The following is a 144179-nucleotide window of genomic DNA, read 5'->3' on the forward strand; positions in this document are numbered from 1 at the left end:
CTTTGGCACCATCTTACGGTGTTTATATTTCACAACTTGTTCGCTATGCCCGTGTCTGTTGTGACGTTTTTGATTTTAACGAACGCAACCTATGTATTACTGGTAAATTATTAAACCAGGGATATCGTTACCATAAATTACTGAAAACCTTTACTAAATTTTTCCATAGATATAAAGATTTGGTTTTGAAGTTTGGATGTACCTGTAGAAAACTTATTTCAAACGGGATAGCACATCCTCATTTTTACGGAAATGTTGTTAACCGTGCCCGGAAATTTAGAAATGATCCATGTAAACTTGTCGCTCCTTTAAAAAAACTTATTCTAAAAGGTTACGTATTCAACACCGTAATAAGATCATTGAATATTGTTTTTATTGGAATAAATATTGATTTTGTTATCAGTAGATTAAAAGCTAACTAAATTTTACTAGTATGTTATATATATATACATATTCATAGATCTACAATCTGTCGATACTTGTAACTTGGCATTGCACAAGGTCATGTTTTTCTCTGGCTGTTTATGATGTCTTTACACTAAATCCATTGGATGTTGGATGTGTACGGATTGATAGTTTAGTCTTAGATGCATGATTGTTTTATTAGTTGTTAGTGGCTTTGAGCTAGCTGTCAGATAACTGCGAGTACTCTCAGATCTGTTCATTGTGTCTTTTTGTGTCGGGATGTATAAGTACCCGGCCACGTCCACTTATATTTTTGTCCATCTGATGAGTTAAGCCTTTTTCAACTGATTTTTATAGTTCGTTCTTATGTTGTACTGTTATACCACTGTCCCAGGTTAGGGGGAGGGTTGGGATCCCGCTAACATGTTTAACCCCGCCACATTATTTATGTATGTGCCTGTCCCAAGTCAGGAGCCTGTATATTCAGTGGTTGCCGTTTGTTTATGTGTTACATATTTGTTTTTCGTTCATTTTTTTTTTACATAAATAAGGCCGTTAGTTTTCTCGTTTGAATTGTTTTACATATTCTTATCGGGGCCTTTTATAGCTGACTATGCGGTATGGGCTTTGCTCATTGTTGAAGGCCGTACGGTGACCTATAGTTGTTAATGTCTGTGTCATTTTGGTCTTTTGTGGATAGTTGTCTCATTGGCAATCATACCACATCTTCTTTTTTATATTGTACATGTTGCAGTAAATACAAAACAGCGTTTTAATCCATACGCCATTATATTTAAATCATAAGCCCATGAACTAGAAAAAGAACGTATGGTTATTGACAATTGCACTAAAGGACTTTTCCAGAAGATTGGTATAGCGTGAAAAAATAACCAAACCTAGACACTTATTCTAATAGACCAAAGATGTTATATCAGAAATTTATACGCGCATTCAAAGTAAACGATGCTGAAAGAGCTCACTGATTTCGAACTATTTCTTGTAAAAAGAAGTTCTAAATGCTGTATCGTCTCTTTACATTTGTTGTTGCTTAAGCAAAAAACAATAAACAGAGAGTTGTTTTAACAATTCGGAAGTCAAAGCAAAATTTGGAATTCAATACTACAATCCATCTCTCTCGTATGGTATTAACATACTTGGTTATCAAAATATTATCATGATACAAAACGATGAAGAGCAGTGGTCTCAGGATGCTCGACTTAATGTTTTAATTAATTTTTGCAACTGACACAAAACTGCAATTACGCAGTTATGAGGACGAACGACTGTCAAAATTTGTTTTGTCTTGCAAAATTAAAAAACTTTTCATTGTTGACATCTTTCTTAATGTTTTGAGTTAACAAAAGCATTCCCCTTTTTATTTTGTGGCAACTTTGGCAAAGAAGTAACTCTAAGGCAATACACAAAATCAAGTGCCTGATTGCTATCTATATAGCATGCAATGCCACTTTACTTGAAAACAAGATTTGTTCAACAATATTGCCAATAAATAAATAAGCTGACAAATAAATGCCTTCTGATGTTTCTACATAGGAATGTGATGTGATAATGTTAGATTCTTCATGTTCATAGTCAACCAGTTTTCCCATTTGCATTAAACTGGTCGTTTTTTGCAAGTGTAGATGTGTCAGATGTTACATCTGCACCGGCCATTACAGTTAAAATTGAGAATGGAAATGAAGAATGTGTCAAAGAGACAACAACCCGACCAAACAGCCGAAGGCCACCTACAATGGGTCTTCAAAGCAGCGAGAAACTCCCGATTCAGGATGTCTGCTTCAGCTTCCGCCTAAACAAAAATGATACAACTTTATTGATAATGTAGGTCATACTGAACTCTGAGATAACTAAAATAATTAAAATTAAAAATCATACAAGACTTACAAAGGCCAGATCATCATATATTGGGACAGGCGGACACATGTGGCGGGGTAAAACATATTTTGTGAGATCTCAACCCTTCCCCTACATAGTAGAACCTAGACATGCGAACAGATAACACCATTGATACACCGAAATCACGTGAGCCTAAATCCATCAATTGGAAATACAGCTTTGAAATACTGATGGATTCAGTCGAGGATTATACCAGGCAGTTGGCTAAGCGCAAAAAGGGAGAAGTATATACTCTTTCAGAATGGATTAAGGCTGTGGGGTCGTTGATATAAATCAGAATTAAGAGACTAAAGGGGTCTATCAATACCCATGCTCCGTCAATCTTTGAAGACCCAAATGTTGCAAAACACTTGCCTTCTACCTCCAGGACAAATATGTACCCGCAGATAAAGCCCCAAATATACCATACAATCTAAGACTCTTTCATCGTGTTTTCATCAGAATGTCGGCATTCCAATGGGAACCAATTGTGTCCTCTTCTTGTCGACTTGTTCCATTATTATTATTAGGCTGACTTCGTAAAGAAACATCCAAAGAAGAAGGATAAAAGTTAGCAACATCCTTTAACTTTACTTTCCGCTATATACTAAGAAGATGATGTTCTCTTACTACATAATTAAAAATTTGGTGACTATGTTGAACGCATTTATCCCATCAAACTAGAAATAAAGGATACAACAAATACAGTTAAGTCGGCCTCATATCTTGACTTATATCTCGAAATTGACAATGAGGATCGATTAAAAACAAAACTTTACGACAAAAGAGATGATTTCAGCTTCCCAATTGTGAACTTTTGGTAGCCTTTGGCTGTTGTTTGCTCTATGGTCGGGTTGTTGTCGCTTTGACACATTCCCCATTTCCTTTCTCAATTTTATTTCCATTTCTAAGCAGCAACATTCCAGCAGCGCCTGCATACGGAGTAAATATCTCCCAATTGATACTATATTTCCGTGCTTGAATTTCCTATCATGATTTCCTTGATAGAGGGTTGCTGCTCACAAGGAAGCTATTAAATCAAGAGTTCAAAATGTTGATATTGAAATCGTCCCTTCGTAAATTTTACGGATGCCATCACGAGTTGGGTAACCGTTATGGAATAACTGTTTCACAGATTATATCGGATATGTCCCTTACGTCGTAACTACAATCCCCTTCTCTTTTAATGAATGTGACCTACTGAATCGGAATATTTACAGTGTTTTACATGAGCAACACGATGGGTGACACATGAGGAGCGAAATTTGCTTACCTTTTCGGAGCACCTGAGATCACCCCTAGTTTTTTTTTTTTTTTTTTTTTTAACAACATAAATAAATATTTATTTCAAATATTGGCTTGTTACAATATCATTCAGGAGTCCAAGCTCCTCCTGATGTTCCCTGTTACAATCCATTAATCACTCAGGGTAGTGATTAGTTGTAAAATACAATACATTTTTTACATCATATATATATATTAAAAAATATCACTTAATGTGACTATTCATATGTTTTCTAATAGTTGCTAAAACATTGCTTTTAATTTTCAAACATACTCTTCTATTGAACTCATTGAGAAAAATTGAGAAAACGTTGACGTTTTTTTTCTTTTGATCAGATATGTAGTAGGCTTTGCAAATTGAAAAACCCACAATTGTTAAAAAATAGTTTAAGTCAAAATATTCTTCCTGAGCAGTTTTATATCCAAATAATAAGTGTCTTAGTTTTATCTTAAAAGTTATTTTACTGTTTTTTAAAACTTCATTTATTTTATTCCAAAAAAGTTTTAAATACGGACACAGTATAAAGAAGTGATCATAATCTTCTTCTTGTGTACAAAAATTACAAGAACTATTGTTTACAATTTTCCACCTGCATAAAAGTTTCTTTGTAGGTAGAATATGTTGTAGTAATTTCCATCTAAAAATTCTAAGTTTATTTTCTTTTAAATATCTGAATAAAAATTTATATAGATAGTTTTGATATAACACATCATCTATATCAAATATACGCAGCCATTTTTTGGGTCCAATAGCTGGTTCAATTTTTTTATTTATCAGAGACTTATATAAAAGTTTATTTGTTAGTGCTTCTAATTTTATAGGTAAACCATCCAATATAAATTGGTTTCTTTTTATATTAACAATACTTTTTATAGAATTTTCCGATTTTAAAATTGCTGCCCAGTCTTTTGGTAAAGATTTCTTTACTAAATTAATTTCAGCTATCCAGTTTGATTTATTTTTTAGATTATTTAAAATGAGAAATACAGCCCTTTTCATCTATGATATCATTTACATAAATAAGATCGTTTTTAATCCAATTTTTTTAAATATAGCTTTATTTTCAAATTTAATAAATTTATTGTTCCATAATATTTGTTTTCTTATATCTGTAAATGTTTCTGGGTTTTTTGTTAGACCTCCACCAGTTAATTTCCAACATTTAATAATATCTTTATAAAAACCTGGGATATTCTCAATGCTTTCGTCTGTCTTATCCCCACTGTTTGTTTGAAACACTAACCAGTTTGACCCAAAATTATTAAAATAGTATTGAGGTATAATTGTCCACTCGTCCTCACAATCATTTACTAGTCTTTTTACCCACATAGCTTTTAAAGCAGTGAAATAACTTCTGATATCTATCATATTCAATCCCCTCTTTTCATATGGACCAATAATTGAATTTCTTTTTACTTTATCTGGTTTATTATCCCTAACAAATTTAAAACAACTTTTTTCTATTTCTTTTAAAAATTTCTCTGGAACTCTGCAAGCAGATCCCACAAAGGTAAAAATGGGCACAATTAATGTTTTAATTATCAAAATTTTTCCAAAAATAGTACGTTAGTAATAATAGTTTATGTGTGATTCGTGTTGCTTAGTCTTTAGTTTTCTATGTTGTGTCATGTGTACTATTATTTGTCTGGGTTTTCATTTCGTTTTTAGCAACGGCGTTGTCCGTTTATTTTCGATCTATGAATTTGACTGTCCCTCTGGTATATTTCGCCCCTCTGTTGGAGACTACAGAATCATTCCGTCAGCAGTTGTTTGATATAGTAGAACCGAAACAAGTGAAAGATATTTCTACCGGAGAATACTTTTCCGTCGGCAGTGGTTAGATATTGTAGACCTGGAAGATGCAAACAGATACTACCATCGGAGACTACCATTCCGTCAACAGCAGTTCCACGTAGTTGAAACGAAACATGTGACGAGCAATATGACATTAGGGGACCTACAAATAATACACAAATTCATTTTATGTCAACCTTTCGTGAGTTGAATCTGATGTTTCTTATTCATGTTATTATCTATAAATTCATAAAGGGACAGTTTTAAAAGTTATGCCATATAGCATGTCTAAATACTTACTACTTAGCTGATAGTACCATTAAGATCTTATATTTCTCGAGCAACGATATCGACCCAGTGAATAAAAAAGGAGATTCTTTATGTAACGAATGATTATTCTTTTGATTTATGAAATATTAATTATTAATTTTTATCTAAAACATCTTTCAAATTTCAAAGGCAAGCACATTTGCAATGTTATTTTATGGAATGTCACAAATCCCTTGACTCATTTTACAAACAGTGTGACAAAGATACTTCAGTTGAGTTCCATTTATTATTTATAAAAGATTTTTTAACTGTAGAAATTTGTTCTACTTTTTCGATATATGTTTATTGTTTATGCGTTTACAACAGTGTTATACATGCATGCGTTTGTCGTATGAAAAACACATTTCCATTTTAACATTCAAAGTTTGTATAGGTTAACCAATGCTAGAGCTTTGAAGATCTGTCCAAAGTCGATAAAAAGTTGACATACTCTACCATGATTGATTTTCAGGAACTACATTTGAAAATCTTGTTTAACTTTCTACAATGGATATTTTACACTATACATATAATTCATTCGCTTGTTAAGTCTGGTGAGTATAATTGTTATCAAAGGTACCAGGATTATAATTTAGTACGCCAGACGCGCGTTTCGTCTACATAAGACTCATCAGTGACGCTCATTTCAAAATATTTATAAAGCCAAACATATGTGAGAGGTTTAGCTAACTTTAAAAAAACAGGTTCAATCTACCATTTTTCTACATAGGAAAATGCCAGTACAAAGTAATGAATATTACAGTTGTTATGAGTTGGATGTGTTTAAGCTTTTGATTTTACCATTTGATTAGGGATTTTCCGTTTTGAATTTTAGATGGTGATGTTCCCTTGCGGCATTCACCTCAAACGCTAACCAAATCTTTAAACAGACTTATTCAGAAGGCATATAGTTACGATACTGTTTTCAGGTAATTTAAGATGACATATTTTGGTATTAATATTGGAAATACACACATTTACTCTAAAACCAGTTGGTTGCATGATACGGGTGATGTTCTTCTCGAATATTTTATGCATCGGATTTTGTCTAATGCTTACTCCGTTGCTGTGTGTGTTACATTTTAATGTTGCGTCGTTGTTCTCCTCTTATATTTTTAATGCGTTTCTCTCAGTTTTAGTTTGTTATCCCGATTTTGTTTTTGTCCATAGATTTACGAGTTTTGAACAGCGGTATACTACTGTTGCCTTTATTTATGATGGGATCATACTACACCTAACTGGTTGGATTGTGCTTCATATTTCTACATTGGCTAGAAGTAAAGGAGGAGGGTTGAGATCTCACAAAACATGTTTGAACCAGTTGCATGTTTGCGCCTGTCCCAAGTCAGAAGCCATGACCTTTGTTAGTCTTGTTTGATTTTTAATTCTAGTTCATTTTTTATGTTGTGGGGTTAAGTATGGCCTCCATTATCACTGAACAAGTACGCATTTTGTTCAGAGGCCAGCTGAAGCATGTCGGAGTCCTACATTTTGAGTCAATAACATGAGGCAGGCATTACCTGTGAATGGGAACGAAGTCTGTATGAATTACATTTTTTGTAACTTAAATGTTTGTTAAAAAAAGAAACGGAAATACAGTAACGTTTCCGATTTTGGTTTCGTTGTTAGGGATTTTACTTGTGACGTTATTTAAGTTATGACGTCATTTTCAATGTAAACAAAGAAACGCAATGCATCAGGTAACGTTACTTCTTATCAAAGACAAAGAATTATTTAAAATGAAATATTGGTATTGTGTTCCTTGGGTTCCTATATTTTATCAGAATACTCAAAGTCTAACGACAACAAGACCGGACGAAGAAAGTAGATTTCTGCGTTTTAGGCAAATTGCGGAAATTAAAAAAAGCGACAAATTGGTTTTTTGACGATTTTGAGTTCATTAGTACAATGAAAAATTGAAACACGACTTGTTTTCAGTGCGAATCAGAGACAACACTGTTGAAATCAATGATAGCATTTAATACACAACGTATCCTTGGTTTTTTTTTTTCATAAAGACCTGACAAACACGTCACAGTGATATATAATTATATAGATCACATTTCGTAAACAAATATATTCACGTAACATTTTATTTAGATATTCAGTACCTCGGATGCTATACTGATGATGGGAATAGGCTTTTAGACACACGGTTTGCAGATGACAATATGACAATAGAGATGTGTGCAGATTTATGCACTAGCTATAGGTACTTTGGCTTAGAGGTAAGATGTATGAAAGGACAGGTTATGTACATGAAACGTATAAACTTGTGATGTGTTTTTTTTTTTTATTTTAATCTTAAGTTTTCTGTGTAGGGCTTTGGGGGCTTTTGTTTGTCGATACGGAACAATTCCATGAGTAACATGCAAAATTTGATATAATCCTGATTTTGTATATCATTATGAAATAAAATAGAAGTGACATGATTAAAAAAGAGGCAAATATTGATCAATGTTGAAAAGAAGCAGAAGTCCCCGATATTGCCAAAAGCTAACCAATATCAGTTTTGTTTGCCATGTCAAATTAATAACATATAGATAAAATGTCAACCATTTCCACATAATCTGATAGAGATATATTTTATTTGCAGGTAAAATAACTCAACGACATCGGTTTTTCTCTTGTTGTCTAATCCAATAAGCAAACCCGCTTCCAACAAAGGTTAAGAAAAGGTCACACAGAAGCAATTTCAAATGAGGTTGAATTATCTTTTTTCAAGCAAATATTACATCAGATATATTATTGACTTGCGAATAAATATTTCAACCACTGTGATGTTTTTGAGATTGTTTAGACATAAGTGAAGTAAACCGACTATCTAAATTGAATATTTTTCAATATTCCTCTTTTATTTTAAAATGTTTGAAACGAAACAAGCTAGATATCTTATTTTTGTCTAAATCTTTCATTCATATATATATATATAAGCACAATTATAGAGTTGACGAAGCATTTTATATATGATGTTATAGGCTTCAGAGGAATGCTTCTGTGACAACTCTATGGAGAACCCGGGCTGGTACATAAAGACGATTATTGATGATTGTCAATTATCGTGTCGAGGGAATTTATCTCAAAAATGTGGTGGATATTGGAGAATTTCTGTTTACATATGTAAGTGATTTTTAATACACATGCTGTTAAATAAATACCCTCAATGATAAAAATTCCTCTTCTGTGATATACATCATTCAACAAAAATTAATGCGAACACCAAACTATTTTTTTAGAATTGTCCCAGTTGAAAAAATATATAAAAATGAAATAAATAGGTTGATAAAAGAGTATTGATACAGGGTTTGATGTGCCTTCCTTGCACATGTTACTATATATATATTAAGATATAATTTCTTAACTTCATGGATATGTTTTTGATAATTTATTATCAAGACCTTAGAGAGAAAAATTTATTTGGATGATTAATATAAAGTAATGATGATCCTGTTTGTTCGGTTGCCAGTTAAGACTCTTTTACTCTTTACACTACACTTCCACACAACTTGAGCAAACAAAAATGCTCGAATTTGATAAAATTATCGTTTTCTAAAAAGTGTGATTGCAAGACGTGAGTACAATCTTATCCTTGACAAAATATATAAAGGCAACAGTAGTATACCGCTGTTCAAAACTCATAAATCCATGGACAAAAAACAAAATCGGGATAACAAACTAAAACCGAGGGAAACGCATTAGATATAAGAGGAGAACAACGACATAACACTAAAATGTAACACATATAGACAAAATCCCACGAGAAAAACAAATATAACATATATATATATAACATCAAAACCAAATACATGAATATGGGATAGACAAGTACCGTGACACGTCTTATCGCAATGTGAATTTACACTCAAAAATAAGAGAAAACAAACGACACAACGTTATAATGTAATACACACAGAAACGAACTATAATATAACAATGACCATATTCCTGACTTGGTACAGGGCATTTTTAAAGGAAAAAATGGTGGGTTGAACCTGGTTTTGTGGCATGCCAAACCTCGCACTTTTATGGCCATGTGAAATATAACATCAAAATGACAACACAGGACTACAATATAAATAAATTGGAGAACACAATAGACAAAGAATCACACGAACAACAGCCAACAAAAGGCAACAAGTTCAAAATTTTAATACGCCAGAAGTGTATTTTGTCCACACAAGACCTATGTGTGACGCACAGATACAAAAGTTTGAAAGCCGAAACGAGTACAAAGTTGAACAGCATCGAGGACCAAAAGATCAAAAAGGTTGTGCCAAAAACGGCAAGGGTTTTCCGTTAAGTTTCCAGAAAATCCCTATAATTTAGAGTAATTTATACTTTTGCAAACAGTAAATTTAATAAAATGAATATTCAAAAGATGTACATGATAAAGCTGAAGTATTAACTAATTACAGGAAACAACTGAAATACATTTACATAACCAGACATTAATTTATATGTACGTTTTGGTGATAAAGTTCACCGATAGGTTGTAGGTACTGCCATGGGCACCAATTAAACCTCTTTAATAGTATACTTGTCCATAGTCTGTTTCGGAATATTAGTGGGGACCCATTAAATTCCATCTATTGCATATTCAATGTGCGCAGTTCTAAGGACAATAACAATCAAAACCAAGGAGTAAACAAAGACTAACAAAACCCAAGGACATTTACATCAACAGTTATAAATAATAGATAAGAAACAACACGAACTCCACTAAAAACCGGGAGTGAAATCATGTGATCCAGAAGGGTATGCATTTCCTGCACTGTATACGGCACCCGTCGTGTTATTTCTTTGTTCAGTTCGGTAATGATGGAAGGTAATTATTACGGAGGGGGAATATCAGATATGATTTCTAACAAACTTTTGTCATAATGGCCAATCAGCTCATGATGGCGACTGTAAAATTTCTTTAGTGATGACCTTAAATTAATTGATTCATAGCCCTGTCTTAGCATTTTTTGAAAAAGCAGTATTTCTTGTTCAACAAAATCAACGTACTTTGTGCTAGCTCTAGAGTAACGTATCAATTGAGACACATATACTCCATATGCTGGTGCCGCTGGGATGTTGCTACACAGAAATGGAAAGCTGACTATAGGAAAATTAAAATCATCCCGTTTGTCATAAATTTTGGTGTTCAACCTACCATCAGTAGTCATTTCGAGAAAAAGGTCTAAATATGAAGCAGATTTATCTGTGTCGGTAGTATCTTTAATTTCAAGTTCACTTGGATATATTAAATGTAAGTGATCACTGAATCTATTATTATTAAGAGACAGTACATCATCAATATACCGAAAGGTGAAACTAAAAGACGGAGCTAATTTCTTTTTTTTTCTTTCTGTACAAGCCCTTGGATAAATTTTGCTTCATAATAATACTAAATATACTACTGCATATTTGTATTGTGTCCTTCATTCGCAAGAAAATATAAACAACACTCACATCACATCTTTCTATATCTAACATAAACAAATTGAAATTTTAAATTTGGCAGATTAGTTTTCATGGCATTTGTTCAACACTTGTCATCAATATAAATAAAAAAACAACCAAAATTGTTTTGTGCCATGGGTCCTGTTTTTGGTATGCATTGTTAAATTATGACTTAATAAAGACTACAGTCACCATACGTAGCTTTTAATTAAATAGTGGTCCATTGAAATGTATTGTGATAACAGGACTGTGCATTTGTGTCAACTGTGTCACATGTGTGAAATATATTTTGAACATAATATTGATTTATATAAAGTAGAGTCTATAAGGTGCAACCTGGTGAAAACCCAAAATCTTGTTTGTGTTTAACGACTGTCGCTTACTTTTTCTTTTTAAATTTTCTGCATCAGATACAAAAATTTGCGAGAAAGCGTTTGCTCCTTTTTAGTGTTAACAAATACAAATATGAAGGAATTATTCTCTTCCTTTATGATATTTTACCAAAAAGGAAAAGAAGAAAACCGTGCAAAAGATCTATCGCCGTTATTGTTGTTTTTGGAATATTACGATACAAAAATGACAGTTTTTGAAAATATTGATGTTTAAATTTGAACCCTCTACACACACACCATCAAAATGAGAAAAGTTGTAAATAAAGGCAACATAAATTGATTGTAAAAAAAAGCAAATCCGGGTTACAAACTAAAAGTGAGGGAAACGCATCAAATATAAGAGGAGAACTACGACACAGCAGCAACACAACATTAAAATGTAACACACAAGAAACAAACTATAGTAAAACAATGGCCATTTTCCTGACTTGGTACAGGCACTTTTAAGAAAAAAATGGTGGGTTGAACCTGATTTTGTGGCATTATATGATAAATATAACATTAAAATGACAACATTACATGACAGGACTACAAAACAAATAAATGGGAGAACATAAAGAACAGGGAAACACATGAATAATAGCTAAGGTACTTGGTTTAAAATTTAAAATGCCAGACGCACGTTTCGTCAACACAAAACTAATCAGTGACGCTCAGATGAAAAAAGTTCGAAAGCCAAAACCAGTACCAAGTTGAAGAGCATTAAGGACCAAAAGTTACAAAAAGTTGTGACCAATACGGCTATGGTTTTCTGCCTAGGATAAAGACTCACAGCCGAGTAAGCCATCAACGCACAAAGTGACGTCACATTTGAATTTCTAATAAACATTTCCCAAAAATATGATAGAATTAGGATAGAATTCAAGATTAGATTTGTAATACTGATATAACATTTATTAGAAACAATGAAAATTACAATACTAATTAATATCATATTGTGTTTGTAATTCGATAATTAATTGTATTATCTAGCTATGTATGTCGGTGTTTCTTCTGCTGAATCAAACTGCAAAAGCTTCAATATTAAAATGAAGTTCTTTGTGATATTTAATGTCGATAATAAATATAAAAAAGTATGCACCAACCTGATATTTTATCCTACAAGATATTCATAGTATATTTTTTTTAACGTTTGGATGGTTTCTGTTATTCAATACTCGGTTGTTTGTATGATGTTGTGATTATTATTCTCTCTACTTATCTGTCCGTCTATTTTCGACTTCCGTTGTGTCTTTTTCTTTATGTTTTCTAGATATTCAATACCTTGGTTGCTATACGGATGACGAATCTAGAATGTTAGATCAGCACACTTGGAATCTATTGATGACACTTCAGATGTGTATTGATTTGTGTAGTGGATTCGAGTATATAGGGTTACAGGTGAGTTTACAGAATTGTCTCTTTCTTACTATCGTCCCAACCCGTCATGACTAGTAGTTAGTTACCATTTTATAGCAGTGATATTTATCTAAATGTAGAAAAGACAGAAGTGACAGCCACATTGACTCTATATATGGATGTAGAGCTGATCTTGACATCTGAATTCAGGTTAATGTCTCTAAACAGGAGGTTGTTAAGTAGTTTGTCTTTTGTTTGTTTGGGATTTTTTTAAAGAGGAGAAGTACAGATGTTTTAAAGGAGAAGGAAGATTTATCTTATCTTGTATACTGCTCTCGTTTTTGATAATTCGTTCTTTAATTAAAAAAAAAAACAAAAAAAAAAAAACAACAACAAAAAAACAGTCTCAGATCTGTACTGTGTGGCTGTAATGCTTTTATTACTTACTAGTGTATTTTCAATTTTCTCTATATCGATCTGATTTTTATGTCTTTTTCAATTTATTCTTATAGTTTGTTCTTATGTTTTATTGTTACACCACTGTTCGGTATAGTGTATGGGGTAAGGTTAAGGGTAAGTAAAGCAGATCAAATATTGGTGTCGTTATCAATTACGTTTTATTTAAAATTGCAGATCAAAATATTTCGACTGGATCATTCTAACAAAAGTAAAATAACAAAACAAACCAACTTCAACTCAAAACGGAATTTCCTCCTGCATGATATCGCCATTTCAAGAGATCAAACTCATTAAATAATTGGAAAGCAACTGTCATATAACTTGGTACAATTGTGTAATGGATTGAATGAGTGTTTTGTAAATGACATCAGTACAACATCTTTTTAAGTAGTTTCAAAATTATTTATGTATGCAGTCAACCTACATTTTATAGTGACTACTAAAACAAAATATGGAAATTAAAATTTTTTAATTATTCTGTTTAAGTATCTATACCATTGTTTGTGTGGCAACTCTCTTGGTGACTCAGATGCATACTACAAGGTCGCTGAAATTAATTGCCAATTTCGATGTGGTGGGGATACCTCTCAAATATGTGGTGGAATATGGAAAAATTCGGTTTACAAAAGTGAGTAATTACCAATAAACCTAGTATATTTTCATATCTTTTATTTGTGCCTTTTTCTGTCCTATATGTTCTCCCATTTATTTGTATTGTAGTCTGGTCATGTAATTTTGTAATTTAAATCTTATTTTCACCATTGCCGTAAAAGCAGGAGGTTTTTGCTAGCCACAAAACCAGGTTCAACTGACCATTTTTCTCTTAAAAATGTCCTGTACTAAGTCAGGAAAATGGGAATTGTTATATTACAGTTCGTGTAATTCTGTGTTTCTGTTGTGTCGTAATTCTCCTTTTATAATTGATGTGATTCCCTCTGGTTTAGTTTGTAACCCGGATTTGTTTTTTCTTTATCGATTTATGAATTTCGAACAGCAGTATACTACTGTTGCCTTTATTTAAGATACATTTTTTATTTCGTTATATTATATTGTTTTACCTGTGGCGTCTCCATATAATATTGCTGTCTTAGTAATCATTTGTCTTGACCATTGGGAACGTGTTAATATTTCAAATCCGGTCATAAATAAAGATTAAAAAATGGCATTTACCGAAAGTGGGTATTAACATTAACGGTGCCAATTTGTCATCACCTGATGCGCATTTCGACAAGACATTCTCTTCAGTGATGCTAGAGACCATAATAATTGAAAATCAAAAGGTCATTAAAAAGAGTTATAATCCAAAATGGTACAAAAAGTATAGTCAAAGCCGAACAAGGAAGAAATCTTTGTATGATGGAGATACATTCCTTAATCCAAAGTTCATGTCAGTCCCCAAGTAATGGCCTCTGGGCTTTTGAAACTCCGCCAACAGATGCATCGACCCAGTATTTAAAACCCTTATTAATCGCCATTTTGTCATACAAATCTAAACATTCGAATTTGAGAAGGAATGTGCGTAGAAAGAAAAAAAACTCATCACACGTAAAACAAAATGTCGAAGCCATCGGAATCAAAAACTTAAAAATGAACAAATAACAATAACAGTATACGAAATATACCTTTGAAAATGAAAATGTTGAGCAACATAAACCCCGCCAAAACCAGGTGGTATCTAATGGTCTTTTGAAGCGTAAGCAGATACTGCTAAACACGGGGCACCATTCGGGTTGCTTGTGTCAGTACAAATCCGGTGACAAGTCTATTTTAGTTGGTCTCATTCTCATAACATAGTACAGCATTGCGGTTACGTCATCTGTTAAATAGACATTACATGACAGTTAACGAATTATCGATGAGTCCGTAAAATTTTCGAACAAGAGTTCGACTTAACCAGTTTGAACTTTTAGCTCAATAGTTTCCTTTTGAGCAACAACTCTCTATAAATGATATAATGAAAGGAAATGCATTACCAACTGAAATATATACACCATATCTAGGCAAATATGTAATGTTCCTACATGGAAATGGAGCGATCACAATCATCTCTTAGCCGTCATTTAGTTTTATCTCAACCAATACCATTATTAAAATAGAAACAAGAAACATTATCTTTGACTCTCGTATTGCAAAATTAGCATACGCAAGCTCATTGAACAATATCTTAAATAACATACATTTTGTAATTGTAATGCTGTATATGAGTCTCGTGGGGAAAAATCCTTATCTGTGATATTGCATACATTTTTTATGAATCAAAACTGTTCGGTTTATATGGTGAATTCAACAACGATGCAAAGATATAGAAAATTAACAAAAGATATCATGTAATAGATTTCAGTTTAAAAGATGAAATTAGTTGGGTTTTTTTAACAATATGGAACTGTTTATATTTTGATAGTACCACCAAGACCAACTACAGAAAGCATGACGTCAGTGGAGTCATCTATCGTAACAACAACAGAATTGACAACGCCCGGACGTTCTACAATAAAGACTACAGAATTGACAACGCTCGGACGTTCTACAATGATAACCACAGAATTGACCACTCCCAGACGTTCTACAATGAAGACTACTGAATTGGCAACACCCCGAACATCAACAGCGAAAAACACAGAATTGACAACGCCTGGACGTTCTACAACGAAGACTACAGAATTGACAACTCCCGGACGTTCTACAATGAAGACTACAGAATTGACAACACCCCGAACATCAACAGTGAAGACTACAGAATTTGAAACCATTAAAACATCTACAGTAACAACTGAACCTACAGTAAAAACTATTAGTAGCTATACAATATTGAAACAGTCGGAGATTACTACTGTTCAACCAAGCAGTTCTCGTAAATGTTTTTGTCCCTGTTCTAAGGTTGGAAAAGGCAAATGGGATTTCGTACGTGGAATGAATCGCACTCTTGATGAATTAAGAGAAATACTTAAGGCAGATTTAGACTTAATGAAGAAAGAACTGACTGTCAACAAATCCAATACGACCCGGATGCGTCGTTCCAAGATATCGGCTCCCGATGATCGTGTATCGGCGGCATCCGTAGGATATGTTGGAGTCGTTTTCATTTGCCTTATAACAGTTTTCATTTGTTTCCTTGACATGCTCGGCTGCCTCGTCAATAAGTTCAAAAAACGTTCTTGATTTAATTTACACCTTTACTGATTTTGTTCCTGTTGATTGTTTTTCTTTCTTTTTTATGTCTAAATTGAAATATTTGTATGAAATTAATTTGTTTTTGTATAATTTTGAGAAAAAAATATTTCCGAGTTATCATGAAATTTGTTTCATATGATGGAACGGATTTGTTTTTACATAAATAATTAAGTACAAGGAGTAATTGGGAATGGGGAATCGTAACCATATCAACTGAGCCAGTTATCCGTACGATAACAGGTCGTACGAAAATTGTATTTTCAGTCAACAAGTCGTTGGCTTTAGAGAGTATATGATAGTATAACAATTCATATGTGTTGAAAACGCCATGTAAACTTATTCTACATTGATACTAATATTGTCGACTTTCAATACTAGTAAGCTCCTTTGATAGACTTGATGCTATGTTATTTGATGTTATGTGCGGTTGAAATAAGTTGTGGTTGGTCAGAATTTGGTGTCTGAACTGGGAAAAAACAGAAAATACGTATTGACACTGAAGCTTTTTTTATTTTATCTTATTAACCTAAATATTTCAAAACAAGTTCTTATCTCTTTACACCTTTCATTTCACTAACAAACAAAATGTGCACGACTTACGTATGTTGCCTTCTTGTGAATATTGGGACAATCCTGTGTTTTGGCAAGTTTGATTTTCTGCAGGATAATGTAAAATATGCCGACTTAGAACAGTTTAAATGTATGTATATTTATTTGTTCTGCTCAAGCATTTTTTATTTAAATTATGTACAAAATAAAGTTGATATATATATATATAATCTTTAAATTGATTTATTACATGTATGATAAAACAAGGAGATATGGCTGCCAATGAAACAAATATGGTCCATCAAAGCGTGTGAACAATTATAGACAACCGCATTGCGTTATCAACTTGAAAATCCAATATTGCTTAGTCGGCTATTAAATGTCCAGAAACGACAAGTGTGATACAATTCAAAACTAACGGTCTGTTAACGTTTTGCATTATTGGATTTAAGTACCACTAAAGATGAAAGTTTGTAAAAGAGGGACGAAAGATAACAAAGGGCCAGTCAAACTCATAAATCTAAAACAAACTGACAACGCCATGGCTAAAAGTGAAAAAAGACAAATAACAGCACACATGACACAACATAGAAAACTAAAGGATAAACAACACGAACCCCACCAAAAACTAGGGGTGATCGCAGGTGCTCCGGAAGGGTAAGCAGATCCTGCTTCACATGTGGCACCCGTCGTGTTGCTTGTGTGATAACAAATCCGGTAAATAGTCTAATTCGGTAGGTCACATTCATGAAAGGGAAGGGGATTGTAGTTACGACGTAAGGAACATATCCGATATCATTTGTGAAACGTTTATTCCATAACGGTCAACCAACTCGTGATGGCGTCCGTAAAATTTACGAAGGGATGATTTCAACTTCACCATTTGAGATAAATGAAAAATGAACAGATTGATGCCCGATTTATATAATTCCAAGGCCGTCAGTCGGCATCAGAAGTGAAGAAGCAGCGCATCTATTTTGGGTGGGCAAATATCCACTTTTTGATATGGGACGAGCTCTGACGTCCTACGGCCCCAGCTTGTCTGGCAAAACAGCCGTTGGACGTCAAAGTAATCTCGGACTACTATAGAATATACATGCCCCACGCCATGAACCGTTTAAAAAGTGCATTTTACACTTATTTTATGGTTTTTAGCCTAAAAAAAGTCCCAAAATTTTTTCGCCTCGATCCGCTCGGCGAACATTAAAAACTTCGCCCCCCCTTTTCCAAATTCCTGGATCCGCCCCTGCTATCTGAATTGTTCACGTACGTTACCTTGCATTATAAAGATGATTATATTTTGAGCTGATGCATGATTTCAACGGAAAATCTTTTTATAGTAAATACATGGGGTCTTCGCTGTTTGCATTGTATTTTTATCATTTAACGGGGAATGGAACACTAATAAATTTGTTCATTAAAGTAGTTGATTCACATAATTATACGTATCAGATAAAGGAGTTGGACAAATTTTATAAACGTATTGCATTTGATTACCCCTTTTATGTGAGTATTTAGATTTCAAAACGGAAAGCCAGGATGTAGACTTTAATGATGACGTAAATTTCGTTTAGTTTAAACAATATTTATTCAGATAAATCAACATTAAACATATTATACAATGAATAAATTTTTATGTTACAGTGTATTATTATAGATTACTTTTTAACATAAGAAATGACGCCTTTCTATGTTTACGAAATAGTTTTAAATATGAACTTCGATACATTTAAGCGGATATAATGTTCCTGATTGAAAAAGAATTTGATCAGATGAAAATGGAAAATAAACAACTTCAAATGGAGAACAAACGATTAAGAGAGCGTTTAAGTGACATCAACCAAACTGTTGAAGAACTTAAAAGGGAAAAAGATTCGAGAGTGTTGACTAATGGTAACCAGCCTGATGTATGTTCTTCCAGTATTGACAAGAGACTGTTGTTAAATGCTGGTGACATATCTTTATTAAATAAGGGCTGCGCTTTAGCGCATGATACGCCCGTTGCTCTTTTAACTTGTCTTTTATGCTTTAAATGAATTTATATGATCAACTAGAAATATATATACAAATCAAAAGGGATGTTACATTAATATATTCACCAAAGTTTCATAAAATCCCCCTTTTTTAAGTATAAAAATTCATTACTTAAGAAAAAGTAAAATCTAAAATTTATAAAAATGGAAAGGGAGCTTATGTCAATAGATATAAACAATTTATCAAAGTTGCATAAAATTTTGTGAAAGTGTTAGTTATTGTCCCAAAATTGGAAACCCCTCCCCCTTTTTAAGCATAAAAATTCATAACACGGAAATGTAAAATCTGAAATTTATAAAAATTGAAAGGGAGCTTACATCAATAGATATAAACAATTCACCAAAGTTTCATGGACATTGGTGAAAGCCTTTTTGAGTTATTGTCCGAAGTGTTGAAAATCCCCCTTTTTTTATGAATAAAGCCCCATAAATCCAAAACTTAAAATCTGAAATTTATAAAAATTGAAAGGGAGCTTACATCAATAGATATAAACAATTCACCAAAGTTTCATGGACATTGGTGAAAGCCTTTTGAGTTATTGTCCGAAGTGTTGAAAACCCCCCTTTTTTTATGAATAAAGCCCCATAAATCCAAAACTTTAAATCTGAAATTTATAAAAATTGAAACGGAGCTTACATCAATATATATAAACAATTCACCAAAGTTTCATGGACATTGGTGAAAGTGTTTTTGAGTTATTGTCCGAAGTGTTGAAAATCCCCCCTTTTTATGAATAAAGCCCCATAAATCCAAAACTTAAAATCTGAAATTAAAAAAAAACGAAAGGGAGCTTACGTCAATAGATATAAACAATTCACTTAAGTTTCATGGAAATTGGTGAAAGTGTTTTTGAGTTATTGTCCGACGGACGGACGGACGGACGGACAACGGTATACCATAATACGTTCCGTCTAAAAGACGACGGGCGTATAAAAATAAAAATTGTATACTTTCCTGTTTTTCCTCTTCGTTGTCGATTCGTTCCTCGGTCCTTTATTTAATATCTTTTGAACTTTCTTCATTAATTGCTTTCTAATTTCTACATTTGTATTAAAACATTGTCGACGTTACCGCACTGAAATCATATCTTTTAATAAGCATTATGTTAATGTATAATGGTCAATAATATTGTCATCAAAATTAAGTTTGAAAAACATGCAATATGCTGAGTTTATTTAGGACGTTATCGATAAACATAAGTTTACAAATAGTCGTTTTAAAAAAACATCAGTGAAATATCAGCAAAGCTAATACAAAATTGACAAGCATTACGACATTGGTACATGTACTTAGTGTTCGTTAATAATTCAAAACATACTTGTACCAAATGATTCGTATATCTCCTGCTTTAAACTCGACGGTTCAAATCTAGTTCTCTTATGTGTATCCTTAAATGGCACTGACTTGCTTGACACAGAAGCCGCAAATAGTAAAAGCTTAACACAGTTGTAAATTAAGACAACGACCTCCGGCTTTCAGTACGCTTCTTCGAGACCTTAGACATTTAATTCGCATATGGAATAATGAAATGGTGTAAAATAAGTTACATACATTAATTTTATGTACACCTATTTTTCAATACTAGAATATTAAAATAATGTAATGTGTATATTACAGCTTCTCCTTCGTCAGACCAGCAAACACATATAGCTTTCACAGCAGCATTAACACATTCGCTCAGCCTTGGAGAATATCAACCTGTTATATATGATAAAGTCACCTCAAATATCGGAAATGCTTTTGATGCACGTCGTTGTTATTTCACAGCTCCAGTTAAAGGCGTCTATATTTTGTCTGCTTCCATTTTAAATTTAAAAAAAAGGAGATGAAATGACCATGGAAATGGTGAAAAATGGAGTTCAGCTTATCTCTTTATATGGAGATTACAGTGCTTATTCAAGGGGAAGTCAAACTATTGTTATTGTCCTTGAAGTAAACGATAGTGTTTGGATGAGACATTATAGAAATCATAATTCTGCTTCAATCTATGGCCAAAATGACCAACCAGTTAACATTGCTCTGGTGCCTTACTTTTTCCGGTCTGAAGATATCATTTTAAACACTTTAACTGTTAAAATTTTAAATTAAAATCCATTAACATTGATTACTTTTGTAGGGTTTTTTATGCCCCATTAATGGGCATTTTGTTTTCTGGATTGTGCATCCGTCTCTTCGTTCGTTTGTTCGTCCGTTCGTCCGTCCGTTTATCCGTGCGTTCGTCTGTCCCGCTTCAGGTAAAATCAACTTGAAACTTATTTCTAATTTTATGCCAAATTAAAATTCTTTACCCATTTTCACGCCACTGAACATAGAAAATCATAGTACGGATTGAGCATCCGTGTACTGGGGACACATTCTTGTTACTTGTAATTTAGTTTGATTTAAAAAAAACAAAAAAAAAAATCAAAAAAACAAAAGGTTTCACAAATATCGATAAAATTTACAAGAGGCCATGAACATAACATTCTTCATAGATAAGGGTCTAGAATTTAAGAATTAAAAGGACATAGACGTCAGAACATGTGACTTATTATATATATGCTAACTTTTTTTCGATTTTAAGATAGGGTCCTTCAATCTCCTTTTGTAGATTGGTGTTCGCCAATCAAAAAGTTCGACGCCATTTACAAACTGAAATCAACTATAAATTTAAGTCGCAGGTATTCAATTTAAAATCTCCGAAGAATTTTTCTGCAATTTCCTCTTTTTAAGGACACATTAAAAAAGTATCATTACTAGTGTATTATAGTCGGTGGTTATATATATGTTTTACATGCATATGTGAAGACCGAATTTCAAAGCCGACATCTTTAACTTTTTGAAACAGAATCTCTTATCATCTTAAAATCACAAACACTGCATGGAATCGTTATGCAAGTAGAACTAATGTGTTATTGTTATTACAGTGGCGTAGCTAGGTCATTTTTACGTGTACGCCCGAACCTTGGCGAGGGGTTCGAGGACCCCAAACGGATCCATGTCAAACACTTGCTGGTAGTGAGTTAGAGCTAAAGAGCGAAGCCCCCGGAAGCTAACAATTAATCGAGAATGGATACCATTCCTGTCATTAAAAGATCACTAGTTGCAACATACTTTAGAATCTAAATGGTGTATTTGTTATGCAAATTATTCATTTTGTTAATTTGAAATATAATGGTCATTGGATTTAGAGAAAATGTCAAAACCAGTAACTTTAAAATATGTTTATTTAAAGAGAGCCGTAGGGGCTCTCAAACAACAAAAACTCCTCATCTGAGATTTTCCCCGCACGAAGTGAATCCATTTATCAATCCATTAGCGGATGTTTCTTTAAATATTTTGCTTGATCTCGACCAAAGTTTCAAGACAATCTATGAAGGTTTATTAATTTATTTAAAAAAAAAACATACATTCTCTCAGTTTAATACTGAAAAATGAATAAACATTGAACGTCCATTATCACTGGTATACTAGTATATTTTTGTTTAGGGGCTAGCTGAAGCACGCCTCCGGGTGTGGGAGTTTATCGCTGCATTGAAGACACGTTGGTGGCCTTCGGCTGTTGTCTACTCTTTGGTCTGGTTGTTGTCTCTTTAACAAATTCCCTATTTGCATTCTCAATTTTACTTTCAAAACTTTGCTACAGACAAAAAATGTAAAAAAATGCTTTGATTCTGCTAAAGTTTCATTTAATTCGATGAAATTTTGACAAAGAAATTGTTTAAAAAATGTAAACCCCATGCAGACTATTATCTTTTAGTACCTGTTAATTTTGTTTGTAAAACACTGGAAAATTAACTCCATGTCCATATAATTTCAATATTATTCTCTCAGTCAGTTTACTCTTTTGACCATAAGCAGTTTCTGTTCAACTTCCGTAAAATTTCACAAAGGTTTGGCAAAGTTATTGTCATTTAAAAAAAAGTTGAACATCATACTGAACCTAAATATGGACGCCGCTGACGCCATCTAGGATCGCCATGTCTCGCTTTTGCGTCATAAATATGTCACCGTCCGGGTCGACAAAACTGTTAACCACAAAACGAATATCAGCAGAAAACGCCTTAAACAAATGGGAAGTGAGTACATATAGTCCTTATTATGTATTTATAGAATCCGCAGTAAAAGCAGACGCCATTTGCGGTAGAGCCCTCAGGCCTAGAAATTGTAACATATTTCTATACTCCGATGAGCGTTCGGATGCGCTGGTTTTTTTTTTTTTTTTTGGTTTTTTTTAATTGTATACGATCATATATACCCATAAAATAAATAAAAACAAATCATTTTTCTAAAGCTGGATGCTATTTTTGTTTGCAGCTTTTAATATTTTAACAGTGTATATAGCCTATTCTAAACAATACTGGCCTGTTCTTGTCCCATTCATTGATTTATGTTACGCGTGTGTTCAACTAAATATTCCATTTATACATCCACCGTTTTCTCGATTACTTATCAACAAGTTTGTTTTTATCATGAGCACCACGACGATTGTCACACGTGAAAGGGGACCTGCTTTACCTTCGGGAGCACCTGAGATCGTCACGGGTTTTGGTGTGTTCGTGTTGCTCAGTGTTCAGTTTTCTGGGTCATGTACAATTTTGGATATATTGATTTTTAAAACTGACGCTTGCTTTATCGTAGATTTTATTTTATACAAGTGTTGGCATAGTTTTGTCGGTCATTGTCTCTTCGCTTTGTGAGTTTTGATTACTACTTTGGTATATTTTGCCTTTTGAGTTCAACTACAGTCACCTCGGCATTACGGCGCCAAAAGCACACGGCTACAGTACACAAAAAAGACAACGTCACAATGCCGTCTTTTTATGCCGTCATGAAATTTGAATGTGCATATGTATTGGTCGGGGTTTGTCCACACCAAAGAAACTCCTCACTGGGCCGTTGATCGGCCTTTTCATACACAAATGTTTAAAGGTAAGTTGATACATACACAATCGTCATGAAGATCCCTTTTTGTTTATTTCTTCACAGTACGGCACTCCGTGCTATTTTATCCGATCTGAAAAATTGCCTCTTTTAACATAAAAAAATGACTAAAAATATACATTTTATCACCAATTTGTTTTTCTTTTTTCCTTATGCGAACATGTTTGATATTTTTTGTTAAATCATAATTGTCAAACAAAAAATAGTACATGTGTTCAACACAACGGTTCAGATTATAAGAATGCTTCGCAACATATGCATGAAAGCAAACAAAAAACAAACAAACAAATACAAGCATGGGACAAAAGTGAGTTCTCACTCAAAAAATGTCCTATCATTTCAACTAAAATCGATATTTTTGAAAAAAAATATTACCAAGTAACTGTATGAGCGATTTTTTAAAAATAGATATCAAAAGATGTAAAAATGTCTGAAGTTTTATTGTTTATTTAAGGAATGACTGTAATATTTGTTCTGTCTATGAAGAAATAACATAAAAAAATTGGTGCACATTGAATAACGCGCGTGGCGTGTTATTTAACAGTGTGCACCAAATTTTTTTATGTTATTTTGAATAGACAGAAAAAAAATTACAGTCATTTCTTATAATTTAATTCTAACTTCCATTTAAAACCGTAGAAAACCATAAAAAAACGTTGATGACGTCACGGTCACATGACTAAATTATGTCTATGGGCTGATAACAAAATAACTTCAGCCAATCAGAAGACGCGTTACATCCAAAATTAAATTATTTAGTAATAATTGTGTAAACATGTGTCAATTATGCCTCTTTTGGTACCAAATATAATAAAGTGCATACAGAAATGACCAAAAAATAACTGTTGAAGAAACAAATATGTCTTTAAATACATAGAAACATGGGAAGTAAAGAATACTTATAAATAGTTTGTTTCAAAGTCCAAGTTTTGGTACCAACTCTCAGACAGAAAAAAAAACATAATACAACTATGTTACTCTCATATGCAATATAATATAAGTAAGAAGATGTGGTATGAGTGCTAATGAGACAACTCTCCATCCATGTCCCAATGCTTAAAAATAGTCACTATAATATTGAAATGTGGAAAGAAGATACACCATCACTAACTATCTTCAACTTTTCGATTTATTTACTTTTGAAATGTACATGTTCCATGCCAGTATTAACGCAAAATTTCATTTTTCAATCTTTCCGAAAAAAAAATACATTATTTACAAACGAAAAGGGCCGGATTATCGCAAAGTGTTCCTAAGTCATTCTGCTTTTGAATTCAGACAAATTAACTGAAATAAAGAGTCGTAGACAACTTTCTTGCCAATACAAATGCATTTAGAATAAATTCTATCGTCGTTTTTTCTTACATTTCTGGTGAATTACAGTATTGCACATGGATCCCCATTGTTTTTTGCTGTTGTTGTTTTGGTTTTTTTTAGGTGTTACATTACGTCACAATGTATCCGTTTGAAGTACAGTTCCCCGACCCCCACCCCTTTTTTTTTTTTTTTTTTTTTTTTTACATCAAAGCGTTTTACGAATTTCTGTCATAGACAAACCTTTTTATAATAGAAAAGTAACAATTCTTCATTTGGCTCAAAAAGTATGCCCATGCAGTAGATTTTGCGTCCTTAAATGTTCGCCTTATACCGAGTTCATGATGTTAAAGTGGTTTTCCGCCGGTGATAGGCAACTTTGCGATTAGAACGTGTTTAACTTTGATACATCATTATTTGCCGATGGTATCGTATGAGGGTGTACGTATCGACGAGAGTTTTTCGTTTCTATCTTCTTTAATTTGTAAGCCATTTTTCTCTTTTATTTATTTGTTTGGTCTACCATTCTCTATTATTAGTTTGTTTGGCCTAACTTTCTCAGTCTTTATTTTTTTACCCTTTATTCCGTATCTTTGGTCCATTATTCTCTATACTGTACACCCAAATCAGTCGTCAAATGATCTAAAATGTTTTCGCGACGATTATTTACTATAGTAATTGTAAATTAAAAGAAAAAATGAAATATTTCATTTATGAAACTTCGAAACGTAAAGTGTCTAAACAATCATATTTTTGTTTTTGTTTCAGACGATAGCAAGTTCACATTTGATTTAGATAGTGTACAATGTTTGTACACTTGTTTCTTTTTATGAATATTTGGACAATCTGCAGTTTCAAAGAAGAGGAAGGAAAGGTTGACTTGAATCAGCTTGTTAGTAAGTGTTAGCTTGGTTAGGTATACAAAACACTTAAAGATATATAAACGAGAACGGCCTTAATTGGCACCTCTATTTCTGGGATGGCAAGATAGCAATGTTTTATGGAGTAATATTTCAGAAAATAAAAGAGACAAATGCATTATTTTGTTCGATTTTCGGTTCAACGAGACAAAGCTGTGTTCAAAACTTTGTGACAGAGCCCGTTAACTGGACCTATATTCAATTTCGCATAGGGAAAATTTAAACAACTTTACAGCAAAACAGAAGATTTTGCGATTTCCTATTTGTATACGTTCCTTTTGAACCGCGGAAGAAAGTGTGTTTATCTCTTTTCTTGTTCGCTTTGCTTGTATTTGTAGTAACGTTTTGAATTGTAACGAATATGATCTGTATATAAAAGATATATCACATCCTGCTTTTTGAAACTAATGTTGTTTATAGAGCGCGAAAGCTTTGAAACGATCTAAATAAACAAATTATTAAAATTTATCCGTTGAATAATCTTATCCTGAGAGGCAACCAATTTAAAACTTTTTGAAAGAATAATGTCTCTTCGGAACAAAAACCTACAACATGGCAAGCAATATTTATCTCTATTGGTATAAAAAAATATGTTTCCATAAGGGATTTTTAGTGATGTATTTGATGAATTTTATACCTTAAACATGACAATTCTTCCCCAGGTGTTTTGAAAATACTGAAGACAGATTTGGAACAGCTGAAAAAGAATTTTACTGGCCTTAGTACAACAGTTGCTGAATTAAAAAAGGAAAACGCTCAACTTAAAACTACATGTAAATGTGGTGCAACAACTACAAATGCAAGTAATGTTGATGCAAAGAAACCTGCTCCTAATATCAGTTCAACGAAACCTACACCTAAAAATGCAAGCACTGTTAGTCCGAAAAAACCAGACGTGCCAGTGATTAAACCTGTAGTACCAGTGGTGCCTGCAGCTGCTAGTAAGTGAATTATAATGAAAAGTACAAGTGATCTATAAAGAAGACACATATAGATGTTTCCTGGACATAGATAAGCAAACACATACATAAAGATTATCATACTATGATTACAAACCACTTTCTTGTCCCCTAAACTTAAACAGTTATTCCCAATTCATTCACTTTGATTTACTACACACGTCAACGTAGAGATAAACAAATCCCTATGCCTTTTATGTTGATTCAAAAGGTTTTTACCATGAAAGTGTAAACTCGATACGCACAGGAACTCAACAGAGTTTGAAAAAAATTGAAATTATAAAGAGTGTTACAAATAATGAGACAACAATGAAACAACATGACACATTTTCACAAAAAAAATCGTTCATACGAATTAAATTATTAGCTGTTCATTGTCACATTTTCATAGGTATTAACAAAACTAAGGGTATGGTCAGAAAGCATTGTAAATGGTCCAAATCCGTGTAGTGATGTACACACTATTTTTCGTCCAATATTTTTAACAGTCGACGAACAGAGAAATTTTAAAAAGAACAACTATCAAGACTGTTTGGCAATTAAACTTTTCTATACATGAAAGGTGCGATGGGTAACATTACATTCAGAATAATTGAACATAAAAACTATACTCTTGTCTTGAGGTAATAAAACTACATTTGTGCTCGAAACATCAACTATGTACACAGCCTTTTGATTGGTTGAATTCTGAGTATAAGTACGATAATCATACTTGAAAGATTTATGACTGCAAGGCTTGGTTTATAAATTAAAGGAAATGATAATTGTTTTCTCTTTTTAACAGCAACTAAAACACCAGCACAAGTAAGCAAAGTGGTAGGATTCACTGCAGCATTAACTAAGATAATAAGTCTCGGTGAGCACCAACCTGTAGAATATGATAAAGTTCTTACAAATGAAGGAAAGGCTTTTGATAAACGACATGGACATTTTATAGCGCCGGTTAAAGGACTTTACATCCTGTCAGCAACAATTATAAATATTGAAAAGAAAGAAATGCACATGGAGATGGTAAAAAACGGAGTTCAACTCGTCGCTTTCTACGCAGATCCAGATGATTATTCCATGGGAAGCCAAACGGTTGTAGTAACACTTGAAGCCAATGATATGGTATGGATGAGACATTGTCGTAAAAAGAAAGCCTCATCTATTTATGGGAAACCAGACCAACCAATCAACACTTTCTCCGGTGCTTTACTTATACAGTTACATTAGTAAAATAAAAAAAATAACAGTAGTTTCATTGAATATTTTATTTGCAAAAGAATACAAAACATGCTATGGCAATTATACATAATACATACATAAGTTGATCACGTCACGAAATAGATAATACATTATTGAAAATCGTTTTCATTTATATATATGTTAGACTCAGATCGACGTCCGGTCTCTAATCGACGTCTGTTCCTCAAATCGACGTCCAAATCTGACGTCACATTCTCAAATCGACGTTTGATCCTCTTTTCGACGTCCAATGTACCGTCATGTATTGCCAAAACGACGTCCGATTTATAATATTTTGATATGAGCGTCACTGATGAGTCTTATGTAGACGAAACGCGCGTCTGGCGTACTAAATTATAATCCTGGTACCTTCGATAACTATTGTAGTCTTCTTAATTTCCAATATCAATGAATAATAAAATAATAAATTGCTGCACTTACACTTATACATGCATATTGATAAATGGCATGTGAGTATACGTATTAAGATATAGGAACCCAACGACAAAGAAAACAAAACGACATTGATATTGGGCAACACTCAGTTTTCAACAATGGACAAAATGAAGGAGAAAGTACCAACTGATTTTAGGGTATTATAATTTGAACTCTGTAAGATATACTAGTATTCAACAAATTCATTAGTTTTACACCTGGAGTGAAAAATGTACAAAATAAATTGGCATTATGTTTTTATGTTGGTGCTGTTACACCACTGTTCCAGGTTAATGGAAGATTAAGCGCTCACAAACATGTTAAACCCAGCCAAATATTTTATGTGTCTGTAGTCTAGTGGTTCACCGTTGTCGTTGGTTTATGTCTTGCATATTTGTTTTTCGGATTTTTTTTGTTATAAGTCATTTTCAGTTTTTAGTTTTATAATAATTGTTTTATATGTTTCATGTTGTGGTGGCCTTTAATTGCCGACTTTAGCATTGTTGAAGGACGTACGGTTGCCTATAGATATAAGAAAATGTGGTATGAGTGGCAATGAGACAACTCTCAATCCAAGTTTCAGTTTATAAAAAAAAACATAATAGGTCAAAATACGGCCTTAAACACGGAGCCTTGGCTTACACCAAACAGCAAGCTATAAAGGTAAAGGGCTATATAATTGCTTACAAACACTTCATTTCAACTCTGGTGTATAATAGTTGTCCGATTAGCTATCACACCACATCTCATTGTTTTTTAAGAAGCTCCTAAGTTACAACAAAATTAATATTACTACCTGTAAACATCGGAAGCACAATTAAAAAAATATGTTTTATAACTTTTATTTGTCACATATACTATGTTTTGGTTGTAAAAATATTGACCTACAACTGTCTTTACTCCTCTCTCGGACAATTCAAGTTTTAGTTCTGTAATTTCGGCAGTTTTATTCATTTGTTTTAGATATATTTCCGTATAATACGGTATGTTGGCCAAATATGTCTGAGTCTCGGCTTTTGGATCTTTCCATAGGTCCATTAAAACGGACGTGGATTAGAGAAGTTAAAAATTGGTCGTCGATTAGAGGGTGATAGGATTGGCCGTCGATTTGGAATCTTATTTTATTGTGACGTCAGCATTGGACGTCGATTTGAAGAACGGACGGCGATTAGAGACCGGACTTCGATCTGAGTCTTACATATATATATATAACAGAAGTATGTGGTATTATTGCCGATGAGACAACTCTTCAACAGAAAAAACTTACACAGAAATTAACAGCTGTAGGTCACCGTACGGTCTTCAACCATGAGCAAAGTTCATACTTCATTGTCAGCAATAACAGGCCCCAAAATCACAAATGTAAACAATTCCAACAAGAAAACTAACGGCCTGATTAATCTACATGAACGATAAACAATCATGTAACACAATAACAAACGACAAATACTGACTTACTGGCTTAGGGAAATACAGCTTACAAAAACACATAATGGACAAGGGCGGGTACTTGTTCATCCTAACAACAAAAACACAATAAGTAGAGATCGAAGAGTTCTCCCAGTTACTTACAGCTAGTTCAAAGCCAATACCAACTAATAAAGAAATCATACATCTAAGACTTAGTTATCAATCAGCACACATCCTACATTCAATGGATTATCTAAAGAATCAATAAGTTTACCAGGATCATGTTTAAACATCTGGGCACGGTTAACAGCATCTCCGTAAAATGAGGATGTGCTAAACTGTGCTAAACCAAACTTCAAAACCAATATTTAGAATTTTTGGAAGAATTTAGTAACAGTTTCAAGTAACTTGTGGTAACGAAATCCCTGGCTTTATAACTTACCAGTAATATATAGATTACGTGGCGTTAAAATCCAAAACGTCACAACAGACACGGACAGAGCGAACGACTTGTGAAATATAAACACCGTAAGATGGTGTTAAAAGAGCATCACCATGCAAATAAAAAGTAAAATAACAATATAATTATGATTGTTGACTATATGGCTCTATGTGAAGCGGACGGACTTGATTATGTAGATGAATCTTAAATTTCATTCTTAAGAACGTCCGTCTAGTAGTTACGGAACACCACCACATCCACTTTTGCTGGCTGCTTTGTCGGCCGGTACAAACATAAACATATACGATGCTTTTCCAGACTGATATATAGCACATTATATGATACTTGTCCTAACTGTGGGGTGTAACAGCATGATGTATAATATGTTATTCCTGTCCAGACTGTGGGTGATTAAGAGCTTGATACACGCTGATCAGTGTTCTGTTGAAGACATTTGTCATTTATTGTCTTTCTACAGTTGACTATACGACATGGGTTTTGCTCTTTGTTGAAGGCTACAGTTACTGATAGTTATCAATTTCATTTCTATTTTTTAATTTAATTTCTATCTCATTTGGTATCTTGATGAGTTTTGCCTTATTGGCAATCATACCAAATCTTCTAACTTTTATATTTTATATCTAATTTCAGAGCATGCATAGGCTATCGTATCTGCCTAGATTTTGACCGCACTTTAAGTAGTGTAGAGCTTGAAACATGCTGATACTTGCCTAGACATTTTGTGTTGCAGAACTTGACATGTGCTTTCATATTTGCCTATAATTTGCGTGGTATAGAGCTTGACATATGTTTTCATACTTGCCTACACTGTGTGTTGTAGTGCTTGACATATGTTTTGATACTTGCCTACACTTTGTGTGTTGTAGAGTTAGACATATGCCTTGATACTTGCCTAGAATTTGCGTGTTGTAGAACTTGACATATGGCTTGATACTTGATTAAACTTTGTGTGTTATAGAGCTTAACATATTCTTTATTATATACCTGACCGCAGTTTAGGTATAGAGCTTGACTTATAATATGATTCTTGTCCACACTTTATGTATTGTCGAGCTTGACAAATGCTATGATACTTGCCTAGTCTGTGTGTTGTAGAGCTTGACATATGCTTAGATACTTGCTTAGACTCTCTGTGTTCCAGAGCTTGACATATTATGATAATTGCCTTCAATTTGAGTATTGTAGAGCTACACATATGCTATGAAACTTGCCTACACTTAAGGTATTGTGGAGCTTGAGATATGCGTTGATACTTGCCTACACTTTGGATATTGTAGAGCTTGACAAATAGTGCCATGATACTTGCCTCCACCTTAGATTTTTGAAGAGCTTGACATATGCATTGATACCTGCCTACACTTTAGTTTTTGTAGAGCTAAACATATACTATGATACCTGTTTTCACTTTAGTTAAGAGCTTGACATGTTAAACTCGCCTAGGCTTTAGTATTGAACTTGACATATGCTATAATATATACCTGCCAGCACTTTAGGTATTGTAGAGCTAAACATAAGCTATGATACTTGCCTACACTTTAGGTATTGTAGAACTTGACATATGCTATGATACTTGCCTTCACTTTAGGTATTGTAGAACTTGACATATGCTATGATACTTGCCTTCACTTTAGGTATTGTAGAGCTTGATATATGCTATGATACTTACCTATACTTTAGGTATTGTAGATCTTGACATATGCTATGATACTTACCTATACTTTAGGTATTGTAGATCTTGACATATGCTATGATACTTATCTATACTTTAGGTATTGTAGAACTTTACATATGTTATGATACTTGCCTTCACTTTAGGTATTGTAGAGCTTGACATATAATGCTATTAACCTTGTCTTCACTTTAGTTATTGTAGTGCTGGACATAAGCTGATACTTGCCTAGACATTGTGTGTTGTAAAACTTGACATATGCTTTAAACCTGATTGCAAGTTAGGTATTGTAGAGCTTGACATATGCTTTGATTCTTTCCTCGACTTTGTGTCTTGTAGAGCTTTACATATGCTATGTTACTTGCCTAGACTTTAGGTATTGTAGAGATTGACATATGCTATGATACTATCCTAGACGTTGTGTGTTGTAGAACTCGACATATGCTTTATACCTGACCGCAATCAAAGTTAGGTATTGAAGAGCTTGGGATATGATATGTTACTTGCATTGAATTTGATTAACCCTTTAACCCCCAATTCCGCCTGTAGGCGTGATGGCGACAACCATTCTTTGATGGCCCGTATGACCCTCCATACCTTTTTTGAACTGCCCAACCTGAACTGTTATGAGAGCAGGGACTTCAACCAAGCAGTTCATGGTCCATAAACTCTTCTCAGACGTCTGTTTATGAAAATATGGCACTTTCAAAGCCGTTTAGGCAGCAACCATTTGATTTTCTGGGGGAGCTATGGTTTTTTTTGGAAAAAAAAAGTTTGTTTCCAGTTTTTGGAGAAAAAAATAATTTGTTTTTGCTTCACCCTCAGCTGCCATTATATGTAATGCTAAAATTGAAAGAAAAAAATTGTTTTCGACTTGTCGCGAAAAAAATAGATTGTTTTTCGCCGCAGGCGAAAACAAAAATTTGTCCAGAAAAAACCCATAGCTCCCCCCCCCCCCCCCAGAAAATCAAATGGTTGTTGCCTTAAGAGTTCAAAATCGGAAAAACGTGAAAAGTAGCCAAAATCAGGTGGGGGTGGGCATCTTTTGATGGTCACTACGTAACTGGTAGTCATTGTAGGTATAAACTATTATCGTAAATTCATGCATAGGTGGTATAGGAACACAAAGAGGTATCATATGGCCAATAGGAAACTAGTCTGTAAAATCTAGGTCACCGTTTTGTCAAAAATCCGTAAAAACACACATTTAGGCAGACCTGACTTAACAATAATAATTCGCCAGCAAGACACTAAGTCCCATAAACTCCCAGTTAGCATGAATGGACTGCTGTATCTATAGGGTAAGACTTGAATGACACAGAAACACAGTCTGGTCAATGTTCACCTCTCAAGGTCGTTTTAAAATCGGAAAATAGACGGAAAATGACCATTTTTTAGTGGGAGTGGGTTTAAACCCACGAGAAAATCTTCCACCTCCCACCCCCCCCACCCATGCCATCCGCCCTCAAATCTCAATATATAGTTTAATAGATGAGCATCAGTTACAGCATCAAGAGTCTGCTAATTTACATATAATTTGCATGATAGCAAATTTTCGAAAATGCCTGATTTTCCAGAAACCTCTTGGGGGGCGAATGAGTTAAGAGCTTGACATGCTCTGATACTTGCCTAGACTTTGTGTGTTGAAGAGCTTGGCATATGCTTTGATACTTGCCTAGAATTTGCGTGTTGTAGAACTTGACATATGCTTTGATACTTGCCTAAGACTGTGTGTTATAGAGCTTAACATATTCTTCACAACTGACCGCACTTTAGGTATAGAACTTGCCATATGCTATGATTCTTGTCAAGACTTTGGGTATTGAAGGGTTAAATATGAAATGAAGCTCGTCTATACAATTTTGCTACTTTATTCATACAAAGACTTCTTTTATCAAACTGCACCATTGAATGTCTAACTCTTTGGCTTACATTTCAGCAGAAGAATGTTAAAAGGGACATTACTCTAAATTCAAAGCAGTAGCTTGGGACTGAAATTTTGTCATATTCAAGTTGAGAACCAGTTCAAATCAAGAATGAAAATTAGAAACTACTGAAACAAGGGTTCTATGTGATATTCTTAACTTCAAATCTTCTAAAGGTTAAGGATACCATTAGGCGGCAACCATTTGATTTTCTGGGGGGGGCTATGGTTTTTTTTTCTGGACAAATTTTTTTTTTCGCCTGCGGCGAAAAACAATCTATTTTTTTCGCGACAAGTCGAAAACAATTTTTTTCTTTCAATTTTAGCATTACATATAGTGGCAGCTGAGGGTGAAACAAACAATTTTTTTTTCTCAGAATCAAAAACAAATTATTTTTTTCTCCAAAAACTGGAAACAAACTTTTTTTTCCAAAAAAAACCATAGCCCCCCCCAGAAAATCAAATGGTTGCTGCCTTATGACATATAAAGAGATTTTTTGTTTTCTTATGAACACAGATTTGTTTCATTTGTCAATTTTTTCCTTGATTATTGATTTTTTCGGTGAATGCATCACCAGATTCACACATCTTGAGCAATGGGTTTCACGAGTGAAGCAGGAAGTGCTTTCTCTTCCAGAGCACCCAGGTCGTCAAAAAAGTTCCAATTTTTGTTGTGAATTTCCTTTTGCTAAATATTTGTTTTAATTATGTTGACATGTTGTGAAATCCTTCTTTGACTTTTGATACTCACTCCCTCGTTTAATATCTTCTCAATTATTTAAACCATTCCTGTGCCTGGTATTTTTTTAATGAATGTCAATGTATTAAAAATTGTAATACTTCTTTTGTAATGGGATGTAAAAATGGTGAAGGAGGCAGATTGTGTATGAAGTGTAAAAGCAATTACAAGTTACTTCAAGCTTTTGTTTGTTTTGTTTTAACGCTTTCCTCCATTGAATTTAATTTTTTTTGCATACTTGATTCGCATAGGATTTTTTCATAAAATCCTGAAAATATGCTTTAAAGTATTAATGCATTATGAAAAACAAATATTTCAAATAAATTTAAGTCAGATATTCCTATGATATTCCTTTTCATATTGGATATAAATTTTATTAAGTCTACTTCAGGCACTTTTTGGTCAAAGCGTTTCAACAGAGGTACTACACAGGCGTCAAAAGGCGTCATTATGGAGTAAAGGGGGTGGTGTCAAAAGGCGTCACTATGGAGGAAAGGGGGTGGTGTCAAAAGGCATCACTATGGAGGAAAGGGTTAAGGTATCTTTGATTTGTTGTTGTGTTGTCATAAATGGTGGACATGGTGCATTATATTAGATAAACAAAACCAGCATTCCAATCAAAAATGGAAAAAATCATAGCCTGTTAATTCTGAGGTAGTAAGATTAAAACCCTACTTTTTGGTGTATGTGTTAAACTCATCCTCATTGATGATGACAAGGATTGTCGGTTTCTCCACCGAATGTTGGTAGTTCTTTCTGGCTTCAGCCACCAATATAAAGTTGTTGCCATGATAATTTTTAAAAATGTAGCCGAAAGAATTGTAAAACACCAACCAACCAACAAACAAACAGCCCCTATATCCAGCTGCAATTTTTCACCATAATAAAAACTTTGCAAAACATTTTCTGAATTAACAGTATGTTTGTTTGTTGGTTCGGTGTATAAAACCACTTTCAGCTACATTTGTTCATATCTTGTCTTATTAACTGTAAGTAGCCAATCCTAAAATGGTAATAATTAATATTGCAACTAATTGTGTTCATTGTTCATGAACAGCAAAAATTTCTGAATTTACAGTAAATATTACAAGATACTAACCCGTTATTTAATTTGTAAATCATAACAAATGAATGATATAATTTTATTTAATAATTTATTTAATGATAAACATATTCACCTTTAACACTAGGATATTTATGGCAAAACAGAATAAATAAAACATATCAACAGACTATCATATAATTTTACAACATAAATTCTTACAACTCAATTGTTATTTATCTATTTACTGCTGATACACTGTTAATGATATTTTTTATCATTAGTGACTTGTAACATTTGATTAATTTCATCCGTAGTCAAATCATACAATGGTGGTATAGCATCATCAGGAATATCCTCTGACGGTCTTCGTCTGGAGTAGGAATCTATAAATAGATCAAATAGTTAAACATTACAATGATTACTAAAACAAAATTATATTTTACTTATTAAATTACAAAATCTATTTTATAAGGAAAGCAGTGGTTTTTAAGACAACTCTATGTTGTTTCGAATAAAGAATGGAAACAGGGAATGTGTCAAAGAGACAAACTGACCAAAAAGCAGAAATTGTTTTGTAACACAAACTCATTGTGTGCATACTTACACTCAATGTCCAGGACTAGGACATACAGTGTTACTAATGCCCATCCTTTTCGTAGTGCAGAAATTCAATAATTGTGAGAAATTTTTACTCTTTTAAGCCTTCAGATTTTATACTGATAATTGGTTAATTAATGTTAGATAACAGTTTCATTCAGACTCATTCAATTTAATCTTTTTATTTAATTTTTGCTACAAAAAAACAAACAAAAAACAGAGGAAAAGACACCAAACTGGAAATCAGGGACCATATCATATATCAAAGAAAAACAGACATGTCATGAACATAAGAAACTAGAGCCTGTTTCGCTCACCTTGGTTTATGTGTATATTAAACAAAGGAAACAGATGAATTCATGACAAAATTGTGTTTTGGTGATGTGTTTATAGATCATACTTTACTGATCATTCTTGCTACTTACAATTTTCTCTTTCTGTAATGAACTTGGCCCTTTAGTTACAGAGGAAAACCCAACAACCAGTTGTCCAATTCATATGAAAATTGTAGAGCAGATAGATATTTACTAGATAAACAAGTTAACCCCTTGTAAGATTTGCTTTAAATGCTTTGGTTTCAGAGTTATAAGCCAAAATCTACATTTTACCCCTATGTTCTATTTTTAGCTATGGTGGCCATCTTGGTTGGTTGGCCGGGTCACTGCACACATTTTTTAAACTAGATACCCTAATAATGATTGTGGCTAAGTTTGGTTAAATTTGGTGTAGTAGTTTCAGAAATGAAGATTTTTGTAAAAGATTACAAAAATATAGAAAAATTGGTAAAAAAAAGACTATAAAAGGACAATAACTCCTTAAGGAGTCCCCTGACCATTTTTATCATGTTGACTTATTTGTAGATCTTACTTTGCTGAACATTATTGCTGTTTACGGTTTATCTCTATCTATAATCATTTTCAAGATAATAACCGAAAACGGACAAAATTTCCTTAAAATTACCAATCCAGGGGCAGCAACCCAACAAAGGGTTGTCCGATTCATCTGAAAATCTCAGGGCAGATAGATCTTGACTTAATAAACAATTTTACCCCCCATGTCAGATTTGTACTAAATGCTTTGGTTTCAGAGTTATAAGCCAAAATATACATTTTACCCCTATGTTCTATTTTTAGCCATGCTGCCATCTTGGTTAGTTTGGCGGGTCACCGGACACAATTTTTAAACAAGATACCCCAATGATGATTGTGGCCAAGTTTGGTTAAATTTGGCCCAGTAGTTTCAGAGGAGAAGATTTTTGTAAAAGTTGGCCCTATGGGCCAGGTGAGCTAAAAAACGATCAAAGCTTGTAGGCACTGAATAGTCAAATTTGACTTAATTTATCAGTGGACAGTAAAATTAAACATTGCACTGTATAAAGCATTGGTTGTAGTTTATTTACCTACAATTGTATACAGAGGAAGATAACTTCAATTTTAAAGATTACTTTAACATTACAATGACATCATTGATATTTTTAGAACAAATATTAGATTCTTGCACCTTGTACAAGTTATGTAATTTTTCTTGACAAGTATACCATCAGTTTGTAACTTCAATATCTAAGCATATATTTCTTTAGATGAATTTCTGGAAATGTTCATGGATATGGTCTTTAGAATGTTATGAACAATGCACTATATTTTGTGTATCTCAAAAGATGTTATAAACCTTGGAAGATTTAGATATCAAGTCAGGTACATAGGATTTTGATTGCATTTCATATACATGTAATCTTTACTCAAAAACTACAGAAAGACAAACCAGTCCACAAAAAATCAAGAATTAAGTAACATGACCCTAGATAAAAATAGGTTTAACTTAGGTGCTCTGGAAAGGTAAACAAGTGTCAGAAACTGTTCCATGTCTTACTTATGTATAACTAAGGTACATACCAGTAGTAACACTGTGTGATGATAATGATGGGGTCTGTATCAAAATTAGTCCCATGTAAAATGGAAAGGCTAATAAAAATGTAACACAAGCAAAGGTTGGCAGTGCTATAGCCCAATATCTGAAAAAACAAATAGGAGATAGATAATGAAAATATACAGCAAATATAAAAAAGAAGATGTGGTATAATTGCAAATGAGACAACTTTCCACAAGACACCAAATGACACAGAAATTAACAACTATAGGTCACTGTAAGCCTTCAAGCATATATTGTCATATACATTGCCTAGAAATGGTAAATGTATATGAAAAGAAACGAAGTCTCTTAGGAGCCTATGTCTCTCACCTTCAGTGTAGTATATGAAAAACTGACATATTATATAATTATGTGAATGTGTGAATAAAATCAACTGCTTTTTATAGTTTGAAACAAAGATTGAAATGTTTTTTTGTTTTTTTTTTTAATTATGTACATTTATAATTTTGTGTTTGAAATCTTCTAGATAAAGGCTATTTATCATGTTTCCGTTAAACTCAATTACAACTTATCTAGATTTGTGACCATTTAGCATATGGAATAGATATTTTCCTATTTCAAAGAATGTATGTATCAGGTGTATGTTGACCTCTAAATGACCTTTATTTGTTTTGATGACATATACTTGTACCTCTATCCTCTTTTGTGTATCTATAATTTGACAGAACAAAGAGACTAGGTATATACTCTGGTACGCCTGACTGACAACTGTTTTGTCTATACAAGACTCATCCAAATCCAATATTACAAAGATGAATAGAATTAATGACAAAATGTATTTAAAAGTTCTGCCGAATACACCTAGTAATATAAGTTAATAATGTTCTTACTTTTGAGGTAGATAGGTTAATCCTATTGCATATAACCACTCATCTGGAATATAGGCCCATATAACATAGGTAACTACAAAATAAAAACAATCAATTATTTGTTTTCATTGTGATAACATGGTAAACTATACATGCTTAGTATTGGACAGATAGGATTACAGCAACTACTGTTAACTTTTGCTTATGTATACCTCATTTTTTAAACATCCCATAAGTATTCTTTAGCATACTTCCCTGTTTATATATTCCCCTGCTCAGCCACTCCTTTTTTTTGTATTTGTGTGTTTTGAATAATAGAAACTAGTGTTTTCTTGCAATTTAACAGAAGTTGACTTGATCATGTTGATAAGATATAAATATTTCTGCTTTACATATGTATAGAAGACAGTAGGTTTTTTTTTTGTTGGCATCAGTTTTTTTTGTGTTGCAGGTTGCTGTATCAAAGATGAATTTTCCCACATCTTTTTTTATTTTATAATATATCCCTGTATAAGATGGTACTTACAAAAGATAACATATGACAAGAGGTAAAGTACAAAACCATAAATAGCTCTCTCTGGTGTTGGTGATGGCGAATGTTCAGGCATTGTCAACTCTGGACAACAATTGTCTTCTACATGTCATATCTAAAAGTTTCTCTGAAAGTAAAATAAAATATGCAAATTCTCTTCAATTATAGTTTATTTATCATGTTTTGCATCTTTTGTACTAATCAATCTTTTATAAGACTCTTAAATAAAAATTTATCAAAAAGCAAGTAAACATGGTCCATGTGGTAAAAGATTATGTGACAAATTAAGGGGCTTTTAAAAAAAAAGATGACTTTCCTTTAAACATTTGAAATCTCTTGTATAATACTATATATGTCATGTTTTTATGTCAGATAATGTATTACAATAAGGTTGTTCTTACTACCAAAGATCATAGCACTATGTGCTACATATAAAAAATAATGTCAAAAAATGTAACCAAACAACAGTCAGGGGACTTACTTAAATGAGTGATTTTTAAATCACTTATTTAAGTAGCAAATTAGAAATTTTGTTATAAATTGTGATTTTGTAGTTATACTAAGATTTTAAACACATAGGTTTAGATAATATCTTTTCATTAGTAAAAGTGAAAAAAATGAACTTTTTGCTTCTTTTAAGTAGAAAGGTTTATGCCTTTGGTGCAATAATTTAGCTGCAAATTCTATTTTAGTGGATAAAATGCTATAATAATGGCCTAACTTAATGAACTGATACTTTCTTAACAGATTTTTCCCAGCAGTGGGAGTATTTTTCCTGTAAAGTTCAAGGTTTCATCTTTCAGATTATGTAATAAGATTCTACTGTTCGTGATAAAAATTTCACTGTTCGGGGGTGTTGAAATTAGTGGGGGTTATTAGAATAATGATACTTAAAGAAGTGATTTTTTTTAAGGAAATTGAGGAATGATACTTAAACAAGTGATTTTTATGTCATTATCCTAGATTCAGTACAAGGTCATCACCTGACATGACCTGGTCATCCTAGACAACACAGATGTTGGTTCTGATAAGTTTAGAAACATAATTAGTCCCTGGATCATTAGTATTCTATATCTAAAACTACAATCAAATTAAATCACTTAGTCCTAGTGATAAATTTCTACTACTTAAATAGGTGATTATTAAAGAAAGACAACTCTAACTTACAACCTTTATGAACATAATGTTACTTGAATCAGTGATTTAATAATCACTCATTTAAGTAAGTCCCCTGACTGAACAATTGAACATTTTAGTTTTTAGTTTTTTCTATTAACCTGTGGTAGTTTTGTAAATTTGAATGTCTCTGCAGGATTACAGAAGAATGATAGAAAATAGATTTGCAATGACTTAATTTTTTACCATGTTGTCACACTTTTTCATCATTTTTTTATAAATAGCCCAAAGTGATTAATCTGTTCTGCATTTCATAAACATATATATAAAAATGCAGCTACAATGTAATTTACCAGAAGAAAAATAGCCCTATCTTGGTTTACTGAGAAGATACAAGTCTACGAAATTTGAAAAAATTGACAATTTTTAAGCCTGACTTAACTTTTTAAAATCACATATTAAAAGTATAGTTCTTTGGAAGTTGTTCCATTTTCTATAAATTTGTGCCCCCATTTTGAGAAAATTTGGTTTTTAGCACTTTGAAATTCATGAATTTATTATTGCTCAAATGAAATGAATGAGGTACTGTTACTTATTTGGTAAATAATTCCCCATTAGGCAGGTTTTCCCCAACCTGTTATATTTTTAAATGTTATTTGTATCATCTGGTTCTTTCCTGGCCTTTTTAGCAATTTTAATAACTACATACATGATATAAGTGTTAAAGTGTTGTTTTCTTATAATTTTTATATGTCTCTTAATTTATGTCTTATCTTACATATTTGTATGTTATGTGATCAAGGCTCTGTATAGGGCCCTTTAATTGGAAAATGAAATATTCTTATTCTGTATCAACCATTTGTCAACAGGGGCCTCATCAACTTTTAATATAAGGACGATAAACCAGGAGCTCTAAGGATTGGCCGGAGGAAATGGAATAGGCATGCTAATGCAAGCACCTTGGCTGATTGATTTTGGGTCAGCAAAAGTCACAAAATTAGAGCACACCCATGAACCTATAAAAAAGGTGAACTTGAATAGGTCTATTAGATTTAGTGGTAGCTAATAGTAATATAGATCTGTATTCAAAGATTTGTTTTAATGAAATTATTGCAATAATAGCACTGCATACAACATGTACAATTCACTATCTAACATAGTTGTCAAACATAAGAGAAACAAGGGGAAAGCATTAAACTTTTTTTTAAATAAAAAGTTCATGTTAGCCATGAAACAACCACACAACATCCCACATTCTGATAAAAGGGTACAGAATCTTTAACAATATTATTATCAGTCAGGGGACTTACTTAAACAAGTGATTTTCTAAATCACTGATTCAAGTAACATTATTTCCATAAAGGTTGGAAGTTAGAGTTATCTTTCTTTAATAATCACCTATTTAAGTAGTACAAATAAATCACTAGAAGAAGTTATTTAATTTCATTGTAGCTTTAAATATAGAATACTAATGATCCAGGGACTAATTATGTTTCTAAACTGATCAGAACCAACATCTGTGTTGTCTAGGATGACCAGGTCATATCAGGTGATGACCTTGTACTAAATCTAGGATAATGACATAAAAATCACTTGTTTAAGTATCAGACCTCAATTTCCTTCCCAAAAATCACTTCTTTAAGTATCATTCTTTTAATAACCCCCACTAATTTCAACACCCCCAAACAGTGAATTTTTTATTGCGAACAGTAGAATTTTATTACATAATCTGAAAGATGAAACCTTGAACTTCACAGGAAAAATGCTCCTACTGCTATGAAAAATCTTTTAAGAAAGTATCAGTTCATTATGTAAAGCCATTATTATATGGGGACGAAGTCCCCAATTACAGTAGAAAATTCAATAAAAAAAAAAAATTCGGGAAAATTTCCCGAATTTTTCATTATACTAATGAACTCAAAATCGTTCAAATTTTTTTTGTGGTGTTTTGAAATCCCGGACCTGCGCAGAAATGTACAATGTACTTCCTTTTTCCGGTCTCGTTTGTATGAAACTTTGAGTAAAATATATATTTATCAGTCTAGTATAAAATAGGAAGGAACACGCAATACCAATTTCATTTTCAATAATTCCTTGATATGAAAAAAACGTAACCTGATGATAGCGTTTCTTTGTTTACATTGCATATGACGTCATAATTTAAATAACGTCACAACTAAAATCCCTAACAACAGAACCAAAATCGGAAACGTTACGGTATTTCCGTTTCTTTTTTTTTTAACAAATATTTAAGTTACAAAAAAATAATTCATACAGACTTCGTCCCCATTTACAGGTAATGCCTGCCTCATATTAGCATTTTTTCAACGAAAATAGAATTTTCAGCTAAATGATAGCACCAAAGGCATAAACCTTGCTACTTAAAAGAAGCAAAAAGTTCATATTTTTTTATTTAACTAATTAAAAGATATTATTTAAACCTATGTGTTAAAAACTTTGAAAAAACTACAAAACCTCGAATTTGCTACTCAAATAAGTGATTTAAAAATGACTTATTTCAGTAAGTGCCCTGACTGATTATTTCTGATGTAGAAAGTACTGCAACACAATAATCAAAACAAAACATTAAACAAAAATCCACCTCACAGAAAACTTAAGGTCAATCGACACAAACCATATGAATCCAAATAAGAGCTGAGTTGAAAGCTGAAAAACATTTTTTGTATGCTTACAAATTGGTCATGTGGGTTAACGTTATTGTCTAAAACTTTAGGCAAACCCAAAGACGGAAAAGACAAAAACGGAAAGGGTAGTTTCCTTTTTTTCAGTCAGTTTAAAATTTGAAGTTTTGTATTTTGTTGCTGATTTCAAATAAAATATAAATAATCTTAGTATAAAAACATATAAATCATTTCGAAAATAGGATATTAATGTTCATTAGTTTCTGTAAATCATTTTACGGAAGACAGTAGGCGTCGTGTCCGGAAACAGTTTTTGGCTTTAGTAAGCGACATTTTTGTTTACATCATGGCGGTTGTTTCTGCAGCAAGGCAGTGGAAAGACTTGTTTGAGAAAAATGTCCACCTCCCACCTGCTTTCGATCGTGTTCACACAGCTCATGATATATCTACACCATTTTGCATTGGACTGAAATCTATAGAAGGGCTTTCGCAACGAGTAAGTATACCGAAACGCACTGTTGTTATTCAGATATTTCACGTCCGAGCACGTCTTCAGAAAATACTATTGAAGTATATCGGGAAATGTCCACATTGATATTTTGAAATTGATGCTTAATCTGATACGAACACTTGTATAACGTATATACTATACCTGCTCTCCAATTTCATATATGCAGAAAGTCTCTGTAAAATTTGCATCTGAATTATTTTAAACCCAAGACCAAAGGGAGATAACTCTAGCATACTTACATTTAGTCTGTATTTCGTTTGTTTACATTCTTTATATTATAAGTAGTTAAGCTTGGTGGCAAAAGAGCAATAATTATATTATAGTAATTTGTATTACTAGTGACACATAAATTCTGGATTGTCATGCTTTCAATGATAAAAGCGGGTTGTAATAGGCTATCAGTCTCAGTGTTCCAGCTAGCATGAAATGGAGGGGCGCCACACCCTGCCCCCGAAATTTTGCGCCCCTCTGTGCCCTTTTGAAAAAAAATAAAAAAACGATATTTTTCCACATATTGTCACCATTTTGTTGAGTTATTTATACACTCACTTCATTAAGACAACAGATTAAAATTGTTAACACTTGTTACCTGTATATAATCACCCATTTGGTTAGAGTTATTTACTTAATCAGGTGAAATTTACGACCCTGTCTAATCTCTTTGCCCTGAAGCACCAAACATCCAAGTTAAATTAATTGATTTTTTAACACCTGAGGATGCAAGATAGAATTGATAAAATAAATGTGAACAATGTTCATTTCTATTGTATTTGTTATTTATAAAAAAGAATCATTCCAACAGTACATTGTAAATCGTCTACACGCAAAATGCCGACGAAAAAAAAGAAAAATTGACCAACTCGAAAATGACAAGAAGAAAATATCAAAGACTTGCCAGTCTTTTTTCAAGAATAATGACCATAAAATGTAAAAAAAAAATTTAATTCTTTACGTTTATGAAAAATCGAGAAGAAATATAGATTCATACACTGCAACAACTGTATTACGATATTTCTCCACTAGAGACAGTTAAATTTTATTATTTAAAGCGCGAGGCTTGCGGAGCTCTTTAAATAACTAAAATTTAACTGTCGAGAGTGGAGAAATATCGTAATACAGTTGTTGCACCAAAAACTTTTTCAACTGCTAGCCAGGAGACCAATATCCTGACATTTTTCTTATTGGTCCAAACAAAGTTTTGCAAAAAGTTATTAGTCCGAATGAAATTTTACTAGTCTGGGGCATCGGACTAGTGGCTAACCCTGCAGACTGCATTGTTTCCTTTTTTCATGAGGTCACAATAGGAAAATTCAGAAGAAAACAAAATATTTAGACGTCATAATCAAATTTCGACTAATCATTTGCGGAGAACAGATTTTTCACTAGTGAGGAGAAATATTTTTCTCACACCGGTCAGGAAATGTGAAAATAGCACAAAAATTAGAGAAGAAAGGTTTCTATCAAATATCGGAATTGTTCTTCTATTGTAAATTCCGCCGATTACGGAGTACTCGAAAGTCCGATTTTATATAATTTTTCTTAAATTGAAATCCGTTTTGACTTACTTTAATATTGATTCATACGCTCAACATGAAATATATGGAGATGCTTGTTGAATTGATAATAAACTTTCAAAGTTGAATTAATTTATTATTGTGCCGATTACGGAGCTCTCGAAAGTCCGATTTTTGTATCAATTTTCTTATTGACATCCGTTTTGACAAACTTATTGATATTATAAGATACGCTCAATATGAAATATACGGAGATGCTTGTTGAATTGATAACAAACTTTCAAAGTTGAATTAACAAACTTGTTTGTTGAATTAATCTATTTCTCAAGATCGAAATAAAGACACAATTTGTCTCATTGGCACTCTCATTTAAATTCACAACCAAACCTTCACAATTTTCAATGTAAAGTTAGATTTTGACACTAAAGTCAGAGAGTGCACTTTCTCAATGGATTAATTGAAAAATATAACAGTTAGATTTAAGGATGCTGACACAATCAATCAGTTAGCCTTTTTAGACCTTACAGGAACAGACAACATTGAAACAATGTATGATTATACAGAGATAGATGCTCTGGCAAATACATTTGACATGGACCCTGAATACATTTGACATGGACCCTGGCAGGACTTTATAGCTCATGTGTCATCAGCAGAACTTACAGATCGTTCCTTACCTAGTCTGCTAGTGCTATTTCATTCACCTTGTTATAAGGATAAAAACCTATAATCTATGTACCCTCTTGTTGCAAGACTATTCAGTGTTGCAATAATACAACCACTCAGTACAGCAGAGGTGGAGAGAGTAAATTCTTTCAGGTCAAATTGATTAAGGCAAGTCACAGGGCAAACTTGAAAACACAGACATTAACAAAAATATTAACTGTAAAATTAAACTGTGATGAAACTAAATTTGAAAAAAATCTTGATTAATGTGTGACAACCTTCTTCAAAAAGAAAAACAGAAGACTTGTCAATTTTGTTTAATATTTATTTGCATTTGAAATCTTCTTTGAAAAAATCTGTACATGTAGTTCTGAAAGAGAAATGAATATAGTAATGACTATTAGTGCTCTCAGTTTGATTTTTATTAATAACTTATATGTTCTAAATAAATGATTTTTAAACTTGTACTTTAATTCATCTTTCAAGTTGATATGCATTTACCTGAGACATTAACATTATAAAAAATTCTTGAATGTTTTTTAAAACATTTTTCAATAAGATCAGAATTGTGCAAAAAATTTAACATTACAGATATTACCAAGTCCTTTATCATGTACATGTACATGGGTATAGCAACGTTAATAGTATTATTTATACACGCAAGTGGATAGTTGGGTCTGGTTTGTATCCAGACTGATATTGTAATTTAATATATGATATTTTCTTGTTCTTAAATTTAAAATAAAGGATTCAATGCAAGTACAAAAGTAAAAATACATTAATTTTCAGAAACTATTAATGTAGTTACATGTATATTTGTAAAAAATTTGGCAGATTCCTATAAATGAGTAACAATGAATCCCTCTGCTCAATTGAGTAAGAACTTAGCCAAATGGACAATTTTACGTGTATATTGTTTTTTACTGTAAATTAAAACATTCAAAACTTTTGACATACAATGTACCATGACGGTTTTTTATTTGACCCTCATTTATCCAAGCATATTTCTTGAAATCTTTTTTTGCCTGGTGGTCCTTCCTCACTACCATTTCTGAATGAATATTACCAAAATTGTGTTAGTCCTTCCCAAAAAAATGTGGTGGTTAAATCCCTAGGACCACCACTCATTGAGAACTCTGTACAAGTATTGAAAAGATATACATTTACATGTAAATGCATGTTTGATATTATACTCATTATACATGTTATACCTACATGTGTAATTGTACTTAAATGTGTCCCTTTCTGCAACAGAAAGTGCTTTGTTTTGTTACAGTTAAATGACAGTTAAGGGTAATACATGTACTTTTACAAGTCATTTTTTGTCGAGCCTTCGACTTTAGTCGAAAAAGCGAAACTAAGCAATCCTACATTCCGTCGGCGTCGGCGTCGTCGGTGGCGTCCACAAATATTCACTCTGTGGTTAAAGTTTTTGAAATTTTAATAACTTTCTTAAACTATACTGAATTTCTACCAAACTTGGACAGAACTTGTTTATGATCATAAGAAAGTATCCAGAAGTAAATTTTGTAAAAATAAAATTCCATTTTTTCCGTATTTTACTTATAAATGGACTTAGTTTTTCTGCGAGGTAACATTACATTCACTCTGTGGTTAAAGTTTTTAAAATTTTAATAACTTTTATAAACTATCCTTGATTCGTACCAAACTTGGACAGAAGCTTGTTTATGATCATAAGATAGTATCAAGAAGAAAATTTTGTAAAAATAAATTTCCACTTTTCCGTATTTTACTTATAAATGGACTTAGTTTTTCTGCGAGGAAACATTACATTCACTCTGTGGTTAAAGTTTTTAAAATTTGAATAACTTTCATAAACTATCCTTGATTTGTACCAAACTTGGACAGAAGCTTGTTTATGATCATAAGAAAGAATCAAGAAGAAAATTTTGTAAAAATAAATTTTCACTTTTCCGTATTTTACTTATAAATGGACATAGTTTTTTTGCCAGAAACAAAACATTCACTCTGTGGTTTAAGTTTTTAAAATTTTTATAATGTTCTTAAACTATCCTGGATAAAATTCTACCAAACTTAGACAAAAGCTTGTTTCTGATCAAAAGATATTATTCAGAAGTAAATTTTGTAAAAAAAAAAATCACTTTTCCCGTATTTTACTTATAAATGGACTTAGTTTTTCTTCCAGTTACATTACATACAGTCTGCAGTTAAAGTTTATAAAACATTTATTAGATTCATAAACTATCCTGGATTTTTTTACCAAACTTGGAAGCTTCTTTCAATCAAAAGACAGTATTGAGAGGGAAATTTTTATTGATGTTTTTCCTCATTTTTGTTGAGTCTGCGATTAACAGCAAAAGTAGGCGAGACACTGGGTATATATTGGTGATACATCGTCGTTGTCGTCGTCTGAATACATTTGGTTTCAGGACAATAACTTTTAATCCACCATTTTCTACTTTTGAAAATGCCTGTACCAAGTCAGGAATATGACAGTTGTTGTCCATTCCTTTGATGTGTTTTATCCTTTGATTTTGCCAATTTGATCACAGACTTTCCCTTTTGAATTTTCCTCAGGGTTCAGTTTTTAGTTCACCTGGCCCAAAGGGCCAAGTGAGCTTTTCTCATCACTTGGTGTACTTCGTCGTCGTCCGTCGTCGTTAACTTTTACAAAAATCTTCTCCTCTGAAACTACTAGGCCAAATTTAACCAAACTTGGCCACAATCATCATTCGGGTATCTAGTTTAAAAAATGTGTCCCTGACCTGGCCAACCAACCAAGATGGCCGCCATGGCTAAAAATAGAACATAGGGGTAAAATGCAGTTTTTGGCTTATAACTCAAAAACCAAAGCATTTATAGCAAATCTGACATTGGGGTAAAAATGTTTATCAGGTCAAGATCTATCTGCCCTGAAATTTTCAGATGAATCAGACAACCCGTTGTTAGGTTGCTGCCCCTGAATTGGTAATTTTAAGGAAATTTTGCTGTTTTTGGTTATTATCTTGAATATTATTATAAATAGAGATAAACTGTAAACAGCAATAATGTTCAGCAAAGTAAGATTTACAAATAAGTCAACAAGACCAAAATGGTCAGTTGACCCCTTTAGGAGTAATTGCCCTTTATAGTCAATTTTTAACCATTTTTCGTAAATCTTAGTAATCTTTTACAAAAATCTTCTCCTCTGAAACTACTGGGCCAAATTAAATTAAACCAAACTTTGCCACAATTATCATTGGATATCTTGTTTAAAAATGTGTCTGGTAACTCGGCCAACCAACCAATATGGCCGCCATGGCTAAAAATAGAACATGGGGGTAAAATGCAGTTTTTGGCTTATAACTCAAAAACCAAAGTATTTAGAGCAAATCTGACATGAAGTGAAATTGTTGATCAGGTCAAAATCTATCTGCCCTGGAATTTTCAGATGAATAGTATAACCTGTTGTTAGGTTGCTGCCCCTGAATTGGTAATTTTAAGGAAATTTTGCTGTTATTTGTTATTGTCTTGAATATTATTATAGATAGAGATAAACTGTAAACAGGAATAATGTACAGCCAAGTAAGACCTAAAAATAAGTCAAACATGACAAAAATGGTCAATTGCCCCCCTAAGGAGTTGTTGCCCCTCATAGTAAATTTTTAACAATTTTTATAAAATTTGTAGATTTTCACTAATAATTTCCACTGAAACTACTGGTCCAAGTTCATTATAGATTGAGATAATTGTAAGCAGCAATAATGTTTAGTAAAGTTAGATCTACAAACACATCACCATCACCAAAACACAATTTTGTCATGAATCCATCTGTGTCCTTTGTTAAATATTCACATAGACCTAATATTCATAGACCAAGGTGAGCGACACAGGCTCTTTAGAGCCTCTAGTTTTGGGATACGATTGCTTTTAAGCAATCTGTAGACTTATACCATTGGCTCAGGGCCATGCCCTCATATCAACCGTTTTATTCTAAACATTTAGGATCATCTCAGATTCTAATGATTGTCTTGCTTTAAAAGGTAAAAACAAACAAAGGGATTGAACTTAAACAACTTTCCTATACTGTTCTTTTTAGGTATAATCTTCATGTTTGATATTTCCTTTGACTTATATATATGTGTGTTTAAAAATGTGAGAGTTCTCTGAATTCCAATAAATCTATTTCTGTCATATAAGACCTGAAGTGGAGTTTTTCTTATATGTCACCGTTATGAAACTGATATTTGATATTGTACTTCCATAAAGAAATAGAGAACCATCTAGGTCGTTTAATTAACATTTAATATACGTTCTTGCTCTAGGGTTTGTTTAGGTAATTATGCGCATGCGTATAGTTTTCTTGACTTCAAGGGGTATTAGATTGAATCCCCACTCAATTGATTAATTTAAAACTCATGAGATCCTTTCTATGTATGTCTGCTATTGACGGTTGTTGTTGTTGCATAATTTTAAATCATATGCATAATTTAAATTAAAATAAATGTAGTCCACGTGACATCGTAAAGGTGTAACTACAACACCCCTTCAGGCGAAATGGAGTCTTCAATATTATCGTTTCGAATTGTCTCCATTCCAGAAGTAAATTCCACCAATTCTAAATCAAAATATGATACAACACGTCGAAAAAAATAACTTGTTCTGTCCATAAACATTGTATTATATTAAAAACGATCGCAATTTAAACCGAGGAGTGTGTATGGAAAGGAGTTATGACCACTGACCCAAAGGAAATTAAATATTTAAAGAGTTAGGAATGGGGTTCCTCCTAGAATTAATGTAGGAAAATAGGTGATAAGATACGAAGTAAAATACCTTCTCTCACTCTGAGTCTCAGTGACTGCTGTGGAAAGTAAACTTGGAATTGATAGTACAAAAATAAAACACAATACGTAAATTGTTCATACACTTGTATCCTGGATTGGCTATTTTGTAACTATTCAGATTACGTAAATTACATTTTGCATGTGCAGTTGAATTAGTTTTGAAAATAATTTTATCCAGCCACATGTATACATGTGTCAATGAAAACAATGGCAATCATATCCCTCAGAGCAATTTGCTCTTTGATTGAGATTTTACTTTTATAGTATAAGTAAATAGAAATCTATGAAATTTAAACACAATGTTTATAACCACAAAAGAAAGGTTGGGAATGATTTGGTGGTTGTGGTCCCAACAGTTTAGTAATTGGGGGTAAAAAAGGGGCCCAAATAAGCATTTTTCTACTTTCCAGACAATAACTTGTGGAATGGTGTATGGATCTCTATGAAATTATACCACAAGTTTCCATACCACAAAGGTATGGTAAGAATCAGCTTTGCAGGGTTATGGCTCAAATCATTTAGGAATAAAGGGGAAAAAAGGGGGGGAAACAAGGGTGGCCTGGTTAATGGACAATTACTTACGTACAAAACATAATTTTAAAGCAATGTCATGAATGTACAGGAGGTCAATTTGCCACTTCCTGTAATTGACCCTGTAATTAGAGATCCCTTTTTCAACTTTCTCCCTTATGAGAGACATTAAACTTTTATTTACAATGGAGAGCTACAATTGTAACACAGAGAGCAAATTTGTCATGGAATAGAAGTTCCTTCATAATATAAGTTCCAAAAGGAAACAATATTCTGGAACATTATTTCCACTGGAATAAATATAACAGTAAATGTTCCTAAGGTAATAAATAGTATAGAATATTTGTTCCAACAGGAAGAGATGTTATGACAATGTTTATAATAAAGTTTCCATTGGAACTTCTGTTAAGCGGAACAAATATACGTTGACAAATTAACCTGTGCATAATGTGAGAAATCTTTATGGTTTTAAAATCTTTTAATTAGCTATAGATTTATCATTAATTTGTTGTTAGGCTAAATACTTTTGACATCAGAAATTATTTTCGATGAAAAATTAGTTAAACCGCTGATACATCACTTTAAATTCATCATGGTTTAAAAATTAAAAGCCAATTTTGTCCGGTATAGAACCAGTCTTCTATTGACAAAGGGAAGTAATTTGTTTAAAAAGTGGGTAATAACAGAATCAAATCAGTAATTGGCAAATGGACTATTCAAACAATATTGACAATTATCTCCCTTACACTGCTTTAAAATTATGTATAAAGAAATGTTGTATTGTCTTGAGATGATTAGCTGTCTTACTCTAATAATTTTTTGGTCATTTTCCATTACAAAATGCATTAAGCACTGTTAATAACAGATTATTTTTTCCCCCCAAAGACTCAATGTGAAAAAAAACAACATAAAATAAAAAGAGATCAATCCCTATCTACATGTACCTACTCTAACTTTTTCTCACACAAATATAGATAAATGTACTTACATGTACAAAATTCTAAGTATAGATACTGTTAATCAACAGACCATTTGAAGCATGTTGTTCCATAGATTGATTAATTATATTTTTTGATTTACAAACTCATTGGACCAAAAAATAGTCTTATCATGCATTCTTGTCATTAATAAATATTTTTTTGTGGTATAATTTAAAGGCCTCTTTCAAAATTTCATTCTAATTTTATGATGAGTTTTAAAAATAGCTTACAGATTGATAACGGTTAAAAACAGGAGGGACTCTAAATTTTCCTGACTAAATGATCAGCAGATAAATATTGACTGTTTACCATGGTATTATCGGGAGACTTGGATCGTTTAAAAATCTATAAATAGAACTTTAAAGTCATGTCATTTTACTTGAATGCTATGATCTAAGTTAACATATAAAGTAGAGGTTAATAAATACCATCAATTTATCGTAATTAAAAAAAAAATAGTAGGTTTTGAATCATCTACAATTTGCATGTAATTATAAAGTACCCGGTATACAATTTATGCAATCATACATTTACATGTGCTAAGAACTGGAAAATAAGATTACTTGTTATACTTGATTTATTTGTACTTTACTACATGTGATCTGTGATCTGGATTGAAAATTTGCAGTCATTTTTTTAATCAACAGGGATCATTAACACCTCTGTGTCTATGAAATGAAAATCGATAGTTAGATAATGTTGATGCGCTGTAACAATGAGATGATTTGTCTTCGACTTTGTCATTACTGAAAGTTTATACTATTTATAGATCTATCACCTGTTATTGATTGTTAAATTGTGATTTAGCAGTACATATAGTTTACATGTGGGATTGAGCTTATTGTGATAAATTTTCATCATTTTAATGTGATCAAATTTCATTTTTTTTTAAGAGAGTAACTTTAATAATTTGAGGAGCATATATATCAAGAGGAATAATTTGTGTCATTTTTTGTGAATTTATAGATAATTGCATTTGAAGTTGTTAATGTTTTTCATTGAAGTACATATTTACAATATTGAAACAGCATTAAATTTTTTTTTAAATGTCAATTTGAATTTAAAAATATTTTGATCTGAATAGTTATGGTTAATTGATCAACTATAAATAATTAATATGTTTTAAATGATATAAATAAGAAAGTTTACCTGCGAATATATTTTTTTACTTTTCACCATCAATATCAATTGGTTAAAAGATTTTGCCGGTGAATGAATAGATATAAAAACTTGTAAAAACGCTATATTTACCTTTTGAAATTTAATTCCGAAGTGACTATATACTATCATTACAAAACTAATTGTTCTATTGTAATGATTTTGTGTGGAAACATCTGATACTGTTGAAGTTTGAAAAAAAACAAAGAAAATCAATTATTGAAAGAAAAAAAAATAATGCTGTAATTTGAAAACTTCAAATACTAGATAAAAAAAAATATTATAAGGATACATGCACTGAATTATTCAGACTATATTGATGGAATACATTCACTTGAAGTAAAAAATGAAATGTAATAAACCTGACATCTTTGGTTTTGGATATTATCCAGAGCTGTAATATATGGCCATTCACTAGGAAAGTAAACGTTCATGTTGTAATAGTCTAAAAGTACATGTTATCATAAAATTTATGAGGTGAAAGGACAAGAAGTTTAAAATTTTTAATAACTAAGAGATTTTATTGGATACCTAATGTGATACAAGTTTGTGGTTATATCGGATGTTTAGTTATTGAAAATTGTACTTCAAGTGAAAGTGACTTTCTGAATTATTGATTTCTGTAACCTGACAGATTTTACAGTATATATCTTATAAGCTTGATAAATATGATATTACAAAGGTATAAGATGTAAGGAAATTCAGTAGACATGAATGATATTCTAACTGGCTGATAATGTGTCTGTTTGTGCAGGAAAATACATTAGAGGATTTTGATTTAACATTGCATAGGAATTTACATATTTTCAACTGTTACGAGATATGAGTGTTTTAAGTAGATGTTTGCAAATTTGTTAACATTTAGCTATAGACTGGGACCAATATTATAAGTCCCAGATATAGGCAAGATATTAAAGGACTTACATGTCCATTGGATTACTGATTCTGGAGACTGATATTAATTCCATTTAATTCACTGGAATATGAAATACTTGACTTTACATAGAAGTTTACCACAGCGACATAACCTTCTGTGGAAACAACATGACCCCACTGTAGATAAACATGCAGACAGTGATAATGTACCAATTGTTATATCATTGAAGCAAATACAGGGGTTAACTCACCCTTTTCAAGTTAAGGTAAGCTAAATTTACAAACTTTTGCAAGGGTGTTTATTATTTATAAGATAGAAACTAAATTAGTCCGTTTGTTTTCTCGTTTGAATTGTTTTACATTGTCATTTCGGGGCCTTTTATAGCTGACTATGCCGTATAGGCTTAGTTGTTAATTTCTGAGTCATTTTGGTCTCTTATGGAGAGTTGTCTCATTGGCGCACACAATCATACCACATTTTCTTTTTGATATTTATTCATTGACTTTTTCTTTTAAATTGTGTGTGTTATAAAAGCTGTTTATAATGGTTAGGTCAGCTATCACACTGAATTTTTATGTACATGTGTGTTAACATATATATGTTATGATAATTTTATATATATATTGATATAAGTATACAAATATGATTATGTAATTTTAAGTTATGAGCCTTGTTATTGTACTTAGATTAAAGTTACAACTCTCCCAGACAAAGTTGACCATACAACAATATAGCATTTAATGTTTTGTTTAGATCCTTTATGGTTGTTGCTTCTCAATTATAATTTATATATTTGCAATGAACAAGTAGAGAAAATGGAGATAATGATAATGGAAAAATTTCCAGTTATAAACTAATGAATTTATGTCACACAAGTTCCATGTAGACACATTATCCTATTCAGAGTTTACTAATGTTTTCACTGAAGTTTTTGCTTCTTTTTGCAGGGATATAAATAATTAATTATTGTCCTGTTATATCCATAAGTTACTCATAAACTAGTCCTCTATTTATTCATTAGTGTTTTGTCATACATTTACCCATAAGGATATTGTCTAACCTTTACCCATAAGGATATTGTCTAACCTTTACCCATAAGGATATTGTCTAACCTTTACCCATTAGGATATTGTCTAACCTTTACCCATAAGGATATTGTCTAACCTTTACCCATAAGGATATTGTCTAACCTTTACCCATTAGGATATTGTCTAACCTTTACCCATTAGGATATTGTCTAACCTTTACCCATTAGGATATTGTCTAACCTTTACCCATTAGGATATTGTCTAACCTTTACCCATAAGGATATTGTCTAACCTTTACCCATAAGGATATTGTCTAACCTTTACCCATAAGGATATTGTCTAACCTTTACCCATAAGGATATTGTCTAACCTTTACCCATTAGGATATTGTCTAACCTTTACCCATTAGGATATTGTCTAACCTTTACCCATTAGGATATTGTCTAACCTTTACCCATAAGGATATGGTCTAACCTTTACCCATAAGGATAGTGTCTAACCTTTACCCATAAGGATAGTGTCTAACCTTTACCCATAAGGATAGTGTCTAACCTTTACCCATTAGGATATTGTCTAACATTTACCCATTAGGATATTGTCTAACCTTTACCCATAAGGATATTGTCTAACCTTTACCCATTAGGATATTGTCTAACCTTTACCCATTAGGATATTGTCTAACCTTTACCCATAAGGATATTGTCTAACCTTTACCCATAAGGATATTGTCTAACCTTTACCCATTAGGATATTGTCTAACCTTTACCCATTAGGATATTGTCTAACCTTTACCCATAAGGATATTGTCTAACCTTTACCCATTAGGATATTGTCTAACCTTTACCCATAAGGATATTGTCTAACCTTTACCCATAAGGATATTGTCTAACCTTTACCCATAAGGATATTGTCTAACCTTTACCCCTAAGGATATGGTCTAACCTTTACCCATAAGGATAGTGTCTAACCTTTACCCATAAGGATAGTGTCTAACCTTTACCCATAAGGATAGTGTCTAACCTTTACCCATTAGGATATTGTCTAACATTTACCCATTAGGATATTGTCTAACCTTTACCCATAAGGATATTGTCTAACCTTTACCCATAAGGATATTGTCTAACCTTTACCCATAAGGATATTGTCTAACCTTTACCCATTAGGATATTGTCTAACCTTTACCCATAAGGATATTGTCTAACCTTTACCCATAAGGATATTGTCATACATTTACCCATAAGGATATTGTCTAACCTTTACCCATTAGGATATTGTCTAACCTTTACCCATAAGGATATTGTCTAACCTTTACCCATAAGGATATTGTCTAACCTTTACCCATAAGGATATTGTCTAACCTTTACCCATAAGGATATTGTCTAACCTTTACCCATTAGGATATTGTCTAACCTTTACCCATTAGGATATTGTCTAACCTTTACCCATTAGGATATTGTCTAACCTTTACCCATAAGGATATTGTCTAACCTTTACCCATAAGGATATTGTCTAACCTTTACCCATAAGGATATTGTCTAACCTTTACCCATAAGGATATTGTCTAACCTTTACCCATTAGGATATTGTCTAACCTTTACCCATAAGGATATTGTCTAACCTTTACCCATAAGGATATTGTCTAACCTTTACCCATAAGGATATTGTCTAACCTTTACCCATTAGGATATTGTCTAACCTTTACCCATTAGGATATTGTCTAACCTTTACCCATAAGGATATTGTCTAACCTTTACCCATAAGGATATTGTCTAACCTTTACCCATTAGGATATTGTCTAACCTTTACCCATAAGGATATTGTCTAACCTTTACCCATAAGGATATTGTCTAACCTTTACCCATAAGGATATTGTCTAACCTTTACCCATTAGGATATTGTCTAACCTTTACCCATTAGGATATTGTCTAACCTTTACCCATTAGGATATTGTCTAACCTTTACCCATAAGGATATTGTCTAACCTTTACCCATAAGGATATTGTCTAACCTTTACCCATTAGGATATTGTCTAACCTTTACCCATTAGGATATTGTCTAACCTTTACCCATAAGGATATTGTCTAACCTTTACCCATTAGGATATTGTCTAACCTTTACCCATTAGGATATTGTCTAACCTTTACCCATTAGGATATTGTCTAACCTTTACCCATAAGGATATTGTCTAACCTTTACCCATAAGGATATTGTCTAACCTTTACCCATTAGGATATTGTCTAACCTTTACCCATTAGGATATTGTCTAACCTTTACCCATAAGGATATTGTCTAACCTTTACCCATAAGGATATTGTCTAACCTTTACCCATTAGGATATTGTCTAACCTTTACCCATTAGGATATTGTCTAACCTTTACCCATAAGGATATTGTCTAACCTTTACCCATTAGGATATTGTCTAACCTTTACCCATTAGGATATTGTCTAACCTTTACCCATTAGGATATTGTCTAACCTTTACCCATTAGGATATTGTCTAACCTTTACCCATAAGGATATTGTCTAACCTTTACCCATTAGGATATTGTCTAACCTTTACCCATAAGGATATTGTCTAACCTTTACCCATAAGGATATTGTCTAACCTTTACCCATAAGGATATTGTCTAACCTTTACCCATAAGGATATTGTCTTCCCTTTACCCATAAGGATATTGTCTTCCCTTTACCCATAAGGATATTGTCTTCCCTTTACCCATAAGGATATTGTCTAACCTTTACCCATAAGGATATTGTCTAACCTTTACCCATAAGGATATTGTCTAACCTTTACCCATAAGGATAGTGTCTAACCTTTACCCATAAGGATAGTGTCTAACCTTTACCCATAAGGATAGTGTCTAACCTTTACCCATAAGGATAGTGTCTAACCTTTACCCATAAGGATAGTGTCTAACCTTTACCCATTAGGATATTGTCTAACATTTACCCATTAGGATATTGTCTAACCTTTACCCATAAGGATATTGTCTAACCTTTACCCATAAGGATATTGTCTAACCTTTACCCATAAGGATATTGTCTAACCTTTACCCATTAGGATATTGTCTAACCTTTACCCATAAGGATATTGTCATACATTTACCCATAAGGATATTGTCTAACCTTTACCCATTAGGATATTGTCTAACCTTTACCCATTAGGATATTGTCTAACCTTTACCCATAAGGATATTGTCTAACCTTTACCCATAAGGATATTGTCTAACCTTTACCCATAAGGATATTGTCTAACCTTTACCCATTAGGATATTGTCTAACCTTTACCCATTAGGATATTGTCTAACCTTTACCCATTAGGATATTGTCTAACCTTTACCCATTAGGATATTGTCTAACCTTTACCCATTAGGATATTGTCTAACCTTTACCCATAAGGATATTGTCTAACCTTTACCCATAAGGATATTGTCTAACCTTTACCCATAAGGATATTGTCTAACCTTTACCCATTAGGATATTGTCTAACCTTTACCCATAAGGATATTGTCTAACCTTTACCCATAAAGATATTGTCTAACCTTTACCCATTAGGATATTGTCTAACCTTTACCCATTAGGATATTGTCTAACCTTTACCCATTAGGATATTGTCTAACCTTTACCCATAAGGATATTGTCTAACCTTTACCCATAAGGATATTGTCTAACCTTTACCCATTAGGATATTGTCTAACCTTTACCCATTAGGATATTGTCTAACCTTTACCCATAAGGATATTGTCTAACCTTTACCCATTAGGATATTGTCTAACCTTTACCCATTAGGATATTGTCTAACCTTTACCCATTAGGATATTGTCTAACCTTTACCCATAAGGATATTGTCTAACCTTTACCCATAAAGATATTGTCTAACCTTTACCCATTAGGATATTGTCTAACCTTTACCCATTAGGATATTGTCTAACCTTTACCCATAAGGATATTGTCTAACCTTTACCCATAAGGATATTGTCTAACCTTTACCCATAAGGATATTGTCTAACCTTTACCCATAAGGATATTGTCTAACCTTTACCCATAAGGATATTGTCTAACCTTTACCCATTAGGATATTGTCTAACCTTTACCCATAAGGATATTGTCTAACCTTTACCCATAAGGATATTGTCTTCCCTTTACCCATAAGGATATTGTCTTCCCTTTACCCATAAGGATATTGTCTTCCCTTTACCCATAAGGATATTGTCTAACCTTTACCCATAAGGATATTGTCTAACCTTTACCCATAAGGATATTGTCTAACCTTTACCCATAAGGATATTGTCTAACCTTTACCCATTAGGATATTGTCTAACCTTTACCCATAAGGATATTGTCTAACCTTTACCCATAAGGATATTGTCTTCCCTTTACCCATAAGGATATTGTCTAACCTTTACCCATTAGGATATTGTCTTCCCTTTACCCATAAGGATATTGTCTAACCTTTACCCATAAGGATATTGTCTAACCTTTACCCATAAGGATATTGTCTAACCTTTACCCATAAGGATATTGTCTAACCTTTACCCATAAGGATATTGTCTAACCTTTACCCATAAGGATATTGTCTAACCTTTACCCATAAGGATATTGTCTAACCTTTACCCATAAGGATATTGTCTAACCTTTACCCATAAGGATATTGTCTAACCTTTACCCATTAGGATATTGTCTAACTTGTCTAACCTTTACCCATAAGGATATTGTCTAACCTTTACCCATAAAGATATTGTCTAACCTTTACCCATTAGGATATTGTCTAACCTTTACCCATTAGGATATTGTCTAACCTTTACCCATTAGGATATTGTCTAACCTTTACCCATAAGGATATTGTCTAACCTTTACCCATAAGGATATTGTCTAACCTTTACCCATTAGGATATTGTCTAACCTTTACCCATTAGGATATTGTCTAACCTTTACCCATAAGGATATTGTCTAACCTTTACCCATAAGGATATTGTCTAACCTTTACCCATTAGGATATTGTCTAACCTTTACCCATTAGGATATTGTCTAACCTTTACCCATAAAGATATTGTCTAACCTTTACCCATTAGGATATTGTCTAACCTTTACCCATTAGGATATTGTCTAACCTTTACCCATTAGGATATTGTCTAACCTTTACCCATAAGGATATTGTCTAACCTTTACCCATTAGGATATTGTCTAACCTTTACCCATAAGGATATTGTCTAACCTTTACCCATAAGGATATTGTCTAACCTTTACCCATTAGGATATTGTCTAACCTTTACCCATAAGGATATTGTCTAACCTTTACCCATAAGGATATTGTCTTCCCTTTACCCATAAGGATATTGTCTAACCTTTACCCATAAGGATATTGTCTAACCTTTACCCATTAGGATATTGTCTAACCTTTACCCATAAGGATATGGTCTAACCTTTACCCATTAGGATATTGTCTAACCTTTACCCATAAGGATATTGTCTAACATTTACCCATAAGGATATTGTCTAACCTTTACCCATAAGGATATTGTCTAACCTTTACCCATTAGGATATTGTCTAACCTTTACCCATAAGGATATGGTCTAACCTTTACCCATTAGGATATTGTCTAACCTTTACCCATAAGGATATTGTCTAACATTTACCCATAAGGATATTGTCTAACCTTTACCCATTAGGATATTGTCTAACCTTTACCAATAAGGATATTGTCTAACCTTTACCCATAAGGATATTGTCTAACCTTTACCCATTAGTTTATTGTTTCACATTTACCCATTGGGTTTTTGTCACAAATTTTAAATGAGTTTATCTACAAATAAAAGGTTGTAACGTATCAAATTTATACATACATGTACAGTTGTTGTCTCACATTAACATATAGTTGTCTAGCATTTACCCTTTAGGCCACACTTAAAAATATTTTGGTTTGCCTAAACCCTCCCCAAAGGGATAGACAGAGGGTAGGTAGGTAGGATAGGCAATTTATTATTTTTATTTTGTAAAAGAGAAATGGAAGTGTCAGATGGTTTTTTTTATCATGCAGATCAAATTGAAAAAAAAACTTTTTGTAATCAAGGCAATAAGATTTTGAGTAGGCAACTATTTTCTGGGTAGGTAGGGTTAGGGCAAACAAACCTTCCTTTTTATGACCTTGTGTTACTTTTCTCTCTATCCATCATGTCCATAAGGATGCTGTCCTCACATTTACTTATAAGGTTGTCTTTAGCATTTACCAATAAGTTTGTTATCTCAAAATTTACCCATAATGCTGTTGTCACAAATTTACCCATAAGGATGTTCTCACATTTACTCAAAAGTTTCTTTCACATTTCCCTCTTAGTTATCTCAAAATTTATTCATAAAGGCTTAAATTAAATGCTGATGTCTCATATTTAAGCATAAGGTATTTCACAAAAATCCATGAGTCTGTTGTCTCCGTAACATTTGAATTTATATACCTATATCTTTCTTTTATCATGCTTGTTGTAAAGTTTTATAATAGACATGTCATTCTGAATTTCATGTGAAATATAGTCATCCATAAAAAAATACATGTGAAGGTTTAATTTTATACTTTTTGACAGTAATGTCTTGATTGATCAGTTTTGCCAGTAAACTAAACCCTAATCTGTTAATTTATCACAGTTATAACAGAAAATGTGACTTAGAATATGCATGATAACTTTTTCTTTATTAATATGATTTTGACATATTTAAGTCTGGTTTGTGATCTCCATTTAGGTGGTCTACTACAGGGATAGCTCATGATCTGATTTAATCTTATAAAGTTAGCTATATATTGGTCAAAGTTATCTATGTTATATAGCAACAAGGGAGCGTTTCTGTTAAACTATCTTGATTATTAGATGACATTGAATATTTGTTGCATCAGATATCATAAATTAAAGAGTATTTCTGCAAACACTCTTGGTTGCAATACCTGACTATGAGATATTATCAAATATTTGCAACAATAGATGAATTAGAGTTTTATCCTATTTTCACGGTCCACTGAACATAGAAAATGATAATGAGGATGGGCCATCCGTGTACTAGGGACATATTCTTGTTATTTTAAATGACCATGATGTACAATGATGTACATCTTGGGTTATGCTTTAACAAGTTAACAAGTGCTGTATATAATAGGTTAGGTGAACAAAAAAGAAATTGAAGGCAATCTAATTAGAATTAACTCTCCACACTCTTTCAGATTTAATTTGAATAAGATTGAATACAACAGGAAAGATCTTCTTCTGCCTCTGCCTGAAACTGATTAAAATGTCATGGATTTGGTGTGCATACTATACCACCCCCTTCCAGTATACACACATCACCATCTGATGTTTTTGTTTAACTTTCAGAATACTATTTAAAAAAATTACATTTAATGTAATGAATATAAAACAAGTTTTAAGTCAGCAATGATTGACACCTGTATTTATATCTTACAGCTTGATGTTGGTAAACAGCCAGAAAATCAAATAAGAGTTAGCCTGTATGATGCCACCTACAAGAACTTCCTGGGACGACAGTGGCTGGGCCCACTCACCACGGCTCAAAGTGGAGGTGAAAATAAACCCAGGTTAAAGTACAATCAGGTATATATTAGTACCAGTTGATGATACAAGGTTAAAAGTAAACTGTAGGTTTGATGTGTTTTGACTGAGTCCACTCACCACAGATCAGGAAGGAATTGTAGGTTTGATGTTCAGCTTTTTCTTGTTACTTCAATAAACCAATATCAAAGGGACTTAATAACATCAGGTAAACTTTTTGACCCACTGAAATTTTAGTCCACTGAGTTGAAAAGTTGCAATATGTTTTTTATTTTTTTATTTTAATGCAATTTGTGTGTTATATATATTGTGTTTATGGACTTTAATAGTATATATATGCTGTCAAAAAAAGTATAAACATGAAACAATACCAAATCATTCCATAATGTAGTACATAGATCTTGGTGACACATTGTGAACATATCAGGATACATAAAATTGACAATTTGACAGAATTGGAATCTTAGATGTGTTCACCGTGATATAGCCTTTTTGTGCTGATGCTGTAATCGAGCAATCAATCTGTTTGAGAATAAGTATTGAAATGATTTTTTGTCGAGCCTGCAACTTTTGTTGCAGAAAGCTCGACATAGGGATAGTGATCCGGCGGCGGCGGCGGCGGCGGCGGCGGCGGCGGTGTTAGCTAACTTCTTAAAAGCTTTATATTTTAGAAGGTGGAAGACCTAGATGCTTCATACTTTGTATATAGATGCCTCATGTTACGAAGTTTCCGTCAGTCACATGTCCAATGTCCTTGACCTCATTTTCATGGTTCAGTGACCACTTGAAAAAAAAGTTCAAATTTTTTGTAATGTTGAATTCTCTCTTATTATAAGTAATAGGATAACTATATTTGATATGTGCATACCTTGCAAGGTCCTCATGTCTGTCAGACAGTTTTCACTTGACCTCGACCTCATTTCATGGATCAGTGAACAAGGTTAAGTTTTGGTGGTCAAGTCCATATCTCAGATACTATAAGCAATAGGGCTAGTATATTCGGTGTGTGGAAGGACTGTAAGGTGTACATGTCCAACTGGCAGGTGTCATCTGACCTTGACCTCATTTTCATGGTTCAGTGGTTATAGTTAAATTTTTGTGTTTTGGTCTGTTTTTCTCATACTATATGCAAAGGGTCTACTATATTTGTTGTATGGAATGATTGTAAGGTGTACATGTCTAGCGGGCAGATGTCATGTGACCTTAACCTCATTTTCATGGTTCAGTGGTTATAGTTAAATTTCTGTGTTTTGGTCTGTTTTTTTCATACTATATGCAATAGGTCTACTATATTTGTTGTATGGAATGATTGTAAGGTGTACATGTCTAGCGGGCAGATGTCATGTGACCTTGACCTCATTTTCATGGTTCAGTGGTTATAGTTAAATTTCTGTGTTTTGGTCTGTTTTTTTCATACTATATGCAATAGGTCTACTATATTTGTTGTATGGAATGATTGTAAGGTGTACATGTCTAGCGGGCAGATGTCATGTGACCTTGACCTCATTTTCATGGTTCAGTGGTTATAGTTAAATTTCTGTGTTTTGGTCTGTTTTTTTCATACTATATGCAATAGGTCTACTATATTTGTTGTATGAAATGATTGTAAGGTGTACATGTCTAGCGGGCAGATGTCATGTGACCTTGACCTCATTTTCATGTTCAGTGGTCAAAGTTCAGTTTTTGAGTTTTGGTCTTTTTATCTAATACTATATGCCATAGGTCAACTATATTTTGTGTATGGAAATATTTTATGATCTTTATGTCAGTAGCACAGGTTTCTTTTGACCATGACCTCATTTTCATGGTTCATTGGACAGTGTTAAGTTTTTGTGTTTTGGTCTATTTTTCTTAAACTTTAAGTAATAGGTCAACTATATATGTTGTATAGAAGCATTGTTAGCTGTACATGTCGCAGCCTGGCATGGTTCATCTGACCTTGACCTCATTTTCATGGTTCATTGGTCTTTGTTTAGTTATCTTGGTTAATGTTAAGTTTATGAGACAGTTGTAATAAAGCTTTATACTTAGGACTATCAACATAATATCAATGATTAGTATAGAAGGCGAGACATTTCAGTGTGTGCACTCTTGTTTTATATCAACAGAATGTTTACTTCCACACATCCATCAACAGTATAGGTGTCATGGCGATTGTAGAGGTCATCTCAATAACGATGGACCAGAACGGCAACACGAAGTACCACCCCTGTGGTTGGACAATTGTTAGGATATTCAAAACAGATGAGGAGCTGCCTGATTCTTCCAGATCTAGTACAGTTCCTGTACAAAAGTAAGATAATAGAACAGTTTGAAGTGCAAATAAATGACAAAAAACATCCAGTCTGCATACAAGTCTGAAGAAATTTACATTTTGTTGAATATTTAAATGTGTTATACACCTACAACCACAAAATATATGAATAAAAAGGAATCCCCAGTAATATTGATGATACAACCACTTACTATATGTTCCTGACAAGAGTTTTACATGTTGTTCTGTTTCATTGTCTTTCTAGACTAAATATTTACTGACTGCAATCTTCAGTTTTTTAAAGGCGACCAAGTTGAAATTTGGATTTTAAGGGCATATGATACAGTTACAGGGGAGGTAATGACATTACTAAAGTAAAATTGTATTTTCACAACGTCAAACTGTGACAAATCTGAAAAGGTGCATTTTTCGAATGATTTTTATCATTCAAACTGATGTTACCCCGGCGAGAAGAAATTCATGACTTCATGAACTATCATGAATGGTTCGTGAATGTTCATGAATGGTACATGAAAATTCATAAATAATTCATAAATGAAGGTTCATGAATTTAATTCATGAACTGTTCATTAAAAGTATTTTATGAATGTTCATGAAGTTTTGATGAATCACTAGATGTTCATAAAAATTCATGAAATGTTCATTAAAAGTATTTTATGAATGTTCATGAAGTTTTGATGAATCACTAGCTGCTCATAAAAATTCATGAAATGTTCATTAAAAGTATTTTATGAATGTTCATGAAGTTTTGATGAATCAGTAGCTGCTCATAAAAATTCATGAAATGTTCATTTAAAGTATTTTATGAATGTTCATGAAGTTTTGATGAATCACGAGCTGATCATTGAAATTCTTGAAATGTTCATCTGTCATATGCATGTGTTATGAATAATAGATGATTTAGTAACTGGTAACACTGCGTGTGGGACTGTCACTGCTGTTACTGGTTTGCTGCAAGAAGGTTTTTTTTTACTCTTCCTTTCCCTAAACTGCTAAAGATGTAAATTCTGATTTTCTCCAAGTTCACATATGTGCCTTTCTATTAATTGTCGTCCGTCATATAAATAACTTAGAAAAATATCAGATCAATGATAGATAGGCCCAACGACAGACGTTTCTCAACGTATGTACAATGTAAACAAACCTTGACCTCGTGGTTTTAATCGTACTGAACAGTTCGACCCTAAAAATACCTTCCAAGTGAGTCCACTTGTTTATTCACATGCACCATGTGCCGTTTAAACTAAAGATTTTTTTTTTATTATACTTAATAAAACTGCATATTAATAAATATTTGTTTGCGACACCCTTGATTTATTTTCATACTTCCGTTACGGCACAGATCAACTTCTGGCCGATATTATCTGGGGCGAGATTGTCACAGTCTCAACGTCAGCATAAGTGCACTCTTGGGTAATACGTCACCAAAATGGAGATTACGCTGATGGAAACACGGAAAAGACATTTCCAGTCAGAAAGATTTCAGATAAGTGCATTACAAATTTAATTTAACATGACAGACATGTGTATATTATTATAAAATATAATTTGTTGAGGAAATATAATTTTTTTATGGTTTCTTTGAGCAAAGCAACATCAGAAAGTCTGAAAGCATATTTGAAAATTTATTTTTAATTATATAAACAAAATGAATAATTGTTTCCACATATGATTATTGGTAGTTACCTAAAATTTATAGTTTTTGAATTGTTTGAATTGTTCTTTTGTGAAAATAATAAGTAGCCAGTTTTTATAATCTTCAGGGGATAAAAAGGGGGAGGGTTTTGAAATGAATTTGATTCATTAACAGCTTCAGATGTAAGTGTGTAAACAGGCAACAACATTTCAATTGAATTTTATTGCTTTAAAACATCTAGAACAATTGATTCTTTGTGGATTTTTTTTATACTTTTAGGGGATTGAATGATTAAATATCAAAATGGAGCTGCCAGTTTTGATAGTAAAACAGATTCCGTGGAGATTTTAGTTACATTTATTCAGCGATTCTACTTGGAAGAACAGAGACAACAAAATATTACAGAAAGAAGCAGAAACTTTACATGTATCCTTTTATATTATTATATCTGACGCATAGTTACTTTAGTTTTAATATTGGGTGGGTACAGGTGCAGATCCAGCCATTTTAAAAAAGGTGTGGGGTTCAAACTATGTACTATAAACCCTTTCATATGCATTGATCTTGCTAAAAAAGGGTGGGTTCCAATCCCCCCCAGAATCCTCTCCTTGACAGTAAATTACCCCTGTGAGATGATAATGAATAATTCATGAATATGCATGAACATTTCATGAACTGTTCATGAACAGATTTCATGAACAGTTCATCATATCTTCATGAACATTTGATGAGCAATTCATGAACTGAAAATCGACAGTAATGTTCATGAACTTTAATGTTCATGAACAATTCATGAACAAGAAAGGTTCATGAACAAGAAAGGTTCATGAACATTTAAATTCAACAATGATCATGAACCCTTTCTTGTTCATGAATTGTTCATGAACATTAAAGTTCATGAACATTACTGTCGATTTTCAGTTCATGAATTGCTCATCAAATGTTCATGAAGATATGATGAACTGTTCATGAAATCTGTTCATGAACAGTTCATGAAATGTTCATGCATATTCATGAATTATTCATTATCATCTCACAGGGGAACTTTTAAACAAGTTCATGGACACCTCTTTTTTTAAAATGACATTTGGTGTGATTACGTATGAAGATTATTTGTACCAATTTTCATGAAAAAGTCAATAATGCAATTTTTTTAAAATTTGATAAATATATAAAAATGACGTTTTTTCTACGTTCATGAACATTTGATAAATTTTAATTAATTATGAACAAAAAATTTCATAAATTTATAGGATACTTATATAGAAGAGAAATTATAAATTATTTAACAAAAAGCAGCTTGGTGTCTCTTTTAAAACAAAACAGTTGTGCATTTCTGTCGGAAGGAAAATATGTCCACAAATCCGAAATATGAGCAAATATCTAAAATTTCGACCTCATTTTACTAAAAAAAGTAGCATATGAAGGTATATTTTTATTACATATCTGATTTAACCAGGTACAAAATAGCCTATATATGCAAAATATATATATATATATATATATAAATGTCTAAGAATATATATTCTTAGACATTTATATAATTTTAATTCAGTAACTGTATCAGTTTATTTTCACAAACTGATCCACGCTTAATTAGATTGAATGTTGATTGTTGCTATTTTTAGACATTATATATATATATATATATATATATATGCAAATTTTCATCAAATTTCAATATGGGATGAAACTGTATGGTATGCCCTTAAGGCACTCACTAGTATATCATAGCGCATGAAATTTACTTAATATATTTGGTATATTGTTTAAGATTTATTATTCTGTCATAGCAAAATGATGGAAGTTTGACAAAGAAATTCCAAAGACTAAAAGTGAATAAAAGAAATGAAATTTAAAAAAAAAATCATGATACAAAATATTGATTGAGATTTGCTTGTGATTTAAAAGAGAATTTTGATTATAATTTTTACTTGTTTGTCTCAAAGGACAACTAATGATAAATATTTCATCAAGTGGATGGAAGTTATAGATTATTGATATGTACTGTTAAAATTGTGTTTTATTTATAATTAACTATAGAGTGAGTTCCATTAGAAATGAATCCTAAGAGGATATCTATATTAAAATGAAATTAGTTTTCTCATTAGTAAAAAAGTTATAAAATCAGTCTTTCGAAACCAAAAGTGTTTTTTTTACTGATTTATGTTTCTTGTAGAGTGAAGTACATTATTAGATTATTTGATGTTGAAAATGCATTGAAATTTGAAAGTAATAAAAAAGTAATTTATTTTCCTTTAAAAGATAGTTTTAAAACTATTAAAATAAAGGTTTTTTTTTAAACTTTAACATTAAATGGCACGCTTTTACTTTGATGTAAAAAAAAAGAGTAACATTTAATAAAAGGAGAAGATCCAGTACAGTGAGTACTACATGTACTAGTAAAGGTTAATTTTAGCCTAATTCGAAGTAAATCTGATGAAAGATTTTTGACATTTTTTTAACACTAAAGGGTCTACTTCACTAGAATAAATTAGTTTATAAAAAATGAAAACTGGTCAGGTATTTAAAGACAAGGAAATCCTAGCTTGCAGAGACAGATTAAGAGGGGTGACAGCCCCCCCCCCTCACCCATATTGTGGGGGAAATTTGGTTGATTATATAGGGAATCACTGAAGCATGACTGGAGTGGGCCCCCTCTAAGGCAGTCAGTGGGCCCCCAATTATGGATCTGTCGCTGGCTTGCTTATTTCTGTTTGATATTAATTTTTAAAAAACTCTCTTTTAATTTCATTTCATTTTAGATTTGAATGAAAATTTTGCTTCATGAGCTCTAACTAAATATTGACTGAAATGGGTTTAGAAATTAATACTGATTGTCTATTTTTGTAGGAGTTATCTTCCCTTAGCACTTAATTGCAACGTGAGACGATAAATGTTTGTTAAGAACATAACAAAACTGATCTTCCAACATATCATATGCATTGCTATTGAAAGTTCTTATAACATGTATAAACTATTATTATCGAGTGGATTTTTTTTTTGTGTTATATCCAATATCACTTATATCAATAGCATCATTTTTGCATTGTCTATAAATTTTTAATAATTTTGTATCTATATCACTTTCTCAAAGCAGATTTTCTTCATTTGTAATTTCAATGAATGTAGAATAAAGAACCACAAGTAAAAAAAAATCAAATTGCAAAAATAATTCACTAAGATTACACCCATTAATTATAATAACTATATTTCATATATTGATTAAAATGATAATTCATAGGTATTTAAAAAAAAACTGATTTAGAAAATTTGAATTGATATGAATGAAAGTAGCATAGTGTAGTGAATGTCAACAGAAGCCTACCAAGACCTATAGACCCAGTCTGCACCAAAAACTTTTTCAACTACTAGTCTGAAGACATATATTCTGACAATTTTCTTATTCATCCAAATAAAATTCTGCAAAAAACTTACTAGTCCAAAGGAAATTTTACTGGTCTTGGGCATCGGACTAGTGGCTAACTGTGCAGACTGTAGACCTCCATTCCTAGATAGAAGCATGCAGTCGTATATAATTTCCAGAAGATTTGATTTCATGAATTTTATATTTTTATTTTATAGGATTCAGATGTACTATGGTTCACCAAGAGCTTTATATTTTATGGAGGAACCATTAGAAGGTAATATTTACTAAATCAATAGATAAAATGTATTCTCTATTCTGTACTTCATGGTACATGTTTACAAGCTGATAATAATCCCACAGAACATCACAGTAATAGGGAGAAGAAAAAAAACATGTTTTGTACTTTGGTTGTAGGTGATTAGTTGTCAAACTTAAATCCGCCTAGAATTCTTTATTTGTATGCCCCTATTTAAAGTAGCTGGGTCTTACATTGTTCATTTTGGTTGAGCAACTTTTTTACAGCATAATGACTTTTTTAGATTTCTGTATTTGACCCTACTTTTCTGTAATTATTAACTCATTTTTGTTAAGACTTCGACTTTAGTCAAAAAAGCGAGACATAGCGATCCTGAATTCCAGAGGCGTTGGCGGCGGCCGCTGCGTCCACAAATATTCAATCTGTGGTGAAAGTTTTTTAAATTCTAATAAATTTCTTAAACTATCCTGGATTTATACCAAACTTTGACAGAAGCTTTTCCTGATTATCAGATATTATCCAGAAGTAAATTTTGTAAAAATAAAATTCCATTTTTTTTCCCTGTATTTTACTTATAAATGGACTTAGTTTTCTGCCAGGAAACATTACATTCACTATGTCGTTAAAGTTTTTAAACTGATAACTTTCTTAAACTATCCTGGATTTCTACCAAACTTATAAATGGACTTAGTTTGTCTTCCAGTAAACATTTAATACATACATTCTGCAGTTAAAGTTTTTAAAACATTTATTAGATTCATAATTATAAACTATCCTGGATTTTTACTAAACTTGATAGTAGCTTCCTACAATCAAAAGGTGGTATTGAGAGGAATATTTTTATTGATTGTTTTCCTCATTTTTGTTGAGTCTCAGATTAGCAGCAAAAGTAGGAACCCTTAACAATTTTTGTTCATAAATGTTTGCATTTTATTTGTTTTGATCACCTCGCCTTTCAATTCATACATAGAGATGAACTTTTACCAATAAGTCTACAAACAAAGGACATTTGTGTTATACTAACACTTCTAGTTGTATGAAAAAAATCTTTGATTATCTTTGCCATAAAACAAGTTTGAAAGACCAACTGAAATTTTTATTTGATATATATATTATATTTTTCAGAAAACAATTTGTTGAAGCAAATACCAGATTGTTTTTTACACTGTACAATAGCCACACACAAAGCTATGTTGTATGCCATGACTGTTATGCCTGAGAACGTTATTGTGGGTAACAATGATATAATACCTGGACTTCAGGATGGCAACACTCCAGGTAGGTTTATACAATACAGGAGGTTTATTATCTTTCATGTTGACTGGTACTCTATCTGTTTGTTACTTTTAACATTGTATTCTAACCTTTGAAGATTTTGAAGGATATACATTTAAACAAGTATTCAAAGATAAATATACTACATGTACATGAACTGTAAATTCAAAAGTTATTGCAATGTTTTTATAATTATGAAAAATACAACAGGGTGATTTTCACTAGCATTTGAAATATGATATTAAATATAAATTTAACAGGATTTTACTCAATATCACAAAAATAAAAATCAAGTCTTAGTCTAAAATGACAAAATCACAATAATGAATCCAATACAATAATTTCTTTTCAAAATATGAACAAATCCCTCACTATACCTATGTATATTAACAGGGAAGGACAGATTGAAGAAAGCCAAACTACACAAACAGGTTCTATGTACTATTGAAGCATTGAACATACATCTCCCACCATCTGTTGAGAAGTTTGAGGATGAGTTATGTGCCCTTCTCAGTGAAGATCGAAGACACAGAGAAAATCGTCAAACAGGAACTAATGTTTCCATTGTAGAAAGGAGACTCTTGGTAATACTTTGTTTTGCTCCTCAAGAGATATGAAGACAAATAACAATTTGTGACATCAAATATCAAGTTCAACTTGAAATGTAGAAAATTGGAACAAAATTTATTTAGAAATAAACAGCTGCAATTTTTTTTATATATTGTCTTAAATATTTTTGTAAGAAAATACTGTAAATTCAGAAATTATTATTAATACAGTGACTTGACTGTTAGTGTTGCTATCCGACTATTACAACTCATTCAAAAATTTGACCAAATTGCAATTTGTTTTATAAAACCAAACTGTTCAACTGGTCAGAAATTTGAATAAACTGCTGTAGAAAATCACAGTCAAGTCGTGAAAGTGCAAGGTGATAAAATAAAGACATAATTACAATCCTAAGAGACTTTAATTCCACGTTACTACTGATGTGAAAATTTAGTTTATCAGTTTGTAGAGATATTTTATAGTCATTTTCATCTTAATTGCTATAAAAATGTCCAAACTAAGCTTTCATATAGTTTTTCTATCAAAATGTCTTTTATATTCACAAGAATTAGACATTATGTGAATTAAAACATTTCATATTCAGTAAAATATGTATGAAATTACAATATATTTGTAGGAAGTTTCCATGGGGAGATAATCATTTTTTCTTTCAAAAAGTGAGTGTTCAAAAGAATAATGTTTTAGGTTATCTCCCCATGGAAACTTATCAATAAAGTATTGTTATTTCACACATATTTTACGGAATATATAATATTTTAATTCAAATGATGTCTGATTATTATGAATATAGAAGACTTTTCAAAAGAAAAACTATATGAAAGCTTAGTTTGGACATTTTTATAGCAATTCAAAATTACATTTCACCTCTTGCATGGTAATGACTATAATATATCTATTCAAACTGTTAGACTGATTTTGTCACATCAACATCAAAGTGGAGTTAAAGTCTTATAGGATTGTAAGTATATTTTATTTTATCACCTTGCACTTTGAAGACTTGACTTGTTTGTTCAAATTTCTGACCAGTTGAGCAGTTTGGTTTTATAAAACAAATTGCAATTCGGTCAGAATATTGAATGAGATGCAATAGTCGGATGGCAACACTTACAGTCAAATCACTGTAGTATGAATCTGATTCTGTTGCATAATTATAGCATAAATGAAAACCTCACAATAATTTCTGAATTTACAGTATTGAAAACCTTATGTTTTTGTAATTTTGGCTGGATTGCACATCAAGTATTAATTCACAATGGTTTTCAATGTGTTAAGTACCATCATTGTTTCAATTTCATTCCCAACCCCAAAAAGTACATTTCATGTTGAAAATGTCTGACAATCAAAATATACACCCAAAAAAATGCAATAAAGACAGCAAAGGACAGCCAAAAATGTGAGATGTATTAAAAAAATGTAAACAAACTTCCCAATTTCAATAAAATTATGGATTTTAAAAATGTAGAATTGTGCCTTAACTTGTAAACATTTAAACCTTGCAGGTGTAACTAATGTTTCACAGTATTATTAAACTGCAAACTTCTCAAGTCATGCAAGTTAAACAAAACTAACACAACTCCAAAAATATATTGGTCTGGAAAACTTGATATAAGATCTGAAATCTCATCTATGTTATTATTTTACAGATTGGGGTGCACAATGGTTGGTGTTATTTGTCCAAACCAGAGTTATATCACTTAGATGTCTGGAGTGAGGGGAACAAAGTAATGAAACCACAGGCTAGTCCTAGCATGAGAAGAAGTCAGAAATACATGTCAACATCCGTCAGATCATTGAATGGGGCCGTTAGGTAGGGTAGATTTTTAGATCAATTTCAAGCCATGAATTTCATAAATCAATTCACTTGAATAAATGTTTGATTTCATTTGCATAAAAAAAATATGTTTTTAAAACTTCTGAAAAATTCATTAGAATTGAAAAATATATATGTTCTGACAAAAAAAACTACAGCACATATATAGTAGGATATTTATATCAGTAAGTGTTCTTGTTGTCATATTGGCAGTCCTACCACATCTATTTATTTTCAACATAAAGACCGCCAGAAAGAGATTGATGCATCTTTAAATAAATTTCAGAGATCATATATCTGACAACTAAAGAATGGAAACATCAGTTTTCTCATATCCTTATCAACATACAATAATTTCATTCAAAGGAAAAGTAATATATGCAAAAGCCCTCAGAAAAATATTTTGTATTTCCTATCAACCCAAGTTTACATGTTTTTTATACGCCCGTCAAAATTTTGACGGGACGTATCACCCCTGTGAGATGATAATGAATAATTCATGAATATGCATGAACATTTCATGAACTGTTCATGAACAGATTTCATGAACAGTTCATCATATCTTCATGAACATTTGATGAGCAATTCATGAACTGAAAATCGACAGTAATGTTCATGAACTTTAATGTTCATGAACAATTCATGAACAAGAAAGGGTTCATGATCATTGTTGTTCATGAACATTTAAATGTTCATGAACCTTTCTTGTTCATGAATTGTTCATGAACATTACTGTCGATTTTCAGTTCATGAATTGCTCATCAAATGTTCATGAAGATATGATGAACTGTTCATGAAATCTGTTCATGAACAGTTCATGAAATGTTCATGCATATTCATGAATTATTCATTATCATCTCACAGGGGTTTTACTGTCAAGGAGAGGATTCTGGGGGGGATTGGAACCCACCCTTTTTTAGCAAGATCAATGCATATGAAAGGGTTTATAGTACATAGTTTGAACCCCACACCTTTTTTAAAATGGCTGGATCTGCACCTGTACCCACCCAATATTAAAACTAAAGTAACTATGCGTCAGATATAATAATATAAAAGGATACATGTAAAGTTTCTGCTTCTTTCTGTAATATTTTGTTGTCTCTGTTCTTCCAAGTAGAATCGCTGAATAAATGTAACTAAAATCTCCACGGAATCTGTTTTACTATCAAAACTGGCAGCTCCATTTTGATATTTAATCATTCAATCCCCTAAAAGTATAAAAAAAATCCACAAAGAATCAATTGTTCTAGATGTTTTAAAGCAATAAAATTCAATTGAAATGTTGTTGCCTGTTTATACACTACATCTGAAGCTGTTAATGAATCAAATTCATTTCAAAACCCTCCCCCTTTTTATCCCCTGAAGATTATAAAAACTGGCTACTTATTATTTTCACAAAAGAACAATTCAAACAATTCAAAAACTATAAATTTTAGGTAACTACCAATAATCATATGTGGAAACAATTATTCATTTTGTTTATATAATTAAAAATAAATTTTCAAATATGCTTTCAGACTTTCTGATGTTGCTTTGCTCAAAGAAACCATAAAAAAATTATATTTCCTCAACAAATTATATTTTATAATAATATACACATGTCTGTCATGTTAAATTAAATTTGTAATGCACTTATCTGAAATCTTTCTGACTGGAAATGTCTTTTCCGTGTTTCCATCAGCGTAATCTCCATTTTGGTGACGTATTACCCAAGAGTGCACTTATGCTGACGTTGAGACTGTGACAATCTCGCCCCAGATAATATCGGCCAGAAGTTGATCTGTGCCGTAACGGAAGTATGAAAATAAATCAAGGGTGTCGCAAACAAATATTTATTAATATGCAGTTTTATTAAGTATAATAAAATAAAAATCTTTAGTTTAAACGGCACATGATGCATGTGAATAAACAAGTGGACTCACTTGGAAGGTATTTTTAGGGCCGAACTGTTCAGTACGATTAAAACCACGAGGTCAAGGTTTGTTTACATTGTACATACGTTGAGAAACGTCTGTCGTTGGGCCTATCTATCATTGATCTGATATTTTTCTAAGTTATTTATATGCCGGACGACAATTAATAGAAAGGCACATATGTGAACTTGGAGAAAATCAGAATTTACATCTTTAGCAGTTTAGGGAAAGGAAGAGTAAAAAAAACCTTCTTGCAGCAAACCAGTAACAGCAGTGACAGTCCCACACGCAGTGTTACCAGTTACTAAATCATCTATTATTCATAACACATGCATATGACAGATGAACATTTCAAGAATTTCAATGATCAGCTCGTGATTCATCAAAACTTCATGAACATTCATAAAATACTTTTAATGAACATTTCATGAATTTTTATGAGCAGCTACTGATTCATCAAAACTTCATGAACATTCATAAAATACTTTTAATGAACATTTCATGAATTTTTATGAGCAGCTAGTGATTCATCAAAACTTCATGAACATTCATAAAATACTTTTAATGAACATTTCATGAATTTTTATGAACATCTAGTGATTCATCAAAACTTCATGAACATTCATAAATACTTTTAATGAACATTTCATGATTTTTTATGAGCAGCTAGTGATTCATCAAAACTTCATGAACATTCATAAAATACTTTTAATGAACAGTTCATGAATTAAATTCATGAACCTTCATTTATGAATTATTTATGAATTTTCATGTACCATTCATGAACATTCACGAACCATTCATGATAGTTCATGAAGTCATGAATTTCTTCTCGCCGGGGTATGGTATACAAAAATGTCCATCTGTCTGTCCGGGGTAAACATGTCGCACCGTAACTTGAGAATGACTTATCCAAGTTTCATGAAACTTTACACAATTGTTTCTTATGATGGTCAAACGATCTGTATACTTTTTGGTGAAAATAAGATTAAAACTTTTTGAGTTACATGACTTTGTAACTAAAACAGGGATGCTGTTTTTTTCACATGTCGCGCCGTATCTCAAAAACGATTTATAATTATTGCTTAAAACTTCACACACTTCTTAGTTATATTAATCTAAAGATCTTTATACTCTTTGGTTTTGATACAAAATTTTATTTTAGAGATATTGAGTTGTTTGTAAAAAAAAGGGGGGGTCATATGTCGCACTGTATCTCAAAAACAATTTATTGTTATTGCTTCAATCCTTACACGCTTCTTAGTCATATTAATCTTAAGATCTGTATATTTTTTGATGATGATTCAAAATTTTATTTTACAGTTATTGAGTTTTTTATATAAAAAAGGGGGTTTTTCACATGTCGCACAATATGTCAGAAATTATTTATGACTATTGCATAATATTCACACACAAGACAGCGGGCATATCATGCGCTCATGGCACAGCTGTTTATTAAAATAGAAATAGTCTTTTATATTTATTATGTCAGAAGACAAAATTTAGGGCAGAAAATTTATGGTTCCCAATAAATACGAACAAAACTTGTTTACTGTGTAGTAGTGTATCTTACACTGGTGATGCACTGTAATAATTGTGTACAATTATATAGTTTTATTCATAACGATAATTTCCTTTGCAGTCAGCATGGTCAGGGTACAATGCTTGTGTTGAAGAACAGATTAGAGATATCTGAGTTATTGGAGGATCCTATGTTATCACTGGTGTTTACATTGGAGTATGTTATTGGTGAACCTATCTCTCAGGAGGAAAGAAAGGTAAGATAGTTACAAATTAACTTCCCATTTAAGGGAGATAACTCTTTAAATCAGTGATACATCTGTAAAAGCCAAGTTCCATCAATTTATTTTAAACATTTACCAGAAACAGATTAGAAATAATCTATGTAACCTAGAAGATTATGAATTTATGGAATTGTTGACACAAACTTACAAGAGATTCTATAAGTTATTTCCCTTAACCTAGATCTACCTCCTTAAGTTTTATTCATCAACAGCTATGAATAAAAGGTAATGTAGGACAAACGCCATCAATAAACAGGTGTCAATCAAATTTATCAAGAAATTGCTGAAAAAGTCTGAAATGATTGTTAAACAATTTAACAGAAACTTTAAAAGCTCTGCCACCAAATTTCCTAAAGAATTAATAACATTAATGCAACCACTAATTTTGGCAATTAATATTACTTTGCAAAAAGTTCTCATTACCTAATGCTACTTCAAAGAGAGATCAGAATTAGGGTGAAGAAAATATGAAAAATATACCTTACCAACAAGTCTAAGCTCAGAAATTGTAAAGTTAAAATGTTTCCGTTAAGATAACACACTTTGCAAAAAAAGTTTATACATGTAGATCAGTTGATCTTAAACATGTTAACGAATAAACAGAAAGTTACACATTTCGTTTGAATGGATACTGACCTTTACCTTTCCATTGTTTACTTCAGATGTATAGTAGCCTCAGTAGAGGGAATTCCCGTATTGTAGCACTACGTTGGTGTGCCTGGAACCCATTCCTACATCCTAACCAGGAGAACATAAGTATATCATTGATGGGTGGAGCTGTCCCTAATCCTAACGATGATCTGACATATAAACTACCTGATACTAAGATGCAGGACGCTGATGCCGGCAAACATGCTGGTGGATCTATTAACTTCTACTGGAAATGTTCTATGGTTAGTATTCAGTATAGATGAATCTAATTTCATTTAATACCATAGGGCCAAATAAAAAAATATGTTAGTTTGCTATTTCCTTAACTACCCTATATTTTAAGCCTAGAAATATCCTACCTTAATGTTTTTTGGTCATTTTTCAATAAGCATTGTTCAAGTCAGAATTTCTCCCCCATAGACTCAATGTGAAAAAAATTGTAAAATAAAAAAAACTTCTTTACCAGCTACCTTCCCTATTTTTTTCAAAGATGTAATAGGAAGCACACATATTATTTTATTTAGACCTAGACGCCATCTCCTAGATATCTCTCCATGTTGAACTATTTATTACATAGAGCTATCTCATCATAATGACATCATAAGTAATAACCTATCTGACGATACTTAAGAGTCTCTAGATACAATGAATATTATTGGCCTTTTTGATCTATTAAGCACTAGGCTAGCTATAACTTTAGAAGTCAAAATTTATATAGTGGCTACAATTGAAAGCAGTCCTGACTTGGCTTTAATTTAAGAAATGTACTAACAACGATTGATTGTTGCACAAGCCTGCTATTTTGTTGCTGTTTGATTCTCAGAACTTTTTAAAGTGTGATTGCCTATATGATACAATTTATTCTGTGTTGGATATTATATATGTGATAAATGATTTGAATAATATAATATTGCTATTTCATTATTCACAAAAAATTCATAAAATCCATGATTATAATAGAATTGTTCATGCGCAAATTCTTTATATTTACAACAGGATGCCCAGTCCCTACATGTACCTATGGGAGCCCCACACTTTTTACAAGGTTCCATGCCGTCAGTGAGGAGTGACGATGGAAGTGAAGCACTACCCAGTCCAGACAGTGGCAAGAAGCCACCATCGGGGAGAGTCAAGTACGTTTCTATTAATATATGCTTAAATCGAAGCAATTTGAAGGCAAAGTCAATTACAAATTGAAGATCATGAAAAAAAAATCAAAAACATGTGCTAAATTTGACTGCGGTTGACTTTGCTTTTAGGCAAAAAACAATTACAGCAGTCAAACAGTTAAAGTTGATGTTCTATCAAAAGATTTTAAATTTTAAGGTTTATATTTAGAATTAGAAATAAGACCAGAATTCAAGAACACTCTAACAGTAATCAGTAAATAAAAATAACTTTGAAATGTATTTTTATACAGATTTATGCCAGGGTAAAGTTTGTTTGTTTTTCCCATGTATATTTTATAACTTTGCATGGAATTTCATTTTCATGAGGTCAACTCATTGGTTAGTTAGTTATTTCATGGGTTATCATTGGTTTCCATTTGTTCGTTAGTTACTGCATTTCTTTATAGTGTGGAATCAGAACATATTATATTAATTATTCTTTGTTAAGAGATAAAATATTTGACTAAATATAGAATAAAGATAGTACTTAAGTTAAGGTTTAACTTTCATTTATAGCTTTTCCAGCAATATGCTTTTTAAAAAATATAGCAATTTAACAAAAATGATTTTTTATTATAAGTTTTAATGAAAATAAATTCTAAAATAGATACAGAATATGATACTTTCGTTTCGTATAAGACATGAAAAAAATATTTAATACAAATTCTTATTTATTGAATTTCTAAACAAAAACTTGATTTCTTTAGGAAATTTTAATAGTCAACATTCTGTAATTAGGATCAGAACACTTTATTGCTTAAATATCAAAAAAGTAAGCCTAATTCTGCCTGTAGATATTTAGTTAAAGATACTCTGCTTACTAGGTTAGAAAATATATTATGAATAAAGGAGATAACTTATAACCATCAAGGGAGCTCACTTGCAACCTTGTTGAGAAGTCAGTGGTCAGTGTTGAAACAAAATAATAAATAGAGAACATATACCGATTATATTCCTGGTGTCAAAATTTTTGGAAATCAAAACCCTATGAAATGTGATGTTATTAAATTTATTCATTTCAGAATAAATGATTTTTTTTCTGTGTCTTTCAAAATAATGTGCAAACAAGGCCGCCGATCCTGACAGTTTTCTAGCTAAAAGTGAGAGAAAGTCGGGATTTTAATATCAATTTTTTTTAATTGCCAAGTTAATCATCTTCAGCATAACACATAAAACATTTGATAAGAAACACTCATCGAAACAAGATGTAAATTTATAATTCAACTAGGAGGTGCAAAGTCCTATTTTGATCCAATTGCTTCATTGAGTAGATGCATAATCATTTGGTGAATGACATTTATTCATCAGATTAGCATGTGTAGTACATATCTATTTAGTGTTTGGAAATGATGTTTGGTTTTTCTATGTTCCTGTATACATATATACTTATGTTTCAACAAATGAAGGACATTTTGGGTTTGATGTGACAACTGCATAGAAACATGCAAATTGTTTTTTAATCATCTCAATATGATGCTAGAGACATAATTTATTTAAGAAATATAAAACAAAATTAGGACAAAATTTGAAGATAAATGTCATGAATTAGGTTTTTACCTAACACATTTCGTTTCGGTATCTTACAAAATTGGACATTTTAATTGTATAAACACCAGTCAGAGAAACCAAAATTGAAATATTGTAAGTCAATTTATCCTGTGAATTTAGGGAAGAAAGAGAAAGGAAAGGGTAAGGTTGTTTGTATATGTTTGTTGTGTAGTTTGTTCATTGAATATTGAAAATGTTATTTTGATCCCCCTGAAAAATATAAAGAAGAAAAAAAATTAATGCAATAAAAATAAAAAAATGTTGAATCAAAAATATAATTGAATGAGCAGACACTTTATAACAAACATAGAACTTTGTGTTAACTTGCATTGCTAGATATATAAACTAAATATATTAACATGTTGGCTTATTATAAATGCATGTTTTTTATGTTAACAATAAATTGCATTTTGCATGTAAGATATATAACAGGCATCAAACAAGAGTGATTAAGTAAAAATTAAGTTTATGAAATGATGTGGTGGTGGAATATCAATGAAAAACAAATCACTTTTTTTTAAATATGAAACCAGAAACTAATCCTTGAAAAAAAAGGTCTAAATCAAAGAAGAGTTTTGTTATTTTTTGAATTGATTCCAGCTAAAAAGCTTATGTATGATGGTTCATGTCAACAAAATCAGTTTGTGAATAATTGTTATTTTTTTTTGCTAGAATTAAAAATAGCTAAAAGTTTTGAAAGTTGTGATCACTAAAGCTAATTATGTTTAAAGTGTACAGGTATATTTGTTTACATATGACAGTTTGTCAATAAAAATTTAAATTTGGAAAAGTATTATATGGGAAGATACATTATAAATGTTAAATTAATTGTTGAACACAAAGAAAGAGAGTTTTGGATAAAGTTAAAATGTATTTCAGGTAAATGTTGTTTTACATTAGTTTCTTTTTATTTACTTATCATATAGCATAAGTTTGGCTTTTGACATTTAGTTTCATAAGACACCATACTTACATGTGTCTTCATCAGAAGCCATTTGATATTATTTTATTTTTTAATAATTTAAGGAAAATCTTTGAATTCAGGACAAAAATATGGGTATGACATTATTATATTAGCATATAATCAGAGCATTATATTTAAAAATTGAGAGATCATTTTATTTATTTTGTAAAATCTTGTGAATTGTTTACAGTGGGGGTAGACATACAAGTTGGTCCAGTGATACAACAAAAGGATCACATCTCGGAGAGTAAGATTACCTCCCTCCTCACAAACAAGTTCTTACACAAGCATGTAACAGAGTTGTCTGATGTGGCTCAACAACTGTTTTTTTTTAAACCTATGTCAGAATTATTTAGAATAAGTCCCAGTTCCAACAATAATTTAACAATTGTGTGGAAAAAGTTTATTTTTCAGCTTTTGGTAGAAAAAAGTTGTAGAAATAAAAACATTCATTTATTTATGTTCAAAGAAAAGTAATCAATTAATGTTGATGACAAAACTAAATAACTTGTGTAAAAGGGGGAAGTAATGTGGTTATCAAGGGGAAGTAATCATATTTTTTTTCTATTCTCAATAGATAATTCTGACAAAACTTCATTTGTGTTGACCATCGATCATTTTTTTGACAATCTCATATCCATTATGTAAAAACACATCATTTCACATGCTGGCTTTACACATACATATTATCACTCATCCTTTTAACACGGGAATTGAATTTTGTGCCTCACGGTTTGTGCACAGCCGAGTCATCACATGATTGCTTTGCATTTGTAAAGTTTGTACATGTACATACACATGTGTTGCCTTGGAAAGGTGAGAAGACTTTTGTTTGTTGTTCACACATCCCTCACCAATCATGCTTTCTGCTTTACCATTTATTATTTATTGCCATTTTACATGTGTCTGTCCTTTTCACAATGGTTTCAAGGGTCATTCATGTTTAAAAATGGTCAAATTAAGAATTTTGAATTGAATTGATAAAAATAAGAAAATATTCAACAATGTCTCACACAAATTTTGATTCTTCATTTGAAGCTAATTATCATTGATTGGTTGGTTATTTATAACTACAAACTATGATGTAAAAAGTTAAAACCATGAAAAACCTAATATTGAAACCATTGATGATATCAGATTGATCTAGCAATAATAACACACCAAACCACACCATGTATATGTGTACATTATGTGTAGAAATTACACACTGAATGTACACCATACATCATGTATGCCATTCATACACATTGTTCATTGATATGGTAGTTTGATGGTGGAAGTCATTCGTCATTGTTTTATATTAATTCCATTATAAAATATTTGCATTTCCGAAGTAACTTATCTTAATTTCTTGTATTTAGTTTGCAATTTCATAATTTGAGTATAATTACTTCAAAATGTTTACACATTGATTCATTTAGTGTTAAAATAATGGCAGGAACTTTTTATCATTTATTTTCACAATTCATTTCATTTTTCCCATATTTATTTTGATAAATTTCATGCAAGCATCCATATCTGTCATTGACCTGGTAAATATCACTTATAAATAAGTCAAATCATATCTCATTTGATCAATCTGTTTACTATCTTTAGAGCACATCATGTACAACTCAAGAAAGAGGCAGGCATAGCCATCTTTACAATGCATGGACTCTTTTACATGCAGAAAAACAAATAAGTTCAAACATTCTATAGGTCAAATAACTTCTTACATTCTGAAAACAAAGACATCTAATTTTTAATATTCTAAAGGTCAAACAAGTTTGAAAAGATCCTAATATAGCAAGGTTGTATAGTAAAAGTTTAGTTACAGCTAGAAAATTTGTAGAAACTATGTCAAATTTCCTACCAAAACAGTTTTTGAACTACATTTAAGTGTATCTTCACACAGTTTATAGATAAATGCAAGATAGGAAGCATCCCACTAAGACAAGTCAAGAATTTTTATACTGGGTTCTAACAAATGAGTTACACTTCACAATGGATTCATATTTTATCCAAAGTGATTTATAAAAGAATGGGAATATTATATCTTTTTATTATTAAAGTTGATAACACGATTTGAATAAGTTACTGATATAATTTTTAAAAGCTGTTCTAATTACAAAAATGCTTTGGTCAACTAGTAGAAATTATGCCTTTTATATAGTTTTAAATGATAAACAGCATATAAAGAGATAAAGACTATTTGGGATTACTTATTTACTTACAGATCATTTGCTGGACCTCACTCCCTTCAGGTGCCACAAATGCAGATGCCACAAATGCAGATGCCACAGACATTCTACCCTCAAGGTTATCCACAACAGATGCCACAGATGCCACCCATGTATGGAATGGCACCTAATACATATATGCCAATGATGCAAGGTCCAGCCTATGATATTAGTCACAGACAGGTATTGAATCATTTTTGATACAAGGTCCAGCCTATGATGTTAGTCACAGACAGGTATTGAATTATATTTTTGGTCCAGCCTATGATATTAGTCACAGACAGGTATTGAATCATATTTTTGGTCAAGCCTATGATATTAGTCACAGACAGGTATTGAATCAAGGTCCAGCCTATGATATTAGTCAGACAGGTATTGAATCAAGGTCCAGCCTATGATATTAGTCACAGACAGGTATTGAATCATATTTTTGGTCCAGCCTATGATATTAGTCACAGACAGGTATTGAATCAAGGTACAGTCTGTGATATTAGTCACAGACAGGTATTGAATCAAGGTCCAGCCTATGATATTAGTCACAGACAGGTATTGAATCAATGTCCAGCCTATGATATTAGTCACAAACAGGTATTGAATCAAGGTCCAGCCTATGATATTAGTCACAGACAGGTATTGAATCAAGGTCCAGCCTATGATATTAGTCACAGACAGGTATTGAATCAAGGTCCAGCCTATGATATAAGTCACAGACAGGTATTGAATCAAGGTCCAGCCTATGATATTAGTCACAGATAGGTATTGAATCAAGGTCCAGCCTATGATATTAGTCACAGACAGGTATTGAATCAAAGTCCAGCCTATGATATTAGTCACAGACAGGTATTGAATCAAGGTCCAGCCTATGATACAGACAGGTATTGAATCAAGGTCCAGCCCATGATATTAGTCACAGACAGGTATTGAATCAAGGTCCAGCCTATGATATTAGTCACAGACAGGTATTGAATCAAGTTCCAGCCTATGATACAGACAGGTATTGAATCAAGGTCCAGCCTATGATATTAGTCACAGACAGGTATTGAATCAAGGTCCAGCCTATGATACAGACAGGTATTGAATCAAGGTCCAGCCTATATTAGTCACAGACAGGTATTGAATCAAGGTCCAGCCTATGATATTAGTCACAGACAGGTATTGAATCAAGGTCCAGCCTATGATATTAGTCACAGACAGGTATTGAATCAAGGTCCAGCCTATGATATTAGTCACAGACAGGTATTGAATCAAGGTCCAGCCTATGATATTAGTCACAGACAGGTTTTGAATCAAGGTCCAGCCTATGATATTAGTCACAGACAGGTATTGAATCAAGGTCCAGCCTATGATATTAGTCACAGACAGGTATTGAATCAAGGTCCAGCCTATGATATTAGTCACAGACAGGTATTGAATCAAGGTCCAGCCTATGATATTAGTCACAGACAGGTATTGAATCATATTTTTGGAAGTCATATACTGTGGATTCATTTATTTTCGTTGTTACCAACTTTGATGGATTGCAGAAAAAAATGCCATTTTGTGGATATGTGTTTCTTGGTGCATACAACCTAATGGAAAATCTGTAGTTCGTTGAAAAATCTAAATTCATAGTTCACCCCTTCCCACAAAAACCAAGAAAATTGATATCCAACGATTAATAATGAATCCATTACAATATAAAAATAAAGAAATGTGGTATGAGACCAAAAAGTCGAAGTTCAAATGACATGGATGCAATCAATTATGGGCAACAAAATAATGCAGCCTTCAACAATGAGAAAAACCCATACTGAATATGAATAGTCTGCAATAAATAGCTCCAAAAAATATATAAATGTATGAAACAATTCAATTTAGAAAACCAGCGATGGCCTAACTTACAACAAAACAATTTACAAAAAATAAATATGACAGACATGAACCAAAGATAACCAATTAACTGCAGGCTCCAGACTTGGGACAGGCACATGAAGAATAAGGCGGGGTTAAACATGTTTGTGAGTGGTCAACCTGTTTTAGGGTCAGGTCATGTCAATGATAGTACTGTTTGATTATTACCAGTATAAAATTAGTAGATTTCATTTTCAACCATAGATGCAATGTCTGTTATTTTAGAAACTATTCATTATGACATAGAGACAAATGCATTATAATTCTTATAGTTAGATTTCAAAGGTCAAAATCAAATATTATACTATGTTTATAATTTTTGATAGATATTTAATATCATCAGTAATATGATTTAATATATTTCAGCCATCAATACCACCCCCTCATCCAGAAATAAGTGAGCAGGTTTTCCGTCCTACGCATACTCCTATAATGATGCCTCTTCCACAGCCAGACAGGTAATATTAGAAATCAAGTTATTTTCAGTATCATATTTTGTCAGAACTCTTGTGCCAAAGTAGAAAAATTTACAGGAAAATAAATCTTAAGAAATATGTAAAAGTTGGAGAATCTTCCCCGATATGAATGCATCATGAAAACTAGGGATCGAAACAATAAATTGCTACAATTCTCTGTTTTTATTAGCGAAATTAATTATTCACATCTCAGAAAAAATTATTGGTAGATTATTAAAAAAAAGCATTTAATTAAGGTTTTTTTCTATTTAATTTTCAATGCTAAATTAAAGGCTTGGCTATTGTTATTTTTTTAGTAGAAAGCTCAAAGTCTGCTTGATTTTAGCTTGAGGTGTAACAATTTTTTTGATAAATAGTTTAGATATTTTTTATCATATATGTATTTATTTATTTTAGAGCCCAAGGACTGTCTAGAGCAGCCTATGCCAGGCTTTACTCAGCTGGTTTCCATCCCATTCTGGATCGTAATAAGGAGCCACCAGAAGTTATAGATCCTAATGTACCAGTACAGATAGATTTAATCAAAGAGGAACAAGATACATTACAGTGTAATGAAATTATCTTCCAGTTCTTAGCCTTCTCCAAGTAAGTATGAAGCAGGGATTTTCACATAAGTTTTATCTGTGTACAAACAGATTAAACACATGGGAGGTTACTTAGCTCTCTGAAAGTAAATGTTAAACTATAAATCATTAACACTTCTTAGCACTCTCAACAATGATAAAATGTAGTTGGTTGTCTTAAATTTCTTTGTTTGTTAATATGTGATATTTTTTCCATTATTGTATGGGACGATTTTACTACATGTACTAAATTCAACTTTTTATGTATTATAAAATGTTATATAATTTAAGAAATGTTTGGTACAGACAGATACAAATATATGCAATTTTATTGTAGATATGGTAGTGACATCCAAGAGAAGAATAAACATGCAGGGACAGTGTTCTTTACTTTCCAATTCTACAGGTGTCCGCAAGTTACCACAGAAAGGTTAGTAAGATATGTCTCTTAAGTTTTACAGCTGTCAACAGGTAATAATAGAATTTCCACAATTAACTATAGAAAGGTAAATAGTATATATATATTAACATGTATGTAAGTACCGTATAACGGGTTATTTTCGCGGGTGTAAAATTTCACAATTTTCATTGAAAAAGGTATACGAAATATTTTGGCGGTTACTGTTTTGGCGGATTCAAAACTTTTATCAGTACCTTTGAATGTGTACTTTTAAATTGGCAGAATTAATATTGGCGATTTTGTTCTATCCACAAAAATAATTGAAAAATTACACCCCGTGAAAATAACCCGCTATACCGTATATAAAAAATATCTTAAATGTGTTTTATTTGTGTCCAAAAGTCAATACAGAAAGATAAAATTGCTAACTGGTCTAAATGTTAAATTTTTTCTGAACTTTTGCTTTCAGTTAAATATAAAGCGTTTATAAGAAAAAGCTGCTTTAAATACCATAGAGAGATTTATATACACCATAGACAAGCATGGAGGTAGAAGATTGATTTACTTTCTAGCACGTTCAAAAAATATCTTATCAGAGCTGGATTTTATATTTATTTCAAAATGTGCACATGTAGTGTATTTTAACTGAGACCAAAAAATGACAGTGTGTATGTTTTTGTTACAGACTGTTGTTGGCCAAACCCCAGAATGACCTGTCTTCAGATCCATTGTCCATGCCGTTTATACTGCAGAGGTTAGAGAAGGATGGAGCTCTTAGTAATGGACCTCCTGGATTAGAGGTACACATCTATTTTTTTTTTTAAACCTGCAGGTCAGCATATGGTTAACAGCATAAAAGTGTCTATACAAAAACATATTTATGTGTATTTATATAATGGTATATTATCAATAGACTTTTTACCACAACATTTAACATACATCAAAAGCTCAATGTCCTTTAAAATGAGTTTTTTAAGTCCATGTAACCACAGTTATGAATGCAGCAAAGATTTATCTACAAGGTGATCTAAATTAATAGAAAGAAGAAATTGCTAAACTAAACCGATAGATATAGTATTTTAAGCTCTTATTTGCTCTGAATAAAGAAATGAGTAAAAACATCGAACATTAACTTTCAAAGATATACAGGGTTTATTTGGACCGTAAAATTAAAGAAATGGAATGATTTATGTGCTACAAAGTTTAGAGAAAGTAGTCTGATTAATTACTTTTTCAAGCATAATCGATGGATAGGATAAAAATGAAAATAGATCTTTTAGTGATATGATATTATTAAAAACCTGACATGTAGTTATATGTGCATTTGCACTATTAATTTTGGAGCCCTTTATAGCTTGTTGTTTGGTGTTAGCCAAGGCTTCGTGTTGAAGGCAGGACATTGACCTTTAATGGTTTACTTTTATAAATTATTTGGATGGAGAGTTGTCTCATTGGCACTCATACCACATCTTCCTATATCTATTTGATATTTTAGGTTAAATATTATATGGATCCAATGTCGATGAAGATAGGAGAAGTCAGTTTACTTTTGTCTCATCTATACAGACAGAGGTTACATATAGATGTATGGGACGGAGACTCTCTAATGAGGATTGGCTCTGCTTCAGTGCCTCTCATGGTAGGTAACTTTAATTATTTCTGTACTTAAGGGATTCATTCATTAGGGGTGGTTCTGCTGCACTAACTGTCATGGTAGGTAACTTTAACGATTTCTTGACTTGGGCATTCCTTTATATGGATGGATCTGCTTCTGTGTCTGTCATGGAAGTTATACTCATAATAGAGATTTTCAGACAAGAACTTACAAATCCTACTTCTGACAGTGCATTCAACTATTTCCATTAATTGTCAGACTTCCCTCATAAGGGGTGTTTCTGCTTCAATGATCCTCATGATTAATTTCCTCTTTCATTGTTTCTCAGAGTAAGTAAGCTTTACTTAAATGAATGGCTCAGTGTTCCCACATTAGAACTTATTCTGTTTTGTTTATTGAAATTATGGGATCAGAACTCAGTTAAATATCTCACACTATCATGCTATGGAAAAAAGATACTTTAATTCTGCATGTTCATGATGTACAGTAAAAAAAAATGCTAGAGAATAAAGTTGTGACATTTAGGTTATTATAAGAGGTTGCATGTATTAGGCCATGGACAATTAATTGTTGGTTTCCCCTAACATGGGAAATTTTAAAAGACCCGGCAGGCAGGCTTTTTTATGCCCCACCTACGATAGTAGGGGGGCATTATGTTTTCTGGTCTGTGCGTCCGTTCGTCCGTCCGTCTGTCCCTCTTCAGGTTAAAGTTTTTGGTCAAGGTAGTTTTTGATGAAATTGAAGTCCAATCGACTTCAAACTTGGTACACATGTTCCCTATGATATGATCTTTTTAATTTTAATGCCAAATTAGAGTTTTTACCCCAATGTCACGGTCCACTGAACATGGAAAATGATAGTGCGAGTGGGGCATTCGTGTACTGGGGACACATTCTTGTTTTTTTTTTTGTCACCATGCATAATTTTATATCTATATGTTTTGTTTCTACAGCGGACTTTTAATCTTGCAAATATTTCCAACACTTTTCGTTGTCTCTGCAAAAAAAAAAAGAACCGGCGGTGAAAGAGTGACCCGGTTGGGTTAGGGGAAACCATGAATTATTTTTCCATGTCCTTACCTGATATCTATTGATTAAAGTTTTAATTCATATTTCAGTATTTATGTAGAAGTGGGCATGAAGCTGTTCAGTCGACCTTTGAACTGGATGTAGTAATGATGGAATATGATGACCCCAATCTTATAGCTGGTACCCAGAGTCAAGGTGCTCAGCCATTAGGGATCCAGTCCATGATGAAAGGAAAGCTACATTTTAGGATGGCTAATGTTGGACATTATTCTGATCCTAAAGTCAACTTAATGGGTTGGTATTTATTTTATTATGATTGAACCATTGAAGGTAAATTTTTGATGTTGTCTTGTTGTCTTGCATTAACTTTCCCAGATCAACTTCTGTTATTTATACATCAAATGAGGCTGTAAACTAACCAAGTTTTCCACCAACTATTTATAAAAGACACATGTTGTATTGACTTTTTTAATAAACTGTGATAAAGATTTAAGAAATGGAAATAATATAAATTAGATTTGAAAATGGAAGTTAATTGGTACAACATTCAAACATTCAGTCCAAAAGAATCATGATATTGTTCCTATAATGTTAAATCCTAAATTTCATTTATAGATGGCATGTTAACAAAAACACAGCAGGGTGAGGCTCTATATTACTACATTTATAATTTTATTTTTACATCCATTAGTCTAGTGTTGTGTAGATTAATATATTAAAATTTTTTCTCTATCTTTTAGTTTAAACCATATATAATTATCTTTATCTCACTCTATTTTACATCTGTTTCTAAACTAAAGTTGTCTCAGTATGTTATAAAGAAGAATCTGCCAATCCCATCCCATACCTGATCCTCAAAATATTTTGTTCCCCAATTTATACAACATTTTAACCTTAATCATATCCCATAATATGAAACATCCTCTCCCCAAAGTATACTTGTCTCATTTTCTTCATGCAAATTTTGACCCATATTCAAAGCCTTGTAGTAGACTTTTCAGTTTACTGGAAGAAAAACAAATATTTTAGAAACATATCTCAACCCAGGCAAAATGTCAGCTCAGCTTTTGGGATATTCAGCTTTCTTTTCAAATGATGACCGATTATATTTATGTAATGAATTCCGTTAAGACTCAAAATCGTCACAATAAATGTACAATGTATATATATTTTTTCAACACATAGCATTTTTAAATGCATTATTTTGTTAAAAAATGTCACTTAATTCATTCATGACCCACACCCTGATTAATTGAGTTGTTGGTATATGACCCATAAAAAGATTTTTGTTTAAAATGCAAAACTTTATTTTGCCATGATACAGGTATAAGAAGTTGTGGAATGAGTGCCATTGAGACAACTCTCCATCCAAGTCACAAGTTGTAAAATGTAAACCATTATAAGTTACAGTTTGCTTATTTTGGTCAAAATCTTATAAAAATATATCACATAAAACCAAAATCCAACCAAAATTGGAGTAAAATTAAAAATAAAACTGTTTTGACAACTTACTGCACCACTGTGTAAAAAAATAAAAAGAAAAGTGAAGTTTAGATTTGCACAATTACTATTGAATGAAATAGTATACAAGGGCGGATCCAGCCATTTTAAAAAAGGGGGGTTCCTAACCCAGGACAAAGGGGGGGGGGGGGGGTTAAAACTTCATGTCCCCATTCAAATGCATTGATCGGCCAATAAAAAGGGGGGGGGTTCCAACCCCCGGAACCCCCCCTCTGAGTATATTCATTATTGTTGCAAAAGTATTACCTAATTCTATTTTCAATTAATAGTTAATATTTAAAATATCATTTTGACTAACCCAAACTTTCAATCATTTGACAAGCAATTCAGTTTTGAATCAGTTTGTTGAACCATATCTTGAATGATCTGTAATTCATGACCTATTTAGTTTTACTTGCGTCTATCTCTACTTTAATAATACCATCTTTCTTAAATGTAACAAAGTCTAGTCATATATTGTCCAAGAGAAAGGCTGTGTTAAAATACAGATAATCTATGGCAGAATGTAATATCTAAATGTAGTATAGTTCTCTATAATCTTGTAGCTAGTCTCTCTCTATATATTATTTACAGTGTCCACTAAGTCTGCCAAAGTCATTTCAAATACAGCAGGTAACATTGCCTATCCTGGTGGCAGTCTAAATACTAATTATACAGGTAAATACACTAGTAATTATACAGGTAAATACAATCTAAATACTGATTATACTGGTAAACATTTGCAAAAAATACCAGTCGAGAGAATGGTAAATTTCCTGATCCAAAAGCAGACGGAAATTCATTCTCAAGACTGGTATTTTTTTGTAAATACCCCTCCTTAACATGATATATCTGTTTAATTACACCAAATGTTAACGTATAAACGCATTGATGATCATGATGTTACAAGCGTTGAGTCTGATAGAGTATTTTTTGGCAAAAACCACGGCAGAGAGGGTAAAAAAGGCATATCCATTTCCATATACTTGGGCGCAATTAAAAGAATGAACAATATTCCTTAGATAAAAGTAAATTGGTGAAAAATACACTGGCTATCAACCAATCAAAATCCAGCATTCTAAGATAAGGTGTAATTATAGAAAATATGTTATGAAACCACAGGTGTATTTTTAACGTCGGGAAAGGGTCAAAAGGTGATAAGAGGAATCAAACTTTTAGCTATACAACTAATTGATAGAATACTTTGTTACTCTGCACAAATTTTCTAATAACAACATATGTTTAGAAAGTTTTATCTTTTCCTGTTAAGGTATTACTCCAAAGAAGAAGGTAGCTCGAGCCCATCACATCACAGAAAGTAACAGAGAAGTAGCTGCCCTGCTTCACTCTCATCAGGACCAAGTTATAACTGAGAGGGACAATAACCGTGAGGGAGACTCAGAGAAACTGAGGAAGTTATCACGTATGGAGGCTGTCAGACAGAAGGAAGGAATAGATAATAAGTTTAATACTATTATGGTAAAAGATTTAATTATGTTGTTATAATTTTGAAATATCATTATGTGTAAAGTTTGAGTGCTAATTTCTCCTTCACATTGGGCAGATTGACCGAAATGAAATCTTACTTGATATTTATGGCATTTTATTATACCCCTTGGCTACTGAAGAGGGTGGTATACTGCTTTATCTCTGTCAACTGTCCTGTTTTTTTCTGTCCATGCCTGCTTTAATCTCAAAGTTATGATACTAGTATCATGGAGCAACTGATCAGGGTGATATAGATGGTGGGAAGGACGATAAGCTACTTTATCTCTGTCCACTGCTCTGTTTCCTTCTGTCCATCTGAACCATTAAGTTATTGTCACATTTTTCTCAGAAATGTCTAATAAGACCTTTCTGTAATTTGTTAGCAATAAATGAAAATCAGCAACCAACTACAACCACTAAATTACAGGTTCCTAACTTGGGTAGGCACTTAGAGAATGTGATGGAGTTAAACATATTTGTAAAAGCTCAACCCTCCCCTCATCTTAGAACAGTGATGTGATATGACAACATGCAAAATTGGTAACCTATTAAAAAAAGTCTATTTTACACAAATATTTTTTTCCTGAACATGGTGAAAAAAATTGTTTTGCTTTGTAATAAAACATATTTTTTAACATTCCCAGAATTATAAAACTGAGAAGCAAGAAAGAATGAGAGATTTTAAGACACTTGAGATTTACCGTAATCAAAGTAAGAAGGATGGAATCTTGAACATGCTCAGTCAGGCTATTACTACAGATCATGTGATCAACCCAGCATTTGGTAGTACAGAATTCTTTGAGTTTGTTCTTAAGAATCCTTATAATGTACAACAAACATTTACTGTGGAGTTTGATGATAAATATTTACAGTAAGTATATATTATTTTTATATTTGTACATTCTGTTGATTTAATGAAATTTAATAATGTAAATAAACGAAGATGTCGAAAAAAGTTTACGAGACACTAGCCCAATAACACATACAATTATCTAGATGTCAATGCATACTTCAACATGATGCATGTATCTGTTAAATTTGTATGCATACATTTATGGTATAAATTTCATCAACTGGAGCCAAATATTTAAAAAGTCTACGTAAGTTTGAAAAGATTTTGAACAATGTATCAAGGTTTACTCGGGTATCCAATTCAATACAAAGTTGTGTACCACCTGTAAATTGTTTTGAATCTGTTCTCACTACAGGACTCAAATGATTATTGTATATACGATAAATTGGATAATGAATAAATGTTAGATGCAGTGCTATATGACAGTAAAAACTTCCTATCTGTTTACAGTGTAATCACAGATGCTAGGGAATGGAGATACTTCAAACAATTGAATGGTTTACAGTCACCATTAGAGGAAGGCATGTTTACCAAACAAAGTAAATCTCAGTTTGCAGAGATCTTCCTTAGGCCCAAGGAGACAGTGTATATACCATTTAAATATCTGTCATTTAAGGCTGACCATACTGTTCACCCCCAGGTATGTATATTAGGGTGATGGTTATGAACCAAGATAGGGGCTTAAGTATGAAGGGAAGTTAAGGATAAGGACAGTCCCTTAAAAACATGTGGTACCAAGAGAAGGCACTTTGTAATCTTCATTTTGGATGGGTGTTTTGTTTCGTGAAAAGGTAAAAGAAATTCTCAAATTACCTCTATAGATTGGTACCCAATATACAAAGTGGCTTCCTTAGGTGCCATGTATGTTTGAAGGTTGACTGCAATAGCTCTGTAAAAGCCTTTTTTTATTTTATAATTTATTCAAACGCAAGAGTTGTCTATCTTCCAGTGGTTTCTCCTTGAAGTAATGTGTGTAGAGTTTATTTCAACAATCATATAATTGTATTTTCATAAAATGAATTGTAATTTAACTTTTTTTTGTACACCCGTTTATCATACTTCCATTTACTGGAAATATTCTGGTATACTGTTTTTTTCTGACAATATCTTTAAAGTGCTTTGAGCAGTTGTCATGAAACTTTGGTGACTGGTTTATATCTATTCAGATAACCTCCTTTTGGTTTGTCATGATTTTCTGATGATATGACATTGAGAAGTTATTGAACTTTATTCTTTGAATGCACTCATGGGACAGCTGTTTATTCATTTTATGTCTTATATTTTCCATCTTTGCTCTTTATATGTTCCAATTTGAGCTTTCTTTAGTATAAAAGTATAAATATATGTTGCATGTATGTTTGACTTCTAATTTCTATTATTTTATTCAGGGACCAGTTGATCCATTCAAAAAAAGTGAAAAGAAGATTGAAAAATCAGAGGATACTTTGAAAGAAAGTCTGATTAGGGTATTTATTTAAATATATTGTTATCAATCAATCAATCAATATTGTTATGAAAAAAATGCTTTCTTATCTTTTTTCCATAAATGTATTTGACCATTTCAAAGACATTTCTTTTATAAACAAATTACATTTCTAAATTTTTCAGATGTACATGGTCTGAAATAAACTCATTAAGACACACTTTAAATACAATATATCAATCAAGAGTGTTATTATCATATGCTTTCATTTTGACCTAGCTATGTACACAACGAGCGTTACAAACTAATTTATCACATTTTCAATATTTGTATGCCTCCACCACTAATTATTTTAGTGGCAGGGGCATATAGTCCTGTAAACAGTTTAAATTGAGACTTTCAATAATCTGCAATCAACTACAAATTACCAAACCAGCCAAAAATATTAAGATATAATATTAAAACAACCACAGCAATTACTTTTCAAAGATGGGTTTAATTTCACAGTACTCAGTTTTATTTCTTGATTACTAATTTTAAGAATATGAGTTTAATTTGAGACTTTATTTATTTTCAAACCTTCTGAAGTAATATATTTGTTTTCGAAAGGCCTGCATTATTAAAATTTGATTACCTATTACTTGTATTTTGTAGGTCCATTTTAATGGAGAAGATGGCAAGTCTGTATCTATCATGTCATTAAAGGTCCAACCTATACCTCATGTTATAGACCAGACCTTTAGATTCCATAGTCCAGAACAAACATTCTTAAAGAGGTCCATTAGAATACCTATGGACTCCTTACCTGGTAAGATTATAGTGATAATTAGATAAGTAGTTTTGTGTTTTCATGTGGTCCAGATAACGTATCTCGATTATAACAACAAAGCCAATATTATAATAAGACGATGTGGTATGATTTCCAAGGAGACAACTCTCCACCAAAGTTCAAATAACATAGCAGTAAGCAATTGTAAGTAACCTTCTAGTTGTCTACAATTAGCAAACCTATACCGCACAGCTACAAAAGGCCCTGACAAATGTCAAATAACTGAAATGAAAAAACTAACGGCCTGATTTATGTAGAAAGAAAAAACAAAAACAAATATGATATACAGCAACAAACAACAATATCTATTGAATCACAGGCTCCTGAATTTGGACAGACACATACAGAATGTTGCAGGGTTAAACATGTTTGCTGGCGACAAACCCTCCTCCTTACCTATATTTCTTTTATCAGAGACTACATTCTTATGATATATTTATTTCAGGTGTGCCTGTAGGAGGTCGAGGACTGAATCAGCTGTTTGTACGTTGTAGTGATCCTAATATTATAACAGAATGTAAAGCTACACAACCAGGAGAGCCACTTGATGTATATCTAAAGGTACACTATATTTCATATCATTATTTGTATGCCTTTTTATGGTTGTATCTGTTTGTTTTTATTACCACATCGTGGTCAGTATAATGGAAATTTATGTGGTTGTCATAAAAGTGAGAGGATTAGCTAGGTATAAAAGCAGGTTCAACCCACCATTTTCTACATTAGAAAATGTCTGTGTCAAGTTAGGAAAAGGACAGTTATTATCCATTAGTTTGATGTGTTTAAGCTTTTGATTTTGCCATTGGATGACTGACTCTGCGTTTTGAATTTTCTTCAGAGATTGGTACTTATGTTATTTTACTTTATACCAGTGGTGGTTTTTTTTAATAAAAAGGATTAGAATTTCAGATAAAAAAGATGTTGAACTGTCTCATTCATGAAATTCTCATACAATATTTTACAGGTAGCAATGGGTGCTTCTCCACAGATTAAGAGGTTTTATATAGCCATTTTCACTGATGCCTTTATGTCTAAGCCTATTCAGGTTTGGCAAGTCTACGCCCATTCTCTACAGAGAGTTGATGTCTCTTGTGTGGAGGGACAAACTTCAAGATTCTCATTACTACTCAGGTTAGTTAGCAACAAATATTGAAAATGTTGTTCTTCTCAAGATATAAAAGCCATGTGTTATGTTACCTTAGGGGTTAAAGCTTGAAGTATGAAGATTCACAGATTTGAAACTACAATGAACTAGAAAAAGGATTTTTTTTCAAATGTAACTTTTAAAGAATAGAAAAATGATGAAAAAAGTTGTATCCTTTAAAGAATTAAAAAAAGAATTAAACCTGAGAACGTATTTCACATTGAAAGTATTGACTGAACCATATCTGGTATTTTTTATGTGATTGTCTTGTGTCACATGGTAAAGATTCACAATAAATTTGCATTCAAATATTGTCCTGTTTGTTTCAGTCATTTGATATGATATTGAATTAGTGAAATGCAACATATTCAAATACTCAATGCATGGTGCTCAAAAGAATTAAAATTTGATTACATCTACATCATTTGGTATCTAATGGATAGCTGTCTCATTGACACTCATACAACATCTTCCTACTTATATAATGCCCTAAAGGATGATTTGTCAGAATTTATCAGATTTAAACCAAATTTAATCTAGTGTTAACTTTTCAACTAGAGGTCTTCTGATGTTACTGATGCTTATATTATTTGTGCAAAGCTTATAAAATCATAAGAAGTGATGCACATTGAATAAAATTACTCTGTTATAAATATTCATGATACACCCAGAGAATAAAAAATTTAGTCACTTTTATATACAGGTCAACTCATGCCTTATACTATTGTGTGACCTAAAACGTTTTAATACTATATATATTTTTCTATTTCAGGGGAACACAGTCATCTCGTCTTGTTAGATGTTTCTCATCTAATGATCAAGAAATGCAGCTGTATCCAAATGAACAATTTATGTTAGCTGCCGGTGCCGTCCATGAACTCAGTGTAGCAGTCCGTCCATTGAACGAGGGCATTAAAATCTTCCATCTGAATGTCGTAGATATTGAATACCACCAATTGATCAGAAACTGGTTGATTTGTGTTACCTGTAGATCTCCTATGATTTCACGTGTGTTTGATCTGTCGTTACCCGTGGGAGGAGGAAAGGGGAGTAGCAAGAGAATAACTTATACCAACCCCTACCCCCACAAAAAGACATTTATTCTACTCACAAATGAGCCAGAATTGTTACAGTTTAAAGAAACACGAATTGAAGTTGAAGGTGGAGCAGAACATACAATAGGATTACGCTTTGCACCAGTGATGAAAACTGGAGCATCTGAGGTGATGGTGTTTATTAATGATGAGGATGACAAGAATGAGGAGACATTTAAAATTAATGCTACTTATAGTTAAAGGGGGCATATTTATAGTTTCTCAGATGTATAGTATCAAATTAATTGTAGGTTGTTTAGATTTTTGCTAATAGTTCTCTGTTGTTATAGAAACTTACTAGATCTCTTACTTTTACAAGTGCCTAAAACAAATGATGAAGTTAAAAGAACTTGACATATATTTTAAATAGATATGCCTTTTCTAAATTAAACTCTTGTCAGGTTTTAATAGAAGTAAAGTTCCAAATGTCACATTGTGTTTTATTAAAATTAGTCATTGTATTCAGTTGAGTATATTTTAATGTAAAGCTGTAATTCAAATTTTTTTTTTTTTAAACTGGCTGCTTTTGTATTTTTTTAATGTAATATCCACTCTCTTATTTAATAAGTGTTAACAATGTAGAAGTAACTACAGTAATTTTTTAGTTTTGAAAATATAAACATTTAAGAAAGTTTTCTCCTCAAATGGTACAGTTAGAGTTTTCATTTCTTCTGTTCACCAAATGAGACATATATGTAAGCAGTAGAATGAACACCTTAAGAACCAAATTTAAATACTTTAAGGAAACAGTTTTGAGAATGATCAAGAGTTTTGTGTTTGATTCTGCTGTAATGTGAATTGTCAAGTTGTATGTGTATATTGTCAACTACAACTGTGAGCTAGGAAATTGTGAAAGTAGACTTTTTTAATATGGAATGATTTGTTAGCAGTTGTCTTTATTTTTTTATTTATTTGTAAAATATCAATTTTAATGAGTACTGGTAGCATTCCAGAAGTAACTTTTGTTGAAATTATCACTAATTGGAGAATACAGAGGTTAATATGTCTTATATTATCTGCTTCAAAATTGGAAGATTGAAACAATTTCAGAACATTGAAGGAAATATTTCATATCATTCATTTTTTGTAACTTAACTTTTACAGGTCTGACTGCCAACAAGCAAACTGTGATATTTATATTTATTTATGATATATGTAGATGAAATTAAAATATATTTATTGTGATGACTAAGAATGTCAAAATAAAATAAAATGTTTAAAAATTATGTTTATTTCATTTGTTGATGTGCACTAAGTTCCAGATCTCGTCTCTTTCGTGTATCTCTTTATCAAAAAATTGGTAAGCATTTGAACCGAGACCTAACATTGAATGATCATGTACAAGTCTTCAGATTATCAAGGAACATCAAAGAAAACATAAAGTGCTATGAAGACATTTGAAAAATACACAATAGAAATTATCCCCCCTTCTATATATATATAGATATGAGTAAAGCATCAAAATAAATGCTTTTAAATATCTTTTTTGGTCCCTTCAATGAAGTTCAGCCGATTTATTGTTTCTTCTTCTACTTGAAAGTTATGTTAAATAAAGGCAACAGTAGTATACCGCTGTTCAAAACTCATAAATCCAGGGACAAAAAACAAAATCGGGGTAACAAACTAAAACCGAGCGAAACACATTAAATATAAGAGGAGAACAACGACATAACACCGAAACGTAACACACACAGAAACGGACCAAGCATCAGACAAAACACCACGAGAATAACAAATATAACAAGAAAACCAAATACATGAATATGGGATAGACAAGTACCGTGCCACGTCTGATCTCAATATCTCAAAAATAAGAGAAAACACAAACGACTCAACGTTAAAATGCAACAGACACAGAAATGAACAATAATATAACAATGGCCATCTTCCGGACTTGGTACAGGACACTTTTAAAGGGGAATAAAAGTGGTGGGTTGAACCTGGTTTTGTGGCATGCCAAACCTCGCACTTTAATGGCAAAGTTAAATATAACATTGAAATGACAACATAATATTACAGGACTACAATACAAATAAATAGGAGAACATATCAGACAAAGAAAAACATGATTAATAGATAACAAAAAGCATCAGGTTTAAAATTCAATACGCCAAAAACGCGCCTTGTCCACACAGGACTTACAAGTGACGCCCAGATATAAAAGATCGAAAGTGAAAAAAGTACAAAGTTGTACAGCACTGGAGATAAAAAGTTGAAAAGGTTTCGCCAAATTCGGCATTGTTTTTATGCCCGGGATAAGAACATTCTTATTATATAGAACAATTCATGCTATTGCAAACAGTAAATTTTATCAAATGAATATGAAAGAGATATACATAAAGAAACTGAAGTATTAACTAATTACAGAAAACTAAACCCGAATACATAACGCCCAGATATAAAAGATCGAAAGTGAAAAAGGTACAAAGTTGTACAGCACTGAAGATCAAAAGTTGAAAAGGTTTTGCCAAATACGGCATTGTTTTTATGCCCGGGATAAGAACATCCTTATTATATAGAACAATTCATGCAATTGCAAACAGTAAATTTTAACAAATGAATATGAAAGAGATATACATAATGAAACTGAAGTATTGACTAATTACAGAAAACTAAACCCGAATACATAATGCTATTAAAGTTTAACACAGAATAGACCCACCCGAATCAGTCCAGGCGTCAACGTAATTACAAAAATGTGACGTCACATACGATGGCGAAAAGGTACAAACGTTATGCCACATTTGAATTTATGAAATTTAGAAACAGCATGACGTCACATATGAAAAACTATCAAAGTGAGATAGAATTAGGATTGATTTAAGATTATATCAGAACTAAATACTGATAATTAATTTAAACAAAATGCATATTGCAATACTTATTAATAGCAATTAACTGTAATATATATATGTCCAGTTAAAAGATACTAAATTGACATTCAACCTCATATCGAAAATAAATGCCTTGGCTAAAAAGGAAAAAGACGGACAGACAATACATAAAACACAACATAAAAAAACTAGATGTGTTGCTCAAACTCAAGTTATAAGGGGACAGAATATTGTTTTGTTATTTGAGACATATATGTCCTTAGATTTAAAGATAGGGGAAAATAATTTTGATACATTTCATGGAAGTCCGTCAGAAAAAAAGTAACTGATAAAATCACATCACATATTCTTGGAAATGTAACTACTTAGACATTGACCAGTTGCTTTTCATAATGCTGCAGTTCTAATATTGATGAAGTTCTTAAAGTTCCATTGAATAATAATGATTGCAAATGCATTAACCACATACTTTGGTAAATGATAGGATTTTTACTTTGACACAAAATAATTTGTTATCAAAAGGACTCTATAATTTCAATTACTCTTCTATTTTCAATTTTGGTAAATTTTCAGAAATCGTGAACACATTTTCAGCTCACCAGGCCCAAAGATAAAGCATCCCTCGTTTTCATCGTCTGTCATAGTAAACTTTAACAAAAATCTTCTACTCTGAAACTACTGGGCCAAATTAAACCAAACTTAGCCACAATCATCATTGGGGTATCTAGTTTAAAAAATGTGTCCGGTGACCCAGCTTATGGCTTATATCTCTAAAACCAAAGCGTCCAGAGCAAATCTGAAAAATATAAAATTGTTTATTAGGTCAAGATCTATCTGCCCTGAAATTTTCAGACCATTCAGGCAACCCATTGTTGGGTTGCTGCCCCTAAATTGGTAATTTTAAGAAAATTTTGCAGCGTTTGGTTATTATCTTGAATATTATTATAAAGATAAACTGTAAACAGAAATAATGTACAGCAAAGTAAGATCTAAAATAAGTCATCGTGACCAAAATGGTCATTTGACCCCAAAAAGAAATATTGCCTTTTATAGTCAATTTTTAATAATTTTCAAAATATTTTCCAATGTAACTACTAAGCCAAGTTCATTATTGATAGAGATAATTGTAAGCAGCAAAAATGATCAGTAAAGTATGATCTACAAGCAAATCACCATCACCAAAAAACTATTTTTTCATGAATCCATCTGTGTCCTTTGTTTAATATGCACATATACCAAGGTGAGCGAACCCAGGTTCTTTAGAGCCTATAGTTAATATAGGTTTTCTAGCCACAATATACGTTTGTAAACGTTGACCTTAATTTTTATATATAGATCACATGTATTTCGTATTTTGGTAAACTTCTGAACCTTAACAGTGAGTTTTTTTTTTGTATTTTCATATGTGAATCCTTAGTATCTTTTCTATTATTGTCCGGCAATGAACCATGGCCTTACACGAGAGAAAGAGATAATCCTTAATATAAATAATAATTTCAAAACCCAAAATTTTGTGACAGCAAATTTTATTTACACAACTTCCTTATTTCATGCTAGTACTGAAGTATTATCTACCGGGCTGGTGATATACTCGAGGCCTGTTAGCAGAGATATCGACCCAGTGGTAGTAATACGATTGACAGAACCATTTTGATGTTCACCAGATGTGCATTACAAAACATGCCTCTTCATTGATGCTCAATGCGAAAATATCTGAAACTTATTAAAAAGATGAATAGTTTACAAACAGAAAAGGACAAAAAGTAAAATCACAAAAATACCAATCTGAGGAAAATTCAAAACTAAAGAGTCCCTAATCAAATGACTAAATCAGAAGCTCAAACACATCAAACGAATGAATAACAACTGTTGCATTCATGACTTGGTATAAAAAAAAATATATAGAAATTATGATGGATTTAACCTGGTTTTAAAGCTAGCTAAACATTTTAATTGTATTACAGTAGCACAAAACTGCATCACATTGACAACAATGTGTGAACAACCAAACAAAAAACATAGAGCTTTGTATTAGGAAAATAAATTCCTTATAAATAAAATATTTCCAAAATTTTATGAGAGCGAATTTCATTTACATATCCATATTTTCATGTCATTACCATGTAAGTTCTAGCTACTAAGCTTGATATATATACCATCAGCGACTTACAGTACACCAGCAGAGGTATCGACCAAGTTGTAGCAATACAATTAACGGTACCAAATGTTCGATCAGATACGTATTTCGACAAGAAAGGTTTCTTCAGTGATGATTGAGGCCAAAATAATTGAACAATCTCAATACAGGCACACGTAGCATACCAGTATTCAAAAGTTGTTTTGATTGAGAGAAAACAACTTCGGGTTATAAACTAAAACCGAAGCAAACACATCAACTATAAGAGGAAAACAAAGGAACAACAGGAACACTGAAGTGCAACAAAAACAAACACCAACATACATAGAAACGAACTATTATAAAATTTTATAAAAGCCAAATTTAATTACACAATATCTTAATTTCATACCATTACCGAAGTACTAGCCATTAAACTGTTGATACCCTCAGGAACAGGTCATTGGCAGGGGTATCGAGGCCCACATTTTTGATCAATCTAAAATTTATTAAATAAAAAGTGCTAATAACAAACAAAAAAAGACATAACGTAAAGCCAATGTCAGGCAAACAATCAGAGCTATTTATGAAGGAGATATTTTTCTTTATTTTGAATAATTTCCAAATTTTTGTATCAGAATATTTTAATAACACAATATCCGTATTGTTATGCCAAACGGAGGTACTGGCTACTGGGTTAGTGACAGTCTACCAGTAGAGGTTTCGACTCAGTTGTAGTAATTATATCAACGGTACCATTTTATCTGCACCAGATGCGCATTTCGACATCAATATTTCTTCAATGTTCAATTCTCCAAAAAATAAATATAAAAAATATTTGGGTTGGGAATTATAAGAATAAAACATATTTTGTTAGATGCTATTAATGTGTAAATGCATTGCTGACTCACAAACGCTTATTCAACCATATAATTGAAAAAAGAATCTAGGAAATTCAAGTTGAAATCATAAGTGTTGAGCTTTTCACCTTAACAAATGAATTTGAACAATATAAGTATCAATGTTACGGTTGAAAGTATTAATGATGTTCATTGTTTCGTGTTTAGATTTTTTTTTCAATTCGAATTTGATTTTCCGTAAACATACTCATTCTATGGAATAATGGCACAATAACCGTACAATATTCTACTTCATTAGATGTATTCGATATATCAATCTTAGTCTGCAGTTTGTAGCTTTAGATGCCAAGGAATTTTTAGCATTTTTAGTTCAGATGAAATATACTCTAAACAATGCATTGGCTCAGTCCATGATTTGTAAACTTCTATACCTATAGTTAAACAACGCATTGTGAACTTAAACCTTGACTAACTACATCGTGTACCTCTTTGATAATGCTGTTTATCATTCAACTGTTATGGAATTATGTGACTGACATTAATCTGATGTATTATGTTTCACTAAATGACTTCTGTCATGCAATCTTTTGGTTTAAATAGAAACAAACATCAGAAGTGCTGCATCAGTAAAGTCACTTGGGAAATAAGCCGAAAACCACGCCATAGTCAACATGATAATAGTTTTATCATTTATTCCTGTATTGCTGTTTTGTGGACAAATGACAACTGCTAAAGGAAACTGTAATCGAAAACTTGGTAAATATATCTTACTAGAATATATGTTGTACATATATCATCGTTTATATCATTGCAACAATTAGCATTGTTAATTCATAGAGATGTGAGGGCATTTTTGCGTCGATATATTGCTACATGTATGCGTTCACTAATTATAAATGTACGAACTGACTTATTATAAATAGTAATTGCTCAATACAGATGTAAATTTGGTCAGAATGGAGAACTAGATAATTATAAGTGTATGTTAAAAATTGCTATCAAGTAAGTTAAGAATTATTTCTTTTTGAAGTTAAGGTTCTGTTAACAGTTATCAAAGGTACCAGGATTATAATTTAGTTCTCCAAACACACGTTTCGTCTACCTACGACTCACCAGTGACGTTCAGATCAAAATAGTTTTAAAGCCAAACAAGTACAAAGTTGAAGAGCATTTGTTAAAATAGTTTTGTTGTGGGTATTTTTTCAGTCCAAAAATAATAAAGGCATTATGCATGCTGGATGTGATACTTCAAGTTTAATTTGATGCACAAGTTGCTAAACATTCTCTAATTTACATATTTACTCTTTAATTGTAGAAAATGCCTTATTTGATGACCTCCTTCAGATGATGCTGAAAATCAAGGGATCAGGTAGGTTATCTTACACAATCTACGTAATTATATTCAAAGTTGATTAATGTTGCATATATCTGAATATTATTGTAGAATATTTTTTGGATATTGTTATTTTTCTACTCATTTTATTTAAAGGGATAATTCGCGATTTTTCACTTTTCATCTTATTATGATCATAATACCATAAAAAACATATTCACCAAGTTTTATTTCGATATGAAATCTAATAAAGAAGAAAATTGGGAATTATTAATTTTATTTCTTGAAACTTCCTGACTTATGTGACGTAGTTTAAGTCTTTTTGCATGCCGGGAGTGAAATCAATCTCATTTAAGTCTTGTTCGTTAACCATCTTATAACGCGATTTAAAGCGAGCTATTAACCAACGAAAAATAAGTGATAGCCATGCAACTTTTAAAGTTAGATCGTGTGGAATTTTTAAAACGAATTTTAATAATAAAAGTAAATCATACAATAGAACATTTTTATGATTTTTTTTCTACAAATACTTTAAACAAACATATGAAACTGACATGATCGATAGTGTATTAAAAATACATGTTTGTATTCTGACCTTTTTGCTTCATTCCAGTATACATTTTCACTTGCTTGTACGGTGGAAATAAAATGTGTATTGTTTTGTGACACCTAAAGAATGTTGAATGCGTAGTTTAACTCAAGGTAATTAAAAGATTAGCATTATGTAATGCTAATCTTTTGATCCTCATTCAGTGAAATCTAGGCGTCACGGTTCACTGGCATTTCAGGTGTGTACAACATTTCGTATGAATGGTAAACGGGAGTCAGTCAACGTTTTAGACACAGAAATGTAAAAAAATAATTAAAATTAATTAACGGGAATAATAAGGTCGCACAATAACTGGATAGATGTTGTATATTTTTATATTTTGCATAAGATCACTTTTAAATGAATTATGACTTTTGATTACTTAGGCCACACCAATTTAATTTCTTGTTCTACGGATTTTTGGACTCCAAAATTTTAAAAAAATATTTAATTTGCAAATTTTTGAGGCGAAGCTTGAAAAATAAAGGCGACCGATTATAATTTTTTTTTGTAAACATAAAATAGTAGGTTTTGACAATATTAAAGCTTGATTCTCACTTGTAGACATTTCTTTAATTTCTGAAGTATTTTTTTCCTGTTCACCAAGAAATAATTAAATCTGGTCTAAGTATGTGTGACTGACAATGAGACAATTCTCCATCCAAGTCATAATCAGTTTGGGGACAACCCCTTAATGTTATAAATATCCCTTTTACATGTTTTATGAGGGATCAATATAAGTTGTAATATATTTGTTTGTACAAAAGGGCTCATATTTTCTCAAAGAACTATATATCTATCTGGTATTAAATGGTCAAAACATGTCCAAGAATTTTGTAATATTCCTGGACTTGAACCATGTTAACACATTTACTTTAATAACAGTTTAATATTATTCAAAATAAGTGGACCCCTCTTTTAGAAAAAGTTGTTTAAAATATGATGTAACTCTCCTCTTTTTGAGTACAAAATTCTAAGTTTTCAAAGGTTTTGTATAGAAGAACTATACAAATCCAAATCCTTGGTATTTCTATTTTCTTTTCTACATCAGTAAAATGAGCCTTTGTCTGAGGGAGGGTTGTTTTCAACCTGATAATAACAAACACAGGTCAAAGTACGGCCTTTTACACAGGGCTTTGATACAGACCAAACAGCAGGCTATAAAGGACCCCAAAATTATTAGCGTACACAATTCGAACAGGAAAACCAACGACCTAATTTATGTATATCATGTATATCCAAACGGGAAAATACCAATGAACAACATCAACAAACGATAACTGCTGAACGACAGGCCCCTCAATCAATCAGGACAGGTGCATAAACATGCAGCGGCTATGGATAGTTTTGTTTCGCCAGCATACAATATAATTGCAGTTGAAGGCAAATCCTTCAGAAGTTCTTTGTACTTTATTCTTACAACGAACATTTTTTGATAGGGAATATAAGTAAGGGGGAAAGTAACCAATTTTTTGTTCTTCACAGGTATTCCCGCTGATATAAATTTATATCGGAGCACTCCCGCTTTAGATAAATAGGTTTCATGCTGAAACAAATATTCTCACAGATATTTACAAAGTGTGGTGGGGTACTTTTATGTTTAAAATCGTTATATACAGGTTAGACTGTGATTTTAAAAACAAATGTCGATATCTTTTTATAATATTTACAAAAAAACGGTGCGGGAAATGGACATGATTACATTTCCGGATGCGGGAAGCGGGAATATAAAAAAAAAATAAAAAAAATCTGTTTTGAAAAAAATAGGTGCGGGCGGGTCCGTCGAACAAGGAATCAAATTGGTGTGGCCTTAAGTAACGATAAAATACTGAATTATTTTAATTGAAGTATAAATTTATAAATAAAAATAGCCTTCTAAACACGAGTGTATGAACTAAAAATTGTACTATTTTAAATTAGGATCGGCAGCCTTAAATATTTCAAACAGATCATTAACAATTGCAATTATATAATTTAGTCCATCCAAAGTGATCTTTAATTACATATTTAGGAATTAATGTTCTCATCAAAATATTTTAAATCTCACAACGCTTGAATACTTCAGATATTTGAAAAAAAAAGATATTTAAAAAATTGACAGGAAATTAAAGGATCTTTTTGGAATGGAATCGGAAAAATTACGAACAGATATGCTTTTCAAGTGTGAAAAACATCAACAAAATTTATACATAATCGGGAATGTCCTTAGTAAAGTAGTCTTCGTCTCACACCGTAACTATATATAATACTTTAGCTATTTGACCAACGATGTAAAAAAAACCAGAACGAATTTAATGTCATCTTTCCCTATTTTTTTAATGTAATTATAAGTCTGTTTCAACTGGCAAGAATACCCTTAAAGCGGACAAGCAGTTTATTCTCTAAATTGCTGTCATTGAATATCAAGAGAGAAAATAAATCCCGAAATTGATTTGAAACTTTGATACTCAATAGTTTTCCTGGAAAATATTCACATCCCTTAGGGATTATTAGTGTACGTCCAGTTGCGTATATATTACATGCATGTCGGAACAATTGTGATGATGACGAATTTCTTCCTTTATTCGAGAACAATCTAATTGATATATAAATGTCCATAACTTCGACGAGCCAAAGAAAGTTATATATCGACCTGTATTTAATCTCTTCTTCGTCTTCTTCTTCTTTTGGTATACAATAGTCTATCGACATTCGATGATTACATACTGTTGGCATACGTGGACTAGTCTATTTACAAAACTTTTACCCCAATTTACACAAAATGTATGTTTCTTTCTTATGTTCAATGTATACATGTATATATTTTAATTTGCGCTATAGTTCCGTAACTTATTATCCAGGCGTATATACGAATGGTCGACAAGTGCGTACATTTTTTTAAATCAATATTTCTGGTATGTTCCGATCTGTCCTTCACTATTGACGAGTATAAATTACATTTTACCAAATTTACCTTTGGAAAAAATATGTATATAGATTTTTATTTCATCAAATCTGTTGTTTTTTTTTTGTTTTTTTTTGGTATTATTTATATTTTTATTAATAATTTTCTTTACACCAGAAATGTTATTCATAAACAAGCGTATGAGTTTAGTAATGACTAGTATATTATATCACTTTCGGACACGCAAGATAGGGATGTATATTATACACCTAATAGTTCAAAATGGAAAGTTATAAGTGATCGGCCGTGTACACTGATCAATATCCTAAGAAGTGAAACGATGCATGAATTTGCTACCTCGACCGGAAATCGCTTGAATACCTGGACGTGTCACCTCACACCCCTTACAATACCTTTGGGAGTAATATCTTTAGCCATGCGGGTGATCAGTGGAGCGAAGATCCTAATTTATTTGAATAAAGTTTATTACATTAAAGAATTATGAACTAATTAGATTTTCGAAAACAATTAAAGTTTCACGGAACACTTAATTATTTATGATTTGAAATTTGACTTTTTAACTAATTCCAATATTATCAGTCTAAAAATAACAGATCAAAGAATGTAGGTTACACTGTACCCAAAACAAAATTAATGTAAGTGAATATTTTCTTATACATTTATTATATATCTTACAGTAGAAAGCAAGTATTATCTACAAAATAATATTTTACTTTTCCAGCACTATTTAAAAATACCCTTTTTTATAGGACGTTCAAGTCATGTTCGTTTACCAAAGAAAAAAGACTTCCCTGCTTTTACAGCATACAGATCATCTTCACAATCTTTGTCTGTAAACGAAATCGTCAAGTTCGATAAAATTTGGACAAATAATGGAGATGGATACGACCCCAGCAGCGGAGTTTTTACAGCTCCATTGGCGGGACTGTATCGTTTTGCAGCAGTTGTCATGTCTGTTTCTGACGCCGTCTTGTATTTAAGTCTCTATCACAACGACGCACAGATAACATCAAGCTATCTCAGTGACAAGGGATACAAGACTGGGACGTTTGATGTTGCTTTGACGTTGGAGCAGGGAGACAAGGTGTCAATTAGATCTAGAAGTAAAAGTCAGACAATATTCAGTGACGGTAGCAACTACTGTACCTTTTCAGGAAACCTGTTTGCTATGTAATAATAAAATTTATAATATTATACTTTGTCTCATTTATAAATATAAGGAATTTTTAAGGTTCGTTATATCACAACAGAGCCATTTGTTATTTGCTACATATATAAACCTTTGATTATTTGAACATTTGTTCTTGTTAACTTTTGAACCAATATTTCCCCACTGTACACCTTTAAGAACACCCTCTGTGTGATGGTTGTTTTGTATGATTGGTTATTGATATCGTTCTAATGTATGTATTACGGTTTTGAAATGTCTTTATGGAATAAACTTTTGTTTCGCAACATGGAGATCAGATCTTTGGTATACATCATCGAACAGTCATTGAAGTTTGAGTCCCAGCCTGTTTAACCTAACAACTGTTCTAAAAGGTGTACATAGTAAGAGAAATATCCCACAAAACATATGTTTTCTGATTCGCATCTCCATCGTATTAAATATCTCGATAATATTTGTTTCTATATTGTACGTTATATCCCCAGGATATTTTGTTAAATTTTGAGGTTTTTCAGGTTTTTCACTCAAATTCGATTTGCCTTAAGAATTTCTATTTTTAGGGATGATGGCACAATTACCGGACAATCTGCTAGGTCAATGAATTTGTTTTGCTTTATTTATTTTGACACATGGACAAAAGTCTGTAGCTTTAGTTTCCTGGCCAGTTTCAAATATTTCTAAAGTTTAAATGAAGGAATGGACTTATAACTAACATAGCCTTGGCTAACTACAGCATTTACCTTTTTGATAATGCTGTATATCCTTCAGCTGTTATGGAATTGTCTGACAGAAATTAATATGGTGTATTATGTTTCGCTAAATGACTACTGTCATGCAATCTTTTTGTTTCAATAATACCAACCGACAGAAGTGCTGCATCGAAAAAGTCCCTCCGGAAATAAGCCAAAATAACAACATGGTCAACATGATGGTTGTATTGTTTATACCTGTTTTGCTGTTTTGTGAACAAATGGCTACTGCCAAAGGAGACTGTGATCAAAAACTTGGTAATTATATCTAAATAGAAAATGTTTTGTATATAACTTTTCTTTTACATCATTATAACAATCAGCATTGTTTATTTAAAGAAATATGAGGGTATTTTTGTGTCGATCTACTTCTAAACGTATGCGGTCAATTATTCTCAATGTAATATTTCATTTATTCTAAAAGTCAGTTGTCAATTTAACTGTAGGCTTATTCTAAATGGAAGACTTGACTAGATTAATCTAAATGTTTAGAGTTTGTATCATGTTAGTTTAAAATTATTCTTCAAAAGGTGTCGATTTATTCTAAATGTAAATTTTGATTAATTCTAAATGCAGTGTTGATTTGACATTTTATATTTATGAATAATAGTGCACTTCTGTTATTAAGGATTCCCTGTAGGAGCTATTCATTCTGTTAAAAAAATTATGGGTGTTTTTAGAGATAAGAATACATAACTCAGTTATGGACAGTTGTCTCATTGGCAATCATACCACATCTTCTTTTTCTTATAACTCAGAAATACTAAATAACAATTGGAAATACAGGTTATAAGTACAGCATTAGATACAAATATTGCTTAAACATTCTTGGCTTTACATATCCTGTTTAATTGTAGAGAATGCCTTGTTTGATGACCTCCTTCAGATGATGTTGAAAGTCAAGGGATCAGGTAAGTTATTTTACACTATCTACATTGTATATATTGTAAGTTCGTTGATGTTGCATACATCCGAATATTATTGCAAAACCTTTATTGATATTACTTTTTCTGTTCTTTTTATTTCAACATAATTTCGGTTACACTGTACCCACAAAAAAAGTAATTTAAGTGAATATTTTCTTATACATTTATTATATATCTTACAGTAGAAAGAAATTACTATCTACAAAATAATATTTACTTTTCCAGCACAATTTCAAAATGTCCTTTTTTATAGGAAGTTCAAGTCATGTTCGTTTACCAAAGAGAAAAGACTTCGCTGCTTTTACAGCATACAGATCATCTTCACAATCTTTGTCTGTAAACGAGGTCGTCAAATTCGATAAAATTTGGATAAATAATGGAGATGGATACGACCCCAGCAGCGGAGTATTTACCGCTCCATTGGCGGGACTGTATCATTTTGCAGCAGTGGTCATGTCTGTTTCTGACGCTACCTTGTATTTAAGTCTCTATCACAACAACGCACAGATATCATCGAGCTATCTCAGTGACAAGGGATACAAAACTGGGACGTTGAACAAAGGAGACAAGGTATTAATTAGATCCGGACATAAAAGTCAGTCCATTTACAGTGCCAGTAGTAACTACTGTACCTTTTCAGGACATCTGATTGCTATATAATAATAAAATTTATGATACTAAACTTTGTCTTATTTGTAAATATAAGGAATTTGTAAGGTTTGTTCTATAACAACAGAACCATTTGTTATTTGCTACATATATAAACCTTTATTTATTTGAACATTTGTTCTTGTTAACTTTTGAACCAATATTTCCCAACTGTACACCTTCAAGAATACCCTTTGTGTGATGATTGTTTTGTATGATAGTGAAACGATGTTTGGTAGTTGATATCGTACAGTTATTACGGTTTTGAAATTTCTTTATAGAATAAACTTTGTTTCGCAAGATACAGATAAGATCTTTGGATATATCATCGACCAATCATTGAAGTTTGAGTCTCAGCCTGTTCAACCTAACAATTGTCATAGTAAGAGTAATATCCCACTAAAAAATGTTATCTGATTCGCATCTCCATCGTATCAAATGTATCGAAAAAAAAATTGTTTATATTGTATTGTATATCCCCATGATATTTTGTTAACTTTTGATATCCGAAAGGAAAATTTCATCTTACATATTTGTACTCGGTATATTTATATAGGTGATAAATCGTAAATTAATTGAGGTCCCTTTATAGCTTGCTGAGCGGTGTGAGCCAACGCTCCGTGTTGAAGACCGTACCTGACCTATAATGGTTTAATCTTACAAATTGTGACTTGTCTGGAGATTTGTCTCATTGACACTCATACCACATATTTTTATATCAATTTAATATCTAGGAACTATTGATTTAAGTTTATTGGTACATAATTGGAATATTGGGGTCAAGTTCGAAAGTCAAGGTCATGTTATAAAGTCACAGACATGTTCTTAATAACTATTTGTTTGTTATAGCATATACTCTGAAATAATAAAAAAAAAGAGATAAGAAGGACCGATATGGTACCGTTGTTCCAGAAAGATTATACATGTTCTAAGGATTAATTGCCTTTGAAATGCTGAAATCAAAGAATTCGCTCTCACCCCATATGGAATTTACTGACCCCATATATACCATATTATGTCACTAGCACACTATGAAACGAATTTATCTTACTGACTATCTTAACGTGTAAAATGTAGACTAGTGATCTATCAAAATGAGCAAGTATTCAATACTGTTAGCATTAAGAAACTACTTCCATTGAGCATGGCCTACATAAACAGATACCAACATTAATAACAACTTGTTAGGTTTAAATGTGTTTTATGCATTTATATATCAATATCAATCATCAATTTCTTCGTCTGTTGAAACCTATACGTTTTTTTTTATGTGTTAATTTAATAGTATTTCTACATTCCTTTTCTTTTTCTTTGTATAATAAATAATCATGTCCACCCCCCGTATGCCTGGCCTTGTTACGAGCTTTATTGCGTTCTTTTACCACCAATGTGCAGTTTTCATTCCACCAGGGGACTTCTGGTTTATTATTTTTCCTTCTTTTCTTAGAACGGATGTGCTCACCAGCAATTTTAATGATAGTGTTAGTGAGATGAGTACATGATTCATTAATATTGTCAGTAATCATGCTCTCACTAAATTGTTTATGACATGAGCTGGCGAACCCATCCCAATCAGCTTTTTTATAGTTCCAAATCAACTCGTGTTCGCTATTTGAACAAGATGAGGTTTGATTCAATGTTAACTGTATTACAAAATGATCACTACCATATAAGGATTTATTATCTACTGTCCACGTTATTTGATGTGCTAACTGTACACTAGACATTGATATATCAATACATGACAATTGTAGATCGGAGGGGTTTTGTCTAGTACCTGAGCCATCATTTAAAACTATAATATTATTGGTACTAATAGCATTGTGCAATGAGTTACCTTTAGTGTCACTTTTATTACTACCCCATAGATAATGATGAGCATTAAAGTCACCACAGATAATAAATTTACCTTCAATTTGATTGAAGAGATTTATATAATCATCTTCTTTTGTGTCTGTTGATGCATCATATAGGCTTATAATGGTGACCATGTCACTGTTTATTAATATTTGAGCAACAGAAGTTTCAAATTTTGAAGTTATTTCTTTCTTAAAGTATGGGATGTCTACTTTGACATATATAGCTGTGCCACCCCCCTTTATACCATCTCTAACTGAAAAATCTGTGTAACCGTTAATTTCAATGAGATCATTTTCACTTTTAAACCAAGTTTTTTGTAGGCATATTACATCTGGATAAGTAGAGGAATTTGATAAATTCCATATATATTCTGGACCATTGAACGCTATGGCAATTCCACTGATGTATAACAAATGAACTAGTCATTATTGTTATTAATATAATTATAAAATACATTATGTTAGTAATGATGTTCTTCAAATTAATACTCTTTAAGTATATATATATATATATGTATTGATTATTTTAAATTTTAAATAGTGATGGACTGACTTTTTTCAATATAATGATTCATTTGATCTGTGTCAACATTACACAAGTTTAGAGTTTTGGCCACTTCACTGATGTACTTCGCTACATTCTCTACTGTATTCTCTCTTTTGGAGCATTAATTATATGAGTAATTGCAATAGTCATTATTGATACCATTTGGGAAACAGAAGTATTTACTTCACCTAATATAGGTTTCTTGTGGGGTTTAGTTTTACTGCTAAATTGCATATTTAATTCTTTCTCTGCAACAAAGGTCTTCAAGTTAGTGTTTTCACCTTTTACAATTTTGGTGGCTTCACCAACATATATTTTTAATTCCTTGCTCTTTTTGAGAGCTTTTTGTTTTTCCACTCTTTTATGACAGTCTTTGGAGTTTGCCTGATGAGGACCTTTGCAGTTTACACACACTGCTGTATCAGTATTACACTGGCCTTCGTGTCTTAAACTACACTTAACACATGCTTTATCCCTTTTACAATTAGTGGCAACATGGCCAAACTGTTGACAATTGTAGCATTGGATTGGCTTGGGTACAAAAAGTTTAACTCTGTACTTTAGAAACCCAATGCATACAGATGTTGGCATTTGTGGTATGCTAAAGTACAATTTTATAGTTCTAGATGGTGCTCTTTTGGCTTGTTGTTTGTCATAATATGTAAGCCTTGTGGCTTTTGTGACCCCATATTCATTTAATGCATATTTAATGTCTTCCTCAGAATATTCCTGAGGTACATTATATATGCATCCTTGTCAGCTCAGAAGACTTTGTGGTTTAGAGCACTTGACTTGCCATTCACCTAGCTGAGTCGCTTTCATCAGATGGTTTAGTTGCATACCATCCATACAGTTTACAATAATGTTACCAGATCTTATTGGTCTAATATTTTTAACAATGCCATACTCCTTTGAAATATTTTTTTGAATTTTGATGGGATTTTCTTCTGCTAGGCGAACACCTCTAGCACTGATAATAATATGCTGGTTGTCGGGGACAGAGGGTCGAGGGGCATTGCGTAATGGTCTATATCGGACTGTGGCTGGGGTTTGGATTGCATGTGAATAACTTTTATTTGGACTAGGGGTTGCAAGTTTTGCGTTTCTTGCTCTCTCTTTCTATAGAATTATCAGACATACCTCTTGTGGAGAAATCAGACTCATAGCCTCTGCCTACTGAAGAGTTTTCTTCAACAGATTCAAAACAGTCGGTGTCCGCCATTTTGTTTTGTACTCACAGAATACAAACAAGAAAAAAAATCAAAGTTCTTACCACTAATGTAATAAAAAAACTTACAAAAATAGCGATAATATACTGAATAGTTGTCTAAGAAAGACGTACAATCAATTTCATAAATGAATACATCAATAGACTATCAAAAAATTGATTTCAAAACAGATTCTTCTCTCATTGAAAAAAAAAAACGCCGATTGATCCGGGACTCGCTGACCCGAATGATCATGATCGATGACTTATTGCGTATTGGTTTCGCGCGTAGTTGGAAAAGAAAATTGTTGTCCCTTAACCGTTTATAACGATGGCAATCATCACATCCGCCTGACGAAAGGTACACCTATTGGTTACATAGAATAAATTGGCGATATAGAGATGAAAAACCAAGAAGTGACTTTAGACCTGGCATTGAAGAGACATGAGACAAGGTGCCCTCGGCACTGCCTCAAAGTTCTGATAAGTTACCTAATATGCCACCACATTTCACCGACCTATGTCAACGTTCAATCGATTCACTTCAACATATTTCATTCCAACCATTAAAACAGACAGCGATTAAAGAACAATTACAATAACATGTAACATATTGATTAACATTTTAATTTTCACTATTTGTTTTTATGTATTTGCAGCCATATTTGAAGATGTATGCGTTCTGGAAATAACCTAACTATTTTATTTTATATTTCAAATTTAATTGATATCGAATTCAAGAACATGAAGACCATTTTTAAAGAATCATTACTTTAATTTCCGAAATTATTTAGAATATCTTGAGGATAATCTTGATATTGATAACTTTTGTCCGCCATCTTGAAAAGGCAGCCATATTGGATTTGTCTAAGTGGGTCCATAGCTGAAATCAAAGGGAATACAACCAAGAACTACTGTGCAAAGTTCCATGCTTTCCTCATCAAGTGAGCAATTCTGCTCTATTTCTGCACCAATCAGCCGGACTATTATTGAATTTAGCAATTAAATGCAATTTAGACGGGATTTTAATGAGTTTGGTCATCAACTATGATTCATAACAATATAAAAAAGAAGTCTGCTACTAAAGGGGCGCAATAAGTGCCCATAGGAATACCTACAACCTGTTGATAAACTTTGTTGCCGAAAAGTACATAACTATTATCAAGAATACAAAAATAATAGCTTCAATCATCTCATCACAACTCCAGTAAGCATATCTAGCATATGTACCTTTCTCAATAGAGAAGAGTGCCTTAGATGAGTTTTAGAAAAGATATTTGGATTGAGATTTACCAAATGACCATCTCATTAGATATAAAAACTTTCGTTTGATAAGATTGAACGGAAGTGCAGTGTAAAGAGTAGAAAAGTAAAAACTGTCAACATAATCAAAAGGACCACAAAAGCACGTAATTCCACTATTTTCATATATTTTACTACAATGGTTTATGATAATCTCTTTGATAGTAGTTAGGGGACTTGTTAAAAGCAACGAAAGATTAGTTGTAAAACACTTACTAGAGGCTGAGATGAAACGATAGTTTACTGGTTATTTGTGTATTTTAGCTAACCTATAAATAGTAGGGACATTCAAATGTTCAGAAGAAGCCTTACACTGTGATGTGGTCATGTTATGTTTTGTCTCCATTTTTGTTTTTACGTGATTAGGAATTTACAACTGTCTGATTGTAATAGATTCAAACACTTGTTTTAAATTTGAAGTTATTTCATGACGTAAAACCTAGTTATTTGAATGTTTAAGATACTACCTTAAGTAGCAGGTTCGTTCATGTACAATAGTGGTAATAATAAGGTATTTACACCACAAACTCATACTGAGAATTATTTAAAAACTATGATATCTGGTATGAATGAGACAGCTATCCACCAAAGGACAAGGATAACAATAACAGTTAACTACCAAAGTCAGGTTTCATAAACGCTAGCCAGTCCGTATAAAGATTACTCGGCATAAAAAAAATCGAACAAAACGCCAACATATCCACGTGGTAATTTGATTAAATCATTGCTTATAATAAAATTCTAATTGCTTTAGAGCTTTTGTTAAAAATTCTTGCATGCAATGTACATATATTATTTGATGTCATGTTTTTGGATATTTTTGCTGTTCAAATCTTGAGAATTCTTATTTACGAATCCATAGCGAATACAGGACAATCTAATATTATCAATAGATACAATTTCGTCATATTTATTAAACGTATCAGCAAAATACGCAGTTTTATTTTCCCGTTATATTCCTTAATTTTTTTTTAGTTTTAATGAACGTGACTCAAAACGTGACTGAACATCGGTATACTACTGTTGCCTTTCTTTATTCAAAACAAAGCATCGAATAACCTTTATGAACATACCCTTGAACAACTACAATATCTACCACTTTGATTATTCAGCTGTTTGGAAATTGAAGGCCAGAACAAAATCTGAAGTATTATATTTCGCCAAATGACTAATGTCATGCAATCTACCAGTATAAATAGTACCAAACGTCAGAAGTGCTGAATCGGAAAAGTCCTCTGAGAAAAAGCTGAAAACTTCAACATGATGGTTTTGTTGTGTATCCCTGTTTTGCTTCTTTGTGGACAAATGATGGCTGTCAAAGGAGACTGTAATCGAAAACTTGATAAGAATATCTATACAAAGTACATTTGAGAGTAATAGTTCTTCATTTATGTCTAAATATAGAAAGTCATTTATTCTATTTATATGACTTCCTTTTTTAAGTCCTAATTTTTTCTCTTAAATTGTAGAAAATGGCCTATTTGATGACCTCATTCAGATGATGCTTAAAATCAGGGGACCTGGTAAGTTATAACTGAGACGTAATGTTAAGTTTTCTGTTATTATAGCTATCTGAACAAATCAACTACATGTATGCTAAGTTAATTTATGTCGCATTTAACCGTTTATTAATGAAAAACGTATCTTTGTTAAATTGTAGAGATGTGTTTTTTATTATTTCGAATCTAATTTAGATAACAGCGTACCTGTAAAATTATGCAAGTAAATAATGGCTAATTAACAATAATGGTATTAGCTTCTATTCTACCAAGATGTATTTAGTGTTTATACTTTGACGTTATTATTTTATCAAAGAACTTCATGTATTGTAATAAAATTTTATATTCCCTTATATACAAAAGGATTTTTTTTAGTGAAATCAGGTAATTACCAGTTACCCAAAAGAAAAGACTTTCCGGCTTTTACAGCATACAGAACATCTAAACAGTCCTTGTCTGTTAAAAACGCTGTCGTGTTCGACAAAGTTTGGACGAATAATGGAAATGGATACAACCCCAGTAGCGGTGTTTTCACTGCACCAATTGCTGGACTGTATCATTTTGCAGCAGTGGTCATGTCTGTGGATGGAAAAAGCTTGTATTTGAGTCTCTTCCACAACAGCGCTAAGATAGCATCAAGTTATATCACTGACAAGGGATACAAGACCGGAACGTTTGATGTAGTGTTGACGTTGGAGAAAGGTGACACGGTATCCATTAAATCCGGTCATAATCAGTACATTTTCAGTGACGGCGATAAATATAGCACCTTTTCAGGAAACCTAATTGCCATGTAAAAAATAAAATTGTATTACTACATTTTTTGTTATATTTGTAATTCTAAAAAAAATGCTTCTTATGTGAAGGTTATCACAATACAGCAGTTTAAGGTTTTTGTTTTAAAATGGTTGTTAATTTCAACCAGGGTTTCGTGTTTGTTTGTATCCTAATCTTTTCAACCCAGTGTTTCTTTGCATGGTTTCAAAATGTACCTGTACTAACGTCACCAGTGAAAACGTGTTTTTCAGTTGGAGAGTGTAAACGAACATTTTAAGAATAAAAATCAGTTGTCTATCGAAAATGGTTTACACATAAAATTTCTATATAATTGATTAGAAGCTACTTCAGATTTACTCGAAGTTTCGATTGGCGCCCTAACATAGATTGTTTATACTAATTCAAAAACAAATATGCATATATTAAGTTTTGTTTGAAATAAGGGACACAGTTTGATACTTCCGTTTTAGAAAATGACACTTTCGGCCTTATGTAATAACTTCTTTATAGGCTTCTCATCAAAGCATACTGATTCAAAAAATGTATTGTTCTATACAGTTTGGTCTAAAATAGGGGAGATGATTTTCTATATATGACATATTTTAATAGCTTTTTATACACTACTAACAAAAGTATATGGTTACTAAATACTTTTGCCTAAGATATATTGGAGATAATTTGCTACTTCTAGTGAAAAAAATGTCATTTGCGGTCTCATATGAAAGATTTTTCTCTTATTCTAAGTATTTTTCTATGTATTTTCACTTGAAGTAAGGAAGATAATCAATAACTTCAAGGTCAGCTACCAAAGGTCACATCTGAACGTGGTTTTCGGTGCCATTAAAGGTTATTTTGTGTTGATCATAAAATTTAATAACAACAGGCCTTATGGGATCTGCTAAAAATCTAAGCAATATATTATGAAACTCCTATACACGGAAAGAAAAATGTGGCAGAAGAAGAGAAATGGTAGCAAAAACAAATTGCTCAGAACACAATTGATATTCTTTCCACTCAGTATTCACATATTTTGATGTGAAACTATTAAAAGCAGGTTAAAATGTCATTACACGTGTCAGACCATAGTTAATTCAAGACGGTTCTAACATTGAATGGTTTCTTTACACTTTGGCTTAAAATAAAATTTCACTTCCCGTATCAAAAGGTTTGTCACTTTACACTGATTCCAAAAAAGTTTGGTTTTACATAATTTGATATTAAATAAATGCAAAATAGATGTACTTCCTGTTTACTTGAGGTCTCTATTTTTCATCAGGTTGAAGTAAACAAATCGATGTGACCTTATGCTCCGTGTTAAAGGTCGTGCTCCGACCTATTGTTGTTTAATTGTTACACTCTGTGACTTGGATACAGGCATGAGGCGAATTACATTGCAATGTAATGCATTATATTACAATTACTTTTGCACATTTAGTGCATTGAATTGTAACACATTACATTTGAAAATGTTATTATTACAACAAAATGAAATCAAAAAACATTCTATCATTTGAAATAACTGTTCCGTATACATTTTGAATTTAAAAATCAAAAAACAAAGTCGACTCAATACAACTATTTCGTTTTAACATCATAAGGGTTTCAAAAGGGGGACGAAAGATACCAAAGGGACAGTCAAACTCATAAATCGAAAATAAACTGACAACGCCATTGCTAAAATGAAAAAGACAAACAGACAAACAATAGTACACATGACACAACATAGAAAACTAAAGAATAAGCAACACGAACCCCACCAAAAACTAGGGGTGATCTAGGTATACATCTATGTGTTTTCTCTAAATAAAAACAAAAGAGATGAAGTTTAATATTTATTTTTACTAATGTAAACATCACTTTTATAATGTATATACATGTTTTTTTTAATTCCACTCAAAAATATTAACTGCGAATTTCTGTCCTAATTACATAATAAACAAAGAGCAAGTGTCAAAATGGTGAAAGATTGATTGTAAAACAAACTGATTACTGTTTTTGACAATCGTCAATTTTCTGTTATTTTATCAAGAAAATTAAAATCGGAAAATTGAAGCCGCCTCACAATATGTTTTTTATTTTATTTTTGTTTCAATGATAAGTCTTATGTAGACGTCTGGAGTATTATATTATAATCCTGGTACCTTTGATAAATATTTACGCCACTTTTAATACTAAGAATACGGGATTTTCTCGTTGTTTTCAAGATTTATTCGCCTATTCTGGTATTTAAAAATTTACGATTGCGTAACCTTGTCACTGAGTTGAGACACTAATAAGTCTTCTGTAGACTTACATAATTCTAATCCTGGTATCTATCATCAGTTTATTCAGTAATTGCCGTTAATCAAACAAGTGACAATATGTCAAGTGATATTTGCTTAAATAATCCCGTTAATCTGTTTGGTATTAAAAGTACTTTGCTGTCGCTACTTGCGAGCCTATAGCTTGAAGAATATTGCAAATGATATGAAAGGCAATCAAAAGCAGTAATTTAAAATTGTTAATGACGACAACACAACAATCGTCAATTTGAGTAATAAAAGGTAAACAGCAGTAACCATAACCTTGTTATCATCTGCCATGTATGATTTTAGTGGTTTCGCACATATCAGTAAAATGATGAAATTGCAATCAAAAATTATACAAAACCATAAAGCAATCAGATTCCTGCATTAGCAGTAGCAATAGTTTTTAAATCAACCGATTAACTGAGTACTGCCGAAATAGACTGTGTCGTGTATCTAAACGACCTAAATGATCATACCTTGTACATCCTTCATTTTCTAAAAACATTGTAAATAAAGGCAACAGTAGTATACCGCTGTTCAAAACTCATAAATCCATGGACAAAAAAACAAAATCGGGATAACAAACTAAAACCGAGGGAAACGCATTAAATATAAGAGGAGAACAACGACATAACACTAAAATGTAACAGACATAGACAAAATCCCACGAGAATAATATATATAACATCAAAACCAAATACATGAATTTGGGATAGACAAAATTGTAAAACGGCCAACAGAAGGCATGCAGTGATAAAAATCATAATCTTAATTTGATTACTTGAATTAACGACAAAAAGAAGACAAGAACACATAGAATAGAAGCTACTTTACCCAGAGTCAGCTTTTCAAATCCTGCAGGCACGTTAATCAAATCAACCAAATGCAAATTTTACCAGTTTCAGTAGAAAATTCACAAAACTAATATGACAGACATGACCCAACGACTACGACACATAATGTTATATCAAAATTGGAACTTTATATTATCTAATTTTTATATAATATAACAAAACATCGTTGATTTATGTTAAACCGCCTTCCTCTTTTTAATCCAACTAGAACACACACGCGATATCGCGGGTCGAGCCTGAATTAAAGTATGAGTGTGTAAGCCTTATTTTAGCCTGGATTTTTAGTATTGGTATTGTCATCTGATAAAGTCATGCTGATTATAAGATGCACAGTTTTCTCTGCTTTCAAAATATTTCTGTTTGAATCCTGTCGACCTAGAAATTATTGGTAATATTAATTATTTGGATGGAATGGAGTAATTTTTAACCAACAGTATTGTCCTATATCAGTTATAAATAAAGGTGAATTCTTTTATTCGCCGTTTTTACGCTATGTCAGGTAACAAATTGGAAACTGTATTACGCCTTATTTTAAGTCTAGATTTAAGTATTCGTATTGTCATTTTAAAAAGCTGATTAAAATACTACCATAGGAAACAATGTGACAATGATTGATTAAGCAAACCGTACAGATAAGCTAATAGGTAACATGTAACATATAATGACATGACTAAAAGGAAAACGCATCTGATGGGTCCGGAACTTATTAATTTATCTTATTGCTTATTGTTTGAAACAGTAATCGATGTGAAAGGGTACAATTTTCAGTATACCCTATCAAGTATATATACTCTTATATATGTTTGACTTGTAGCTTTCTTCGGTTATACGTTTATTAGGTGAACAAAAAAAGGTCTTTAGATTTAGTAGTATATTTATTTAATAATGCATTTAAATATTAATAGTATAATGTAAAATACATTGTTCGGTATAAATAAAATGAGACGTCATGTGCTACAGTGTTGCATTTTCAGCTTTCATATACAAAACGCTTCCAACAGTAGTAAATCTATTTTTGTAATTGATTGTTAAAGTAGCCTGGATCTTTTTTTATTAATTTCAATTAGAATAAAGTTTCTTGCTGATGGCCACCCAAAATATGTCTGAGATTGTTATTGATATTTCTATTCCTTCTTAAGATTCATGACACCAAGATCTTTTAGAGTGCAACCTTTGCGGATTGGTATACGTCGGTGAAACGAAAGGAAGGCTGAACAAACGTATGTGCGGTCATAGATCAGACATTAACCTCAATGCTAACGACATTCTATACCAGCATTTCAATCAGCCCGATCATTCCATTGTTTCTATGACAGTTTGCATTTTCGAAATGATATACCATAGCTCTAACAATCCTCATCTTTCAACGACTCTCCGTAGACTACTGGATTACTAACATGTTTAACCCCGCCACATTATTTATGTATGTGCCTGTCCCAAGTCAGGAGCCTGTAATTCAGTGGTTGTCGTTTGTTTATGTGTGACATATTTGTTTTTCGTTCATTTTTTTACATAAATAAGGCCGTTAGTTTTCTCGTTTGAATTGTTTTACATGTCTTATCGGGGCCTTTTATAGCTGACTATGCGGTATGGGCTTTGCTCATTGTTGAAGGCCGTACGGTGACCTATAGTTGTTAATGTCTGTGTCATTTTGGTCTTTTGTGCATAGATGTCTCATTGGCAATCCTACCACATCTTCTTTTTTATATATAGACAATTGGGAGCTGTGACACCTTATGGTTGCAATGACAAAATTTATGGTATAGGTATTCTATCTAGTCCTTCACTCGGTGAATGTGATGAATAGTTTCAACTCGACTCCTCGACGTAGACGCAGTCATAAGCATCGTCATTATACATCACCTTCTCTGCATGATGTCTCTACTAATGACTTGCTGCCATTTATACAAAAGCCGTTAGGTATTCATCACATTCGCACGAAACTTTATTCATTACCCCTTTCAAAACTTCATTCTCTGTTCAATTCATGTTTGGAATCCACTGTTACAAACCCTCATTTAAACCAATACAAACTTGAAGCTATAATTTCGGATATTGCAAGTCACAGACTTTTTAAGCCAGTCCGCATTGGAAAAGATGAAAAAGAGAAAAGATCTTTCCTTAATCTTTCCTTTGCCAACAAAGGTCTCGATGGCGTCAACTTAGGCAATATCCTTCATCATGAATTAGTTCAATCGAAAATACCTCCTTATTTCAAAGACCAGTCTGTACCAATCATTTCTTATACCTATACCAAACCTATTGCAACTAAAAATTTCAATAACAAACACGTTTTGCAGTATCTTGATATTGACGACTTCAAGTCTAAACCTCCTGATTGCACTTGTGTTAGTTCCCAATTCACATATAATCCTGCTGGCCACGTTATTACCGGTGACCTCAACATTGTTAATAACACTTCTCTACGAAATGTGTTATCAAAAGGTCCGAAATATCGTGAACCTAAATCCATCAATTGGAAATACAACTTTAAAATTTTGATGGATTCAGTCGAGGATTATGCCAGGCAATGGGCTAAGCGCGAGATGGAAGACGTCGACACTCTTTCCGATGGATTAAGGCAGTGAAGTCGTTGATACAAATCAGAATTAAGAAACTAAATGGGTATATCAATGCCCATGCTACGTCAATCTTTAGAGACACAAATGTTGCAAAACACCTATCTTACCTCCATGAGAAATATGTTGTTGTCCCCGCACAAACAACATCGTTTTTGTGTGTAAAGCTCATTACATTAACTGCTTGATAAACGAATTAGGTATTGACAATTCACTTGACAAATACCCGCACAACACTTACCAAAGAGGAAATCCTGAATAATCATAGTTCTGTTCTATGTTCCTTTGGAATTTCAACCAAAGATGAAGAACTGGATCTTCCATCACTGTATTGGATACATAAACTACATAAGTGTCCTTACAAACAACGGTATATTGCTGGGTCTTCCATGTGCTCAACCAAACCTCTTTCTAAATGATTAAAATCTATTTTATCAGCGATCAAAGACGGGCTTCAAAGTTATTGTAAAACTGCCTATTCTAAAGGTGGCTACTTAAAAATTCCAAAGATCTTTTAGAGGACATACAATCTAACTCTCTTTCATCTTGTTACAGTATTAAAACATTTGACTTTTCTACTCTTTACACATTCCAAACTAAAAGACACATTGAAAGAGTTGGTATTGCTTTGGTTCATAAAAAAGAATGGCCAACGTAGATAAAAATATCTTGTCTTAGGGAGGGATAAATCCTACTTTGTAAAGGATCACTTTGATTCAAACAAAAAATTCTCTGAAACTGATATTATCAAGATGCTTGATTTCTTGATTGACAACATATTTGTTACGTTCGGAGGACGTATTTTCAACAGACTGTCGGAATTCCAATTGGAACAAACTGTGCTCCTCTACTTGCCGACTTGTTTCTTCATTATTACGAGGATGACTTCATGCAGGAACTTCTTAGGAAGAGAGATCAGAAGTTAGCAATATCCTGTAACTCTACTTTCCGCTATATAGATGATGTTCTTTCACTAAATAATTCAAAATTTGGTGACTATGCGGAACGCATCTATCCCATCGAACTAGAAATAAAGGATACTACAGATACAGTTAAGTCGGCCTCATATCTGGACTTACATCTAGAAATTGACAATGAGGGTTGGTTGAAAACAAAACTTTACGACAAAAGAGATGATTTCAGCTTTCCAATTGTGAACTTTCTATTTCTAAGTAGCAACATTCGAACAGCACCTGCATACGGGGTAAATATCTCCCAATTGATTCGATATTCCCGTGCTTGCATTTCCTATCATGATTTTCTTGAAAGAGGGTTGATGCTCACAAGGAAGCTATTAAACCAAGAGTTCCAAATGGTGAAGTTGAAATTATCCCTTCGTAAATTTTACGGACACCATCACGAGTTGGTTGACCGTTATGGAATAACCGTTTCACAAATGATATCGGATATGTTCCTTACGTCGTAACTACAATCCCTTCCCTTTCATGAATGAGACCTACCGAATTAGACTATTTACCCGATTTGTTATCACATAAGCAACACGACGGGTGCCACATGTGGAGCAGGATCTGCTTACCCTTCCGGAGCACCTGAGATCACCCCTAGTTTTTGGTGGGGTTCGTGTTGTTTATTCTTTAGTTTTTTATGTTGTATCATGTGTACTATTGTTTGTCTGTTTGTCTTTTTTATTTTTAGCCATGGCGTTGTCAGTTAATTTAGATTTATGAGTTTGACTGTCCCTTTGGTATCTTTCGTCCCTCTTTTACAATGTTAATTTCTATAGGACAAATGAAAAGTTAACAGGCTCTAACTAATGTGCGTGTACAGCTGTTTACCAAAAACCATTTAGTGATTCAAACCAGAATCTTAACCTATCAGAAAGCCTAATGATTCTAAATTATATTTAATAAGAATGTTGGTTTCAATATCAAAGTTATTAAAATGTAGTTAAAAATGGCCAATTTGTATACTTTCAAAACTGTCTTTTTATAGATCTTTGATTAAAATGATAGAATGTCTCAGTCTGAAATAAAATACAATTACAAAGTAATTAGAGCTTATTTTTACCTGTAGCATCAAATACAGAACATAAACAATATCACGTACAATTCCATCTGTTATCAATACTGATTACAGCATGTACAGGTTGAAACATGACACAAAACATCAATTGATCAAATAACAATCTTTATAAGTTATAATATCTATATTTAATTTTGTTTTATTTTTTATTTTTATTTTGGCAGATTGTTTCGAATTGTCGGAATGCATTATAGTTTACAGCAACTTGATTGTTCCTCGTTGTCTTCCTGGTAAAAGTGTTACGAAAATATATAACATCATAATCAAGAAACATTATACATACAAGTTGTTGGCATAAAAGAAGTTGCTTTTTCATCAATTTTGACTGAATTTCCGGTAAAATGTTTTAAAATATGACATCGACAATCTATGCAGACATTGTGGAAATTTTTTTTTTAAATCATTTGAAAAAAAAAATATGTTGGTACGCAATGTTTTAATTTGTCAAGTACATACAACTTACCTTAGCAAAAGGGAATATACTTAGGACATATCTTTACTACAGAATGAAAAAGGAGAAAAATTATAAACAGTTCCCCAATTTTCTGAATTTCATAAATCTGTAACTATCATACAAATTTTGCTAAAGTTGATTTTCCAAATGTTCTTTTACAACGGGAATGGTTGCATAGCAAAAACAGAAGAGGGTTGTTTGTTTTTATAGTGATTAAAATAATAACACAATGTTGACTGCTGTACCCTTTTTTTTACATTTTTACCTATCATTTCTGTTTATTTTGCTCTCCCATTGTTTTCAATGAAGTATAATTTTATGCGACTGTCATACCAGTTAGAGTGTTCACTAGCTATAAAACAAGGTTTAATCCACAATTTTCTAATCAAGGAAATGTCGGTACTCTGTCACGAATATGGCAGCTGTTGCCTTTCGTTTGATGTGTTATTTTTTTTATTTTACAATTTGATAAAGGACTTTCCATTTTGATTTTTTCTTCGAGTTCGGATTTTTGTTTTTGTTATCTTACTTTGAACTCCTAATATTGTCAATTCGCCCTTCATATAGATGACATATTATGTTTATTGTTTCTGTAAACAAGCCAAAAAGAAGGGTGATGGTTACTAAAGAGATATTCAAACTGACAACGTCATTGCTAAAAAAAAGAGAAAAAAAAGATAAATAGACTAGCAATTAAACACAAAACACAAAATCGAAAAGTAAGGCAGAGCAACAAGAATCTAATATTACACTTGGTTTTATCTCACGTGTTCCTGAGATAATTAAGCAGATCCTGATCCACATCAATGGTACGATATCTCAGTTACGACCATTGAAACATATAAGTCGTCATCAGTGAAACAAATTATCTAAATCACACAACCAACTCGTGATGGCGTCCATCAAATTTAACATTTACCATGCCATCATTCAAATGGCCTCAAATACACAACAGCCCTTTTATTAATTTACTGCTATATTTATCTTTATCATATCAAAGCGTTTTTAAACTATCGCACGGACACTGTTAAAAGCCGCCATACATCATTGCATTAATAACCGATAATTTCCAACTGAAGTTTCAATTTCGGGTAAGGTTTTTGTAGAAAATATGTATATGTATAGTTATTAGGTATAAGAAGATGTCGTAAATGTATAAGTGCCAATGAGACAACTCTCCATCCAAGTCACAATTTCTAAACGTAAACCATTATAGATCAAAGTATGGTCTTCCACAAAGAGCCTTGGGTCACAACAAACAGTAAGCTAAAAAGGGCCCTCAAATGGCTAGTGTAAAAACCATTCAAACAGGAAACCAACGGTCTAGACTAATCTATATAAAAAACGAGAAACGAGAAACACGTATTAACCACATCAACAAACGATAATTACTGAATATCAAATTCCGGATTAAGGATAGGTGCAAACAAATTCAGTGGGTTTAAGTTTTAATCACCCTCATGTATGTCTTACTTCTATAAATGACTCATCATAAGTTGACGTATGCAGAAACTGCAAACCAACAAATGGTTCATTCACTCAATGATGTTTTCGAACTGACAAATTGTCTGATTTGTGTTCATTTGATTATATTCTTCAATCTTTTAGACACTCATTTATTGAGTTATTATACATTCGTCAAAGCAATCGTTCTTTGTATAGCATAAACTAACGAAAACCTGAACCCCTCAAGTTATACTGATAAACCTATATAAAGTGATTTATTTTCAGAACGCTAAGTTTTTCTTTTGAATTAACTTTCTGGGCGATTCTAGATTTTCATGAAATGGACTACAAGGCATAACATAATAAAATTATGTATATTTTTTCTTTACCTTAATTAAATACAAACGTTTAATGCATACTTAAACATTTAACTCATTTTGGTAGATATGTTACAGGGGGTCACCACTTTGGTGGTTCTTAATAAGGCGTATATATTGTGACAAAAATATTTTGCAAACTAACTTTAATTCACATTGAAATCCCAAAATCAGTGACGTTCATATCAAAATATTTCTAAAGCCAAACAAGTACAAAGTTGAAGAGCATTAGTATATATATAACATATAGTTATTCTTAATGTAAAACTAAAATATCCTTTGAATTTGAAATGTAAACAGCATATAAAGTGAAACAGATACAGAGCCACTAAGTTGTTACTTAATCTTTTGGTCGGGTTGTTGTCTCTCTAACATATTCTCCTTTTCCCTTCTCAATTGTGTAGTGATTAAAGTTTACTTCTACTACATGGACTATAAATACGCCCTTCTATCAACCTATTTATGTGTTCCTGATCAGGTTCATATAGAATGGTCGTTTTTTTTTTATTCATTTAAACAGGAAATGTACATGTTAAACAGAGTGGCCTTTTAATCTATCACAAATAAATAAGCGAAGCATAAAGAAAGATGCACTTTTATTTACGAATGTTAAATGTTATTTTTACCAGGATATGGGAAAACCCACAAATGTATATAGGTTAAATATTGTAACATAAACGACGCATTACCTTATCATGTAAAATGTAGCACTTATTTTAATTACAATATATGCAAGAAGCTAATTGTCAAATAGAGGGAGTAGGTAGGGATCGAGTGTTTACAAATGATTTTGTAGAATAACACATAGATAGTGAATAGACCAATTGATGAAACGGACAGGTAGAACGATACCTATACTTACGCTTTTCTGAACATCTAAAAATAATAAACCACAATGAACTTACGTATATAATCATGTCTACCCGATTTTGTAGAATAGGGACAAATGGTTAATTACGTAGATCTTAAATTGTGTGCTCTTAACAAATTCTGCATATTTCACCTTTGAGTAATTATTGTATCCACGATTTTAACAAACATTTGTGCCACATTAATTATAATGCATCCACGATATACTTTATAGCCATGGCGATGTCAGTTTATTTTCGATCTATGAGTTTGATTGTCCCTACAGTACCTTTTGCCCCTCTTTTATAGGTAGCCATTTTTATGTATATGCAGACAAAGACCACACCTACCCTTTTTACCATAAAATAGACACGATCGTGCTCCGAAAGATTGTATTTCAAGGACCGATATGTCTGTGAATGAAAAATGTATGAAACCTATTTTAATGCTCAAAGTAACCTGGTAATGTAAACCCGACTATGTCAACACATGCATGTTATATGGCATTTTTCGTTAAATTGTCACTTAATTCTTTCATGACCCCCAATTAATTGAATTATATGTATGTAACCCCTATTTCCTTATTTTTCTTTTTAAATGCATAACTGTTTTTTATCACGATGCTACTTTAATATTTTGATCAATATTTAATAGAAATTAATCACTTAAAATCAAAATCAAACTAAAATTTGTGTAAAAAAAAAATTGACAACTTTCTGCACAACTATATTGAATAAAAAATGAAAGTATAGCTTTGCATAATTACCATTGTATGATCTAGTATATTCATTATTGGTGCAATAGTAATACCTTATTCCTGTTATTTACAATATAATATATCATTTATCATTTCAACGAACCCCAACTTTCAATCATTTGACAAACAGTTTAGTTTTGAATCAGTGTGTTGAACCATATCTTCAATGATCTGTCATTTATGACCTATTTAGTTTTACTTGCGTCTATCTCTACTGTAATAATACCATCCTTCTTAAATGTAACATAGTCTAGCCTTAGATTGTCCAAGAGAGAGGCTGTGTTAAAATACAGATAATCTATGGCCGAATATAATATATATATGTAGGATAGTTCTCTATAATCTTGTAGCTAGTATCTCTCTATATGTATTATTTACAGTGTCAAATAAGTCTGTCAAAGATATTTCAAATACAGCAGGTAACATTGCTTGTCCAGATGGCAGTCTAAATACTAATTATACAGGTAAATACACTCGTAATTATACAGGTTTATATACCTATATGAAGTTATTTTCTTTCAGAACGACAGGTCATTCTTTTTCAGAATCAACCCGGACGATACCATGTTTCATTGAAATATGCTTAAAGGCATAAAATAATGACCTGTGTGAGGTCATTATTTTCCTTGATAAACATGCAATCTATGATTTACTTCAAAACTTAATTCGTCTAATAGTTTTTTGTTACCGATTTAGAAATTTATTTTTTAAAGTTCAATCGATGATAGGTTTAAAAGAAACCGTCATTGTAGTCCCGCATTTTAATTTTAGAAACAAATAACATGAAGTACGTGAAGTTTTGTTAATTTATCATAATTTATTATTTAATAAAATTGTATTGCTATTCAAAATACAATCTTTCTGAATTTTTCATTCGAATCAAGTAAAATTGTTAAACAAAATAACCACTTTTCCGAGATAGAAAATACATAACAAATAGAAAAAAAAACCATACCCATCCCCCTTTTCTATAAGCTAAGTGGTACAATAAATTACTTACAATGTGTCTTGTATTTGTCATACACCGTTATCGGATGGTAACAATACATTTGTGTCTTACTTCATGCAGTTACAGTAATATTTTTATTGTGTATGGATAATAATTTTTAAAAGGTTTATATCTAAATTATTTAGTTAGTTTTATTTCACATTCTAAATGAGCCGCATGGCGTATTAAAACCTGAACGCATTAGAAAGGAATATCCCACTTAAGTGTTGTCGGTAAAATAGGATACTAAATTGTACAAATCTCAATAAAATAAATATGCAGTGTTAAACAAAATATGCAGTGTTAAACAATGATAAGAGGCGCAGTGGTACAAATCTGTATTGTTTCTAAATATTTTGTTTAACAATTTTACTAGTGTATTTGTTATAGATAATGCATATTTTAAGGCTTTTCTTGTCGTAGAACACACTTCGGGGTGTCAGGATTGTTCAAACATTTGATCAATCCTGACACCCCTCGGTGTGTTCTACGACAAGAAAAACCTTAAAATATGCATTATCTATAACAAATACACTAGTAATTATACACAAACACACTAGTTATTATATAGGTAAATAGACTCTAAATACTAAATATCAGGTAAATACACTAGAAATTATACAGGTAAATCCACTCTAAACACTAATTATACAGGTAAATGGATTTGAATAGTTATTATACTAATTTCTTCTAATATATGTTTTGAAAAAAGAAAGATTTATTACAGGTAAATGCCATCTTAGTATTTACTTTTTCTTGATGAAAGTATATTAAAAAAAATCTATCACAAAAAATCATAAATTTTAATTTCTTGCAGATTTTTATGTCAGTAAATGAATGAAGAAAATGATCTTTCTTTCAGTTAAACCTTTATCACAAGTTTTACTATTTTACAAGTTCTTTGTTATGAATGCAATATTTAAGGTCAAGTTACATATTAAAAGTTGCAATGGTAAAAAATTTTAAACACAACTATGGTTTCATTATATGCCATTCTTTCAGAATTCTGTCCACCTTAAACATCTTTTTTTGCAATTTTGGATCCTCAATGTTCTTCAACTTTGTACTTGTTTGGCTTTCTAACTATTTTGATATGAGCGTCATTGATGAGTCTTATGTAGACGAAACGCGCGTACTAAATTATAATCCTGGTACCTTTGATTACTAATTATATTTTCCCATTGAGGTATTACACCAAAGAAGAAGGTAGCCAGAGCCCATCACATCACAGAGAGTAACAGAGAAGTAGCTGCCTTGCCTACTCACATCAGGACCAAGTTATACCTGAGAGGGACAATAACCGTGAGGGAGACTCGGAGAAACTGAGGAAGTTATCACGTATGGAGGCTGTCAGACAGAAGGAAGGAATAGATAATAAGTTTAATACTATCATGGTTAATAGCTTTCTCTAATTCTTCGTCAATTTATCCCTTTCTGCACCCATTGTATAAAAGAAAATTAATCAACGTGTGGTTCGTTTGATCTCTGTTCTTCATTGGTTAAAATCCAATTATGTCGTCTTATCTTCTTGTTTTCCTCTGAATTTCCAATTGGAACGTCTTGAAAAAGGGCGACCATGCCTGATGACGTCACATAAAAAGAACACATCTTTTTGCTGGTCATTTGAAAAGAAGAAATAAGATTGCCTGTGTATTGTTTGAAAATCATTAGAGAAACAGATTCCACCACCAAATCTCGTGTAATACAATATTTATCCACTCTCGACAGTTAAATTTTCAAATTTAAAAACCAGAGGCGCAGTGGTACAAATCTATATGTAACTATGTTGTTTATAATAAATATTATTATGTGTAAAATTTTAGTGCTAATTCACCTTCAGATTTGGCAAAAAAAATAAATTTAGTTTGATATATATGGCTTTTTATTATACCCCTTCTCCAGAAGAGGGTAGTATGCTGTTTTATCTCTGTCCATTGCTTTGTTTCTTTCTGTCCATCTGTAATAAAGTTATTGTCACCTTTTTGTTAGGAACTACAATCAGAGCTTTCTGCAATTTGTTTAGAATAATACATAAAAATTAAACTGTAGGCGGTGACCACAGAAACATAGTTTTACTGAACATGATAAAAAAGATTGTTTTCCAAAGATAAAAACATTATTTATATTATTTTTTTTTCGCATTGTAAAACTGAGAAGTAGGAGAGGATGAGAGATTTCAAGACACTTGAGATTTACCGTTATCAGAGTAAGAAGGGTGGAATCTTGAACATGCTCAGTCAGGCTATAACAACAGATCATGTGATCAACCCAGCGTTTGGTAGTACAGAATTCTTTGAGTTTGATGATAAATACTTACAGTAAGTGTTATTGTTATATTCAAACAGTTTGTTTATTTGATGGAATTTAATGTAAAGAAATGGTAGGCTAGTATACATTTATGAGACACCAATCTAGAACCTAACAACATAGAGTAGTAAAAGACATCTTTAAGTAGAAAAAATGTCTTTAAGGATGTCAAATCTTCGGACTTCTTGGTGTGTTTCCATACAATACAACTTTAAATATTTATTTGTTCATATAAGACTTAATAGCTAATGAAAGGTCCTGACCAAATTTTAGAAGATTCTAGATTTTCTTATTTCTGTTTTGAGACCCAAATGAGACCAATGCAAATATAAGGTAAAAGTCGGAGTCAGACTTTTTCCGCCATATTTTAAATCTAAAATATCTCGAAAAGGAGGTCCATTACCTATCAATATTTTAAGCTTATCTTTATCCTTAATTGATGCTCTACCAGCTTATAGTATCAATTTTAATTTCTTAATTTCTTAATTTTTACCTAACCTCACCTAAGTACATCCTTAATATCAGGAATTGTTTTGTGCGCAAGCACAATTTTGATAAACTTCAATTCATCAGTTAATGGCAAATATTTAAAAGATTATTGTGAAAATTAATAAAAGTCAACATATTACTAATTTGTCGCTAATCAAAGATCAATTAAAATCTAAAAATCAATCTGCCTTTAAAAGTTTGTTATAAATGAGAAAAGTAGCGTCTTCTCATGTATCTAGATCAATAAAAATATAAGTACCACCTGTAGTTCCTCTTAAAATTGTTCTCTCTTCAGCATTCAAATGGTAATACATGTAGTAGAACTATTAAAAAATGAAAGTTAGATGGCATGCTTTCTAAAATTGCCTCTATTGGTGGTTTCCTCATTTATCCCTGAGTGAACAATGGAACAGACCATAACCATATTTAGATGTATAGAAATACATCACTAACAAAAATATGAAATAAATTTTAAATCATATTTGTTTTTCAGTAATGTATTCAAATGAATGTATGCAGATTTCAATTCAGCAATCATTAATTATTTGTCATTTGATTCTTCTTTCATTTTTTGTTTGATATTTTCAACTTTTGTGTTAGACATGATTCATTTTGAACTTTCTTTAACTTCTTATTTTTCATTCTTTATTCAGGGACCAGTTGATTCATTCAAGAAAAGTGAAAAGAAGATTGCAAAATCAGAGGATACTTTGAAAGAAAGTCTAATTAGGGTATTTACTTCTATATTTCATAAATGGCTTGTTAATGTCTGTGTCATTTTGGTGTCTCGTCACTATGATCTTTCCAGGTAAGGAGTCCATTGTGGAATCTAAAGGTCTGGTCTATAACATGCACTCTTTACCTGGTAAGATTATAGTATATCATGCCATTAAAGGTCCAACCTATACCCCATGTTATAGACCAGACTTTTAGATTCCATAGTCCAGAACAAACATTCTTAAAGTGGTCTATTAGAATACCAATGGACTCCTTACCTGGAAAGATCATAGTGATGATAAGAAATATTGTGTTTTTAAGTGGTGGATATAATAACATATCCCCACTATAACAACACTGCCTGTATTCTCTTGTTAATTAAAAATAAGAAGATGTAGTATGATTTCCAATGCGGAAACTCTCCACCAAAGTTCAAATGACATAGCAGTAAGCAATTGTAGATAACCTTATGGCTTTCTACAATGAGCAAACATATACCACACAATTACAAAAGGCCCGGAAATGAAAAATGTAAAACAAATCAAACGAAAATTCTAATGGCCTGATTTATGTACAAAGAATATACCCAAGAAAAATATGATATACAGCAACAAACTACAATCCCTATTGTATCACAGGCTCCTGTTTTGGGACTGACACATATAGAATGTTGCAGGGTTAAACATGTTTGCTGGCAACAAACCTTCCCCCTAACCTGTATTTATTTTTATCAGAAACTATATACTTATGATATATATATTCTAGAAGTGCCAATAGGAAGTCGAGGCTGTTTGTACGTTGCAGTGATCCTAATATAATAACAAAATGTAAAGCTACACATCCAGGAGAACCACTTGATGTATATCTAAAGGTACACTAAAGATAACATCTACATTTTGGCATGTCTATTGACAGGAACTGCAGAAAATCAAAAGCACAAGAAAATTTGGATATGATTTAAATTCAAATAAAAATATTCTTTACATGTTTGTATTCTCTGTTAATTGTGTACATCTCCATAGTTATAGCATTATTCAGTTTAAAAAGTTGAAAACATCTACTTGTAAAACAAATATTGCACAGATTCTAAGATTTTTCCAGAAGAATGCAAATGACCTATTTTATTAAAATGTTCATTGATAGGGATTTAGATATAACAGTTGTAATAGATATTGAATTGAATTATTCATAAAATTATTAGCAGTTTTCTCATACCTGTAATATTTTTTCAGGTAGCAATGGTTGCTTCTCTTTAAATGATTAAGAATTTACAGTATACAAGATATTGAATTGTCTTGTTCATACAATTATCTTTATCTTATGATATTTGCAGGTAGCAATGGGTGCTTCTCCTCAGATTAAGAGATTTTATATAGCCATTTTCACTGATGCCTTTATGTCCAAGCCTATTCAGGTTTGGCAAGTCTTCGCCCATTCCCTACAGATAGTCGATGTGTCCTGTGTAGAGGGACAAACTTCAAGATTCTCATTACTACTCAGGTTAGAAATAACAGAAACGTGTTATGCCACTTTTTGGGGGAGGGATGAGGGTGGGAGGTTAAGACTTAAAGAATGAAGATTCACAGATTTGAAACAATTAAAAGGATTATATTTTCAAATGTAAATGGAAGGGAAAAAATGACAAAAAGAAAGTTGTATCCCTTAAAGAATTGAATAAAAAATTAAAACCTGGGAAAGTATTTGCTGAACCATATCCGGTAAGATAGCCTTGTGCCACATTGTTACATGGTAAAGATTAACAACAAAACTGCTTTCAAACATTGACCTGTTTGTTTCAATCATTGGATTTGAACTATTATTTGTTACTTTAGGTCTAATTAGAACCAAACACATTGAGTAAGTGAAATGCACCATGTTTAAATACTCAATGCATGCTACATCATTTGGTCTCTTGTGGAGAGTTGTCTCATTGACAATCACATCACATCTTCTTTCTATTATAATGCCCTAAAAATTATTTGTCAGAATTTATTCAAGTTTTAACCTTATCAATCTCATGTGAAATTTTCCACTGAAAGTCTTTCAATGTTACTGGTGCTTTTATTTGTACAAAAGCTTTTAAAATCACAAGAAATGACGCACATGACAAGCGTTACGAATATATCAACATTTTTATACAGGTTAACTCCTGCATTATACTATTGTGTGATCTTTAATTGTATACTATATATATTTTTTCTATTTCAGGGGAACACAGTCATCTCGTCTTGTTAGATGTTTCTCGTCTAATGATCAAGAAATGCAGCTGTATCCAAATGAACAATTTATGTTAGCTGCCGGTGCCGTCCATGAACTCAGTGTAGCAGTCCGTCCATTAAACGAAAGCATTAAAATCTTCCATCTGAATGGATTCATATTGAATACCACCAATTGATTAGAATTTGGTTGATTTGTGTCACCTGCCGATCTCCGATGATTTCACGGGTGTTTGATCTTTCATTACCCGTGGGAGGAGGAAAGGGAAGTAGCAAGAGAATAACTTATACCAACCCCTATCCTCACAAAAAGACTTTTATTCTTCTCACAAATGAGCCAGAATTGTTACAGTTTAAAGAAACACGAATTGAAGTTGAAGGTGGAGCAGAACACACAATAGGACTACGCTTTGCCCCAGTGATGAAAACTGGAGCATCTGAGGTTATGGTGTTCATTAATGATGAGGATGACAAGAATGAAGAGACATTTAAAATAAACGCTACTTATAGTTAAAGGGGGCATATTTATTGTTTCTCAGATGTATAGTATCAAATTAATTTATAGGGTGTTTAGATTTTTGCTAATAATGCTCTGTTGTCATAGAAACTTACTAGATCTGTTACTTTTATAAGTGCCTAAAACAAATGATGAAAGATCTTGAAATATATTTTGTCAATAGATATGCCTTTTCTAAATTAAACCCATGTTAGCTTTTTATAGAAGAAAAGTTCCAGATGTCACAATGTGTTTTTATTAGTTATTTTATCCATTTGAATATATTTGTATGTAAAGCTGTACTTCAAAAATATATATATGTATTATTAAACTGGCTGCTTTTTAAATAATTTTACCTTATATCTCTTTTTTAATAAACCAAACACCCCTGTGTAAATGTAGAAGTAACTACAGTAATGTTTTGGTTATGAAAATATAAACATTTAAGAAACAATTTTTTTCTCAAATGGTGCAGTTAGTTTTCATTTTTTCTCTTTCTCAATTAAGATATATTTATTGTTTTAAGCAGTAGAAAGAACACCTTTATAACCAAATTTAAATAATTTGTAAAACAGTTTTGAGAATGAAAAAGAGTTTTGTGTTTGGATCTGCTGTTATATGAATAGTTAAGTGGTATGTGTATGTTGTCAACTACAACTGTGAGCTAGGAAATTGTGAAAGTAGACTTTTTATATTGAATGATGATTTGTTCCATACTGTTAACAGGCAGTTATCTTTATTTTCATATATTTGTTACAAGTTTAATGAGTACTGGTAGTATTCCAGAAGCAGATCTATTGAAATTATCTTCAGATATTTATATGTCATGAGTTTTATCTGCTTCAAAATTGGAAGATTGAAACAATTTTAGAACATTGAAAAAATATTTCATATCATTCATTTTTTGCAACTTAACTTTTACAGATCTGATTCAAACTGCCAACAAGCAAACTGTGATATTTATATTTATTTATGATATATGTAGATGAAATTAAAATATATTTATTGTGATGACTGAATGTCAAAATAAAATAAAATTAAAAAAATTATGTTTTTATCATTTGTTAATGTGCACTAAGTTCCAGATCTCACCTCTGTATCTCTTAAGAAAATAACGGTTAAGCATTTCAAACGTGAACCTAACAATGAATGATCATGCACAAGTCATCAGATTATCTTTGGTCATCAATGAAAACATAAAGTGCTATAAAGACATTTTAAAAATACACAATAGAAATTATCCCCCCTTCTAGAGATGTGAGTAAAGCATTATTACTTGCTCTTAAATATCTTTCTAAAGTGTCTTTAATGAAGTTAAGCTGATTTATTGTCTCTTCTTCTTTTTGAAAGTTAGGTTAAAAGATACTAAATTGACATTCAAACTTATGCCGGAAATAAATGCCTTGGCTAAAAAAGAAAAAGACAGACAGACAGTACATAAAACACATCATAAAAAGACTAGATTGCCAACAAAAACGTGATTCTCATCAAATTACAAACCCAAGTTATAAGTGGACAGGATATTGTTTTATTATTTGAGTCATATTTGTCCTTGGATTTAAAGATAGGGGAAACTAATTTTGATACATTTCATGGAAGTCTGTCAGAAAGATAGTAACTGATAAAATCATTCAACAATCACATATTCTTGGAAATGAACTACTTAGACATTGACCAATTGCATTTCATAATGCTGTGGTTCCAATATTGATGAAGTTTTTAAAGTTCCATTGAATAATAATGATTGCAAATGCATTAACCACTTTTACTTTGACGCTAAATAATTTTATATCAAAAGGACACTATAATTTCAATTGCTCTCCTACTTTCAATTTTGGTAAATTTTTCAGAAATCATATACACATTTTTATACTACTGCAAAAAATTGTTTGCGTTGTATAATGCTATCGTCGTCTTTGTCCAAAGACACATTTAGTTTCCAGACAATAACATTAGTTTTAGTGAATGGATTTCTATAAATTTTTACCAGAAGGTTCAATTCCACTAAAGGAAGGTTTGGATTGATTTGGAGTTATGGTCCCAATAGTTTAGGAATTAGGGGTAAAAAAGGGGCCCAAAATGAGCATTTTTTTAGTTTTCAAACAATAACTTGTGTTAAAGTGTATGAATCTCTCTGAAATTATATCATAAGTTTCCATACCATGGGGGAAAAGGGGGGTGTGTGTTATGGCTAAAAATGTTTTGGAATTAGGGGCAAAAAAAAGGGGAAAAAACTGGTTTTCCTGGTCAATGGACAAGTAAGACAATTTACAAGCAGTGTAAGGGAGGTATCAAAAACATTTAACATACAATGTTGGGTATGTTTCGCATTTTCGTCCTTTACACTACTTGTAAATTATGTATAATGAAATGTCAGGTTTTAGACTAATTGGCAAAAAAAGGGGGGGTGGTAGTAGTTTTCAATTTTTTATCCCAAATTTATCAAATTCCAAATTTTTGAATAGTTTGAAGAAGAAATCTTTAATTGCACAATATTGCACAATAGCTTTTAAGATCTTGACATTTGTTTTGTGTCAGAAATTCATATTATGTCAAAAATTTTATCACAATCCAAATTGAGAGCTGTATCAAGCTTGAATGTTGTGACCATACTTTCCCCAACTGTTCAGGGTTCGACCTTTGCAGTCGCATAAAGCTGCGCCCTGTGGAGCACCTGGCTAATATAGGTTTTCTAGCAACAATATACTTTTGTAAACATATTGACCTTTTTTTTAATATATAGATCAAATGTATTTCGAATTTTGGTAAACTTCTGTCATTGGTCTTGAACCTTAACAATGAGTTATTTTCGTATGTGAATCCTTTTTATCTTTTCTATTATTGTCGGTCAATGAACCATAGCCTTACAGGTGTTATCCAACTGAAGCTAAGGGGTAAAATTGAAGTTCACATGAATACAGATTCAATGAGGTCCAATTATTCACTTGACAAAATGGAACCCTACTGGCTTCTCAAAGCTTAATATTATTTCACTATTTGCATTTCATTATTGGTTGAGCAAATAAAAAAAGATATTAGATTTTTGGTGGAAGAAGACTTCAAGTCTTCTAAAGACCTATGGTGCCGACTTTGAAATCATTGAACCTCCGTATGCCGCATCCGTTTCTGTGCATTACAATTTCATAACAACTTCCGATTCTTGACACTGATTTTTACACATGATTAAGCATCTGAATTATTTAATTTGTAAATTAGGATTGAAAAACAATCACTATCGTAAATATGTACCCTTTTATTCATGTAAATTATTAGATTTCATCTATTCTACATGAACATTGTTTGTTTACTTGTAACCGGATGTTTTTAATGTAAATATTTGTAGTACGCATGCGTGAATTTAGTATCGGGTAGACTCGCCCTGTTTACATGTTCGCCCTTGGTCTGTTCGTCTTGAGTTCTTTCGACCATATAGTAAGTTCGCCCTGTGTTCATTCTCTTTACTCTTATCAAGGACGTTTTATAATACGTCCTTGCATTTATTAAACAATATTAATATTAAGGGTATCGTTAAAAAAACTCCCAAACACAATTTAGTGAAAATCATCTGTTCTTTATTTTGTTCCCAAGGTAAGACAATAGTATTCAGTCAATCACATTCTGTGTTTCTCATGATCAAATTAATCAGCCAATCAAAAACGTTTTCTCTGAAGATTATGCTAACATGCTAGATTTTGAACTTTGTTGTTTTATCGTGAGCATGGCCCTGGCGCAGGTGACTTTCTTCTGCAAAGAGGGTTCTTACACAGCTTGAGGATAAAAGCATAGCTGATTGACAAAATTCAATGATGCAGTACTACCATAAAGATAATAATACTGAATAGTAGTTTTTTCACTTATTTATTGACATAATACTTGTTGTAACATATGTTATTTTTGTCGAGCCTGCAACTTTTGTTGCAGAAAGCTAACTTTTTAATAGCTTTATATTTTAGAAGGTGGAAGACTTGGATGTTTCATACTTTGTATATAGATGCCTTATATTACGACGTTTCCGTCAGTCACATGTCAAATGTCCTTGACCTCATTTTCATGGTTCAGTGACCACTTGAAAAAAAAGTTCAGATTTTTTATAATGTTGAATTCTCTCTTATTATAAGTAATAGAATAATTATATTTGGTATGTGCGTACCTTGCAAGGATGTGCGTACCTTGCAAGGTCCTCATGTCCGTCAGACAGTTTTCACTTGACCTCGACCTCATCTCATGGATCAGTGAACAAGGTTAAGTTTTGGTGGTCAAGTCCATATCTCAGATACTATAAGCAATAGGATTAGTATATTCGGTGTATGGAAGGACTGTAAGGTGTACATATCCAACTGGCAGGTGCCATCTGACCTTGACCTCATTTTCATGGTTCAGTGGTTATAGTTAAGTTTTTGTGTTTTGGTCTGTTTTTCCCATACTTTATGCAATAGATCTACTATATTTGTTGTATGGAATGATTGTAAGGTGAACATGTCTAGCGGGCAGATGTCATCAGACCTTGACCTCATTTTCATTGTGGAGTGGTCAAAGTTAAGTTTTTGAATTTTGGTCTTTTTATCTAATACTATATGCCATAGGTCAACTATATTTGGTGTATGGAAATATTTTATGATCTATATGTCAGTCGCGCAGTTTTTATTTGACCTCAACCTCATTTTCACGGTTCATTGCTCAGTGTTAAGTTTTTGGGTTTTGGTCTATTTTTCTTAAACTAGAAGTAATAGGTCAACTATATGTGTTGTATGGAAGCATTGTTAGCGGTACATGTCTGCCAGGCATGGTTCATCTGACCTTGACCTCATTTTCATGGTTCATTGGTCTTTGTTTAGTTATCTTGGTTAATGTTAAGTTTATGTGACAGTTTTTAATAAAGCTT

The 144179-nt window shown here is 32.0% G+C and overlaps 5 protein-coding genes and 1 long non-coding RNA gene across 16 annotated transcripts; 5 read left to right on the forward strand and 1 right to left on the reverse strand.

Moving 5' to 3' along the window:
• Positions 1–7365: 7365 nt before the first annotated feature.
• On the forward strand, positions 7366–16608 carry LOC143057030 (uncharacterized). The gene is made up of 6 exons (XM_076230257.1): positions 7366–7386; positions 7787–7914; positions 8665–8806; positions 12776–12903; positions 13807–13948; positions 15722–16608. The coding sequence occupies exons 2-6, from the start codon at positions 7858–7860 to the stop codon at positions 16477–16479; spliced, it is 1227 nt and encodes a 408-aa protein (XP_076086372.1). The 5' UTR covers positions 7366–7386; positions 7787–7857; the 3' UTR covers positions 16480–16608.
• A 7248-nt stretch (positions 16609–23856) lies between these two features.
• Positions 23857–28427, forward strand: LOC143056014 (uncharacterized). The gene is made up of 4 exons (XM_076229086.1): positions 23857–23985; positions 26080–26207; positions 26894–27172; positions 27975–28427. The coding sequence occupies exons 2-4, from the start codon at positions 26117–26119 to the stop codon at positions 28403–28405; spliced, it is 801 nt and encodes a 266-aa protein (XP_076085201.1). The 5' UTR covers positions 23857–23985; positions 26080–26116; the 3' UTR covers positions 28406–28427.
• A 7767-nt stretch (positions 28428–36194) lies between these two features.
• On the reverse strand, positions 36195–43819 carry LOC143056265 (phosphatidylinositol N-acetylglucosaminyltransferase subunit P-like). Of its 4 annotated transcripts, none has more exons than XM_076229362.1 (5): positions 43779–43819; positions 39964–40096; positions 39459–39531; positions 38592–38710; positions 36195–36485 (listed from the first exon to the last, which is right to left on the reverse strand). In XM_076229362.1, exons 2-5 carry the CDS (start codon positions 40043–40045, stop codon positions 36361–36363), a joined length of 399 nt encoding a protein of 132 aa, XP_076085477.1. In that variant the 5' UTR covers positions 40046–40096; positions 43779–43819; the 3' UTR covers positions 36195–36360. The 4 variants fall into 4 exon arrangements, with proteins under 4 accessions (XP_076085477.1, XP_076085474.1, XP_076085476.1 ...); XM_076229359.1 differs by having other exon boundaries at positions 43721–43809; XM_076229361.1 differs by having other exon boundaries at positions 43693–43783.
• Positions 43820–44041: 222 nt separating this feature from the next.
• LOC143056263 (nephrocystin-4-like) lies at positions 44042–100344 on the forward strand. 7 transcript variants are annotated; one of them, XM_076229352.1, is made up of 29 exons: positions 44042–44223; positions 63250–63396; positions 65463–65647; positions 70851–70909; positions 72017–72169; positions 72560–72750; positions 74380–74543; positions 78102–78237; positions 78927–79157; positions 79912–80048; positions 81753–81773; positions 82787–82843; positions 84812–84998; positions 87072–87163; positions 87578–87766; positions 88082–88174; positions 88830–88944; positions 89640–89783; positions 90877–91081; positions 91403–91429; positions 92882–92965; positions 93558–93766; positions 94420–94646; positions 95079–95268; positions 96017–96094; positions 96706–96859; positions 97326–97441; positions 97845–98011; positions 98797–100344. In XM_076229352.1, the coding sequence occupies exons 1-29, from the start codon at positions 44074–44076 to the stop codon at positions 99317–99319; spliced, it is 4431 nt and encodes a 1476-aa protein (XP_076085467.1). In that variant the 5' UTR covers positions 44042–44073; the 3' UTR covers positions 99320–100344. The 7 variants fall into 7 exon arrangements, with proteins under 7 accessions (XP_076085467.1, XP_076085466.1, XP_076085472.1 ...); XM_076229351.1 differs by lacking the exon at positions 44042–44223 and adding an exon at positions 53252–55037; XM_076229357.1 differs by lacking the exons at positions 44042–44223; positions 92882–92965 and adding an exon at positions 53252–55037.
• Positions 100345–105564: 5220 nt separating this feature from the next.
• Positions 105565–113146, forward strand: LOC143056266 (uncharacterized). Of its 2 annotated transcripts, none has more exons than XR_012972273.1 (3): positions 105565–105684; positions 106244–106297; positions 112852–113146. It is a non-coding gene; the product is annotated as an uncharacterized LOC143056266 (long non-coding RNA). The 2 variants fall into 2 exon arrangements; XR_012972274.1 differs by lacking the exon at positions 112852–113146 and adding an exon at positions 110505–110589.
• A 24231-nt stretch (positions 113147–137377) lies between these two features.
• LOC143056180 (nephrocystin-4-like) lies at positions 137378–138980 on the forward strand. Its single transcript, XM_076229263.1, has 3 exons — positions 137378–137456; positions 137919–138085; positions 138794–138980. The coding sequence occupies exons 2-3, from the start codon at positions 137925–137927 to the stop codon at positions 138978–138980; spliced, it is 348 nt and encodes a 115-aa protein (XP_076085378.1). The 5' UTR covers positions 137378–137456; positions 137919–137924.
• The last annotated feature ends 5199 nt before the right edge of the window (positions 138981–144179 follow it).

This window comes from Mytilus galloprovincialis, chromosome 13, assembly GCF_965363235.1.
Source record: "Mytilus galloprovincialis chromosome 13, xbMytGall1.hap1.1, whole genome shotgun sequence".
NCBI lineage: Eukaryota > Metazoa > Mollusca > Bivalvia > Mytilida > Mytilidae > Mytilus > Mytilus galloprovincialis.

Coding starts and splice junctions, on each gene's coding strand:
- LOC143057030 (XM_076230257.1), top strand. CDS start 7,858: ATGACAATAGAGATGTGTGCAGATTTATGCACTAGCTATAGGTACTTT. Junction 7,915..8,664: donor ATAGGTACTTTGGCTTAGAG/GTAAGATGTATG, acceptor ATGATGTTATAG/GCTTCAGAGGAATGCTTCTG. Junction 13,949..15,721: donor GAAAAATTCGGTTTACAAAA/GTGAGTAATTAC, acceptor ATATTTTGATAG/TACCACCAAGACCAACTACA.
- LOC143056014 (XM_076229086.1), top strand. CDS start 26,117: ATGTTTGTACACTTGTTTCTTTTTATGAATATTTGGACAATCTGCAGT. Junction 26,208..26,893: donor TGACTTGAATCAGCTTGTTA/GTAAGTGTTAGC, acceptor ATTCTTCCCCAG/GTGTTTTGAAAATACTGAAG. Junction 27,173..27,974: donor AGTGGTGCCTGCAGCTGCTA/GTAAGTGAATTA, acceptor TCTTTTTAACAG/CAACTAAAACACCAGCACAA.
- LOC143056265 (XM_076229362.1), bottom strand. CDS start 40,045: ATGCCTGAACATTCGCCATCACCAACACCAGAGAGAGCTATTTATGGT. Junction 38,711..39,458: donor TTAACCTATCTACCTCAAAA/GTAAGAACATTA, acceptor TTGTTTTTTCAG/ATATTGGGCTATAGCACTGC. Junction 36,486..38,591: donor ATCACACAGTGTTACTACTG/GTATGTACCTTA, acceptor ATCTATTTATAG/ATTCCTACTCCAGACGAAGA.
- LOC143056263 (XM_076229351.1), top strand. CDS start 54,879: ATGAAATACTTGACTTTACATAGAAGTTTACCACAGCGACATAACCTT. Junction 63,397..65,462: donor CCAGGTTAAAGTACAATCAG/GTATATATTAGT, acceptor TTATATCAACAG/AATGTTTACTTCCACACATC. Junction 79,158..79,911: donor TCTACTGGAAATGTTCTATG/GTTAGTATTCAG, acceptor TATTTACAACAG/GATGCCCAGTCCCTACATGT.
- LOC143056180 (XM_076229263.1), top strand. CDS start 137,925: ATGGGTGCTTCTCCTCAGATTAAGAGATTTTATATAGCCATTTTCACT. Junction 138,086..138,793: donor AGATTCTCATTACTACTCAG/GTTAGAAATAAC, acceptor TTTCTATTTCAG/GGGAACACAGTCATCTCGTC.